The sequence below is a fragment of the Bubalus bubalis genome, chromosome 22, assembly GCF_019923935.1.
Source record: "Bubalus bubalis isolate 160015118507 breed Murrah chromosome 22, NDDB_SH_1, whole genome shotgun sequence".
Lineage (NCBI taxonomy): Eukaryota > Metazoa > Chordata > Mammalia > Artiodactyla > Bovidae > Bubalus > Bubalus bubalis.
In genome coordinates, this window is record NC_059178.1 from 2,623,795 (window position 1) to 2,767,973 (window position 144,179).

Here is a 144,179-nt window from a genome sequence, read left to right on the forward strand (position 1 = left end):
TAAACGCCAAGAGTTGGTGACGGACAGAGTTGGATACGACTGAGCGACTGAACTGAACTGAACTGAATGCAGGAGATGCAGGCAACTTGGGTTTGATCCCTGGGTTGGGAAGATTCCCTGGTGGAGGAAATGACAACCCACTCCAGTGTTCTTGCCAGGAAGATCCCATGGACAGAGGAGCCTGCAAGCTACAGCCTGTGGGGTCACAAAGAGTTGGACACAACTGAGCTACTGAGCACGGACACGCTCCCTGTTGTCACAATGGATAATTCTACACAGGTCACTTTTACAGTCTGTGCTAATCTGAAGAAGTATAGTGGCTGCTACTCAAAAATGTTCTGTGGGCCCCATACTCAGGTTAGTCCTAGCGTGTCATACAAGTACTGTTCTCATTGCTAGAAAGCAAGAAGACAGGAGTGTCAATGAAATCAGCTACTTAGAGCATAAAGAAACCAATCAAGCATTGGTTTTCTCCATCCTGCTAGTGGTTACCATCACAGGATAGCATGGGAGCTGATGGAATAATATCCAAAGAATAAGACCTAAACATACATCCTTTACTTAAACATTCCTTAGTTCTAAGAACCAGGGTCACTGTCTTTATAATCAAACCCATTCTTATTAGTGCAAGAGCAGGATGCAGGTGCTGCCTCAAAATTTAAAACAGAAAATACCAAGTTAATGTGTGTGGGGCATGTTCTGTGTGTTAAGCATTTAATACCAGCCTTAGGAACTACCTCAATACTATTTCTTCAATGTCAAACAGTGATAAATGTCTAAGCATGGATTAAATTTCTTGTATCTCTTACTCTAAGTTTGTGTTTCAAATTTCCTCCATTACAGCATGTCTTTAGGCAGTTTGATATTCTTCCTTTGAAAGTTAATTGTTTACATAGTGTTGAAGGCGAATACCTGATCTATGATCTGCTTCTTGATCTTGCTTTTCCGTGAATTTTATTTTGCTAGCATACCCAGAATTAATTGGACCCAGGGAAAGGCATAGGGCAACTAAACTCACAAAAGATTTGCATGGAAATAGTGTCAACTTATTGATTTGTAATGATTAAAATAAGTGCAAAGAGTATAAGAAACTTGTGCCAATTGATCAATTCAGTTTTACCTCTGTAGGAAACTCTATACGGAAGCCGAAATATAACAAGTCACTTAGAACTAATTCAGTCAGAGAAAAGGAACGTAATCCGCTAGTTTCAAATGCTTTGATGTCTGATGCATGCATTTCTTCTATAGGAGCTCTCTGATGACTAAGAACACAGGTCCGGAGAGGCTCTGTCTCTTCAGCTTGACTGTGGATACCTACGCTCTTCTTTTTTTTAAATGCATTTGTTTTTAGCTAAAGGATAATTGCTCTACAGTATTGTGTTGGTTTCTGCCATACATCAACGTGAATCAGCCGTAGGCTTACACATGTCCCCTCCCTCTTTCCTGACGATACTCTAGTTATTATCTCAAGATGTGCAGCAATCCTGCTTAACCACGCTTCCTTTACATATACAGGAATTAGTCACTATGACTTAGAGCAGGGATTTCAACCCTCTTTAGCCTCTAGCCAGAGATATACTGTGCAAGACAGTGTAAGACAAGTATTCCTGCTCCTCTTCCATTGCACTGTCAAACCCAGTGCAAGCCTGAACTGGCTCTCACCTGTTGCCTTTCTGCAGCCTAAAATTTCATTCAATTTGAATGGATTCCTCTGGCTTTATTCTTTTCACTTCTTTCTACTGTCTTTAACGCTCATCTCTGTCTTTTCTCATGTAAAATTGTGTTAACAGGTCAGCAGTGGTAAGCTTGCTTTAGGGAACTTAAAAAGGCTCACCCTTCTGCCCTCCGGTTACATTGCCCCCATCCATCACTTTGCATTACGGGCACGGCCTCCTCCACAGCCTGACCTCTGCATGTCAGGCAGCAGAGCTTGCATTGGTCTCCCATGTTCTTGGTTCCCTCCCACCACCAGGCTCTTGCCAACCGTCCACCGTATACAATATCGCAGCTCCAAGCTGTTCACAGAAAATACACTCGAAATAGCTGAGGAGCAGCTGCTTCTGTGATATTTTCAAAAGGAAGAAATTTGTATTTTTTCCTGCAGGCTAAGGGTCTGTTGGTTTTGCATTGAAAGAGGCAAATGAAGTCCTTCACACCCGCTGAAATCCTCTGCCCCTCTCTTTAACTCCAAGGTTTTTGTATGGATAGTGGGCAGGGAAATGGAAGATGGTTCTGGAAAAAGCATGCATCATTTACTTGAAGATTGTTCATTTGCTTCTCATAGTTTTGCAATGGATACTTACAAGTAGATGAAGAACAGCAGATTTCTGGGTACAAATTAAAAAAAAAAAAAAGGCCAGTTGAATCCAATTAGCATTTTCTAGCATTTTTGGACTCATTTGTCAGTCACCTAACATAACACTGGTGGGAGCACTTTAATAACGTGGAGGAAACGTATCATTAAAGTGTGGCATGCTTCTGCTACTCTTGAAATTTAAGGGCTTTGAGAAATTTTGGGAGTGGGGCTATGTATCCTTAAATTTTTTTAGTCTGCTATTATAAACCTCTTCTTTGCTTTTCCCCCTCACACCTCCCCAGGAAGCATCTGAAAGAACAGTGTGGCTGTCAGGGTTGGAACAGAACAATTAGATGTCAAGGATGCAATTAGTCTGAGATTAGAGCATTAGGACCTCAAAATCATGGCATCTGAGACCAGGCAGCTATGAACCAGTAATTAAGAAACTACTTCCCACTTATTATTTCCTGGAAAAAAATGTATTTATGTATTTCCTGTGAGATACTGGTTAGTCACTGTACAATTATGTTCCAGTTGAATGACTGATATCATATCTTGATTCGGCAGAAGGATACTCCCATACAGGGTATGCATTAGCAACACGTCCCATGGCCTCCAAAGTAAATTTTATGCTGCAGATCAAGCAGAGCTACAAATAATCACACTTCTTGTCACATGCTGTGGGATCACATCAAGCATTATAAATTATTAGAGAATTCACATGGACATCATGTAATACCACAGGAGTTCCATTTTGATTTACCGTTAATTAACATCCACTGACTATATTTCAAAGTGCTATTGCTCTGTCACACCACAGGCTGTTATACAAACCGTAAATGCTATCAATATTCCTGCATTTATCTAAGCTCCAACTGATTAAAATGTGATTTGTCCCATAATACCTTCTTAGTTTGATATGTGACTTTGTTTGCTGACCTAACATCACTTCTATCTCAGGTTGTCACGCAGTCAATTATCCTGAATAACTACAGGGCTTAAGAGTGCAGAGGAGAACCAGCATTGGGAGGAAAATGTTACTCCCACAATTTAAAGAGAGAAAAAAAAGCTAGAATGAAGGTTGGGGGCTTTTCTGTACCAATGAAAATGAACTGTAAAGGCTGTTAGTTTCCAGAGACAGATGATAATTTAGTCTGCCCCTTACAGTTTGGGTGAATAGGAGATGCTCTCAATTTTGAACAGAAAAGCAGCTTATTTGTTTACTTTTTTCCATTCTTCTCTCTTTTCCTTTACTCATTCCTTCCCTTTATTCATGCGTATTTATTGAATGCATATTACTTATTATGTTTCCTTAGTGGGACATGGAGAAGTCAAATTCTTTAGGTATAAAGGCATAGAATAAGCTCTCACTCTATTCATACTACATTAAACAGTAGTGGGGGAAAGTTAACATCACTTAACCATATTGAAAAGCAGAGACATTACTTTGCCAACAAATGTCCGTTTAGTCAAGGCTATGGTTTTCCAGTGGTCATGTATGGATGCAAGAGTTGGACTGTGAAGAAAGCTGAGCACCGAAGAATTGATGCTTTTGAACTGTGGGGTTGGAGACTCTTGAGAGTCCTTTGGACTGCAAGGAGATACAACCAGTCCATTCTAAAGGGGATCAGCCCTGGGTGTTCTTTGGAAGGAATGATGCTAAAGCTGAAACTCCAATACTTTGGCCACCTCCTGCGAAAAGTTGACTCATTGGAAAAGACTCTGATGCTGGGAGGGATTGGGGGCAGGAGGAGAAGGGGACAACAGAGGATGAGATGGCTGGATGGCATCACTGACTCGATGGACGTGAGTCTGGGTGAACTCCGGGAGTTGGTGATGTACAGGGAGGCCTGGCGTGCTGCGATTCATAGGGTCACAGAGTTGGACACGACTGAGCGACTGAACTGAACTGAACTGAACCAGAGTTTGCTTTCATAATAAAAGCATATATGCCAAATAGTAGAGTATCATAGGATATTCTCATTGAGAATCTCCATAGAGATAACCTAATCTAACACTTCATTGGAAAACGAGGCCAAGGTTATCAAATAAATGGTCAAATGCTAAATGTGTGGGCACATGGAATCACAACTAGAAACCCCGTCTCTTAGAACTCAGCCAGCAAATGCTCTTCCCTCTTGAGTTTGTTCATAAACTTCGCTGGCCTGGAAGGCAATTTTGAAACAGGTTCATTTTGTGCTAGGCAGCTTAAGCACTTAATTTTTTTTTCAAGAAAAAATTAAATAACTATGGAGAGGTTAAACTTGTGTCATAGAAAAGACACAGAATTAGAATCATAGGAAATCAGACTTAGTTTGCTGCATGATTTGGGATAGAACACTTCGATTTGAGCTGCAAGGCAAATACATGAGTGTCATTAAACTTCAAGTACGTTCTGTTACGAACGTTTGTTCTTTGGGTATGAGCTCTTTTGCTTGTCTATCAGAGGAAGGCCTCCCCCATAGTGAGAAACTATTGTGTAAAATTACATTTAGTGTTTAAAAAGTTAAATGTTAAAAATGTAGGATGTTCTAATGTCTAAAAGTTCTAGAGCAAAAGGCAACGGTGCTTTGACATTTCCTGAATGGTGAATAACCATGTTATCATGCTGATCAGGCAGGCAGGAGAGGTTAATAAAGAGGAGAGCTTAATAATTAATTTGGAATGAGAGGAATGCTGACTCTGCCCAGTCTATGAAGCCCTACCGAAGAGTAAGCCCCGGAAAAGGGGGTTTTTGCTGGGTGACACTTAATGAAGAGAGGAAAGTTGATTCTCGAGGTGTCAAGGTGACTCCTCAGCCCAGGGACTAATTGGAGCCCTGCAGCAGATAAAGCCTGCAGTATAATGAGCTGAGCTGCCAAGCCAGAGCCTCGCTGGGGTTTGGTTGAATGAAGAGAATCCTGGATTTATAGAAATTTGGAGGAAGCTGAACAGATAAACCTCTACACACATCACATACCCCGGGAGCAATCCTGAAAATAGAGCCAGGAACCAACAGGGCTAGATGGAAAGAACTTAGACAGGAGGAAGGAAGGGGCTCCTGGTAGCCCCTTGCAGTCTTGGTTTACAACAAGCCCTAGGCAGCTCTAACACAAATTTAACATGGCAGCTCTTTCAACTTTGATGTTAGTTTTTCTTATCATTTTGCTTCAAATGGTATTTTCTTAATGTAAGATGTAAACGTAGATATTGAAGTTTGGGATAAATTTATTCTGACATCTTGGTCACCAGAGACATTTATTTTCTAGGGAAAAGCCTTACAAACGAATAGTAAATTTTCGTGTCTCTCTCCATTAAACATGTATGGAGAAAGGTTTGAAAAGTCAGGTTTTTATGCTGCCCTGAATGGTGCCCCCTGGTGGCTGCCACCTTGGGGTTAATTTTCAAAATGAAATAAAGCGGTCTCTGGGCACATGGCTGCAAATCTAGCTTATTTGGAGATAACAAATGTCTTCATTATCTTCCCTTTTGCCATGTAAACAAATTGAGAAAGCCTTTAAATACCAGGCAAGTTTAGAGAAATTTATTTTTGTTTACTTTTCAAAGGCTGTATGAAAGGCTCAGCTGATTTCCCAACAAATTAATGTTCATTCATTCAATAAACATTTAGTGAGATCTTTTTTCATGCCAGAACTGTGACTGTTTCAGATATAATGTATTTATATATTTGCATTATTTTTGACTTCTCGTAAAAACTAATTTCACATCTCAGGCACTATTTTGGGGTGAGTTGAATAAAATAATAAAAGTGCTATATATACATATTTTTTTGCATGAGGGACTTTCTGATAAACTCAAGGATGGCAGGAATCGAAGAATAAAAGGAAGATGAAAGGAACAGTAATGGGAGCCTTGACTGGATCTTAGTGAAAATGCCATTGTGTTCCAAAGTAGGCATCAGCCTCCTGGGTCGTTCAAATAGCTCTGCAGTCTAAAGATTGATGGCTCCCTGTGCTCCCTTCACTTCGAATAATAGTGAGTCACTGGGCACAGCTCCACTTAAAGTGAAACTTTGGAAAAAACATTCTTTTGTAGCTTTTTGTCTTTTCCTAATGAATCACACACCTCTCTTACTTTCAGAGGGTCCTCAACTAAGAAGAACATTGGACCAGCTTGATGCATCTGATGTTCTTCATAATCTAGGCTGCAGACTTGGAGAAGCTTTGTTCAATCTGTGCACAATCTAGGTAATACATCTCCTTGAATGGTTCTCAATCTTTGTGCTATAGAACATGATATCTAAAGGATTGAGAGAATTATATTGCCAGTTGCAACTGGCCACTCCCTTCGTGACTCTTCTCCTGAGAAAGCCAGGTAGGCTGTCAGTGACATCCCTCATCCAAATGGACTGAGTGAGCCATATTGGTAAGGGAGTATTTTTTTAATTTATTTTTAATTGGAGCATAATCGCTTTACAATGTTGTGTGAGTTTCTGCCATACAACTCAAATGCATGCTTATGGGACTTATGTTTAAAGAGATTCGAGTTATTATGCTAAAACAGAAACGTTATGCTAACATTTCCAATCTTGAGGAGATTGCTTCTGAAGCCATCCTATAACCTCCAGACGTATTGGCCATTTCTTGGAGGAGATTTTGTCCATGGTCTAAAACTGGCTCCTCTGCCTAGTCTACTGTTCAACTCAGTCACTAACCCCTTTCTTTAACAAGACCAACACTTCACTCTATCTGTGATATTCTCCTAATTTCTTGGAATTCTGATGGACATCCTTCCAGATGGCTCTGAGCTCTCCTCGCTTTGGCACAGGAAGAACTGCAACAGAGAACTGGCTGATCACAGGCTTTGGATGCTGCACAATTCAGTTCAGTTGCTCAGTCGTGTCTGACTCTTTGAGACCCCATGGACTGCAACACTCCAGGCTTCCTTGTCCATCACCAACTCCTGGAGTTTACTCAAACTCATGTCCATTAAGTCAGTGATGCCATCCAACCATCTCATCCTCTGTTGTCCCCTTCTCCTCCTGCCTTCAATCTTTCCCAGCAATGGGGTCTTTTCAAATGAGTCAGCTCTTCGGATCAGGTGGCCAAAGTATTGGAGTTTCAGCTTTAGCATCAGTCATTCCAAAGAGCACCCAGGACTGATCTTTAGGATGGACTGGTTGTATCTCCTTGCAGTCCAAGGGACTCTCAAGAGTCTTCTCCAACACCACAGTTCAAAAGCATCAATTCTTCGGCGCTCAGCTTTCTTCACAGTCCAACTCTCACATCCATACATGACTACGGGAAAAACCATAACTTTGACTAGATGGAACTTTTCATCAAAGTAATGTCTCTGCTTTTTAATATGCTGTATAGGTTGGTCATAGCTATGCTTCCAAGGAGAAATCATCTTTTAATTTCATGGCCATGGTCACCATCTGCAGTGATTTTGGAGCCCAAGAAAATAAAGCTGTGTGGATGCTACACAGATGTACAGAAATGTGTGGCTTGAGGACTGCAGTAACCAAGGTTAAAACTCAAAATGTTTTTGTTGAATGAATGAATGAATTGAACCCTTAGAATGAGCCAAACTTTGTGACAGGCCACTAGAAAACAGAATAAAATATGACAGTCACTGACTTCCAGGGACAGTGACTAAGACACAGTCAGACCCGGGAGATACTGCAGGTCTGGTTCCAGACCACCACAATGAAGTCACATGAAGTTTTTGGTTTCCCACTGCATGTGAAAGTTACATTTACACTATTCTGTAGTCTATTAAGTGTGCAATAGCGTTATGTCTAAAAATGAGCACATCTTAAGTTTAACATGCTTTATTGCTAAGAAGTGCTAGCCTTCATCTGCGCTTTCAACAAGTTCTGATCTTTTTGCTGGTGGAGGGTCTTGCCTCAATGTTGATGGCTGCAGCCTGATCAGGGTTATTTATTGAAGGTTGGGTGCCTCTGGCCATTTCTTAAAATAAGTGTTGAAGTTGTGTTTATCAGATCGACTCTTCTTTTCATGAATGATTTCTCTGTAGCAGGAAATGCTACTTGAGAGCATTTTACCCACAGTAGTTCTTTCAAAATTGGAGTCAAAACTCATAAACCCCTACTGCTACATCAACTAAGTTGATGTAATATTCTAAGTCCTTTGTTGTCATTTCAGCAGTCTTCACAGCATCTTCACCAGTAGTAGATTTCATCTCAAGGAACCACTTTGCTCATCCATCGAAGCAGCTCCTCGTCCATTACGTCTTCACCACGAGGTTGCACGGCTGCAGGCATGTCTCCAGCCTCCACGTCTAGTCCTCTTGTTTTTCCACTACATCTGCAGTTGCTGCCACAACTGAAGGCTTGAGCCCCTCAAAGTTATCCATGAGGGTTTTGGAATCAACTTTCTCCAAACTCTTGATGTTTTGACCGCCTCCCATGAATCGCGAATGCTCTGAAAGTGGCACCTAGGATGGTAGACTCTTTCTGAAAAGTTTTCAATTTTCTCTACTCAGATTCATTAGATGAATCACTACTTATGGCAGCTTTAGCCTTATACAATGTATTTCTAAAATAATAAGACTTGAACATTGAAATGATCCTTAATCCATGGGCTGCAAAATGGTTGTTGTGTTAGCAGGCATAAAAACAACATGAATCTCATTGTACATATTCTGAGTAATATTTGTTTGATATTATTGATCAGTTATTTCTACTTACATTTTTATTGCTTCATTTCTGCCACTTTCTTTTGTTTTGTTTTGCCTATTCTTTTTCTAACTTTCTTGTGTGGAATGTGTAATTTCTTTTTTCATTTTAAATTAACATATTTTTACTTAGTTTCCTTAGTTTGAGACTCTGGATTTTCTTGTGTGCACAATTTTAGCCATTTCATATATGATGTAATTTTTAATTTTCGTTTCTTTTTTGATTCAAGTTTTAAAAAGAATTTTTTTTTCCACAAAATTTCAGGTTGAAGAGTTTTCCTTTTAAAATTTTTGTCAGAAATTTATGGTCTTGTTTCATGTTAAGCATAAATTTGGGGCTGTTCTACTTCCCTTTATGGGATTTATTGAAAGCTTTCCTTATGGAATGATATATTTTCATATTTAGAAACTATTTAAATGGTTAAATTAACTATTAAATTCACATTCATACAAGGCAAATATCTTCTTTATTAAATATACTATTTTTATACATTATTTATTATTATAAATACAGCCACCGCATTTTGTCAGAATTTTCAAACGCTTCTATTCTGCCCATGGCATATTTTTATCACATTGTATGTGAAAATTTTTTGAAAAAATCCAAAGACTACCTGGTCCAGGATTACCAAAAAACATTATCCAGTGCCCTGCAAGTTTTATACAGAAAAATAAAAGGTTTAATATTCACATAATTGATGGTAATAAAAATTTAAGGTTACCTTATTCTGGGTTTCTCAAGACCTTTAATATGTTAAATATAAATCAAATATCTCTAACAGGAAGCTTGGTTTTATGGGTTTCCTAAAGTTATTTTGTCATGGAAAGTTATTTTATAGTGCATTGTGAGTAAAGTAAGATGATTTCATTTCACTGGAATATTCTGACAAAGAAACAGATACTCGAGGAAGTACAGATTTATTTCAAAAGACAGTACTTTTTGTTGCCAGAATCAGATCTGGAGCTAATGTTCTGACAGTATACCCATTACTATATCACGTATACCAATAGATAGCTAAACTATCCATCAAATTAAATGGAAAGTGAATGACATAAGCTAGCTAGCAATCTGAACTGTGTTCAGCCTAGCAATCTGTTAAATTCCAGTCTGTATTATAATGACTCAATTTTCAATGTTTCAATGCTCTGGTCTGCCTGTGGCATATCATATGTAAATCAATATTACTTCTACACATAACTGAAACTTATTTACATAATAAATAATAGTAATTGGCCACCACTTATGTGCTAAGCCTGTTGTTCAGTGTTAAACAGGACATTAATAAGCTTTCTTCTTGAAGCTGCTGTTTTCAGTGAAACAGATAATAAAGAAGAAAATATTCGATAGTAAACAAAGTAATGAATAAAGTCAAACAAATTATGTGACAGAATTCCTGATAGAAAGAGTAACAGAAAGGCTGAGTGGGTAGGATTCCATAAGCCTCAGTAAGAATGGAGGGATCCAGTGATGGAGGGAGCCCTCTGACCCTACCTATCATTCACTCTTGAAAGGTGAATAAAATGTGGATTCACCCCAACATAGTGGGCATGAATTCTCCTTGGGGCCCCTGAAACATCATCTAAATGCTGCTATAATTTTCTTTCAAGTTTTAAGCTGGAGCATGAGTAAAACACTAGACCTAGAATTTGGGAGGAGCTGGAGGAAGCACAGGCTGGAATCAAGATTGCAGGGAGAAATATCAATAACCTCAGATATGCAGATGACACCACCCTTATGGCAGAAAGCGAAGAAAAACTAAAGAGCTTCTCGATGAAAGTGAAAGAGGAGAATGAAAAAGCTGGCTTAAACCTCAACATTCAGAAAACTAAGATCATGGCACCTGGTCCCATCACTTCATGGCAAATACATGGGGAAACAGTGGAAACAGTGAAAGACTTTATATTTTGGGCTCCAGAATCACTGCAGATGGTGACTGTGGCCATGAAATTAAAAGACGCTTGCTCCTTGGAAGAAAAGTTATGACCAACCTAGACAGCATATTAAAAAGCAGAGACATTACTTTGCCCACAAAGGTCCATCTAGTCAAGGCTATGGTTTTTCTAGTGGTCATGTATGGATGTGAGAGTTGGACTATAAAGAGGCTGACTGCCGAAGAATTGATACTTTTGAACTGTGGTGTTGGAGAAGACTCTTGAGAGTCCTGTGGACAACAAGGAGATCCCACCAATCCATCCTAAAGGAGATCAGTCCTGAATGTTCATTGGAAGGACTGATGCTGAAGTTGAAACTCCACTATTTTGGCCACCTGATGTGAAAAGCTGACTCATTTGAAAAGACCCTGATGCTGGGAAAGATTGAAGGCGGGAGGAGAAGGGGATGACAGAGGATGAGATGGCTGGATGGCATCACTGACTTGATGGACATGAGTTTGAGTAAACTCCAGGAGTCGGTGATGGACAGGGAGGCCTGGCGTGCTGCAGTCCATGGGGTCGCAAAGAGTCGGACACGACTGAGTGACTGAACTGACTGACTAGGGTCATCCCAAGTGGGGAAATTCAATTGTGCATGGTTATTTCTTTACTGTTTTTGTGAAGGCTGTATGCAAGGGTCAAGTCCCGTTTGGGTCTAGCCTGAAATTGTTTAAAGGTGAGTCTCCCCGGTCTTGCCTTGCATGTTAGGAGATGGCTCTGTCACATGAGGGAGAACCTGTCACAGGCAGCGTTTTTGTTCCCAAGATTGCTGTGGTTACTGACTGATGTTGCGACAAAATAGTTTCCTATCCCGCCCCTACTTTCTTCACTTCAGCACCTGGTCGTTCAATTAAGCTTTATGTTTAAATCCTCCTTTCTAATTTCCAATGTCAGTGCACTTCTTTCAAAGGAAGAAGAGCTAAACATGGCCTTTTGCTATTTTCTCTGAATATAGAAGACCTTTTAAAGCTCATGTAGTATTTATTCTTAAATTTTATGTTTTGTGGCTGGTTCCTTCCAAAGTTTCTACCACTAACTAAAGTTCAGTTCAGTTCAGTCATTCAGTCATGTCCGACTCTTTGCAACTCCATGAACCGCAGCACGCCAGGCCTCCCTGTCCATCACCAACTCCTGGAGTTTACCCAAACCTGTGTCCATCGAGTTGGTGATGCCATCCAGCCATCTCATCCTCTGTCATCCCCTTCTCCTCCTGCCCCCAATCCCTCCCAGCATCAGAATCTTTTCCCATGAGTCAACTCTTCCCATGAGGTGGCCAAAGTACTGGAGTTTCAGCTTTAGCATCAGTCCTTCTAATGAAGACCCAGGACTGATCTCCTTTAGGATGGACTGGTTGGATCTCCTTGCAGTCCAAGGGACTCTCAGGAGTCTTCTCTAACACCACAGTTCAAAAGCATCAATTCTTCAGCACTCAGCTTTCTTCACAGTCCAACTCTCACATCCATACATGACCACTGGAAAAACCATAGCCTTGACTAGATGGAACTTTGTTGGCAAAGTAATCTCTCTGATTTTTAATATGCTGTCTAGGTTGGTCCTAACTTTCCTTCCTCCTTTAAAAAAAAATAGTGTGGGCATTTAAATTAAGTTCTATTGTGTGATTATATATGACTAGGGGAAGGGAGATATTTGGAGGCAGACAATACAAGGATACTTATACAAGTATAGGCATTTTCTATTGCTGAACAATAAATTAGCACAATCTTAGTGACTTAAAATGGCACACATTAATTATTTCACAGTTTCCCTGAGTCAGGAGCCTGGGCACAGCTTAACCACGTCTTCTAATGATTTATTATCTTGAAAAGCAACACTCAGTCTGCTGACTGGGCTGCATTCTCATCTAGTGGCTTGACTGGGAAAGAATCCACTTCCAAGGTCACTCAAGTTGTTGGCAGAAATTGTTTCCTGGTGATGGTATGAGGGTGCCAGCATTCTCACTGGCTGTTGCCTGCATGGAGGCTGCCTGTAGTTCCTTGGAAGTTGCCCTTTCTAGTGCAGCTCCTTGCTTGACTGAGGCTGCAAGACGAGTCTCTCATCTCAAAGAGAACTAATCCTCTTTTAAGGATCCTCACCTGATTAAGTCAGGCTTTCCCAGGAAAATATTCCTTTTGATTAATTCAAAATCAATTGATTTGGGAACATTATTCATCTTCAAAATCCCTGAATCTTTGTCAATTTCTATTGGCCAGAAGGAATTCACAGGCCTCAGACACACTCAAGGGAAAGGGATCATTCAAGACGTAAATACCCAAGGCAGGAATTACAGGGAACCTATCTCAGAATACTTCCTACCATACTGAATCACCGTTTTCCCCAGATATATGTCTTATTCTATGTATTTTATTTCATATGTCTAAAACTAAAATTTTAATTTAATCTTAAATTGTTGAATTTCTTTTAGGGGAATAGATAAGATTTCTGTTGTTGCTTAGTTCCTAACTCATGTCCAACTCTCTTGTGACCCCATGGACTGTAACCTAGCAGGCTCCTTTGTTCACGGGATTTCCCAGGCAAGAAAATACATGGGATTTCCCAGGCCATTTCCTTCTCCAGGGGATCTTCCTGACCCAGGGATTGAACCCATGTCTCCTGCATCCCTACATTGGCAGGTGGATGCTTCACCACTGAGCCATCTGGAAAACCACCAGAGATAAGATTATTTGGTGGGTGGTGGAATTTCTACTATGTAATTTTCAAGATTTTATTCAACTTTCTAAAATAACACTAGCTATTAAAAAGAACTCCATCAAACTTCATGAAATATTTATGAACTGAATATTAGCTTTATTCTTTAATACTCTGACAGCTTCATCATACTACTTATTTTTCAGCCTAAATTTTAAGTGTCTTGATTATACTCTGCAGAAAACACACATTGCTTCCAGGTCATAAAAACCAAACACTCAGAGAATGATTCATCTCTAATATGCATTAATGTTGCAAAAGCAGTCCCTCTGGTGGGTTTTGTTTATTTTCCACTAGTGATGTCATCAGGTCAGTAACTTCATTCTTTCAGGTATTTATTTGAGATTTTTAAGAAAAATGGAAGATTCGAATAAGATAATAAAATCAGTAAAACTTATTTCTATGAATTTGGCCACCCAAAGGAAGATGATAAATACCTTTTAAGTTAGTTCATCTTCCCTTTTCAGAGTATACCTCAAGAAATTCAACATTACAAGCTGAAAACAGCTGTGGGCATTTTTGCACACAAGGCCACTACTTCTCAAGACACCTAATAACTATATTTTGAACTGTGGTGTTGGAGAAGATTCTTGAGAGTCCCTTGGACTGCAAGGAGATCCAACCAGTCCATCCTAAAGGAGACCAGTTCTGGGTGTTCATTGGGAAGACTGATGCTGAGACTGAAATTCCAATACTTTGTCCACTTCATGCGAAGAGCTGACTCTTTGGAAAAGATCCTGATGCTGGGAGGGATTGGGGGCAGGAGGAGAAGGGGACAATAGAAGATGAGATGGCTGGATGGCATCACTGACTCAATGGACGTGAGTCTGGGTGAACTCCGTGAGTTGGTGATGGACAGGGAGGCCTGGCGTGCTGTGATTCATGGGGTCGCAAAGAGTCGGACACGACTGAGTGACTGAACTGAACTGAACTGAATAACTATATTGGACTTCGTTGGTGGCACAAACGGTAAAGAATCTGCCCACAATGCAGGAGACCCAGGTTCAATCCCTGGGTCAAGAAGATCCCCTGGAGCAGGGAATGGCAACCCACTCCACTATTCTTGTCTGGATAATTCCATGGACAAAGGAGCCTGATGAACTACAGTCCATAGGGTCTGAAAGAGTCAGACACGACTAAGCGACTAACACACACAATAACAATATGAAGAAAAATGTTATAATGATCCCTATTTTATTTCACAAAATAGAAGCAATAGACAAGGGCGGAATGGATGTCTTCTATTTCCTGAATTTCTTACTAATCTGTATTACTATGGAATCTATGAATTATCAATAAACTATTTATTTAAAAACAGTTTCCACATGATCCATGTGGATCACTAGATGACTGTCTTTGTGAAAGTGGTAGAAATTACCTCTGGCTGCAAGTCAGCTGGTAGTAGTAAGAATTTTAGGCAAACTATTCAGGCAGACATCTCTGCTCTTCCCAGTGCAGATTTGCCAGTAGGAAGGGTGTAGGAAGGTACAGTGTTCATTAAGAAAAGAGCCTTTCAAACATCCCTGGACTCTAGCCCCAATTGAGCTGACTGCAAATCTGCCTGCTTTAACGTTGCAAAAGAACAAATTTTGCAAGAAAAAGCAAACAATTTAAACAGCAGGTGGCTGAAGCACAGTCTTCAGAAAGCTGTTAAGAACCATTTTTGTCTGTGAAATAAAACATGGTTGCGAGCAATGTTATTTGCACTTATTGATTCAGTGAAAGTAGTCACCTTATGTTTAATTCAAACTGCCATCCTGACACGGACAGGCTTAAAACAATCATGTTTCACAAATCCATTTGTTTAAATGATTCTCTTGCTGGCTGTTCACACCGTGCCCTGGGTTGTTACAGGATTACTCACTGCAAGTGCTATTTGAGGAAGTGAGGAACCAGCCACACACATTGACTGGTTGGCTTAGTTAAAAAAGACTGTTAATTTCTAGAAGCAGTTTTGTCATTTCTTCAGCCTTCTTCAATGGTTAGGTTTCCTTTCTGTTCCCACTGCTGAGATCAGGGCTCCTGTGTTCATAATGTTGATAGCCAGGTCCTTCTTTTCCCTTTTGGAATTCAGATGCACCACAAAATGGCCCAAAATCTTTTATCTAAGTGTTCTGTCGATGTTGGAGATCACAATGCTTTTCAAAAACTCTGTTTCCACACTTTAGAAGTTAAGGTCCTATCCTAAATGTGGCAGAAATGCTTGTCAAAAGTTGCCAAGAAGTTTCAGACTGTAATATTCTGCCTTTCTGTAACCCAATTATGCCTACCATGTAAATTAGAAAATATCCTTGAAATTGCAAAGAAATTGCAGCAAATTAAGTTTTTGCCCATTTTGGAGAAGTAATTCTGGTCTTGGTTGCCTCCGTGGAAGCTTCCTCGATGGCATTTGTGAAGTGCTACAAGAGAAAGCAGAGAAAAAGGTTAAATAAGCTCCCTCAGATTTTAAAAATTAGTAAGCAAAAAAGTGAACCTTGCTCTGAAGGGGTTTAAAACTCTAGTTGGAGTAAATGGCTGACACATGTGCATGGAATTCGAAACCCCAGACACAGGACAGCCATTAGGAGTCTTGGGAGTCTCATGTGAAGCCCCAGGGGTGGTTGCCCAGGGCCGTACGTTAAGGAAGAGACTGCGCTGTGCACATAAACTGAGTGGCTGCTGGGTACAGAACTCAGATTGAAGAGCAATCCACAGCTACCCAGTACAGGGCTTACTTGTTTGATTTTCCTTTTTTTTTTTTAATTGTTTGTTTGTTTGTTTTTGTTTTGTTTTGTTTTGTTTAATTTTATTTTATTTTTAAACTTTACAAAATTGTATTAGTTTTGCCAAATATCAAAATGAATCTGCCACAGGTATACATGTGTTCCCCATCCTGAACCCTCCTCTCTCCTCCCTCCCCATACCATCCCTCTGGGTGATTTTCCTCCTTTTTTTTCTTTTATTTTCCCTCTTCATAGGAAAAAGACATCACTCCCCTGCAGACCATTCTGCCCCAGACAAGTCACACGCATACAGCTTTTCATAGAACAGAAAAGTGGCTTTAGTGTTGCACAAGTCCAAGTTTATATCCCAAATCTTCCGCTTCTTTAACTGCATACCCTTGGGCAGTGGGCAAGCTATAGGAATCTCAGATTCTTAATCCATGCAACCTGAGATAACACCTTCCTTACAGATTTGCTGGGTGGAAATAAATGAAATTACCCAGTCACCCAGCAGAATGCCTCCTTCATTGGGTTTATTTTTTTATTCCTGAACATATAAAGCTGAAGACCCCAAGATCATGGGGATTACCCCCTCATAAGACCCTAGAGCCCGAGCTCCCACTACACGCTCCATAGCATGCATCTCCATTGCTTACAAATCATTCTTTTGTCTATATTTGTAAGCGCTAGCAGCGTCCTTCAAAAAATAGATGGTCCTTCATACAGTGACATTGGCAACTTGACCAAATAAGACGTCCCTCACTCACACCCTCAACAGCAATTTGGCAGCTCTCCATGGACAAAAGTGACTTTCTGGGATTCAGCAGTACACACCAAGGGACTCGGAGGAGGCTTGTCCACCCATGTGTTGGGTAATGGGCATGCAGACCTTGGGCACAGCAGTGGGCCCTGGTAGCTTCAAACCAGCTCCAGCCCTTCTTGGCTGTGTCTGGGTGCCCCTGGAGAACACAGCCCTGGGAAGTCACTGGTGGATGAGAGAGCCTTTGTAGAAATCCAGATATCTAGCTGAGAAGTTTTAGCACACCACTGGAGCAAAAAAAAAAAAAAAGAAGAAGAAAAAAAAATTGTGTTTGGACAATGGAGAGGGCAGTGGAACAGACTTATTTACCCGCGCACCCCTCCCTCAAGACAGCACAGCTCAGCTCCAAGGACCGTCTGGACCTGCGGTTTTTCTTGCGGGGAAAGTGAGAGCAGGGCGGTGAGCCCAGCCCAGCTGCACGGGAAGCTGCCACAGAGGCCGCCTCGCTCTCCCTCACCGCAGCCTGATGCTGAGTCATGAGCTGCATGACTGGGGGTCAAGAGGAGGCTGGAGAACTGTAGACAGGACTCTCAGGAGGCATTTAAAGGGAGGCAGATCCTAACAACTGCATCGAGGATTCCATCGAGATGCCCACTTATGAGCCCTGGGGATGTCTCCCCTGTGGAGCCTCCCAAATGGCACAAAAACACTGCCAGGGCTCTGCACATCCCACCTGGACCCACACTGCCCCATGCCCTGGCTAGCTCCCTGTTGACACCCCTGAGGGCAAGAGAGCACTCTTTGGAGAGGACGAGCTGTTGCTTGGTCACTCAGGTGCGTCCTACTCTGTGTGACCCCATGGACTGCAGCACATCAGGCCCTCCTTTCCTTCACCATCTCCCGGAGCTTGTTCAGACTCATGTCCATTGAGTCGGTGATGCCATCCAACCATCTCATCCTCGGTCACCTCCTCTTCTCCCCCTGCCCTCAATCCTTCCCAACATCATGCTCTTTTCCGATGAGTTGACTCTTTGCATCAGGTGGGCAAAGTATTGGAGCTTCAGCATCAGTCCTTCCAATGAATATTCAGGACTGATCTCCTTTAGGATTGACTGGTTTGATCTCCTTGCAGTCCAAGGGATTCTCAAGAGTCTTCCCCCAGCACCACAGTTCAAAAACATCAATTATTCTCCTCTCAGACTTCTTTATAGTCTGATTGTCACATTCGTATATGCATACTGGAAAAACCATAGTTGCGACTGTGTGGACTCTCTCCACTCCCGCTCTCCTCAGGGGCCTCCCTGCCGGCCCTCCCCTTCTCTTTCAGCTCCTTCCACTCACTGTCTCCCAGGGCACTGAGCCCCCCAGAACCCACACAGGCAGCAGACTTTAGAAAATGCTGTAGGCCTTGGCAGACGGAGATTGGAGCTTTGTAAAGAATCGATGTTAGTCAAGATGGTGGAGCAGAAGGACGTGTTTTCATCTTCTCCTGCGAGAACACCAAAATTGCAACTAGCTGCTGAACAGCCATCCATGGGAGGATATTGGAACCCACCAAAAAAAAGATACCCCATATCCAAGGACAAACGAGAAGCCACAAGATGGTAAGAGTTAAAATCAAACCCCATACCCACCAGAGGACTAGTAAACGTGCTCAAAAAGCTGGCTGAATCTGTGGGCCAGAGACAGCCCACAAACTTCAGCTTTGGCTCTGGCCTTGGGAAAGCAAATGGGAGACTGTGGGCACATGGCTGGGGTGTTGCAGGATAGAGAGAAGGCACCCGTCCCACTGCAGAAGGAGTGAGAAGCGATCAACAGGCTTACTCCAAGAAGGTCTGAGAAAGCCTCAGAATCCCTAGCAGAGCTGCAGGAAGGGATTTCTCTCCAGAAATTGTCAGTAACAATTGGAGGAGGTGACCTATCATTTGAAGATAGCTACACAGACTTCAAAGAAAAAGATTCTACTCAGCAAGAGAAACAGTCAACAAAATGAAAAATGGGAGAAAATATTTGTGAATCATGTGTCTGATAAGGGATTAATATTCAATATATGTATAAATAACCCATAAAACTAAATAACTAAATAACCCAAAACCACACAATCAGATTAAAAATGAGGAGAAGAACTGAACTGATATATTTCCAAAGAAGACATACAGATGGTCAACAGATACACGAAAATATGCTCAACATTGCTAATCAGGAAAATGCAAGTTAAAACCACAATAGCTCACATCTCTTAGAAAGGCTATTATTGTAAAAGCAAGAGATCATAAATGCTGGTGTGGATGCAGAGAAAAGGGAACCCCTGTGCACAGTTGGTGGGAATGTAGATTATATAGCAACTATGGAAAGCAATATTGAGGTTCTTTGAAAAACTAAAATAGAGTCACTATGTGATCCCAGAATATCAGAGTATATATCCTGGGTGTATATCCAAAGGAAATGAAATCAGGGTCTGCGTTCTAGGTTCATCAGAGCATTTTTCAAAATAGACAAGATATAGAAATAACCCAAGTGCCTTTCTGTAAATGAATGAAGATGTGGTTTATATATGTAGAGACGGGATCTATGAGAAAGAAGTAATCCCTGTGACTTGCGTCATTATGGGCTTCAAGAGCACTATGATAAGTGAAACAAGGGGGAAAAACTACTGAATGGTATCACCTGTATGTGGCGTCTGGAACAACCGAGGTCATAGAGTCAGAGCAGAACGGTAGTTTCCAAGAGCTAGGAGGCGGTGGGAGTTGGAATATGTTGGTCAAAGGGCACAGACTTGTAGTTACAAAATGAGTAATTCTGGGGCTCTATTGTACAGTGTGGTGGCCACAGTTAATAAGACTCTATTATTTACCTGAAAGTGACTAAGAGAGTAGATGGTAAATGATATCATCACCAAAAACAAATGGTAATTGTGTCAGGGGAGTCAGATGTTAACCAACAGTATTGTGATGATCATTTCACAATATATGTGTCTCAAACATCATGTTTTTTGACTTAAACTTACAATATTATACAGGTGTTCCCCTGTATCCAAAAGTAGAGCATTCCTGTGAAATTTTTCAATAGCCAAAACTGCATAAAGCAAAGAAGCAATCAGTTACCTTAGGACACATTTTGCTAACGGATGCACAGAATCTATCAAGATAAAACACAGATGCTCACAGACAGTTCAAAGCTATGGAGGCTTGATGTTAAGATGTTGAGATGTCAAGTGTGGTTCCGGGGGAGGGAGCTTGGTGATGCTGCTCTTAAGGCTCATGGTGCATGCTGCCTCTATAACGGCTTCTTGCAAAACAAATACTATTTTTTCATAAAAGTGAAAATGTTCTTTGAATTTCTTTCAGTTAGTGAAAACAGGTAGGTCTTTTATAAAAGCAAAGTGGCAGAAAGCAGACTTTCACAAAGCAAAGGAAGCCTGTATGTCAATTGTATCTCAATATAACTGGAAAAAGATAAATGCACTGCTACACATAAATGCAAAAAGGAAGTGTTTGAGGCAAAATGATTTTGCCTCAATAGTTGTTAAGTCAACTTCTAAGATCAGAAAATAAATTTTAGAGAATAGAGCCAATGTGGACACTGGGCTTGCTTCTCTGTGACTCAGTTGAAAAACTGCAATGCTTACTAAAACCTAGCATCTCCCCCAAGAGATTTCTACCATCTATTTTTGTAACATTTACAGCATTCCATTATATGACAGTGAAAGTCGTTCAGTTGTACTTGCTCCGTGGAAGAAAAGCAATGACAAACCTAGACAGTATATTAAAAAGCAGAGACATTACTTTGCCTATAAAGGTCTGTGTAGTCAAAGCTATGGTTTTTCCAGTAGTCACGTATGGATGCGAGAGCTGGACAATAAAAAAGGCTGAGCACCGAATAATGTGGGTGACTTTGAACTGTGGGTGCTGAAGAAGACTCTTGAGAGTCCCCTGGACTGCAAGGAGATCCAACCAGTCCATCCTAAAGGAAATCACCCCTGAATATTCATTGGAAGGACTGATGCTGAAGCTGAAACTCCAATACTTTGGCTACCCGATGCAAAGAGCCAACTCACTGGAAAAAACCCTAAGGATAGGAAAGATTAAAGGTGGGACGAGAAGTCGATGACAGAGGAAGAGATGGTTGGACGGCATCACCACCTCAATGAACATGAGTTTGAGCAATCTCCGAGAGATGAAGGACAGTGAAGCCTGGCGAGTCCATGGGGTCAGAAAGAGTCAGATGTGACTGAGCAACTGAACAACAAATTTCCATGGTAATAATTTCCTGTTAATTGAATGAAAAATTATGATTTTGTGAAAATATGAGGAAATAGATGAATTGCCTTTAGGAAAAAAAATTTACTTCTTGATTCACATGAAACAATCTGTAAAATTCACCCCCATGTTCAACCAGACTTATGTATTGTTCGCCATGTTTGTCATATTAAAAAATCATTCTCACAAGACTTTTCTTAACTTTCCTGGCATAAAATTATTATTATTTTTAATTTATTTATTTGTGTTTTTGGCTCACTGTGTGGCTCATAGGATCTTAATTCCCTGACCAGGAATCAGACCCACACCATCCGCAACGAAAGCATGGAATCCTAACCGCTGGACCACCAGGGAAGTCCCATGAAATTTTAAAGACTCATCAGCCCAATACTCCGGTTTTTCTTCAGATCAGATAAAAAACTCATCAGCCTTAAATAAAACGAGTAGACTTTGGATTAAAAAAAAATAAAAACAAAAGAAAGCCCAAACTATTATCCATTTTGAGTAATACTACATGATGCATAATGGCATGAAAATACCAAACTAAAGAGTAACTAAAAATATCAAAGGAAGTCTCCAGTCATCCGGGTATCATAATCTTGCATCCATCTCATCAGTAGACACATTGTCAATAAATTTTCATTTGAGCATAATTATTTTTTCTAAGTTTGCCATAATGTGTGCTTTGATCAATTGTTTATTAAAAACAATTGCATTGTAAATTCAAGCTTAAAAATATTCCACATTTAGAGCCTGATGTTAGGGAAATGTTATAAATTAAAATTTTAATTTATATACTTAAAAATGATCTTTGAAGAATTAAGTAGTAGCAGTAATAAATATTATATCACTAACAACACATTTAACCTGAATTCAGCTAGTTTCTGTTTTTCATTCTTCAATCGAGTAAATCGTGTTTTATCTCCAATGCACATTGGGATAATTGTTTTAGGAACTACAAAAACTACCTTCTGCTTGCAGGCTAATAAATGAACTAACTAAACATATTTATTTATTAATAGATAAATATTAATGATATGAGAATGTTAAGAGCCATAACAGAAGTAGTGATGTATTCTATTAACTAGACAAAACAATATCGATATACCATGATCTCTAGGTAATTAAAATTCTGAACACTGAACTCATATTGAAGAACTGTGAAATCGTATCATCAAGAGAGCACAGTGGTGTTAGGCCAGTTGTTTCCATGCCTTACCAGGTCTCTAAGCAGCAGGGCACTGAGTTTCTTGTTTGAACTCTCAGCACTTGGTCTCCATATGTATCTTGTGCATGACATAAATCCAAAATATGAGTGATGGAAAGATGGGCATAGAGGGAAGAACATTCATAGTATAACCTCTGTTGATCCAATGAGAAGAGATTTCCCGTGTTTTTACCCTCATTAAAATTTACTAAATCATATCTTGCCCTTGGACTATAGGAGATTAAATCCTGGTCTTGATTTTTCCAGGCTGCTGAGTCAAAAGAGACCGCATTCTCACAGTAGAAAAAACAATTCATTTGACCTTCAGGAACTTGTCTAAGTATGAATAAGTATGTCTAGCCTCCATTATAGTGAAATTACATTTAGAAAATTTTCTTCAAACTGCCTTATAACTTATAAAAATCATGTTTGATAGCCAATGTTAATGCCTTAACTCTGATAGTACACATTTTCAAATTGCAGAACCTAATCTTTTTAAAGTGACCCACAAGTTTAAGCCTGTGGTTGCAATCCTGAAGATAAATTTAGTTGTGATTGGGATTCATTGTCATTCAGCCAGAAGGTTGTCATTAAAACAAATTGACGGTGGGAACCTTGGCTGGGCTCTCAGATGCTTTCTTCATGTCTGGAGAACCTCTCTGTGACCCGTCAGCATCTATCTTGATGGACTCTAGAAGGAGAGTGAGAAAGATCTTGGTTCATGTAAAGAAAGGTGCCCCTTTGAAGTCAATTTATAAAGTAACCTCAATAAGACTAATAAATCAGGCCCAACTCTGGTTCCTCAAACTTCACACCTAGATGCAACAAGCCATTGCATGATACAATATACAACTCTTACCAAGTTTCACTGATATTTCATAAGAGAAAGCTAAATACTCAGGTTTTTAGAAGGGTATGTGCATAAGATTAAATGAACACATACATATAAACCATTTAGAACATTTAGAGCAGTGCTTGCCCATGCAAGTACTCAGTAAACGTGACTGTTATCAGTAGCTGAGTACACTTAAGAAAGGTCATTTAGCGAAATGAATGCTTTTTATTTTGGTTCTCATATTTGGTTAGTTCATATTTAGTCTCAAATTTCAGTGAAAATGTATAATTATCATAAATTGAAAACAATTATGTAATTATAATAATTGTATAATAATTCCTTATTTTATATACCTTGTATTTTAATATTCCTTACATTTATTTCACACCTATAATAACTTTGTTAGGTGGCCAAGGAAAGTCCTATTAAAACCTCTTATTACAGAACAAGAACTAATGTCTTAGAGAAGTTAAGTTTCCAAGCATACACAGATATTTCACTCGTATGGGAACCGGCTAAGAAAAGAATATATTTTTGCCAATGCCAAGCCTAGTGATCTCACCACCACCTACGTGACCTTGTAGTGCTCAGCAAAACTGGGATTCTGTTTGTTTTGTTATTTTGTTTATAAGTGAAAAAACAAAATGGCATACTGAAAAAAGCTTTCAAGGTAAAAAAAATCTGGGATTGAATATTCTCTCTGCTGCTCTGATAAGAACTACTATCATTTACTAAGGACCTCTCATATACCAAGCAATTCAGGGGAATTTTAGCTAATTTTCAGAACAATTCTACAAAGCTGGTGCTGCTGCTCTCATTTTATAGATGGGGGTATAGAACTGAAGCTCAAAAAAAAAAAAAAAAAGGCCCTTAAAAAGTCAAGCAGCCTGTGTGGTCTGGATCACAGGCCGGACCTCTGCATTTCATTGTTCTGATTCCTATCAAATTGTGTGCTGATGCTCAGACAATGCACTTTGTCTCATTGAACCTTAGTTTATTCACTTGTAAAATAGCGATGATACTGCTTTGCATGATTTTTGTGAAGTCTGAATAGACATACAGCTGAGTCTGTTAATAAGAGGAATTTTTAAAAACGGGTTGCTCTTATTTTAGCCAGCTCTATCCCTGCTTTTTTGTGCAGTGTCTTATTATTTAAATAAACGACCATTTTGTGCCTTAAAGAAGCTTCACATTTGACTAAATCTTACAGCAATGACCAATCAGATATTCATTTTATATTGGAGTGATAGAAGATGGGAACTATTTTGATGCTATTCTATGTTTAATACCAGCTGTGAGCAAAACTGATGTGGAATACAAGTTTTTAATTATCTATTTCCCTTAAGAAAGTCTCCTTAGGTGTAATCTTACCTATATAAGAAGCACATATTTTCAGAAAATGTTCTGAAAATAAACAATTTCCTCACTAAATTCTATCACTTATATATTACTTTACTTGGCAGACTGCCATTAAGCTTGAGGCTCTCATAATTTGTAGAATTTTGTGCAGTCAGAGCTCAGTTTCTAAGTCAACACACATTTATCTGATAAATTATAAGCATGAAAGAAAAGCCCATGGAGTTTTACATATCTGTAGAAATCTGAGAATCATCGTCTTGGATTTTAGGAAACTGAATAAAATGTTCAATTTCAAATAAGAAAAAAAATTGAAAGTGACTAGGCATTTGCTTGCTTCTTAATTTTATATCAGTTAATTTTAAGGAGGCCACATTTCCATGTTCTCTGTCTTAAAAAACCCACTGACTTCTTTAAATCTTTCAAAATTTGTTATTTATATATTTTTCTATGTTTGTAATTGCAAATGTGACCTGTTTTTTAATTAATATTGACAGTCCAAATAAAATATTCATTGCAGACTACTAGAAAATATGTTGAATGTACTCAAGGCAACATTTAGTATTCAACCCCAGTTTCTATAACAGGCTTATGAAGACATGCCCTGGACTTCTCTCCCCAGATGACTACATTTGTATTTACATGTAAGCTTGCTCCATCTTCCCTTAAAGAAATCATATGCTGTGATGCATATTTAGCTTAAAACTACACATTGCATCTTCTCTTCTGACACTCAATGGAAAATTAGAACTGAGAAGGGCTTCTCAGATCAGCAATACTTTCATTTTGCAGGTGAAATATCTGAGAAAGAAAAGGGCTAAGTTAGAGTCAAACAGATAATTAAGCTGTAAGCAATGACCAGAACCCAGGGTTTGGGGTTTTTCTGTCACTTCCACAATTAGGCTGACTCATTTTTGGTAGCAGAATAGCTCATTACCTTCTTATTCCAATGTTCTATTTGAATAATTTGGCAACCATTTCTATAATAATGCAGACACACAATAAATGTTTTAATATAGACGTACATGTAATTGGAGACCATTGTGGTCATTGTGTTATTAAAATCTGGTTATACTAAAAAAAAACTATCATTGTAGAGTTGCAGAAATGTTTCCATGAAAATATTGCATTCAGAATGATGCTTCTGGAATGCTGGTGAAAAAAGTAGAGTAGGTAATTTCAAGGGCTCACTCTTCTACAGAAACACCTAAAACTGGGCAGAAACTGTTATAATCAACTTAGAAGGCTGGCAAATAGTTAACAGTTAACAGCAATCAAATAAATGCTAAATCAAGAAACACAGCAAGAAAGCTTTGCAGCATTTTTACTTGCCATGCCCCACCCTCTCCCCATCTTAGAGCTGGTCTTGGGACTTGGACGACCTATTTTCCAAGTGTGGACTATGATTCCTGGCTCAGGGGGATCAACAGAATTATGAAGAATTATGTGTGCCTGTTTTGACTTGCTTGGGGGCTGTCTAAAGGACTGAGACAGGCACTTGCTTTGTTTTATTTAACTAGGAACCCTCTCAGAGCAGAAAAGCTGTTATGCAGAGGATATTCTTTGTAACATTGTAAGGCAAATGAATAACCGGCTACTGCCTGAGAAAATAGATCACAGTTGTAGCAAAGAACAGAGATGAAAAAGGGTGGAAGAAAAAGCTGGGGAGAGAGTTTCTATGGGAAATTAGGGCACTGAAATGCACTTTTATATTCCAGACATTTAGAAAACCATGTATAAGTCCAGGGCAGGAAGAGTGAGAAGGCCCTAAGCCCTCCCCGAGTTCTAGGCTTAGCACAAGCCGAAAGTGAAGGTTAAGGCAGAATCATAAAAGCCCTGGCTAAGCTTTGAAAGCATCACTGACTCCATGGACATGAGTCTGAGCAAGCTCCAGGAGATGGTGAAGGACAGGGAAGCCTGGCGTGCTGCAGTCCATGGGGTCACAAAGAGTCAGACATGATGGAGTAACTGAACCACACACAAAGCTTTGCATGTCCCCAACACAGAGCCAATCTGCAGAGAGTGGCGCAAATCTTTCTCTTCCTCCCTCCTTCCTTCCCTGCCTCTCCTCCCCCTCTCTTCCTTCCTTACTAGGTGTAATAGATTCAACAGTTCACTTACCTTTCATATGATAGTGCTGACTCTCCTCCACACGGCTATTCTGTAATGCCTTTTTGTCACTGGTAGAGAGTGGTAGATGAAACAGTGTGAAAATAGCCATGTGGGAGACTTTTGGGGGAAAGACTTTGAAGCAGTACTTATTCTCACATTTCATTGGCTGGAACTAATAATTAATAACACTTGAAGACATCTGGGGTATGGAGTCTCTTGGTACTCAAGAAAAAGTGGAAATAATTTTGATGAGTATGTAATTGTCTTTCTATATTGACAATTTGGTTATTTTAATTAATATTTTAGTCCATTTATATTTAATATGGTTATTGATGTATTTGGCTTCATTTCTCTTGTCACCCCCTGGAGAAGGGAATGGCTGCCCACTCCAGTATTCTTGCCTGGAGAATTCCATGGACAGAGATGGTGGGCTACAGTCCATTGTGCTGCAGAGTCAGACACGACTGAGCAACCAACACTTAACTCTTAAATCATAATCTTTTGTATATCTAATGATATTAAATATTATCCTTTCTGTTTTCAAACAATATTGTGACTATAGAATGCTTTAAATCTGGTTACTCCCTTCTCATATATAATCTCTGTCCAGAATCTTTATCTTTTATCTTCACTATCTGTGCTTAGTTACTCAGTCGTGTCTGTCTCTTTATGACCCCATGGACTGTAACCCACAAGGCTCTTCCATCCCTGGGGATTCTCTGGGCAAGAATATTAGAGTGGGTTGCCATGCCCTCCTCCAGAAGGTCTTCCCAACCCAAGGTACCTGCATTGCAGGCAGATTCTTCACCTTCTGAGCCACCAGGGAAGACTTTTCAAGATAATTTTCTTAATTTTTCAGGTAAACATTTTTTAAACATTGATGCACAATTTTAACAATTTCTTTGCACATCATTTCCCCCTTCAGACTTTCCTATTAGGAACTATCTTTTTCACCTTTCTAGAATTTGCATTTTAAAATTTCCTTCAGTGGGTCAGACTCCACCGTGAACAATATTCTCTACTTACATTATGCTGATTTTCCACTCACCAACCACTGTCCATTCCTTTATACGTTAGTATATGCTGTTTTATTTCTTAAGAATATTCTTCTTTCTTTCCTCTGATTATCCAAATCTTGAATTATGCAAACTTCAACTCAGGTTCAGGTCAAATATGAGGGAGTGATGAGCATGAATACAGGAGGGACTCAAGACTATTTGCCAGGAAAGTGTTTCCAATGACAGACATGTTCTTGTTGCTCTTTAGTTGCTAAGTCATGTCCAACTGTTTGTGACCCCATGGTCAATAGACTGCCAGGCTCCTCTCTCCATGGAATTTGCCAGTCAAGGATATTAGAGTGGGTTGTCAGTTCTTTCTCCAGGGGATCTTCCCAACCCAGGGATATACATGTGCTAACATAGCAAATATCATCTCTACAATCATTTTCAGCAAAAAGAAGGAAATATTTGTTCAGTTCAGTTGCTCAGTCATGTCCGACTCTTTGCGATCCCATGGACTGAAGCATGAAAGGCTTCCCTTTCCATTACCAACTCCCAGAGCTTGCTCAAACTCCTGTACATCAAGTTGGTGATGCCATCCAACCATCTCATCCTCTGTCATCCCCTTCTCCTCCTGCCTTCAATCTTTCCCAGCATCAGGGTTTTTCCCAGTGAGTCAGTTCTTCACATCAGGTGGCCAAAGTATTGGAGCTTCAAGTTCAGCGTTAGTCCTTCCAGCAAATTTTCAGGACTCATTTCCTCTAGGATGGACTGGTTGGATCCCCTTGTAGTCCAAGGGACTCTCAAGAGTCTTCTCCAACACCATAGGTCAAAAGCATCAATTCTTCAGTGCTCAGCTTTCTTTATGGTCCAATTCTCACACTCATACATGACTACTGGAAACACCATAGCTTTGACTAGACAGACCTTTGTTGGCAAAGTAATGTCTCTGCTTTTTAATATGCTGTCTGGGTTGGATGTAGCTTTTCTTCCAAGGAGCAAGCATCTTTTGATTTCAAGGCTGCAGTTACCATCTGCAGTGATTTTGGAGCCCAAGAAAATAAAGTCTGTCACTGTTTCCATTGTTTCTCCATCTATTTGCCATGCAGTGATAGGACTGGATGCCATGATCTTAGTTTTTTGAATGTTAAGTTTTAAGCCAGCTTTTTTACTCTCCTTTTTCACTTTCATCAAGGGGCTCTTTAGTTCCTCTTCACTTTCTGTCATAAAATATTTACTAGGTTAATATATTTAGAACACAGAACATTGCAGTAGCTAATAGGAAAAAAGAGGCCTTTCTTCCAGAGTATTTTAATACACATGGAGAGACAGAAGATCAGGTGTATTGTTATGGGTTTTCTTTGTGCTGAAGACCTGTAACAGATGGTAAGTGGTTTAGAAGCTGAAAATAAGGAATCACAGTGGGGTTTGAGAGAGTTCATTATAGAAGGTTGCAGGAGTTTGGGGCCCTATGAAAACTATGGAAAAATAATTTAAGACATGGCAATCACACAGTTGAGCTTGTTTCTGTATGGCATGTCCAGGAAATAATTAATCAACTAAAAAATACTGTGTAAGGAAGTAGTGAGAGACAAAGTTGGAAAGAAAAATAGGAAATGTGTTTTTCGGAGACTTTTAGGCAAAGTAATTAGAGTAAGCTTTATTATCTAGGAAGTGGAGAAATATTAATGACTTTGGATTAAAGAGACTAAGGTGAACAATATATTTTGCAGCAAGAGATATGCAGGATTAATATGTAGGATGGGTTGGAGTGGGTAAAGCTGAGGTATAAAGGAAAAATGGTAATGAATGTAGAAGAGATGTTGAAAGTCTATAAAAAGACTGTGGCATTGGAGATGGTTGGGGGAACTTTAACCTAAAAAAATATCAATAAAGCAAGTAATTAATGCATGGGAGGAATAAAATGAAAAAATCAAACATGACTTCCAGCTATTACTGAGAGAATGGAAGCATAATAGTAAAACAGACTAATATTGCATCTTTTGGGGGAAATGCTAATATTACACAATGTAATGATATAGTCTTAAGATATGTTGAATTTAAGGTAACATAGGTAATCCAAGATACCCTGTTGTTGTTGTTCATATGCTAAGTCATGTCTGACTCTTTGCCACCCCATGGACTGCAGCACGCCAGGCTTCCCTGTCCTTCACCATCTCCTAGAACTTGCTCAAACTCATGTCCATTGAGTCAGTGATGTCATCCAACCATCTCCTCCTCTGTCATTCCCTTCTTGTTCTTGCTCTCAATATTTCCCAGCATCAGGGTCTTTTCTAATGAGTTAGCTCTTCGCATAAGGTGTCCAAAGTATTGAAGCTGCAGTTTCAGCATCTGTCCTTCCAATGAATATTCAGGACTGATTTCCTTTAGGATGGACTGGTTGAATCTCCTTGCAGTCCAAGGGACTCTCAAGAGTCTTCTCCAACACCACAGTTCAAAAGCATCAATTCTTTGACACTCAGTCTTCTTAATGGTTCAACTCTCACATCCATAAATGACTATTGAAAGGAAACATAGCTTTGACTAGATGGACCTTTGTCAACAAAGTAATGTCTCTGCTTTTTAATATGCTGTCTTTGTTTATCATAGCTTTTCTTCCAAGGAGCAAGAGTTTTTAAATTTATGGCTGCAGTCACCATATGCAGTCATTTTGGAGCCCAAGAAAATGAAATCTGTCACTGTTCCCACTTTTTTCCCATTTATTGGCCATGAAGTGATGAGGCTGGATGCCATGATCTTAGTTCTCTGAATGTTGAATTTTAAGCCAGTCTTTTCACTCTCCTCTTTCACCCTCATCAAGAGGTTCTTTAGTGCCTCTTCATTTTCTTTCATTAGAGTAGTATCACCTGAATATCTGAGGTTGCTGATATTTCTCCTGGCAGACTTGATTCCAGCTTGTAGTTCATCCAGCCTGGCATTTTGCATGATGTACTCAGCATAGAAATTAAATAATCAGGCCTTGAGCTAGTCCTTTCCCAATTTTGAAGATACTGTGAACAGCAGATAATCAAAGACATGAGACTAATAATAATGGAGAAGTTAGAGCTGGAGGGCTCCCCTAGTGGCTCAGCTGGTTTGATCCCTGGGTTGGGAAGATCCCCTGGAAAAGGGAACGGCTACTCACTCCTGTATTCTGGTCTGGATAATTCCATGGACTGTATAGTCCATGGGGTCACAAAGAGTCGGACACAACTGAGTGACTTTCACTTTCATTAGAGCTGGAGTTATATGGATAATTCATGAAGATGTTAGAGCCAATTTTTTCTTAATTTATTTTTAACTAGAGGATAATTGCTTTACAATGTTGTGTTGGTTTCCGCCATACGACAACGTGAATCAACCCTAAGTATACATACCCACCTCCCTCTGGAAGCTCCCTCCCACCCTCGGGTGCCACCCTCTAGGTTGTCCCTGTGTTAAACAGTAACTTTCCATTAACTATCTATGTTAGACATGGTAATATGTCTATTTCAGTGTTATTCTCCCGATTCATGCCACCCTCTCCTTCCCCTGCTGTGTTCACAAGTCCTCTACATCTGTGTCTCTATTCCTGCCCTGCAAATAGGTTCATTAGTACCATTTTTCTAGATTCCCTACATATATGCGTTAATATACAATATCTGTTTTTCTCCTTCTGACATACTTCCCTCTTTATAGCTGGCTCTGTGTTCATCTGCCTCACTGGAACTGACTCAAACTTGATCCTTTTTATGAGAGCTGAAGTTTTGAAGTGCATAAAAACACCAAAAGTCTGGTGGGTGCGTAGGAAGAACAAAAATATTAAAAGCCCAGGTACTTAATCTTTAGGAAATAAGTCAGTAAAAGAAAAGGGAAAATCTTTCACTTACAAATAATTAATGCTGCTGGGAAAAATATATGACTTTTAAAAGAACCTAGTTTGTGTACTGGGAAAATATGACTTATAATGTCTTCCCCTAAACTTTCATCCCATTTCTAAAAGGAAGGCTTTTCTCATGATTTTAACAGAGCAGAACTTATGACACAAGGAAATTTCTAAAATGTTAGATCTTAAAACAAGGTCCTCAGTTCTTCAATACCTTTTTTTTTTTTTTTTTTTTTTTCTAGCCTTGTTTCATAACCACGTTGCATTCAATTTCCCTATTTTTCATGGAAAGGAGAAACATGAGCTGGAGCTGAAAAATGCATTTTACATAATCCAATTGATTTTAAACTCTGCCATTTGATAGGTAGTGAGAATTCCCTAACAGCACTGCTATGGAGTTCTCTAATTTGTTTTTTGTGGCTTCATGCTGCAAGCAATTTGTCACCTAAAATTCTAATAGAACTTTCACATATTGAAATGAGAGATGGAGGCAGCCTTGTAGATCATCATGGTTATGGTAAGACAGAGTTGTAGACAGGGATTTATAAAATTTTAAATTGCTCCTACATTTGACCCTAGACAAAAAGTCAAAAATGAACAACTAGGTACTACACTCACATAAAAGGAAACATCTCATCAGCAAACAATAAATCTGCTCTTTAAACGCCACTTTTAACAGACCCATGTAATACTTGAGGCCAGATATCAGTCAGATATAAGGTCATTGTCAGACAGTAAAAAAAAATCTCAATATTCAGATATCCTAAAATACATTGTCATAAAATATGAAATTCGTTGATTTTTTAGCAATTAAATAATTACATATCCATCTCATACGAAGAGTTGACTCATTGGAAAAGACTCTGATGCTGGGAGGGATTGGGGGCAGGAGAAGGGGACGACAGAGGATGAGATGGCTGGATGGCATCACTGACTTGATGGACGTGAGTTGAGTGAACTCTGGGAGTTGGTGATGGACAAGGAGGCCTGGTGTGCTGCAATTCATGGGGTCGCGAAGAGTTGGACATGACTGAGCGGCTGAACTGAACTGATATTAGTATAGCTATAGGAAAATTGGGAATTTATACAAATACAAACATTCCACTGTTTTGCTGGCCAGTCAACACGTCATCAGTCATAACTTCCATCATCCCCAAATGAAGAAGCACATGTGTTTGCACAGCCCCGTGCTCGAAGATGGGCACTGGGGGCCTATAACCATTACCCTTAACTTTGGAAGACTGAGTAACCTAGTGGATTAAAAAAGACCCTGAAAGTCTAGATTCTGATCCTGGCTCCTGGAGGAATTACTACCTGGGGAAGGTATGATTCTTAGTTTTCAAGGCTATAACATAAGATAACCTGCCCGCAAGCTGGTCATGAAAATAAAAAGAGATAAGCAAACAAGTTGTCTTGGATCAAGTAGGAGCAATAGAGTTCCTTTTACTCTTAAGCTTTACGAGTTAATCAACTCTAGACAGCAGTGGGCTCATGCGAACATATAGAATCACACACTGAGGCAATGCGGTTATCATTCTCACACATGTGTTTAAATGGTAGGCATATAAACATCTTATACGGACTTCCAGGTGGCACTAGCAGTAAAGAGCTCACCTGCCAACGCAGGAGACGCAAGAGATACAGGTTTGATCCCTGGGTTGGGAAGACCCTGGAGTAAGACATGGCAACCCAGTCCAGTATTCCTGCCTGGAAAATTCCATGGACAGAAAGAAGAGCCTGGTGGGCTACAGTCCAAGGGGTTGCAAAGAGTCTGACATGATTGAGCACCCAGCAAAGACATCTTATATACATGAAAAATATGGTCTTTTCTAGAAGTGCTGAGAAAAGTTTATCAATGACACTAAAATTTTAGGTAGATTTGGGTTATGCAACAAGTCCATGTGGTCATTCTGAGGAAGCTTGCAAAGGACCCAATGAGAAACATGAAAATCAAATCTTGCACTAGTCCCCTTGGGCAGCCACACAAAATACCACACATTGGGTGGTATAAACAAACAAACAAAAATTATTTTCTCACAGTTCTGGAGGATTGAAAGTTCAAATCAAGGAGTTGATTTATTTGATTTCTGGTGAGAACTCTCTTCCTGGCTTGCAGGCAGCTGTCTGCAAAAATAGATTGTCAGTTATTTCCAACTCTCACTCCTCTGCCATCAGGTGCCGGCCCGCAGAGTGCGCTGGGCAGCCTGTCTCACTCCACTGGTTCGGTGCTTAACTGTGTGATCTCTTTCCCAACGGAGTGAGAGAGGGCACGACACAGAGCCCTTTCGTGTGCTTCGGTGTCTTGCTTGGGCCTCCTGTACTGCTCCTCTGCCAGGAGAAAAGCATGCTCCAAGAAGCCATTGGTCAGAGAATGAGATACGAGAGCACATTTGAACCACAGCATAGCCCAGAGGAGAGCTCTTCTAGCTCCACAGCAGAACCATGAGAAAGAAGAGAAAAGATTCCTTTCTGGGAATTTTGCTTCCCCAGCTCTATTGCAGAAATGGCAGACTAACGCATCGTGCTGCTGCTGCTAAGTCGCTTCAGTCATGTCCGACTCTGTGCGACCCCATGGACTGCAGCCTACCAGGCTCCCCCATCCCTGGGATTCTCCAGGCAAGAACACTGGAGTGGGTTGCCATTTCCTTCTCCAATGCATGAAAGTGGAAAGTCAAAGTGAAGTCGCTCGGTCGTGTCTGACTCTTAGCGACCCCATGGACTGCAGCCTACCAGGCTCCTCCATCCATGGGGTTTTCTGGGCAACAGTACTGGAGTGGGGTGCCATTGCCTTCTCCCAATGCATTATGGGTGTAGGTATATATGAAAATGTATACCTAAATAAATAACTGTATCTAGCTCTCCAATTACATTATGGTGGCAATGAAAACAAGAGGTAGATAGTGGACCCTGAAAAAAATTTGCCAAATCAGTGAATAAGTAATGAAATTGTCAAACTTAGAATCTAACAAAATATACCAGGTATCCTGAATATGAGGAAACTCCAACTACTCTTGGTTTCTTGATTGTGCAAATATTCAATAAACATTTGTTAAACAGAAAAGAATGTGGCAAATAAACTCAAGAAACTGCTAGGCTTCCCACGTGGCGCTAGTGGTAAAGAACCCTCCTGCCAATGCAGGAGACTTATAAGACACACAGGTTCGATCCCTGGGTCGAGAAGATCCCCTGGAGGAAGGCATGGCAACCCACTCCAGTATTCTTACCTGGGGAATCCCATGGACAGAGGAGCCTGGCAGGCTATAGTCCATAGGGTTGCAAAGAGTTGGACACGACTGAAGCAACTTAGCATGCACGCATACACCCATACAGTGAAGTTAATAGTCTCTCTGAATTCCTACTTCATTTTAACTTGTACCACATAAGACAAGTTAGAGTTAGACACATTAAAAGTTTAAAAAAAGGAAAAAAAAAACAACTTCCCATAGCAAAACCACAAACTACTGTAGAGTTGGGTAATTTTTCACTTCTTTTGTAGCCCTTTCTTTGACTAAAGCTGTATGGTATATACATATTTAAGACACTGATTAGTGAAATGATAGGTTGCTGCTGATTGGATAAATGCTTGAAACACATCTGGGCTCATAAATCTGTACCTGTTAACAATTTATTTTCTAATTCTACAAGTAGGATAAGTTCTTCTCCTCTTGTGCTTACACATGACAACTAATTTTTAAACCATCTTGTTAAATGTTTAGCATGTTGACAGATCTAATTGACACTAAAGAAGGAGAAAGATTTGGGTATCAGCATAGAAGCTCGCCATGGGCACACACAGCACAATGAGGGGCAGCTCTACTCCTGAATGGTTTGCATGAGACAAAACATGCCTGTTTCATGACATCAAGAAGAAGAAGCTGTTGAGTCCTGCCCTAAGGTCACAGGTGCAAAGTCTTGCTGCAAGGCCACAGAAGTGGAGCCCAGAAACAAGGTCATCTCCGGAACTGACTGACTGCCCTGGTTCAGTTCAGTTGGGTTCAGTCACTCAGTTGTGTCCAGCTCTTTACAGCCCCATGGACTGCAGCACGCCAGGCCTCCCTGTCCATCACCAACTCCCAGAGTTTACTCAAACTCATGTCCATAGAGTCAGTGATCCCATCCAACCATCTCATCCTCTGTCGTCCCCTTCTCCTCCCACCCTCAATCTTTCCCAGCATCAGGGTCTTTTCCATTGAGTCAGCTCTTCGCATCAGGTGGCCAAAGTATTGGAGTTTCAGATTCTGCATCAGTCCTTCCAATGAATATTCAGGACTGATTTCCTTTAGGATGGACTGGTTGGATCTCCTTTGACTCCCTTGGTAACCATTGCCGAGCCCCCCTGATCATCATCAGCAGGCTTCCTGACTCAAATTAGGCAAAATGCCTTTCCTGGTAGTTATGCTATAGCCCCCCAGCCAGTCAGCTAATGCCACCCTCCCAGCGGGAATTTTCTTTGTCTTGAGGCTATAAAAATTGGCTATTAAGCCATGACAATTGTCAACTCTTCCTGGTCTGTCAGGAGGTCAACATGCTGCCAACATTATCTCTGTTCTTTGTTCTTAAACTCACTCCCTTCTGAAATTCTCTGTGTCTGGAAATTCTTTTCCAACCTGTGCTTGGACTGCCTCAACAGAAGTGTCTTAATATAAAGAGTATAAGATAAAAGCTTGGTGGAACTGAATGATACAGCTGAATTGATACCAACTGAATTTCTGGTAATGAATGACATTACTCAGTGTCCTCATGTTTAGTAAAAAGAAAAATCCCAGAAGTTGGAAAATGAGAGAGCCATGGTCTAATACGGGAAGGATGTGGGCTGATTCTCCGAGTACAGCTAGGAACTGTAAGCATTTTGATTATAAGGCCATTTCATGATTGCCACCCTAGAATTAAAAATTTACAATATCTGGAGATGGGACAAAAATTTTCATTTTAACAAATTTTCCAGATGACTTTATGCACTTCATAGTTTGAGGAAAAAGAACACTGAATTAGTTTTTTTTTTAACCTGTTTTTCCTGCTGCTTTTTTAAAAGTAGGTTGTTCGATCCCCATCACCTCCTTGGGGCTTATGGGTAACAGGTAAGGACTTCTGCCGTGTCAGTTCAGCTAGCTGCACTCTGCTCTCTCTCTCCAACCCTACTTAGAACATGGCCTTTCTAATTTGCAAAAAGAAGCAGTGTTTCTGGTAGCTATCCTTAGCATTCCAGGAAGTGTAAGCGCTGATGAACTAAAACACTTGCTTCTGTGACTTGCTATGCCTTGCTTTGCTTTCAGTTGCTTTATTGAAATGAGCTATGTGACATCACCCTGAGTCACTGTGCATTCAAAATTAGCTTAGTTTTAAAGTTATTAAATGTGGTAATTTTGGTATTTGATTTGGGGCCAAAAAAATTATTTTAGTACAGTACAGAATGAATCTCTTAAAAAACATCATTGGTAAAAAAGAAGTTTTTTAAAAAGTAACCTGATCTTGAGTTTTTTTAAATTTCTTATAAGGTTTTAGATAAATAGATAAATATAGCTGCCGATGCTGCTGCTAAGTCGCTCCAGTCATGTCCGACTCTGTGAGACCCCATGGACTGCAGTCCACCAGGCTCCTCTGTCCACGGGACTCTCCAGGCAAGAGTACTGGAGTGGGTTGCCAATGCTTTCTCCAAGATAAATATAGAGATGATAGCTAATACATACATTGTTGTTGTTCAGTCACTAAGTTGTGTCCAGCTTTTTGGCAACACCATGCAAGCTTCTGTATCCTCCACTATTTCTCAGAGTTTGCTTGAATTCACGTCCATTGAGATGCTATCCAAGCATCTCATCCTCTACTGTCCCCTTCTCCTTTGGCCTTCAATCTTTCCCAGCATCGGGGTCCTTTCCAATGAGTCAGTTTTCTCACATCAGATGGCCAGAGTATTGGAGGTTCAGCTTTAGCATCAATCTTTCCAATGAACATTCAGGGTTGATTTCCTTTAAGAGTGACTGGTTTGATCTCTTTGCTGTCCAAGGGACTCTCAAGAGTCTGCTCCAGCACCATAATTCGAAAGCATCAATTCTTCAGCACTTAGCCTTCTTTATGGTCCAACTCTCACATCTGTACATATATGTTGGGGGCCAGCGTGAGGCACTCTGCCCATGGCAAAGGTCATGAGGAAGGAGGCTTGACATACGCAAAGGTGGGATCAAGCCTCAGGAGTCTCCCTGGAAATCCTCGAGCATCTACCCCCATAACCAGAGCCTGCCTACTTTACTACTTTGTGCTCTCACCTACACCTCTGACTTTACGGGGGGCTGTCCCCCACCACCTCTTTCAGAGAAGGAGTTAACTTAGAGCTCCAGTTAATAAAAACTCCTGGGCGTGACAAGAGTGTTTCAACCTACAAACTCCTCTGAAGGTTCTCTAGACTGCCTGACAGGCTTGTCCGGCCACATGTGATTGCTCACAGCCTCCCAACCGTGAGAGGCACGAGATGCTTTAAACCTTCTAAAATCAGGTTCCTTAGAAAAGTTAGAAAACCATTAGTATAAGTATAGTGGGCTGATTAGAAACTGTATTGGTGAAGGGTTTTTCATTTGAGCCAATGTTTGTTGCTAAGTCTCCACATCCCCTGCCCTTATACACATTAATGAATATATAGAAGAAATAAGTATTAACCTTTGATATTAATCACATTAGACCGTAGGCTAAGTAAATTCTATCCTTAATTAAAACCCACTACACCCTCACCCTATAGGAATGTAACTTTATCTGGTACCTTCGGAAGGTGGAGTCTGTTTTAAGAATAATCACCCCTGGAGAAATAAGTGTCCTGGTTGACTGACCGCTGTCACAAGGAGAGGGTCATAAATTGTCAGCAGGCCCCCTGGCCAGAAGATGATGTAACACCCCTAAGACCTCTGTATACATTTGTATGAAGCACCTGACTTTGATAAAAGTCAGGACTGCTGACCCCGCGTGACTTTTGCATAACATCTCAGTGTATAAAAGTAGACCATGGAAAATAAAGAATTGGGATCAGTTCCTCGAAAGACTGGTTTCCACATGTCTCTCTCTCTCTCTCAAATTCTGGCTGAGTCTCCATCTGGAGCACGGAACCCGCCATGCTTACTAATTATGCCTGGGCTTCTAAGATCCGACTGGGGAGGCCTCAGTGTCTCCTCTCCTTCAGGAGAACGGAAGGACGCCGGCGGCCTATTTAAGTGGTGCAAGCTTCTTGTCTCGAAGTTTTATTGGTCTCCCGCATAAACCAAGCTACTCAGCCTCTTTTCTCCACTGAATTTTCCTACTGAGCTATCCTCATTCTATTACTCTTTATATCTCTAATTAATATCTAATTGAAGCTATTGTATCTTGATCCTCGCCGACGCCATCCCCGCTTCGAACTCCCTGGATCAGCAGGGGCTGAACCCTGGCATGTATATATATGTAATTCCTTTTGCAAATACTGAATTAATGTTGTGAATAAGACAGAAGGGCTGAGATTCCAATTCAAGTAACACATCCTTTGTTAACTTCCCCATCTCTTAAGTTTCCTTTCGTTGCTGGTTCTCCTGAAGTGGCTCTTGGAGAGAGCAAAAAAGCTTATGCTCTGAGAAAGCACTGGTGAAAAGATAGACCACTGCCTAACAGAGGGATAAGTGTGCTCTAGAATGAGTCTCAGCCTGATTCAGAGCCATCAGGACACCCGTCCGGGGCTCCTCCCCGGCGGCTCCCGCAGGCCACACCTGTAGGCTGCCAGCCCAGCTCTCTCCCGCCCCCTGAGAGGCGCCCTTGCCGCGGGCTCACCTTTTCTGTCTGTACAGGGCTTCGCTCTGTGTGCATCTTGACTGGTTCCCGCCCCCTCCCTTCGAGCTCGGCGGCGCTCGTTGTTATCACTGTTTCACGAGTGAGTGTACAAACAGCCCGCTGCCTCTGCCCAGTTTCCTAGATATCCTGGGCACTCCAGCTTCGGCAGGAGACCATTTCAGCCACCTGGCGCTGTCAAACTGTAAGTGACAACTTGCAGACTGCCAGGCCTGGGTTGGTGATGGGCTTTTTCCTGCTTGCCTGCTCTTCTAGAATGATAGGATGTTGTAATAGAAGCAAATTCCGAATCATATTCAACTTTGGTAGCTTACTGATGTGGAAGCTGAAGTTTGGAAAAGGTAAGCGATCTCTTCAAGTTCACAGGGTTTTTTTTCCCCCACACCACATGGCATGTGGGATGTTAGTTCCCTGGCCAGGGATGGAGCTCATGTCCTCTGCAGCGGAAGCGGAGTCTTAACCACTGGACCGCCAGGGAAGTCCCTCAGAGGGTTAGGTGTATCCTGTGGTCAGTCACCTCTTTGAAAGAGTATGTGCCCCTTAAACAGAGTTGAGTCATCTCAAGGAAGGCTTCTCTACCACCTCCTCTTACTTCTTAATGCTTTACCCCAAAGCTGGCTTGATTTCCTTATTGGGTTTGCAGTATCACTACTTTTGCATTTGCATGTTTCAGCATAGTTGCATGTTTATAAATATATTTCTCCTAACTATAAGCTCCTTGAGGGCAAAGATTCTGATTCACTTTTGAATGTTTGGTGCCTGTGATAGTAGGTGCCCAGTATTTGTTAAATAAATTATTAAACGTCTAATGTCTAGACAATGAAGGAACGAGTGAATCAATGAATGAATGAGAAAAGAGCAGTAGCCTGCCACACTGTGCCCACGTACTGAGGACTGGCATCATGGGAATTAATCTCAAGCTCTTTTCCAACCCTCTCTGTAGCTGAAGGATATCCACAAACTTGTTTTTTTTTTTTTTTTTTAAATATCTGGTAAAAAAACCCTTTATATCAGGATATACATGAAGAGGAATTTACTTCTATTTCTAGATCACTGATTCTATCACATTTTCACCCATCCATGAATAAGGATGAAATAATATGGTACTTACCTAAAGATGACTTCAAAGTAGAATTAAGTACATGATCGTGGACTGTTTTTAGTAACTTCATCAAGGTGCTTTTTGATACTGTGATTTAGAGAATACATTTTGTTAGCATTAAAATAACAAAATTCATGTCTTCAAATGTTTAAGCCAATGGTAAAACATATTTTACATTTTTATCAATATTGAATAGGTATATATACTTGTGTTTATTCATTATTATTTACATAAGTATTTATTGGGAGTCTGCTTTTGTGCTGGAACTGTACTAGGGCTTAGAAAGTAAAAAAATAATTAAAAAACCCAAATCTAACCTTATTCTCAAAGTGCATACAATTTATTATTTTTGTATTTGGTCAAGGTGGAAAAGCCCTAATTCCTGTATCTACCAAGTATATATTATCTAATCAATTATGTATATATTGGTGGTGGTGGTGGTGGTTTAGTCGCTAAGTCATGTCCGACTCTTGCGACCCCAGGGTCTGTAGCCTGCCAGGCTCCTCTGTCCATGGGATTCTCCAGGCAAGAATACTGGAGTGGGTTGCCATTTCCTTCTCCAATGTATATATTATATTATATTAAAATCATACATATAAACACACACGTGTAAATAAACATACCCAAGTAATTTTGATGTCATTCTGATAAATTATGAAATTTTCATTGATAGATTTTTTAATTTAATATTTCTAGTGCAAATGAGAGATACCACTCATGCTAAAAATTATATTTACCAGCTAAAAGATTAGGTGCAAAGACCTATCAGACCAGATAATTTCAATATTTAAGAAAATTTTATGTCAACTCTCCTATAACTTAAACAATCTGAAAACTGATGGAAAATTCAAACTCATAATATTAATAACTGCCACAGAAGTTAATAAAGGGACATTGGTTTCTTTACTCTGGACTCCATGTGAGGCAACACACAGCATTGGCCTGCATAGATTGTTAGACATCAAAGATGTGGAGCAGGCAGAGCAGAATAATACTTTTTTAAAAAAAAGTACAGGATTTACTGTGAGCAGTACTTGAAGAAAATATAAAGCCTAAAGACGGTTTATTGGTGGTAAGACAAGCAACGGACATCTATGTGGTGCCGTGTGTGTTATCAATGGTGAGCCATGGACTATGTTCTGTATCAGCACAGGATGTCATAAGGGATTCACATGCTTTAAAAGCACCCAGGATTTCATCGTGTGCAATTTGGTCACAATTTACAACAATAGCAACTGAAAATACCTCTGGCTTCCTAATATCTGATAAAAACAACACTTTTATTTTATTTTATTTTTTTTTAAACTTTACATAGCATACCAAGCAATGCCTCAGCCCACCACTAGGCTGACATCAGAACTGACCCTGCAGCTTGCGTAGCTGATGCCAAGTTAGACAGAAGATGTCTGGAAAGCTAAAACCTACTTCTGATCATCAGGAGCAGATGTTCAAAGTCAACGTGAATCCGTGTGGTGCTGGATGTGTGGAAGCGAGATGTCAGGGGGTGGGCTGCTCTGTGGCGCTTCAAACCCAAGGATGAGCTCAGGGGCTGGACTGTGGCCAAGTCTTCCCTTTCCTCTCTCTTAATCTATAAGTCTGCCTGACACCCTTGTTGCTGATGCTTTTCACCCAGCACACCACGGTGACTGACGCATTCCCTGCGCAACATTACTGGCGCTTCAAACCCAAGGCTGAGCTCAGGGGCTGGGCTGTGGCCAAGTCCTCCCTTTCCTCTCTCTTAATCTATAAGTCTGCCTGATGCCCGTGTCGCTGGCGCTTTTCATCCTGAGCACCACGGTGACTGACGCATTCCCTGTGCAACATTACCGGCACGTCCAAAGGCAGGCGCGTGCGTGCCTGCCAGGTCACTTCCATCGTGTCCGACTCTGTGACCCCATGGACTGTAGCCCATGGGGCTTCTCTGTCCACAGGATTCTCCAGGTAAGAACACGGGCGTGGATTTCCATGCCCTCCTCCAGGGGATCTTCCTGAGGCCAGGGAAGGAACCCATGTCTCCTGCGGCTCCTGCAGTGCAGGTGAATTCTTTACCACTGAGCCACCAGGGAAGCTGTTTAAAGGCACATTACTTCCCAGTTTCTTAGTTGTTATGGCAAAAGGGACTTGAGAAAAAAATCCGAGAGTGACAACTCACTATAACAAGGGAGTGCTTTGTACAGAGTGCAAAAATAAATATAAATATTTAGTTCAGCATTTATTGACTATATTCATACCCTGAATTAAGATGTCATATTTATATAAATTTTCCATCTCTCCTTCCTGTTGAATGAATATATATTCAAGAAACATAATTGTGCCTATGTCATATATAGTATTGAGAGTATAAGATTATGTCATTGATATTCATATGTCTTATAACCTTAGGATATCAAGATCTTTTATTAAATAAAAATAAGGACACAGAACATCAAGGCTAAATTCTGTGGTCTCTGATTTTTCAGTCCTTTGTCTCTCTAAAAATGAAGATGGCTAAAAGATCAGCTAACAGGCTATATTTACAATACTAAACAATGTTAGATAATGAAGGAAAATTGACAAGTCAACTGTACCATATTGTCCAATACATCCAGGAGATAAATTCCATCAAAGCAGAGATTTGGTTTTACTCTCAGAAATTCTGATCATATATACGCCAGTGGCTGATCCATAGTATGGCTCATTCTGTCTGCCTATCTATCTATTCATCCATCTAGCCATCCTTCCATTCATCCACATGTCTAAAACTTTTGTTGAACTCTGGAATCTATTGGCAAGTTAGCACTCATGCTAGTAATTACCAGTAAAGCCACTGATGCAGGCTAAACAGTGATACAAAGCCACATAAGTAGATCTATCTATCTCTAACACATGATCTATCTAGCTATAACATATATAGATATACCATACATCTATGTGGCTTCCCCGGTGGCTCAGATGGTAAAGAATCTGCCTGCAATGTGGGAGACCTTGGTTGGAGCCCTGAGTTGAGAAGATACCCTGGAAGAGGGCATGGAAATCCATTCCAGTATTCTTCCTTGGAGAATCCCCATGGACAGAGGAGCCTGGTGAGTCACAGTCCATGGGGATGCCAAGAGTCAGATATGACAGAGCAAATAAGCACAGCACAGCACATACGTCTGTATCTATCTCTCGCTGTATCTGTCTAAATGCTAATTTGTAGGCTTGAGCACCGGAAGTAATTGGACGTTACACAGCTGACTGTGATTACCAGACATGCTACGTGGGGAGTCAGGGCAGCGGGGCTTCCCTAAGGATAAATAGAAAATTGGTACCGTTGTTAAAAACAACCATTTCAGGGCTCTGGAGATTGACAAAAAGTGGACAACAAAATTAAATGTTTCTATTTTAAAAATTTTAGATCTTTGAGTAAGAATACTGGGAGCGTATGGATTTCTCTGTACAAGAAATCCATACACTCTATCCTTCCTCCAACTCATAGCTCAGTTGGTGAGAACAATGATTTTACCAACCTGATTCTGGATCTAAAACCCAGCAGCATCGCTTCCAAAGAGGGTGGATTTAATTTGGGATGGAAGAGAAAAACTGGTATCATTGTCAGCTAAATGTGACAACCAAGAAACGATGGGGGGAACCTGCTGATTGGTTAGTCTGAGGTTGCGGTCTCATTTAGGGTGAAAAGCAAAACCACCAGGAATTTAACAGAGATGCAGGAGAAGAGAGAGTTGATGAGCTGAATGAACTTTCCACATATCCCTGCCTGTCCATGAAACATGAGCAAAGAGACCAAAGAGAACCCGGCAGGAAATAAAAGCCAAAGGAGACTTGAAAAATAGCTCAATTTGGAACACTCCCCACCCCTGACTCAAGACAGAGTAGCAGTAGGAAACCTTACTGACTCAAGATGTTTAAGTACAACTTTTGCCCAATTCACTGGTTGATCACTAAGTTATGCAGACATGGGGAAAGCCACTAAGAAGCCAACCTAAAATTAAAAACAAGAAGCAACTGAGTAGAAATACCAGGAGAAAAACCCTACAAGGGAGGCAGGTTCCAAAGTTTACAAAACCAAGCATGACCTCTAAAAAATATGTTGGAATTCAGAGACCTGTGGAAAATGCCAAGAGTATTAACTGATGTACAAATGATAGTCTCAAAAGGGGAGGGAGGAGAAAAATAGAGGGAAAATTGAAGAAATAATGGCCCAAAATTGATGAAAAACATTAATCAGTAGATCTAGGGAGCTCAACACACTTTTAATATGATAAACGCAAAAGATCCACACCTAGATACATCTAATTAAACCCCTGAAAGGCAAAGACAAATAGCCTGAAAGCAAGAAAGAAATCTGACTAATCACATGCAAGGAACAAAAATAAGAAGTTTCACTGACTTTTGTTCTGAAAAACTGGATAACAGAAAGCAGTGGGATGACATGTTTTAAATACTGAAAGCAAAACGAGTTGACCCCAAATTTTAAATCCAGCAAAATCATCCTTTGAAACTAAAGGCATTCCCAGACAAAAACTGAGTGAATTTATATTCACTGTTAGTGGATCTGTTCCATAAGAACCACTAAAGAAAGTCCTTCCAGAAGACAGGAAATGACACCTGACTGTAAAGCGAATCTACAGAGAGAAACGACGGGCATCAGAAACAGTCACGGAAAACGCGTGGGCAAGTACAGAACATGCGTGTGCATCTGCATCCTCCTTTCTTCCCGTCTTTAAAAACCACGAGGTTGTTGAAGACAATAGTTGCAACCCTGTAATGTTGAACTTAGACCTTATATACGAGAAATATGACAATATCAGACAAAGGATGGGGGGAAGAAACCACGTTGGAGAAAATTTGCTCTCTTAAGTCAAAATTAAGTCAGTATTAACCTAAAGTAGATTGTGATAAGTCTCAGTTTCCTCATCTGTAAAATATGTATCATAACTGTACCTCAGATTATTGTGAGGCCTAAATGAGTTTATCTATATAATAGATATATTAGATACCTGCTACTGCTAAGTTGCTTCAGTCATGTCTGACTCTGTGTGACCCCATAGACGGCAGCCCACCAGGCTCCCCCGTCCCTGGGATTCTCCAGGCAAGAACACTGGAGTGGGTTGCCATTTCCTTCTCCAATGCAGGAAAGTGAAAATCGAAAGTGAAGTTGCTCAGTCATGTCCAATTCCTAGCGACCCCAGGGGCTGCAGCCCACCAGGCTCCTCCGTCCATGGGATTTTCCAGGCAAGAGTACTGGAGGGGGGTGCCACTGCCTTCTCCATTAGATACCTACATACATATATATGAGTATACATGTGTATTTAGAACTTATGTACTTAGAACAATGTCGGCACATAATAAATACTATGTGTTAATTTTTACTATTGACTTGAGAATTACATCCAGGAAAATGCCGAGGAGAGTCACTATTACTATTTCTATTCAATACCACATTAGAGGTCTTATTTAGTGCAATAAGTATAATTAAATAGTATAAACATAGAAAATAAGAACATACTTTATTTACTTGATATGAGTCACTACAAAATCATTTGAGAAAGGCTCATATTTAGGACTACCATGAAAGTTTAGCAAATTGCTGGATAAATAACTGATACCATTCCTCTATACCAGCAGTCACCAGTTAGGAAAAGAATATAATGTGACGAGGAATAAAATCTAACAAAAATGCGCAAGGTCTCTGTAACAGACTCCAAAAAGTCCGCCTTACTTCCCGCCTCACCTGCCCCCAGCCTCCGCGCCTGAAGACATTCGCGTCTAATACCTACAACACACGAATGCTGCCTTATTTTGATAAAGGGGCTTTGAGATATAATTGTTAGGGATGGTAAGATGAGGATATGATCCTGAGTTAACCAGTGGACCCTAAATCCAGCGACAATGTCCTTGTAAGAGACACCCAGAGAACAGGCATACAGAGGAGGAGCCTTGTGACCGCGGAGGCACGGATCGGCTGACGCGGCCACCAGGCACAGATCAAGAGGTTCCTGCATCTTCCTGGAGTGAGAACAGTAGAAGACCTCAAAAGACTCTCCTCCAGCGCCTCCAAAACACAGCCCTGCAGACATTTTAGTTCTGGACCCCGCAGACCTGAAAAAACATTTCTGTTCTGTGAAGCAAAGGTGTTTGTGGTCACTTTTTTTTTTCTTCTTTTTTTATGGAAGCCCTAGGAAAGTAAAACAGTCTATATAAAAAACATTTAAAAATTCTAAAAGAACATAAATGACCTAAATGGATACAGAGATGTATCTACTTATTAATGCATCTGCTCAATATCTTTCTTACGTCAGTTCTCCCAAAATGATTCCATCAATGTAATACAACTGCAATAAAAATTCTAAGTAGGGAAATAAAAATACCAAAGATAATTCACAAAAAGAATTAGGGCTGTGCAGGCAATGGCACCCCACTCCAGCACTCTTGCCTGGAAAATCCCATGGACGGAGGAGCCTGGTGGGCTGCAGTCCATGGGATCGCTAAGACTCAGACACAACTGAGCAACTTCACTTTCACGCATTGGAAGAGGCAATGGCAACCCACTCCAGTGTTCTTGCCTGGAGAATCCCAGGGACGGCAGAGCCTGGTGGGCTGCCGTCTATGGGGTCGCACAGAGACACTACTGAAGCGACTTAGCAGCAGCAGCAGCAAGCAGGGGGCACTTTCGGCTCCAAATAAGAGGGCTTACTATTACCATTTTTCATTGCTCAGAAATGGTTCAATATTTGCATTTCCAAGCTGGCTGACTTAGGAGAACTATTACTGTTGTTGAGCATTTCCTCTTCCCTAAGTGTTGATTTTCTCTTTGAAGGCACATTGTTTTTTATCAAACAGATATGAGGAGGAATCCTATTACTCTCTCAAAAGTGAGTCTAACAAGCTGAAATTGACATTACAGACCACGTGAAACGCTGGTCTTATTCCAGCATCATCACCCCTCTTCTGGAGATGAACTGCATTATATTTTAATACTCTATTAAAAGTATTTTTATTTTAATAAATGAATCAAATAATGGCATAATGTAAAATTGCATTTTATTTCCCCAATAGTCCCTAAATCCTGATCAAACTCCTTATCCCAATAGTCTATGTCATATTTATTCACATGAAGAGAAAGATCAAAGTTTCAGATGCTTTGAGGCACAAAGGAGATAAAAAATCAGTTAAAGGTCACTGGAGGCCAGGAAGAAAGAGACTAAAGACAGTTTGCTAAAAAAGAAGTTCATTTAAACACAGCAATTTGAAAACAGACACAACAGGAGACGAACTATATTATCTCTTATTTGCTCAATCTTTTTGGTTTTACTACTGCCAGTTCCACCCCTGCAGTTCGGACCTGGCAGCAAAATCCCTGCTTCTTTCCAGCAGCTTTTCGCAAGCTGATAAGGAACTAAACTTGGAGGGAGAAAAAAAAAAGAAATTGACTAAAAACTGTGCATCTCCCTTTTCTCTCAATGTGTATATTATTTCTTACAGCTTCATCTAGAACATGGTAAGATGACAATGGAAATGTGGGCCTGACCTAGAAATGTCTCCCACTATGATTAACATAAACCTTCGTCTTAATGGTTTTATGCATCATATAAACTCTTCAGCAGTGTTGTGTATATCTTGGAAACATAATGACTCTTAGTCAATTCATCCTCATGTCCTCCGAAGGTGAAAGCCTTTGATATGTGGTGTTGTGCTGGGTGAAATCGCATTCCAACGGTTATCTCACCTGGTGCAATTATTTGAGGAAAGCCATCTGTCATATTTTGGGTGGAAAATTACATACTCAAGATGGATTTTTAAAACACATACTGTTGCTATGCTTTAGCTGACAAGGGTTTATTTTTCAGATCGAAACAGTAAGTCTTACTCATCTTCAATGCTATTTTTATAAAACATATCCCAATGAATTGCTTCATTTTAAGATCTCATTGTGATTCACACCCACTGACATTCAGGGCACCTTCCTGAAACGTCAGTTCTGCAATAGATTGATCAATACGTCTATTTGGATCGAGTTCTTTATTGCAGTTGTTTCAGAATTAAAGAACTGCACTTCCCAGCGTTCTTTAGTTTGCCAAGTGAGTTCAAGTAATGACTCTCCGCTCTCCGTTTTAAACCTTTCGTTTGTTGAAAATGTTTTCTAATAAGACTCACCGAACATTTCAAAAATAAGCTGTCCAAGGTTTCTTTATATCCCTAATATATTTCTTTTTACTAGATTTGGAATGCTTCCAGAGGGTTTTTACTTACATTATGATATTTCCCTGTTCAGTTCTGCACTTCAATTTGTCCTTAAGCTAATAACTTATCTTCTGATTAGCACGTTGCTTCTTTAACTGTATCCAGCTTTGTGGGTACTAAACCCTAGAAGGAAACATTAGACTTCAAAAGGAACTTATTTCGCCTACAGGTTTTTTCCTGAGCATAAAGAGGGAATTTGGAACATTGATTAACTTTGACCAGCATCAGACATTTCCTTCTAAACACCTTGAAAAGGGGGGGGCTTCCTTGGTGGCTCAGATGTAAAGAATCTGCCCGCAATGCAGGAGACCCAGGTTTGATCCCTGGGTCAGGAAGACCCCCTGGAGAAGGGAATGGCTACCCACTCCAGTATTCTTGCCTGGAGAATCCCATGGACAGAGGAGCCTGGTGGGCTACAATCCATGGGGTCACAAGGAGTCAGACATGACTGAGCGACTAACACTTTCACTTTTTTCACTAAAGAGGAGACTTGGAAGATTGATTAACTTTGACCAGCATCAAATATTTCCTTCTAAACACCCTGAGTGGCATGGAAATTTTCAAATACTCCAAAGCCAGTCATGGTCTCTCGCTGGCCTGCTAGTACCATGAATGGGAGAGACTGCAACTAGCTTAACTAGTCTCGGGCTACTAAAGCTCAGGTTTCATCAGAGGATCTCCAGGGTTTTTTTTTTTTTTTTTCCTGTAGCTATAAGGAGAGAGAAGGAGGGAGGGAGGAAGAGAGCGAGAACTCACTAGAGAATTAGGTTTTCTGCATATTCTTAACTTTTCTCCCAGCAACCAGGATTCAATGCCTTCTGCAACTGTGCAGTAAGTTTTAGGGTATGAGCTCTGAGAAAGCTGATAGAACCCCAACCATCTGGCCTCAGGTGATGATGCAAGCAGCCTAGAGCTAACCAGGAGGACCGTTGTGTGATAAAGCTTATGTTTTCTGAAGAGCTTTTTCACTTTGTCAAAACTTATCTCCCCTGTTTAAAATCAGATAGAAATATTGATGTAATTTAAAATGACGTTTCATGAGAAGTCATCTCAGTGAGAATCTGTTCTCAGGATTCAATAGCCTGAATACCAAGAGCAACTATGATCCTGAATCCTGCACTGTCCCTGGCCATGGCTGCTCGCCCTTCTCCCTAAGAGCCAGGTGCCTACCCGTGGCTCAGTTTCATTGTTTTCCCATAATTATATTATTTATATATAAGGCACAAATTGCCCATCCTCTGCTATTCTAGAAAAGTTTTCCCCCTGATGTGAAAGTTAATTTAATATCACAGCCAGTCTGTCTGTATGGGATGGTTTGCTTCAGGAAGCTTGGCAAATATCCATTAGAGAGTTTGTCTTCTTGGTTTCTGGTGCTGGCTAGTAACCATTCTGGTTCTTGACAAATCTTGCTTTCATGGATCCTATAATTCAATAATTCCAGTGCTTCTTCTCAGATTTAGAGGAACTTCTCAAAATTTCTTATACCTCTGATAGAATAATTTCCCATGGAAATTTTTTTTTTGGTTGTTATACTCTAGAAGAAATCGAAACAGCCTGTTTAGCCTGATGATCTGCTAAAATATTTCTATTTATTTAAAAATTACTTTCATAGTATCTGTAGTGAGCTTTTACTTAATGGCAGTAATTATTTTAGGTATTGTCAGCATATCACATACTTCCCATTTGTTGTTCATTTTTTATAGCGTACCTCGGGAGAGTAAGAGACTGGTTTCTCTAACATCTCAAAGAAGTGTGTTATTCTAAAAACATACCAGTACATATATTCACTCTTTTATTTTAGTAATTTGACATGCAGTAAAAAGAACCGTGGGCTTCCCTGGTGACTTATTGGTAAAGAATCTGCCTGCCAATGCAGAACAGATGCAGGTTCGATCCCTGGGTCGGGAAGATCTCCTGCAGAAGGAAATAGCAACCCACTCCAGTATGCTCACCTGGGAAATCCCATGGACAGAGGAGCCAGGCAGGCTACCGTCCATGGGGTCACAAAGAGTTGGACACGACTAAGCAACTAAACGACAACCAAAAAGGACCACAGGCTTTCCATTTGAATTTACTTGACTTCCAGTAGGAAGAAAAAGGAATCTACCAGAGACTCCAGGGACTAGGCTCGATAGTCCTTACCAGTCTGGTGTCCTTTTTATTTTTAAGATAAGACCCACAAAAAAATTAAATAAGGATTGGCCATGAGTTTCCAAAATAACTGTTCATGAGCACACCCAGAACAGGCTAGAAGTAAAAAACACACAACTTTGCTATCTCGTGTGTTACAGAGTTGCTGCTTTAAGAGCGCTATGTAAGCGGGTAGTGTTATAAGAAGGATAATATAGCAATAACTCATAGTAAGTAATCAGCTAATAGAAAAATGTTGGAGTTTTTTAGCAATAGGTATTCACTATATGTAATAACATTAGATTTAATGATCCTTGTACAAGATCTGAAGATGTTTTGACTAATTTATTTGAAGCCTATAATTGCTCTGAGCCAAGAAGTCTCAGCCTTGGCCTGTTATGGAGCAAAGTCTTAAGTTTTTATACGACCCACACAAAAGGCAAGATTTATAATTGTACTAGTTTCTTCAGACTTTTGTAACAGATTACCACCAGAGTCATGACTTATAACAGATTCATTCTGTCACGTTTCTGGAGGCTGGAAGTCCAAAATCAAAGGGTCGTCAGGGTTGATTACTTCCATCGGTGCTGAGGGAGAGCCGCGGTGCCTCTCAGCTGGCTGGTGGTGGTGGCCGGCAGACCCTGGCATTCTTTGCTTTGCAGATACATCATCCTGTTTCCTCCTCTATTTCACATGGCACCACCCTCTCGTCTGCCCCTTCTTCCCCCTTCTTATAAGGAGTCCATCATTGGATTTAGGATTCACCCTAATCCGTTATGACCTCATCTTTAAAAAAATAATTACGTCTGCAATGACCGTGTTTCCAAATAAGGTCACATCCTGAAGTTTCAGACACACGTGAGCTGGAGAGGAGGAAGGCAGTGTCCAACCCACTGGAGCCATAATGTCAGAATCATCACTAGCTGCCACAGTTACAGAGATGCTTCTGCTCGTAGAGACACTGTGACCACAGTTAAATCTTTGGAAAGTTCTCGATTTATAAATAGTACAGGCATTCAGAATCCTAGATGTTATTCTGTAAATATGTTTGTGCGTGTGTGTTAGTCGCTCAGTCACGTCCGATTCTTTGTGAGTCCATGGACTCTAGACCACCAGGCTCCTCTGTCCATGGAATCCTCCAGGCAAGAAAACTGGAGTGGGTGGCCACGCCCTTCTGCAGGGGATCTTCCTAACCTGGGGATCGAACTTGGGTCTCCTGCTTTGAAGGCAGATTCTTTACTGTTTGAACTACCCAGGAAGCCTATAAATATATATAGGCAAACTTACAAAAATTTCTAAAATAATCTGTCTGAAATATGTTTTATCTGGAAATTCCATTTGTAAAGTAGTCCCTATCTAGTAAATCTGTAGGAATTATGTCACGGTGGGGAAAGAAATGTTCTTCTAATAAGGATCCTAAAATAAGCCTTACAGATTGGATTTGGGAAAGCATTTGGGGACTGTTAGATATTTCTGTTCCTTGAGTGACTCTAGTAAACAAAGCAAATAAAATCCACTTGCTTCTAATCTCTTTAGAAGAGATCGCATATCCTCAAGCTCATCTTTTTCAGTCTTTTTCACAATCTGGCAGAGTAAGTCACTTGTACTTTAAGCTACAATTTCTCCTGCTCATCCTTATTCTCGCTCTTTGTCTCTCTTCATGCTCTCATGACAAGTCAGTTTGCCTTTTTAGAGTATCTTCAGAATTTTTCTCTGATGGATCTGATATTCTGTGGTAATAGTGGGCTTAATGGTGGATGCTGTTACAATCAAAGAATGAACAAAGCCGTAGTGTTATTTACCATTGTTTTAAATAATCACGAGCAAAGAAAGCACAGGATGTTGAGCACTCACACTGCCTGTTATTGGAGTCACTGTGGGTTCGGGGGAGTTGCTCTCATGTTTCTCACCCGCACGGGACTTTGGTTCTTGCGGTGGCTCTTCTGTTCGCAGGATCTACAGGTACACTTACAGATAGAATCTCTGGTTATTTTCTCTAAAGAGCCTTAATTTTATTGATTTATATTTTTAAACTTTTTAACACTCTTCGGGAACATCCACCCACAAGCTGGATATTCTCTAATTGGTAATTGTGTTCTCAGTTTGTGAACTTATTTTCTGATTCAGTTTTGAGTGTATTTATAACAAGAGTGGATAGGTCTCCCTTTGCTTTAGTTCTTAAGTCTATTCCAGAATACAATTTGAGTTTCCTAAACCCGTTTTTAAATCTTTATTTGGTTTATAATTTTGAGTCTTTGTCCAATGTCCTTTAAGGAGGAGGCTTCTGAAAGATTTTTATATGGTAAGTTTATTTATTTTGCTCTCTCAAGGCACTTGTTTTTATACACGTGGGTCACTTAAATCTCTTTCTTACCTTGTTGCTGGTGCTGTTGCTGCTAAGTCTCTTCAGTCATGTCCAACTCTGTGTGACCCCATAGATGGCAGCCCACCAGGTTCCCCCGTCCCTGGGATTCTTCAGCCAAGAATACTGGAGAGGGTTGCCATTTCCTTCTCCAGGGGATCTTCCCAACCAAGGGATCGAACCTGTGTCTCTTTCATCTTCTGCGCTGACAGGCAGATTCTTTGCCACCCTGCCACCTGAAAGGCCCATGAACTACTTTACTAAACTTGAAAAGTATCTTTAAAATAGAAATGTATCCCTTTAAATTATTCATTGCATTAAAAATAGTAAATGAATAAAAAAATTAACATGATTTTCAATTATTTCTTGATGACTATTAAAAATAATTTTGTCATATAGAACAGAAAGGTGTTTACAAATTGATTTCTTTCAAATAACCTAGATACTGCTTCTCGGCCTTTTAGCTAAAATCAAGTGTAGTATCAAATACCCTAGATATACCACTAGCTATTGATATTATTGAGCATTGGCTACCTCGAAGAATCTGGCACACATCACCTGGAGATGCCAGACTGTCGAGCTTGATGCCTGGTTGGATGGAACTTTTAGGTCGTCTCAGAGAAGGTACTGAAGAGAGACTGATAGAAATATTTGTTTACAAGATATTCTATTAACCATATATCCTCAGCTTTCTGCCCTCTAAGAACAAAATAAGAATGCACTCTCCCACCTCTTTTGAAGTTTAGACAAGGTTGTGTGATTTGCTTTGCCCAGAGAAGTGTGAGCAGAAGCCATGCACATCACTTTTAGGTGAAAGCTTCCTTGCATGGAGCTGCTCACCATGTCGCCTGCCACCATCTGCAATGAATGTTGACAGAGATAACTGAGGTGAAGCAGCTGTTAGCCTGAGCCACTGAGCTCAGTGCAGGTAGAACACCCTTTCCACGGCACCAACCTGCTTGGGACACGCCCTGTAAGCAAAAATTAAACTGCTATGTCACTAACTTTTTGTCATAGTTAATGTCAAAGTGATCTACTTTTTCTGATATGTCTGCTGACGTTTAGCTTTCACATTAGCGAAGTTCCAGGCCAATTTGATTCCTACTGATTTATAAGTCATCTTTTCTTCTCACCATCTTGGTTTTAAAGATTTTTCTTTTCTAGTTCAGAAATTTCATGTGTGTGTGCATGTATTGGAGAGAGTATGCTTGGGTCTAGGTCTGGCTAGGTCTGAATCTTATTTTATTTTTTTTTAATTTATCTTGTTTGATGAGTCGGTTCTGCATGTCTGAAGACATGCTTTTTTTCAGTCCAGGAATATATTATTTCTTTGAATGTGCTGTTCCTCACTATTCTTTCCTTCTGAAAGCCTTACATGGTATTTCTCTATCTACATTTTGAGTGATATGTTTTAGAAAAATACCTTGGCAGAATCTTTTGTGTCATCAAACTTTGATATTTTGGTTTTTCTCACTAGGAATTGAGATTTTTCAAATTATTTCATTAAATATTTTTAATTTTCCCAAATGCTGAGTTTAATTTTATAAATATATGGGTGTGTTTTATATATATATGTGTGTGTGTGTGTGTGTGTGTGTGTATGTGTGTGGTTATGTACAAAACATACATGAGTGTGTTTGGTTTCTTGACTCTCACTGAAGTTACTAAAGTATTTTCATCTATTTAGTATCTTATTTCTATTTCCTTAGCTTTTTTCTCTTTCCTAGTTTCATTCTTTCCTCATTATTTACATTATTTCTTTAATGCGTATAAGTAAATACAGCATATTTCTCTCTTCTTGGAATTATTCCCGAGTCTTTACTTTCAGACTCAATTGAATATCAGTTTGAGATTTCCTCAATTGTCAGCACTTCATCTGCTCCCATTAGCTACATATTTCCCATAAATTTCTCACTATCTTATCAACCTCTAACACTTGCCTGTTTGTTTAGAGTTCTTTTCAGCATTTATTTTCTAATTTCAATGAAATTTCAGGGGAGGACATAAAAAGACTGTATATGCAACCAGTAGACTGAATTAGATGTATATTCCCTTTTTAACTTAAAAAATAAAATAATAAAACAAGTCCTAGTCCACCTGGAGAAAGAATTTATTCATATAAATTTATTCCCCTCATCTCGGACTTTAATTATCTGATATATTTCAGGAAACAATGTCATAACTAGGCTCCCTCTACTCTCCAGTAGCCCTGTAATTGTCTGTTACACATTAGTTTGTGATGTTTTATCAGGAGATTGAATGCTGATGCAAAGCAGGGTCTTTTATGTGGTCAGTAATCCACTAATTGACTAAATATAATTGAGAACCTGCTATGTGTCAGACACTGTACTACCATCTCATATCTGTTCTTACCTTGGGATCATGCTTCTTTATTTCCATTTTATCATCATAAGGTCCTTTTATTATTGTTTTAAACAGCAACATGACTACCTACCTTTCTTAAAATTCAAATAACATGTGACTCTTTCTTTAAGATATCATTGCTTAAATTCTTATATATTACCTGGATCTAAGTGACATATTTGAAGCTTTCTGCATCATAGCTAAGATTTATTCTTTAAAGCTTCCGAGTTCTAACTTGCAGAATTTTGACTTCAGCTACAGATGTGGGAAAATATATGATTGGGATTACTTTTTCTTGCTTGTTTTTTTTTTTCTTTTTCTTCATTTTTTTTTTTTTTTTTTTTGGTGTTAGGGTTTGATATAACTTCATTGATTTTAATTATGTATGTTATTTTCTCCCTACTCCATCTGGCAGAACTGAACTGTAAAATTGAAACCAGAAGGTTGTAAATCTCAGTTAGTTCATGAAACTTAATTGTCAGTGTTAGCTTTGTGACCAACCATCATTATATGTGTTTTGTTATGGAGCCTCAAGAAGGCTTCAAAAACTTTGGCACGGCCCTTAGTCACAGTCAATCAATCCTTCCACTTTGCAGGTGCTTGATTTTCCGGCAGACATCACTGGCACACCAGGTTTGAAAGGTGGGAAACATGTTCGTGAATATTTGGAAGTTTATTTTTCTTTACTGTCGCAGACACATCTGTTAGACGGGAGTTTTGTAATATGTCTCTCAAAGATTGCTAAGATTCATTTTTAACTGTGTCTTTTAAAAATATTTTGTCACATGTGGCTTATGGAGAAATCATTAGCGAGCATAAAACACCCCTTTTGTTTTACACAGTGGACATATTATAACAATATTCTATCAAGTTAATTACCTGAGACACTAAGAATTGTATTTTAAATGTATAATAAAATTGATTTGATGTTTTGCTATATCCTGGAGAGATTTTCTTGCTTAAAAGTACTATCTTATGTAGCATTCTTGATGAATTTTGAAAGAAAGGAGGTAATTAAACTGTATGCTTCACATGAAGATGCTGAGTTCCATCACTGTGTGAGAATTGGCTGAACAAATGATGTTGGTCTGCATGATACCCCTGCAAACATTCTTACGCTAATTTCAGGTAATTGACTCATGATTTTGATAAAACTGAAAGGTAATACTCCTTTTTACCTTCTCATCTTAATAGAGTAGAAATTGGAAGGTTCTGGTGGCTCAGCACCAAAGAATCCACCTGCCAATGCAGGAGATGCAGGAAACACGGGTTCAACCCCTGGGTTGGGACGACCTCCTGGAGAAGGAAGTGGCAACCCACTCCAGTATCCTTGCCTGGGAAATTCCATGGACAGAGGAGCCTGGTGGACTACAGGCCATGGGTTTGCAGAGAGTTTGACACAACTGAGTGACTAAACAACAAACAGCAATGTAGCTTTGCAAGGAAAACTGTCTTGCCTAATGGACGATTCACAGAGAAAATGGCTTTCTATGAGATATTTTTGTTGATGAATGGGTGACAAAAAGAGTTTCCTTCGACATTTTGGTGTCTAACTGATGGTCATACTCAAGCTGTAACTCCCTCTCATGGAGAACACGCGAAATGGGTGCTGTCTTAATTCCGACGAGTTGCTTTGGCTTGGTGGTGGTTACACAGGGGGACTGGATTCAGGAAAACTTCATTCTGTCCTTGGAGTTCTGAGCCAGGAGATCCTAGAGGTGTTGCTAAATATTACAGTGCCCAGGGCTCTGAAATAAAGCTTGTTTACAGGTAAACATAATTTCATGGAAAGGCTGACTAGCGTTGCTGCTCAGAGCACAGACTATGCAACTAAAGTGTGGGTGCAGAGGCCCAGCTCTGCCACTTCCCAGCTTTGGGTCTTGGGAACATAGCTTAATATACCAACGCTTTACTTCGTCATCCCACAATGATACCAACAAAGGTTCCCCCACAATATTGCTGAGAATGTTAAATGATCAGTATTTCCAAAGCTCTAGAACAGTGTATAGAATAAAGACTGTGTGGTTTTGACATATTACGCTTTTTAGACTGATTCAGGATATTAATTTTAAATTTGCCTGTCATATTAAAACTTTGCTCCTTGGCTTTTACATGGAAAGGCATTTTATTTTAAATATAGCAGTGTGTACATGTCAATCCTAAACTCCCAACCTATCCCTTTCCCCACCCTGAATCCACCCCTGGTAACCATAAGTTTGTTCTCTAACTCTGTGAGTCTGTTTCTATCCTGAAAATAAGTTCATTGTCATCATTTTTGTCTTTATCTGATTTACTTCAGTTCAGTTCAGTTCAGTCGCTCAGTCGTGTCCAACTCTTTGCGACCCCATGGACTGAAGCACATAAGACTTCCCTGTCCATCACCAACTTTCGGAGCTTACTCAAACTCATATCCATTGAGTCAGTGATGCCATCCAACCATCTCATTCTCTGTCGTCCCCTTCTCTCACCTTCAATCTTTCCCAGCATCAGGGTCTTTTCAAATGAGTCAGTTATTCACCAGGTGGCGAAAATACGGGAGTTTCAGCTTCAACATCAGTCCTTTCAATGAACACTCAAGACTGATTTCCTTTAGGATGGACTGGTTGGATCTCCTTGCAGTCCAAGGGACTTTCAAGAGAATTCTCCAACACCACAGTTCAAAAGCATCAATTCTTCGGTGCTCAGATTTCTTTATAGTCCAACTTTCACATCCATACATGACTACTGGAAAGACGATAGCCTTAGCTAGACAGACCTTTGTTGGTAAAGTAGTCTCTGCTTTTCAATATGCTGTCTAGGTTGGTCATAGCTTTTCTTCCAAGGAGTAAGTATCTTTTAATTTCATGGCTGTAGTCACTATCTGGAGTGATTTTGGAGCCCCCAAAAATAAAGTCAGCCACTGTTTCTACTGTTTCCCCACCTATTTCCCATGAAGTGATAGGACCAGATGCCATGATCTTCGTTTTCTGAATGTTGAGTTTTAAGCCAACTTTTTCACCCTCCTCTTTCACTTTCATCAATAGGCTCTTTAGTTCTTCTTCACTTTCTGCCATAAGGGTGGTGTCATCTGAATATCTGAGATTATTAATATTTCCCCTGGCAATCTTGATTCCAGCTTGTGCTTCATCGAGCCCAGCATTTCCCATGATGTACTCTGCATATAAGTTAAATAAGCAGGGTGACAATATACAACCTTGATATACTCCTTTCCCGATTTGGAACCAGTCTGTTGTTCCATGTCCAGTTCTAACTGTTGCTTCCTGACCTGCATACAGATTTCTCAAGAGGCAGGTCAGGTGGTCTGGTATTCCCTTCTCTTTCAGAATTTTCCACAGTTTGTTGTGATCCACACAGTCATAGGCTTTGGCATAGTCAATAAAGCAGAAGGATATGTTTCTCTGAAACTCTTTTGCTTTTTTGATGATCTAACGGATGTTGGCAGTGTGATCTCTGTTTCCTATGCCTTCTCTAAATCCAGCTTGAAGATATGGAGGTTGATGGTTCACATATTGTTGAAGCCTGGCTTGGAGAATTTTGAGCACTACTTTACTAGCATGTGAGATGAGTGCAATTATGTGGTAGTTTGAGCATTCTTTGGTATTGCCTTTCTTTGGGACTGGAATGAAAACTGACATTTTCCAGTCTTGCAGCCACTACTGAGTTTTACAATTTTGCTGGCATATTGAGTGCAGCACTTTCACAGCATCATCTTTTAGGATGTGAAATAGCTCAAATGGAATTCCATCACCTCCACTAGCTTTGTTTGTAGTGATGGTTTCTAAGGCCCACTTGACTTCACATTCCAGGATGTCTGGTTCTAGGTGAGTGATCACACCATCGTGGTTATCTGGATCATGAAGATCTTGCTTGTATAATTCTTCTATGTATTCTTGCCACCTCGTCTAACATCTTCTGCTTCTGTTAGGTCCATACCATTTCTGTCCTTCATTGAGCCCATCTTTGAATGAAATGTTCCCTTGGTATCTCTAATTTTCTTGAAAAGATCTCCAGTCTTTCCCATTCTATTATTTTTGTCTATTTCTTTGCACTGATCCCTGTGGAAGGCTTTCTTATCCCTCCTTGCTATTCTTTGGAACTCTGCATTCAAATGGATACATCTTTCCTTTTCTCCTTTGCCTTTCATGTCTCTTCTTTTCTCAGCTATTTGTAAGGGCTCCTCAGACAGCCATTTTGCCTTTTTGCATTTCTTTCTCTTGGGGGTGGTCTTGATCCCTGCCCCCTGTACCATGTCGTGAACCTCCATCCGTAGTTCTTCAGGCACGTTGCGATCAGATCTAACCCTTGAATCTGTTTGTCACTTCCACCGTATAATCGTAGGGTTTTGATTTAGGTCTTGCCTGAATGGTCTAGTATTTTTCCCTACCTTCTTCAATTTAAGTCTGAATTTGGCAATAAGGAGGTCAGTCTTCATAGAGCCATTTAACTTCAGCTTCTTCAGCATTACTGGTTGGGGCATAGACTTGGATTACCATGATATTGAATGGTTTGCCTTGGAAACAAATAGAGATTATTCTGTCATTTTTGAGATTGCATCAAAGTACTGCATTTCAGACTCTTTTGTTGACTATGAGGGCTACTCCATTTCTTCTAAGGGATTCTTGGCCACAGTAGTAAATATAATGGTCATCTGAGTTAAATCCACCCATTCCAGTCCATTTTAGTTCACTGATTCCTAAAATGTCAATGTTCATTCTTGCCATCTCCTGTTTGACCACTTCCAATTTACCTTGATTCATGACTTCCTTCCCTTGGTATGATTAGCCACCTAAATATCCATCAAAAGATGGATGGATAAAGAAGCTTGGTACTTATATACGGTGGGATGTTACTCAGCCATTAAAAGATAAACTGATGCCATTTGCAGCCATGTAGATGGCCCTGGAGATGATCATACCAACTGAAGTCAGTTTTATCAGCTTCTGAGAGCCACTCTTGTGTGGTCCTAGATGATGAGATGGTCAGAGAGAGCCCGTCAGAGGTTCTGCTGAGTCCGTCAAAGTGTTTCCCCTCAGGTCTGAAATGGATCCCCAGCACTTCTGTCAGTCACTGCTGGGTGCTCGAGGAAAGGAAGCCCTGGAAAGTCAGCACTGGAGCAGCCGTGTCTGAGGACTGAGTAAGTCAGGGGAGGAAACGATGGGCTGCGAGGTGTGAGCTGACAGCAGACTGAGAGGAGGCCGGGAGGCGGAGGATCTCAGTGGCCCGTTTCGTAACAGTCAGGCCTCTGATGAGTCCCCTGAGTTTCTGCCCGTGTTCCCTGAGATGATGCCGCCATCTTATAATCATCCCTCGCTTCAGCCAGCTGGAATCAGTTCTGTTCCTTTTGACCAGTTGCTCCCTGTGACCCCAGGTGGGACAAATGTTTATCCCCAAATGAAAAACAGCTTGAGTTTAGACACTCCTCATTTCTCACGTCACTTCAATTTTGGGTCAAGCAAGTTCCTATGAGTGATAGTTCAATGAATTTTCTTCATACACACCAGATACCGTTCTTATTGTAATGTTACAAATGGTTATTTTTATAACATGCATATTTGCCTTTAAATTTAAAAATTAGATTAAATCATCCCAGAAATATCATACTGGTTGGGATGTAGCAGCTCACTTACGAATATGGGCAGCACTGAAAAGACATCTGATGAAAGAAATCAACATTTATTGAACCCTTACTATGTTGGGGGTAATATCCTATGTGTTTTATTTATGTGGTCTTATTTCATTTTCACGGCTGTCCTGTCAGGTAGGTATTATTAATAGAGGATGAATTTCAAGCTCAGAGAGGTTAAATAACTTGCCTAAAGTCGTAGAGCTAAAATATGAGGCCAGTTCTGCTTGACACTATGCTCTTTTCAATATATCTTGCAGTTAATCAATCATTCAACAATATTTGCTGAATGTTTACCATGTGCCAAGAAGGGGTTGCTATGTAGGACTGGATGTGGAGGATGCAGTAAATTGTACGTCACACTAAGAATTTTGTTGAAATGTCAATCTCTCATATATGGGAGAGAGAATATAATTTTGGAGTCTTTCTCTTATCTTTTCAAAATTATTAAGATCTAAATAACATGGAAATGTCTAATGGTAATTCAAATATAAGATATCGCAGATTCAAAAGAGTAATACTCAGATATTATTTTTAAGATCATGAAACAGTCTTAAAAATTGCAGCTTAGTACATTCAGTTCAGCACTCAAATTTTGTGGCATTTCTGGCATCCCTGTGATTAGGCATCAAAGACTAGACTGCATGGCAAACTGAATTAATTAATAATTGCAAAGGATTCTGGAGGTTTATAGTTTAATCAATAACAAGTTGACTTATTTGTTTACCTAATAAATACAAATAAGGGGAACATGAAACAGCTCACATGGTTTTAAAAGTATGGAGGAGTATTATATGAGGAGTATATAATTACTACTTTCTTCTTAAAAGGTGTCTTTCTGAATTAACTCTGTTTCTTTAGATGGTCACTACTTTCTCCGACAGACAGTTCCTTGGTTAGATATATTCATTGATTAGAAGTGTGTGTCTGTTCCTGTAAGGCCGCTTAATTGACCTAATTTTAACCATAATTGTACCTAATTGATGTGGTCCCACATTGCCTTGGAGTTTTATTTCCAAAATAAACAGCGTATTTGCATCCAAAGACACACATGCGTGTGCACAAATATTCCAGCCTTGACCTCTGCCTGCGACTCTTGTCGGTCATGTTACTCTCTCCGCATTCCTGAGAACTTTCTCACAGAGTCACCTAGTTTTTATGTAATTCTCCTATATAGAACTCACTCTCATTCAAAACACTAATTTTACACAACAGATTACATTTCTTAAGTTTGTGATATTGTGACAAAAGCGTTGCTTTTACCCATATCAGAAAAACCAAAACGTTACAACACGTGATTCAATATGAAAATTAACATTGAGTAGACCAAAAAGGCAACCGAGCAGGAAGTACTGTGTTCTGTGTTCAAAGAGGCACAGTTATAGGTTTTAAATTCACCCTAAGGGTCAAATAGACCCTCAGTGATTAAAATAAAGACTCAATAGTGGTCCCTTGTACCCATGTAATATACAAGTAACTAACGCTACACTTCAGTTTAATACTAATGCCTGAAATTCAGGTCTTGGAAACAGCACTAAATGCTAATGGATCAAAGTTTGATTTTAAGTTTAATTACATTTGAGTCCAAGCATTGGCAACTGATATGAAAGCCAAGTTCATCACAAAGGCAGCAACCAGAGAACTCTTAAAGTATACAGTCTTGGCTTTATTTAGAATGCAATTTCTGTCATTACATTAGAGAGATGAAAGAACTCCATTTCCTTTGCTAGCTCTGTGCATTGCCCAGGCCAACTCTGTACATTCAGCAAGTTCGTTTGGTTCTCTTGGGGCCACCCTTGTGCTCAGCAGGTCACAGAACTCATTACACATGCCAGCAGAGGAGCTGTTACCATATCCTCCACTTCTTGAGACTTCTGTGTTGCTTGTCCTTTTGGCTGCTGGACCAGGGAGGAGGTCCATCTTGCCTTCTTCTTTAGCCTCATCGACTCCATTACTTCTTCTGAAAATAGGCTTGACCACATTAAACACTGTTATCAGGTGATAGGACTGTAAGACGACCATATGTATTTCATTGAATGCTATCTATTATGCAAATGTATACTTAATATTACTAATAGTGGGTAGCCGTTCCCTCCTCCAGGGGATCTTCCCAACCCAGGGATGGAACCTAGGTCTCCTGCACTGCAGGCAGATTCTTTACCAGCTGAGCCACAAGGGAAGTCCAATATATTTCATAGTCATCAAAAACTAAGAATGTGACTCATGTAAATAGTCATTTTCTCCTCTAGTGATCAAAATGATTTCACATATGCTGCTGCACTTATATTTTGTTGTTTTTCTTGTTGTTCTGTCTCTAAGTTGCATCCAACTCTTTGCAATCCCATGAACTGCAGCTTGCCAGGCTTCTCTGTCCTTCACCATCTCCCAGAGTTTACTCAAACTTGTGTCCATCAAGTCGATGATGTCGTAAAATCATCTCATCCTCTGTCGTCCCCTTCTCCTGCCTTCAATCTTTCCCAGCATCAGGGGCTTTTCCAAAGAGTCAACTCTGCATCAGCTGGCCAAAATATTAGAGCTTCAGCTTCATCATCAGTCCTTCCAGTACATATTCAGGATTCATTTCCTTTAGGATTGACTGGTTTGATCTCCTTGCTGTCCAAGGGGCTCTCAAGAGTCTTTTCCAACATCACAGTTTGAAAGTATCAATTCTTCAGTGCTAAGCATTCTTTATGGTCCACCTCTCACATCTTATATTTTTCAAAGCCTTATGAACAAGTAATGGGTTTACATTCCAGCACCATCCACTAATTTACAATTTGAGGCTCTTTTCTGTAACACTTATTCCTATGTTACAGTCCATCAGTTAAATGCAATTTCTTATTGTTTTCATCTGTCATGAAAATGACTATTCTATGTAGAATAATTAGAGGAATCAAACTTGGAAGATAAATAACTGCCTTTGAAATTCTGTAATTTTATTGCATATTCATGGAGAAAGAAATGGCAACCCACTCCAGTATTCTTGCCTGGAGAATCCCAGGGATGGAGGATACTGGTGGGCTGCCATCTATGGGGTCGCATAGAGTCTGACACGACTGAAGTGACTTAGCAGCAGCAGCAGCATTGCATATTCAGGAACTGAAAGGGAAACAGAGAGCACATTGTTGACTAGAATTTGAGGAGCTGTTATTTTTTAAAAAGTAGATGAGAAAATGTGCATTGATCAGCTTTGTATAGTGACATACAAAAAGGCAAGGAATTAAGACAACAGTAATGGTCTCCTATTGAACCATTGCACATTTCCATGTGTTACAAATTTAAGTAAATCAACATGTTTTTGCTGCTGTGTGACAGCCGTGTATCTTGAATAATCATCCTGTGAATGGAACAGTGCATTAGCTCTGTAACTTCAATTAGCTACACTACCATCAGACTCTGAGAAATCTACTGTAACACAGTTTAAACCATTAGATTAAAAATGGCCATAAATACTAAGTGTTGTAAATAAAGCCAACTTTAGGATATTGCATTTGAACTTCAAAACTTCACTAAAATTTAAATATTTAATATTAAGTATTTAATATTAAAAAGGCCAGGAAAATACCAGGACTACCATATCCAACATTTATTCCCTTATGCGTGTCTGCATGTTTTGTACTAACATAAGAACAGAAAAAGACCATTTGTTCCAGAATGTAGAGAACTGGGCAATATGTCAGAATAGACAACCGGACATTTCTTTTGAAAAAAATAAAGACTTAAAATTCTGGATAAGATATCACAATCTTCCTTCTAAATACATTGCTGAATTTAAAACAATGTAAGGCCAATACCTGAGACTCAAAAACATAAAGCATATCTGAAACTCAGGGTTATAAGATTGACTTACCATGGTGGCCTCAGAGAGCAGATAGGTATTGCCATTCTAGAAAACTGCAGAGGGTGGGCTTAATGCCCAAAGAGAAAAATTAGGTTTCTGTTCCATGCGAGGTGGTACATTGTGCTTGAAAGAATTCTCAAACATGAAGTCAGGGTGGGTCAGTGAAAATGTGCCTACCCAAGGGAGAGATGACTGTTTGAGGATGTTATCTTTCATATCAGGTGACTTAAGCAAGAGTGTTAAAATACTGAACGAATGAATCACCCTTAGAATAACAAGGGCAGATGTTACTGTAAAACTCGAGGAGAATAAGGAGGGAAGTTAACTTAAGAAGGAAGGATATTTGCTTATTTGTGATTTAAGGGCAAAGGAATCTTAAAAATCCATAAACATAGCCACCACTGGGAGAGAGAGATAAGAGAGAGAAAGGAGGAGAAAGAGACAAAGAACTCAATGATCAACTCAAATCCTTTAGACCAGAGCAACCGCCAAGCCTACCTACCGCCCCGTGGGAAAATGAGTCTCGCTGTGTGTGTGCTCAGTTGCCTCAGTCGTGTCCAACTCAGCGACCCTGTGGACTGTGGCCCGCCAGGCTGCTCTGTCCATGGGGTTCTCCAGGCAAGAACACTGCAGTGGGTTGCCATGCCCTCCTCCAGGGGATCTTCCTGACCCTGGGATGGAACTCGCGTTTCCTGCATCTCCTGCATTGCAGGCGGATGCTTTACTGCTGAGCCACCTGGGAAGCCAGAGTTTCTCTAGAGCAGGCCACTACTGAAATACAGTTGGTGCCTGAAGTTTCATGTATACAAAGTCTGGCATGTGATCAGATGTAAGATTTAATTTAGAAATATTAAGAAATGAAAAACTGAAATGATGAGAAAGGTGAGAGTATGCTTTAGGCTCCAAATGCAAGGGAAATGCAAGGAATTCAGATATGAGGCGAGGGGGTAAACTTAGATAATCTTTATTTCATTTCATTATGATGGCTATATAAATGCATGCAAATATTTTTTTAAATTATTATGCCTTTCTTACTCATGAGGCATCATATGTTCTTCCTTCTGATGATAGAAGATTAATGTTAAATAACAAGCATAGTAAGGACATATACACATTCACTAAAGTTTAACAATAAAGAAATAAGAAACTACAAATGCTTTAGTAATTGGGCTTAAATTTAAGAATCAATCTAATAAGCTCAAAGATTCATAATAGCAGTTCCAATAGAGTTGATGGGTTACAAAGACTGGCTCTATAAAAAGATTCAGTGAGGCAGCTGATCAAAATGCTTTTAATCCATCTTCACTGAGCCCATTTAAGAGACTTAAAAAAATAAATATTTTAATTGTATTATTCCTGCAAAATTTAGATGCATTTAACTTTTTTTAGATGCATTTACTTTTACAGCATTTTCATTTTATAAACAAAACAAAACATAAAACCCTTGAGGGCATTTGATAAATTCTAGCATTTCCCTATTTATTCCTACCCAAATTTGTCAAAAAAAATTTTTAAGTTATGTCTGTATTTTAATATTTATCATTTAGTTTCTTCAAAGAGAAATCCCTTTTTGTAATGTTAATTATTTTTTAACATAATATAATGTGAATTATTAAATTTATAATCACCGAGGTTTTAAAATAATAGAGCTAAATAAGTTAACCCAGGAGATACAGGAGATGTGGATTCAATTCATGGGTTGGGAAGATCCTCTGGAGGAGGAAACGGCAACCCACTCCAGTCTTCCTGCCTGGGAAAGCCCATGAACAGAGGAGCAAGGCGGGCTACAACCCACGAGGTCGCAAAGCGGTGGACACACTAAGCCAGCGTGCACGCCACCACCACCAGCGTTCACGGTAGTTCGAGTGCTCATTTTCCATTGAACTCATGAAAATTATTGTTTTAACTTAAGATGACAGGGCTATGTTTTAATTGGCAATAAAATAATCATAAATAAGAATTGATTATGTAAGCAATTAAAAAAATAGTTATGAACTTTCTCAAAAGCTAAGCTGACAAGTGAATTCGACTCATTAAAAACTCATGGGCTGACAAATCAGGTGGTAAATTATTGACTTTCACTATTACCAAAAATTTGCCCAAAGCTTAGTTTTATTCATATGTGCATTCACTTAATCGTGTATTAACCCAGGATTTGAACAGGTTCCATGTAAAAACACTCTGCTGGCTGTTGTGGAAACTGCTCATATTGCCTTCAGCATGCTAGGTTTTTTTTCATAGCTACGTGCATCTGCGGCTAATACTTTTCTTTCTGAAATGACTTTCCCTTTTTTACTGAGGAGTGAGTTCCTGCCCCATTTAAGGTACCCTCTGGAAGCTGTCTCTGCTTCTCCCCACCCCCTAACAGGCAGATGCACTCGATTTCTTCTTTATGTCTCTGCAGAAACATGACATATGCCTCCGAGGTGGTTCTTCTTACACGGCACAAAAACGGGGTGATGGTTGCTTCTGCCGTTGTTCTTGTATTTCTATGACTTGATTCCTAACTAGACTTTGAATGTTTTATATCATCAGACATCCATCTAATTAATCTTCAGCTTCCCAGAAGTCACTTAGTCAGTGGTGATTTTTGAGTTTTGGTGAATCCATCAATAAATAAGTAGTTATAAGACCTTGTTTTGAAATTTCTGTATATATCTGTCACCTTTCAGTGAATTTTGTTACTTATTTTGGGGCGAAAGTTCCCAGTCTCGTTGGATTGCTACTTCCTGATGTATCCTTTTATTCATTGAAGTTTCAAAGTCCTAAGTAGAAGCTTCCAATTGGCAGAATTTGGGTCTCATGCCTGGTCGAGGTGCCAAAGTGCAAAGAGGAAGTTTCTGGTGATTTTTGACTTTAAGGAGACAGATTCAGCGAAGATTCACAGCATAGGGGATTCCTTGCACAGAGAAAAGTGGTTTGCCAGTCAGCTCTGTGTTTCTATAGCATATTACTGTTGTTCTCTTAATCAAGTTTCCTCAGAAACTGCTCAAGAACCAGAGTTTTTTATATACACATGATTTGCTTTTTGCCAAGATCAGGCTTTTGGTTCACATGAACACCACCACCTAGGTGGTGCTAGCGGTAAAGAACCCGCCTGCCAATCCAGGAGACATACGAGATGCAGGTTCAATCCCAGGGTCGGGAAGATCCCCTGGAGGAGGGCATGGCAATCCACTCCAGTATTCCTGCCTGGAGAATCCCATGGACAGAGGACCCTGTTGGGCTACAGTCCACAGGGTCACAAAGAGTTGGACATGACTGAAGTTACTTAGCATGCTTGAGCACATGTGAAGATGATAATAATAATATAATAATAATAAATGGAAAGATTTATCAAGCACTTTAAATGTTAGTGCTTACTAACATTTTAGCACATGTTAGCACTAAGTATTAACATGTTAGCACACTTATACTGGATTGCATTCTAAGAACACTTTATCTGCTAGTAAATTTAATTCCCACCACACAGCCATACTGTAAGTGTGATTATTATTCCTATTGACCCCCTTAAGCAATTATTCCTTGAAGCAAAACCTCAAAAAGGTATTTTTTATTTTTAATCTTATTTTTATATTATTTCAGACATTTTAAAAACTATAAAGTATAATTTGAAAAACATTTATGTGCCCAACCACCCAACTGTAACAGTATTACCAATTGAGTCACAGCTCCCTAGGAACCCCGCTCTAGCTCCATCCATTTCCTTTCACGTCTGATATCCACCAACCCGGGCTTGATGTTTATGAAGCCTATACATCTCTTTACTCGAACCCACGTTGTATCATGTCTTCTGCGCTGGCAGGTGGATTATTTACCACTAGTGCCTCCTGGGAAGCCCCTTAAGATCCCTACACATATTTATATATCCTTAAGAATATATGTTGCTGATATTCACAACTTAATATTCATGGACATACATACTTTGTGCTATTGCACTTAACATTTTTCCTCAACGTCACATATGTGATATTTATATTTATCACATATGCGTGATATTTATGGATTTGATACTCATACCTATCATTTATTTTTAGCAGTTGTATAGTATTTTATTGGGTGTATAAACCACAATCATTGAGTAGTGTTCCATAGTTTGACAACATTAGTTTGCTTGTCCATTCACTTGTTGAAGGATATTTTGGTTGTTTCCAGTTTTTGGTGAATTAAGTAAAGCCAGTGCAAAAAACCATATTTTTTTGTGTGAACATGTATTTTCATTTCTATTGAGACTAGGAATAGAATAAACTGGGTCATATGGTAAGTATATGCTTCTCTCTGTAAGAGACTGCCAAAATGTTTTCTAAAGTAGCTGTGCCATTTTTCATTGCCATATTAACATATACATTTTTGAAATTTGAAATTAATTTATCCAGACTATGGATGAGGTATGAATCTAACTTTACTTTGTTTTCCAGATGGTTATCCAGTTGTCCCATCACTATCGATATACATCTGTTCGCTACCAATCTGAAATGCTGTCTTTATCATATTCTAAAGCTTTCTATCTATTTGCAGCTATTCTGTGACTTCTTATTCTCCTCCACTAATAGCTCAATATAATGGATGGAAAATGACTCGTGTTCCAGTAGCACACTTCTCAAGTTATCGAGACTTCATATTTTAAATCCCAGAAGGGCTAGTACTCCAGCACGGAGATTTCTTTTCATTTGTTGCTTGTTTACTTTTCCGTATCAGTTTATCAAGTCACGCATTTTCTTTGTTTCTTGAGGGAAGTTTCCATCTGTGTGGTTTTTATTCTCTCTATGAATATATTGGGCTTCCCAGGTAGGGCAGTGGCAGAGAATCCACTTGCCAATGCAGGAGACTCAAGAGATGCAGGTTCTATCCCTGGGTTGGGAAGATCCCCTGGAGAAGGGAATGGTTACCCACTCCAGTATTCTTGCCTGGAAAATTCATAAACAGAGGAGCCTGGCAGGAGACAGTCTGTGGGGTTGCAAAGAGTTGGACATGACTGAGCAACTAACACTTTATCTCATCTCTAGTAACTCACTTCCAAATTGTTCTGTTTTAATTTCTGTATGACAGTTATCACTATTGGAATCATGGTTGTTCACTTTTCTTACCTCTTTAATTTCTAATTGCTCCGATGGGTTTAAGCCAGTCTGAAGGTAGGGGTGTGGTCTTCTGATTTTCCACAGGGTCACGGGCGTGGAACACAAGGCCTGGCACCAGGCGTGTGTGCCGCATGCATTCGAGGATCGAATGGATGGCCTTTTTCAGCTCCAGCAACTGTCTTCACGCTCTTGCTACTGCTCCTTATACAAACCAGTTGGGGGGATTGTCTACTTGAAATTACTTGACTGCCTGAGAACATCAGTGAAATAACAACTTGTGACTTTTGCAGCTGAGGACCGGAATCAGGGGTCAGTAGAGTGAGAGCCCCTGCACTGCTCAGCTGCCTCTCTCCTCTCTCTCCATCTCATCTGTGTGCTGATGTGACTGACAAGACCACCATCTGAGAGTCCTTGGGGCAACAAAGTGAAAAGATCGAAGCAGAATATACACTCAGAAACAGCCGAACAAAAGGTACAGTTTGCTCTCTGTAATCCAGCTCTTTATAGTCAGAACTAATTCTGATCTCCAAATCCTCTGGAACAGTGCTTTCCATCCTGCCTGATGATAATGAGTCACCCACCACGTTTTTACAAATAGAGCCATTTGAACCTCACTCCCCTGCTACCGACTGTGAACCTCCGAAACTCATTAAAACAAGCAAACATCACCCATCCCCATAACTCTTGAGGGAATCTTGTCCTCTTCCCTGTAGGAGAACCACTGCTCAGCTGGAACCGGCAATTGACCACAGAAGCCTTGTGTGATCAGTGGGAACTGATGCGGTAACCATGGATAATGTCTGGTGTGTTCTAAACTTTTGTGGAGTTGTTAAACTGATGGTGAAACAATAAGCTAAAGATCTAACTTTAATATTCTGCATTGCTGAAAAAGGCCTCTGGAGTCTGTACAATACCCACAGTCAAGAATAAGCCTGTATTCTACAATATCATCAAGCGGATTCTACCATTTACCTGGCCTGCCTACTCTGGGACCAGAATAGGTGAGTGTTTAATTGAAGATCTAAAACTGTGTTGTTAGTTAGAAATGCAGATTTCCGAGCTTCATTGTAAAGATGTTGAGTCAGAATCTCAAACTAGGGCCCCAAGAACCGGACTTGTTATCATATTCTATTTATTTATTTCTTGTTGGCTGTGCTGGGTCTTCGCTGTTGCAGGGGGCTCTCCCTAGCAAGCAGGGACTGCTCTCTAGTTGCCCTGCGTGAGCTTCTCGCTGAGGAAGGGTCTCTTCCTGTGGGCCGCAGGCCCTAGGCGCACAGGCTCGGCGCCTGTGGCGTGTGGGCTCAGTGGCTGTGACCCCCAGGCTCTCGGGTGCAGGCTGAGTAGTTGTGGTCGGGCACAGCTGCTCCGCAGCATGTGGGAGCTTCCGGGATGAGGAATTTAACCCGTGTCTCCTGCGTTGGCACATAGATTGAGTTGTGGTCGGGCACAGTTGCTCCGCAGCATGTGGGAGCTTCCGGGATGAGGAATTTAACCCGTGTCTCCTGCATTAGACCATAGATTCTTTACCACTGAGCCACCAGGGAAGCCCTGTAATATTCATTTGATGACCTCTTTTGCACAATAATATTTGAGAACCAGGCAAGCATAGTTTGGGAGTTCTTATGAAATTAAACGAATTGGGTTCCAGTAAGTCTAGCAATGTGATTTGAGGCAAGTTTCCTGTTTTCAACCTCCATTTCCTCTTCTACAAAATGGAAGACCAACAACATCTACCTTAAAGAATTGTTAGAGAGATTAAATGAGGTCATCAATATGAAGTATTTGGCAGAGTGTCTGAAAAGAAAAATTGGTCAGTAAATATTAAATCTTATCTTTATTAACCACGTGGTTTACTGGCTTATCCCTACTTGAAAAATGGCAATTTATCCTTTAGCAATATCCCAAGCACTGGTTCCCAAAACGTGGCCCCTGGGCCACCTTCATCAATATCACCTGGAAACTTGCTGTAAGTGTAAAATTTGAATATCACCCAGACATCCTAGACTAGAAACTCTAGGGGTAAAACCTAGAAATTCATGCTTAACAAGCCCACCAATGACTCAGATAAATGCTAACATGTGGGAATCACCCACCAAGGGGGATGATTCAAAAAAGGATTAATTGAAAGTGGCTGAAATAAAACTATGAAATAAACAAAATGCAGTTTACTAAGGGGTTAACTTTTTACAATGCACGATCTTTCTCATGGACACATATACATCACTCTCCTTACCACACACACACTCAGTCCAAACTGTGAATAATGCAGGGTTTGTTTCTCTAGTATTTGACTCCTCTCAGACCCATGTTCGCTCTGGTTTCCTTAGGCTTTTCTTTTATCAGTACCCTGGTTCTGTATTATCTGCTGTTGCTCGTCTGTATTCCATACTCTTCTCTTTCTGACAGTAATGTCCCCTGGAGTAATTACCTCTCTGTAGCGGATTGCAGTGCAGAATGAGGCCGGGGTAAACACTGAGGATAGATGGGCACAATATGTTGATGTTGGGCAAATTACTTAAAACCCTCAGAATTCGAGGTTCTCCATCAGTTAAAAAGGGACAATAACACCCAGCTTGAAACTTTTTTGTAAAGAATAAATAGAATGTGTATAAATTATCTAAGGAGGCTTCCCAGGTGGCACAGTGGTTAAGAATCTGCCTGCCAATACAGGAGACCAGAGATGTGGGTTCGATCCCTGGGTCAGGAAGATCCCCTGGAGAAGGGAATGGCTACCCACTCTAGTATTCTTGCCTGGAGAATCCCATGGACAGAGGAATCTTGTGGGCTACAGTCCATAGAGTGACAAAGAATCAGGCACGACTGCAGTGACTTTGCACACACACACACACACACACACACAGGCTATTTTGAAGTCATTACACCCTAATCATGTTGTCAAATATAAATTGCAAGCCACTCTCAGTGGATTTGTGATGCTGAATTTGCCCAATCTGACACCGTTCTACCCCTAGTTAGAATAGAAAATGACACTCTTTATAGAGGTTTTTCTTTATTTCTACAGCAAAATCTCCATAGTAGCTGCTTCTTGCCTAGGCAGCCAGAAGATCAGTTGCAAAGCATTTATTAGAATATCCGTCGCTGTTTAGTCCCTAAGCCATGTCTAACTCTTTGCAACCCAATGGTCTGTGGCTCGCCAGCCCCCTGTCCATGGGATTTCCCAGGTGAGACTACTAGAGTGAGTTGCCATTTCCTCCTCCAGGGGATTTTCCCAACCCAGGGATCAAGCCCACGTTTCCTGTTCAGCAGATGGGATTCTTTACCACCTAGAAGCCCAGAGTATGCTGTAGGTCTTGATCATTTACGTTGAGGCAACGGCAGCACCGAGGACTGGAACCCAGGTGTGTGTTCTGATGAACGCTCTGTCACGTCATAGTCTCGATCCCGTTGTTTCATTTGTGTTGCTCCCAGTGGCAGTTCAACTTCCTCATTTGTAAAATGACCAGATAGTCGGTTTCATGAAGTATTTAATGAGTACTTGAAAATCATGTAGTCTCCACCATGCTTCACATATGTCAGAATTGACATTTGGATTGTATGTATAGTTGTTCAGATTCTCTGTAGTCTAACATATTTTTTTTTTTTGGTCTGCTTATTTTGTCCGCTATAAAAAGAGATTGTTAAAATATCTCTTCCCATAAGTTGACACTACCTTGTGGATTGTACACAAATTTAGAATTTTTTTATCTTCTTAGTGAATTGACATATCATTAAGAAGTGTCTGTCTTTGTATCTAGTAATGCTTTATGCCTTGATGTCTATCTTGCATCATATCAGTATAGTTACATAAGCTTTCTTTTGATGAGAATTGGCCCGCATTGCCTTTTTTAATCCATCTAGAATCATATTTTCTTTGTCCTCTGATTAAAGGTGTATGTCTTGTAAACAGCATATGGTTGGATTTTGTTTTCAGAATTTTTTCTGTGTGGTGCCGAGGGATGGTTTCCATTGTATTAACCCTGCTTGGGGATTTGTATAGCCGCATTATTGTTAGTAACTTTGTTCATGTACATTTTAAAACTACAGTTTGAAGAGTAAAATACATAAGATAAAAATGCACAGATTGTCAATGTGCAGCACAGTGAATTTTCACAAACTGAATACTCTTTGTACCTGGGTCAAGTACCCTGATGAAGAAAAAGACTATTGTCCGAACTACTGGGCTCCCTCGTGTTCCTCTCCAGGTAAAGAAGTCATCATCTTTATTTCTGAGAGAATGTAGTGTTCCTGGTTTTTATGTGATTGCAGATATAGAGCTTCTTAATCTGTGACGTCTTACTTTTACTGGTGGCAGAAATTTCCCAATAATGATCTCTTCTAAAATGGCCTCTGTTCCATTCTCTTTCCTTCTTTCTCCCTGACTCTGATTACAACACCTTTTTTATTTTTATTTTTTTACCTTTCTACTGTGTATTTTATATCCCATCAGTTTTTTTCTCTGTGTTTTTCATTCCACCTTCTATTGAGTTATCTTTCAGTTCACTGTTCCTCTCTTCTGGTTTATCTAATCTGCTGTCAAACCCGTCTATTTCTTCTTCCTTTAGGTTATTACAGTGGTTAGTTGTAGAATTTCATTTGATTCTTTTTGATTGTTTCCAGTTCTCTGATAAAGTTTTTTATCATATTATCTAAACAGTAGTCCCCCCTTATCCACAGGGGGATACATTCCAAGACCCCTACTGGACACCTGAAACCTTGGATGGTGCAGAATCCTATATATACTGTTTTTTCCTGTACGTATATGCCTATGATAAAGTTAAATTTATAAATTAGGCACAGTAGGAGATTAACAACAATAATAACAGCATGAAACAATTGTAACAATATACTGCAGTAAAAGTTACGCAAATGCAATCTCTTTCTCTCTTTCACAGAATATCTTATTGTATGAATTCATCGCCTTTTCCATCTTAGCTAAGCAGTTGTCGCACACTGTGGCCATAGCTTTTGCAACCTGAGGTGCCAGAGCAAACTACCACCCATTAATTTTTCCTTCTTCACAATTTCATGGAGAAAAAAATTTTTCTTACCATTGATCTTAGCAACCTCAACATATGATTATTTTTTTCTCTTTCCTTATTAAGTCAAGAACTCTCAACGTTTCACCCAAAGGAAGCACTTTACAGCTTGTCTTTGGCATATCTAAATAGCATCACTACTCTGGAACTTTGGGGCCATTATTAAGCAAAATAAAGTTTAGTTGAACAGTACTGCAGTACTGAGACTATCTGATAACTGGAATGACTACTAAATGACTAATGGCTGACTGGACAAAGCAATGACTCAAGTCCCGGGCAGGACAGAGCTGGATGTCTTCAGATTTGATCATGCTACTCAAAACGACTTGAAATTTAAAACTTATAAATTGTTTATTTCTGTAATTTTTCATTTCATATTTTCAGACCATGGTTGAACATAGGTAACTGAAACTGTAGAAATCAAAACCATGGAGAAAGGGGGACTATTGTATTTTAGCATATTAATGATAGTTACTTAAAATTTTACTTTGGATACCTTGACTATATTTTGTGTCTGTTTCTGCTATTCAGTTTTTTTTCCTTTTCTTTTTGGGCTCATTCTGTTATTTTGTCTCATGGAATGCAATGGAAATTTTTACTGGGTGTTCCCTGGTGGCTCAGACAGTAAAGCGTCTGCCTACAATGCAGGAGACCTGGGTTTGATCCCTGGGTCGGGAAGCTCCTCTGGAGAAGGAAATGGCAACCCACTCCAGTACCCTTGCCTGGAGAATTCCGTGGACAGAGGAGCCTTGTAGGCTACAGTCTGTGGGGTCACAAAGAGTCGGACAAGACTGAGCAACTTCACTTCCTTCCACTTCCTTCCTTCCATATAAATTATGCAAATATTTAGAGATAATAATGTATTTGTCTACAGGGCACTTAGTTTTGCTTTTGGTAAGCATTTGAGCTAAGGAATATGCCCTTAATCCAGTCAAGAATTTATCTGAGTTCAAGGTGGATTTCAGTCTCTTGAAAGCCAATTTATTTGGTAGTGCAGTGGTAAAGAATCCACCTGCTAATGCAGGAGATGCCAGAGACATGGGGAAGCTCCCCTGGAGGAGGAGACGACAACCCACTCCAGTTTTCTTGCCTGGGAAATCCCATGGACAGAGGAGCCTGGTGGGCTACAGTCCGTGGGTTTGCAAAGAGGCGGACACGACTGAGTGTGCACTTCCTGTTAAGATACAGTCCCCCATCAGTGACTCCTGAGAGTCCAGAGTGTTTATAAGAGCCCCTTCTTCCTGATGGGCCATGTATTCAAACTCTGCTTGCTCCCAGTTGCATAGTGCCGTGTAAGGTCTGCTCAGCTTTCAACTCCCACCAGCTCTCGAGAACCAACAAGTTCCTCAGAGAAAAGTGCTGCTGAACGCTGGGCTCGCTTCTGTACTTTCATCCCTTCTGGAACTGTGATCCCCTAAGCCCCTTTTTACCTCGCTGATGCTTTCAGGCAAATTAAAACAAAAAATCCAGCCTTTCTGGTTGTTCTCAGAAGGAGATTCAGTCAGAAAAGAAAGCCATTCTGCAACTAAAGGAAGCAGAAATTCCAAGGACCCATTTTGAGAATTTGTTTTATAAACCCATGGTTTTCTTTACGTAGACTTTAACACAATCTATACAATTAAACCCTTTGAAATTAGACATTTTCCTGCCAGTAGAAGCCCCATTATGTATTTTTGATGTCTACATGAATCATCTATCAAAAAATAAGAATAATTCCCTTAATATCCAAAACATCTTTAATAGCAACGCAGAACAAAACAACCTGTCTATAGGACTGAGTGTCAAACGGCAGAACATTTAGAGTCAAGTCCCACCACGGCCACTATCTGTCTGCTGATTTAACTCAGTGACCCATAAAATAAGAATAAAAGCTTTTAATTACATGAAATAAAGATATGGCAGTAAATTGGGTATTTTGCCTTTAAAATCCATGTCAAAATTGTATTCTATAAAAGGAATTGCTTCCATTTAATACCCAAAATGGAGATTCATACTTTAGGAGATAGAAATTGCTTACCCTTTTTTCTTCTATCATTAAAAAGTAGTGAGCCTTATGCCTGTCTTACAAGATGAGTCTTATAAAAACCCAAGAAAATACTTTCATGATGTTTTCAAATCATTTTCTTTAGGGCTTTCAGAGACTGACAGCCTGGGAAGAGGAAAAAATGTAGTATTCTTTATTTGAAATTAAATAGAACACCTTAGAATCTCTGAAATTGTCAGGAGACTCTGTGAAAAGACATTCTTATGCAGGCAACTGCAAGTCCATCTGTTGTTTTAATTTGTCTTTCTAATAATTCCCAGGAGTTCTACTTGGTTTGAATATTGGAATAAACAGAAATGAATCGGGTTGTTTTCTTTTAATATTAATCCAAAAATTCAATGTGGTATATTAACCATCACCTACATTCTTTAAAGGTTGTTTGATTTCATTAACCTTCACAATATTCCAATTAAATACAAGTATATTCATTTTATCATTTGGAGTTGATTTCTTTAGATAATCAAACTCTGCAATTTTCAGTGATTTTAGATGTGAATGTCATTGCAATTTGTAGGATGTTTTTTCTTTTAAAACAATGTCACATATTTAAATAATACAGCAGGGCAAATATCTGTCCCTTGTTATGGGAATGGAACCATCTATTTTTCCTTATATGCTTTTTAATTTGATAGAAAATTTTCAATATATCTTAACAGTTTGAAAAGGCCCCTTTGCTGGGTTTCATCAGTAAATCTTGTGATTTGCAAAATTCTGTGTATCTATTGAATCCCAGGGATGGGGGAGCCTGGTGGGCTGCCGTCTATGGGGTCGCACAGAGTCGGACACAACTGAAGCTACTTAGCAGCAGCAGCAGCATGTAAATATCCAAAGTCCCTTATACAGAGATAACACAATACTGTTTTTAGGTGATGGATGCTATTATTAAGTTACATATATTATTTTTCTATATACGTACTTTATAGAAATTCCTGCAGCACTTCAGCAGTGCTTACGAATTTAGCACTCTAAATGGCTTTTCTTACCTGAAGTATGATCAGGCACCTGTAATCAAGCTCTTCGGGGGCACAAGTCAGCCCCTGGTCTGCCAGTATAATTTTAGGAACACTAACAGTAAGCCACAATAGATCTGCCTTTGATTAGATCTTCGCACCACCTTTCAACAAGAATAATCATTTTCCTGTTACTCCTGGTGTGAAGATCTAATCCAAATGCCAGATGATGAGAGGCAAACCTCTCATCAAGTGAAAACGAAGCAGAGTAGAAGGTCCTCATTGACTCTAGGACTTCCTTCTCCTTTGCTTATTCCCCCCACCCCTCCCTCACCCATGTTGTCTCTGGAAGAAAATATACAAGCAAGAGCAGCTGATCAGATTGTATAGTCAAGGAAAAGAAAGTGAAAAACCACAAGGGTGATGTTTCAAGTCTGGGTGATTAGAAAAGAGAACCCGACTTTTGAGCTTGTTAGCATTTTTCATTGAATTCCCACTATTCACTCACTGAAACTTCACATGTTACTGGGGAGAGAAATTAAATTAAGGAAGAGATAAATTTTTAAAATTGTAAGCACCAAAGGGTAAAAAGAGGTTGAGACCAGGAAAACTACTGGACTAGAAGAGTTGGGTTCTAATTTTGCAGGGTGTTGATGAAAACTGACTGTGTGCTGGCTGATTTATTTTATCCAGTTACATGAAAAGGTGTATTTTCAGTAAATTACCATATTGACCATATAGAGATGTAATGTGAAATCTTAGAATAAATACACTGATATGGTATAAGCTGCAGGAGACGCTATGAGTGACACTACACTTTGGGAGTAGGAAGGATGGGAGGGTTCTGAACAGCCTTGTACCAGAAGCATTCTGCAGAAGCAGAGTGATAATAACTCCTAACGTGTCGATTTTGGAAAAGAGGAAGTTCAATTAGAAAGGAATTACAATAACGATGTATTGACTGAGGCAAATATTCAGCGTTAATTGGGTGGCATTCTGAATGAACTGACTCTGTAATACAGCTGTTTGTCAGAGGAGGACTTCAGTTTAGATTTGTCTCTGCTCTGTCTGAAATTGCTGTGATCCCTTCACAGCAGATTTAAATGAAAATCAAGTAAAGCAAATCAAACCTTAGTGTTAAACTGTGTGCATGTGTAAATGTGTGTGTGTAAACATATAAATGAGTTTGGTCCAATTTTCCTCGCAGTTCCTTTCAATATGGCCATGGCAGAAAATAAGTGTATATTTGAGGAGTCTACATAAATTTTACACATATTTTTAAAAGCCTGATCAAGTGTGAAGGAAAAGAAAATAATGCCAACATGTACAATATTCACTCTGTAATTCAAAGGGCCTTCCTTGGTGGCTCAGCAGAAAAAGAATCTGCCTCCCAAAGCAGGAGATGGGGGTTCAATCCCTGGGTTAGGAAGATCAGAAAGAAATGGCAACCCACTCCAGTATTCTTGCCTGGGAAATCCCATGGACAGAGGGGCCTGGTGGGCTATAGCCCATGGGGTAGCAAATTGTTGGACATGACTTAATGACTAAACAACAAAATTCAGACAAACATTCCTAGAGGGTAGGGTAATATGCTGAAAGTCAGATGAATGATCAATGTTGGCTAGTGATATTTTATATTTTAAGCATATATATTTGAGAAACTATTGTAGTTAGGCGTGATAATACAATTTCAACAGTTTTATTGATATATATTTTAGATATTATAAAATTCACCTGTGTTTAATGCATATTTTCACTAAATTTAGAGTTGTGCAATCAGCACAATAAATGTGACATTTCCATCATCCAAAATCAGATAATAGGTTTACTTATTATGGTAAAGACTGTTTGACTTTTTATTTTATACATATTTACTTGGAAAGTAGAATATATTAATCTACAAGTATATATAAGTCAATTTACAAAATATTCCACTTTAAATTTCTGATAAATATATGTATCTTATTAACATAGATCTCTGAGGTGACCAGTTTGTTAGGAACTTATTGGAAGAATAGTGAGTTGTTATGAGTTGAGCATTTAGAGGCTGAGAAGAGCTACACAAATTAAGTACAGAGACTAGAAAAGCATTATAAGCAGAATTAAATAATATAAGTCCAACCAGAACAATGGGAAGCTCAATATTCCTAGAAGAAAGACTAACTTAACTAACTTGGCTGGGAGGTAGAGGTGAGACATAAAGCTAGAAAGGTAGTTTATTTCTGGGCAATAATTGACACTAAGTCTCAGGCAGCAAGTTTGGACCTGAGCCTGTTGGTGATAGGAAGCATGGCTCTGAGCAGAAACCTATGGGTTAAGGGGCTTCCCGGGTGGCTCAGTGGGTATGGATCAGCCTGCAATGCAGGAGGTGCAGGAGAAAAGGGTTCAATCCCTGGCTCTGAAGATCCCTTGGAGAAGGGAATGGCTACCCACTCCAGTATCCTTGCCTGGAGGAGGCTGGTGGGCTACAGTCCATAGGCTTGCAGAGTCAGACATGACTAAAGCGACTGAGCATGCATGTTGGCATGCATTATGAGTTAAGAGTGATTTAAATATTAATTTGATGAATTAATATTAAATATTAATTTGATGACATATTGTTGGATTTATCAAAAAAAATTGTAAAGGCAAAATTCCAATTGCAAGAATGTTGTGGAAGTTTGAGTGATACCAGAGGAAACGGCACCTTACTCCAGTACTCTTCCTGGAAAACCCCATGGACGGAGAAGCCTGGTGGGCTACAGGCCATGGGGTCGTGAAGTCACGACTGAGTGACTTCACTTTCTTTTTCACTTTTCACTATAAAATAGAAAGAAATTATTCAAGAGAGAAACATAGGAAATGAGAAGCAACACGCTTTGGTGACTGAATAGATTTGATGGAAAGGCTGGGGGGGAAAAAAGTGGATCGTGCTAAAGCAGAGGACAGAAAGCACCAGGTGTGGCAAGAAACGTGCCGGGCTTGTTGTTGTTTTTCTGGGGGAGGGTGTGCATACTCTCCGTTTCATGAGATGCTCCCTTCTTCCTTTTGTCTTGTGTGTTTGCCTTCCCTGAAGGCCCTGGAGATGGCTTAGGAAACTCTGAGGTTTCAAGTTTGGGTGTTAGAAAAAGCACCTGATAATTTTGTACCAGCTGATGAGAGGGCATAAGAAAGCCCTGTGTTGTGTTTTCCAGTGCTGAAGAAAAATCTTTAAAAACCCATTTACTTCCCATCATACATGCTCTTGGGTCAATCTCATTCTTTAATTATCTAGGCCAACAGAAATAGATGAGTCTGTTTCGTTTTGATTTCAAGTCAGTTCCATTTTTTGCATTTCCATGTACAAGCCCAAAAAGGAGCAGCTTATTGATTTGGAGTCCAATAATCCATTCAACACATCATATTTTGTACCACTGCATATGGCACCTTTCATCCTCAGCTTTCATGGCTCTTTGTGAGTGACTTCTGCTGCTCAAGCACATGACTCAGGCTAGACCCCTGAATTGCACTACCAGACTGTTAAAAATCACCATTTCAAAGGATACATGTCATAATTTAGAATATTTTGCTTATGTCAAATCTCATGCTCTTCCTGGTTGTGTGAGTTCTTTAAAGACCAAACTTTAAATTTGCAAGTTAGCACCTCAGTTTTTTCACAGTTGTCTCACACTCCAGCTCCGGGCCGGCTTTTTCTTCTTGCAGATGAATGTATCATGAAGATTCATACATTGACTTAAAAAGCATCAAAAGCTTTTAGACCCTGATGCTGGGAAAGATCGAAGGCAAAAGAAGAGGGCAGCAGAGGATGAGATGGTTGGATGGCATCACTGACTCAATGAATGTGAACTTGAGCAAACTCTGGGAGATAGTGAAGGACAGGGAAGCCTGGCTTGCTGCAGTCCATGGGGTTGCAAAGAGTCAGACATGACTGAGCAACTGAGCACAGGCATCTGGGGTTTTGAGAATATTTTGAGACAACCTATATGTACCCATTGATGTTCACATGAGTAATCTGATATGAAACGCAGAGGAAGTTCAATGACTTATTCAAGGTACGCACAGTTAGTAACAGGATCCAGGGCTCTGGACTCCTAGCTCTGTGTTCTTTGTACAATGCCAATTGAGTGCATAATTGTTTTGGATAATCTAAATGTATTTTTTTGTAATTTTCTGATGCTGCTCTCAGAACCCCCCTGTCCAACCACATTGCATTTCTGACTCCAGAAAAAGGTAAATAACTGGAGTCAGTGAAGAAGGAACCTGAGAAGCTTATGAGCTGGAGCCAGTTCATGGGTCGTGGAGAGTCTCAGCGCAGGCCACTGCAGCACATCTGCCAGAAAGGCACGGAGCCCTTCGATGAATCTCTGCCCCTCGGCTTGTCTGCATGTGCTCTTCTCCCAGCTTCAGTGGTAAATCCATAAGGGCTATTATGAAGATATGAGCAGGGGGAAGAGGAACTGAGAAAGCTGTGGATTTAAAATTTAGGCTGGAAGAACAGAAAGAACACAAGTTAGTTCAGTAGGGTTGAGAATCAATTTCATCATAATAGTCAACATTTATTGAGCGGCTCTCATGAAGCATCAGGTAATGCAGATACTTTTCATCTAGAACCCTCAGTTAATCACAGAAAACCCTATGAGGCTCTCTTGGTTTGGGTTTCCCTGAAAGATGACGTCAAGACAAGTGTTCAGCACAAACGGTTTACTTGGGAGGTAGTTCCAGGGAACACCAGCACAGAAGTAGGGAGGTGAGGAAGAAGAGGAAGAAGCCAACGAAAGGTACCTGACAGTTCATCATGACCACGGACGCTAGAGCTGAATCTCTGACACTTCTGACCTGCTGCACGCATGACCAGGGTGGCTTCGATCACCAGAGGAAACCCTTGTATTTTCTCATAGTTCTGGAAACTGGAAGTTCAAGATCAAGGTGTCAGTATGGTTAACTTCTTCTGAGGTGTCTCTCGTTGGCTTGTTGGATGCCACCTTCTTCCTGGGTCCCCATCTGGTCTTTTCTCTATCTGCATACATCCCTGACATCTCTTCCTCTTTTTACAAAGATCTTGTTCAGATTGGATTAGGGTCCAGCTATATGAAAGCATTTGCAGAGGGCATGGCAAGCCACTCCAGTATTCTTGCCTGGCGGGCTCCTCTGTCCACAGGATTGCAAAGAGTCAGACACAATTGAAGCAACTTAGCCTGCATGCATGCAAATGAAAGCATTTAATCTTTATTGTTGTTTAGTAGCTAAATTGTGTCCAACTCTTTGGCGACCCCATGAACTGTAGCCCACCAGGCTCCCCTGTCCATGGGGTTTTCTAGGCAAGAAAACCGGAGCAGGTTGCCATCTGCCTCCAGGGGATCTTCCCCACCCACAGATCAGACTCCTGTCTCGGGCATTGAAGCAGACTCTAACACTGAGCCACTGCCTCTTTCAAGGCCCTGTCTCCAAATATAGTCACACTGGGGATTAAGGCTTTAATCTATGGATTTGGGGAGAATGGCAGTTCATTCTACAACTGCACTGAATCCTTTTTTATTCAAATGAATTTATGTAAAAATATGAATTATCATTAATGATACTATTCACTCAAATAAGTTTTAGCTTCCCTTCTGAGTTTGTTACATCCAGTTATAATGTGCATATACTATTTCTATTCATGGTTACCCTGTTGTGGTGGCATAGTTGATGTCAGCACTTTTTAAGAATTTGAGCCTATAGGAAAAAATAAGATTGAGTGAAATGCTGAAGTATGTCAGGAGGGCAAATGCTATTAAACATTCTTAGACACACATGACTATTTACCAATAGAGACCAATTTCAAATATGAAAATTAGTTAAGTTCTTGCAGACGAGAGACGAACAGAAGGAAATCTGGGAGACATTCTAAACTCTATAATCCATTCTTGCTGATCATTTAAAATCCCATTGGCTTCATGGAAAATTACAGAGCTAAGCAATTACATGAAACTGTAAGCAATATTCCTTGTGATAATAATGAGTATGATTATTCAGGTAACTACTGTCACGTTTTAGAACTGTGGAGAGTAACAAGGAACAACGGGCACAAAATAAGAGTTATGAAAATATGTCCAAACTGACAAGAGCTGGCTTCAGTTCACTTCACAGGCTGCCTGACCATGAAAGATGCATTACAGCAGGCTGAAATTTGTTAATAACTTTTTCTTGTGCAAGCCTGTTGAAGTATCTCAAGGCTTTTTATTATTATTATATCAAATAAAAAAGCACTGGCATCTAAAATATTGAGGACCTGAGTCACAATGATCTGGTGTTTTTGTTTCTAAGACATAGTTTTACTCCACTGCTAAGAAAATTATCTTAGAAAGGCGCTTTCTTGTAAAAGAAGATTGAGCCTATTATTGAATTATGCTTGTGAATATTTACCAATTACAACAAGTCTAATTTGTAGCTTATGTAAACTGGATACAGGGCTTTCCTGGTGATTCAGTAGTAAAGAATCCTGTTGCCAATGCAGGAGACATGGGTTCGATGCCTGGGTAGGGAAGATCCCTGAGAAAGAAAGGGCAACCCACTACAGTATTCTTGCCTGGAGAATTTCATGGACAGAAGAGCCAAATGGGCTATAGTCCATCGGGTAGCAAAAGAGATGGACAAGACTTAGCTACTAAAAGCAACAATAAATTGGATATGTGAATGAATTTTTCATGCCTAACAGAATTAGTAAGATTCTCTCCTGCCATTATCGTATCACAACAGGCTATGTGAACCTAAATTTGCCTCAGCCTACATTTGAAGAATGTAAAGCTTAGAATAAAATATAACATTTTGCAGTTAAAAATAACTTTGAGGCTATGTTGTCTATCCTCCTTGTATGAGGTCTTCTGCAGTTGACCTCCATTTCCTGATTACGGGGCATCATGAATGTGGTATGAAGACAGAGGCAGAAATTAGAGTGATGCTGCTCCAAGCCAAGGAACTCCTGGAGCCACCAGAGGCTGGAAGAGACAAGGGAGAATTCTTCTCTAGAGCCTTCAGAGGACGCCTGCCCAGATGACACGTTGATGTCAGACTTGTAGCCTTGTTACAGCGGTCATAAGGAAGTAACGGGTCACATGATGCTTGCCCTAGTTCTCTTTGAAAGCATCGTGCAAACTGTATTATTTTCCTACAGTTGCTGTAACAATTTACCAGAAACCACGTGGCTTAAAACAACATAAATTTGTTCTCTCACAGTTCTGGAGGCTACAAGATTTCTTGCCTACAAAAGGCATAATAATTATCAGCTAAAGACTATATACAAAGACTATGGACAGCTTCTGAGTTGAGGGGCTTGTGTTTCCATGTTTCTGCCTTTTCATACTATCCATTGGGTTCTCCAGGCAAGAATACTGGAGTGGGCTGCCATTCCTTCCTGCAGGGGACCACACTTGGTCAGAATTCTTCACTGTGACCCATTCATCTTGGGCATCCCTACATGGCCTGGCTCACACTGTCACTGAATTACACAAGCCTCTTTGCCACGACACGGCTGTAGAGGGGAAAAGACTGCATATAAAGACTATATACACTTAACACATTCCTGGTATATAATAGCTAACATTTATTGAAATTCTTTGTATCAGTACAAAAAAGTTTCCCAAACATACGACAAGGGAACCCTGTCTTAAAGTACTTGGAGATTCAGTGCAGGATCAAATAAAAAAGATTGAAAACATCTAGAAGACTTGAGGATGACCACTGCTTCCATTGCTATTCTTAATTCTTTAAAGTGTCAGTTAGGTAACTGTTCTCACGACCTTCAGTTGTAAAATGGGGCCTCGGAAGACCTAATTCCTAGAGTACATTTAAATTTTTGTATTCCATACTTGAGAATTCAAAGCTCCTTTAAATCCTGGGCTGATCTCTAGTAGTTACCTGGAAAACCTCTTAATGAAAGTGAAAGAGGAGAGTGAAAAAGTTGGCTTAAAGCTCAACATTCAGAAAATGAAGATCATGGCATCTGGTCCCATCACTACATGGGAAATAGATGGGGAAACAGTGGAAACAGTGTCAGACTTTATTTTTCTGGGCTCCAAAATCACTGCAGATAGTGACTGCAGCCATTAAATTAAAAGACGCTTACTCCTTGGAAGGAAAGTTATGACCAACCTAGATAGCATATTCAAAAGCAGAGACATTACTTTGCCAACAAAGGTCCATCTAGTCAAGGCTATGGTTTTTCCAGTGGTCATGTATGGATGTGAGAGTTGGACTGTGAAGAAAGCTGAGCACCGAAGAATTGATGCCTTTGAACTGTGGTGTTGGAGAAGACCCTTGGACTGTAAGGAGATCCAACCAGTCCATTCTGAAGGAGATCAGTCCTGGGTGTTCTTTGGAAGGACTGATGCTAAAGCTGAAACTCCAGTACTTTGGCCACCTCAGGTGAAGAGTTGACTCATTGGAAAAGACTCTTTTTTTTTTTTTTGCTCTTTTTAATCAAACATTTTTATTCATTTATTCAAATCATGTATATGTCTTGCAAATTAATATATTTCAGTCTCCATTCATATCTGCTCTATTTTGTGTGATAACATATAACATGAAATATACCTCCCTAACAAATTAAGTGTACAATACAGTGGTGTCAACTATATGCACATTTTGTATAGCAAATCTCTAGAACTTTTTTTTAAGCTTGTGACTGAAACTTCAATAGTACTTCCATATTTCTCCCTCCCCCCAGTCCCTGACAACCATCATTCTACTTTCCCCTTCTAAGAGTTTGACAACTTTTGATACATCATATAAGTGGAATCATGCAGTACTTGTCCTTCTGTGATTGCCTTATTTCACTTAGCATTATGTCCTTAAGATTCATCCATGTTGTAGCACATGATGGGATTCCTTCCTTTTTAAAGCTGAGTAATACTCCATTTTTGTATATAGCACATTTTGGGTTTTTTGTTTTTGCTCTATGGTTTTTACTCTTAATTTTTATTGAAGTATAGTTGATTTACAGTGTTGTGTTTCTGTTGTACAACAAAGTGAATTAGTTATACATATATCCACTCTTGTTTTAGATTCTGTTCCCATTATAGGCCATTACTGAGTGCTGAGTCGAGTTCCCTGTACTGTAGAATAGGTCCCTTTTTAGTTACCTATTTTATAGATAGTAGTAGTATAGGAGATTCTCAATCCCAATCTCCCAATTTTTCCCCCACCCATTACCCCCCTGGTAACCATAAGTTTGTTTTCTACGTAAGTTCATTTGTACTATTTTTTTAGATTCCGCATAAAAGCTATATCATATGATATTTGTCTTTCTTTGGCTTACTTTCACTCGGTATGACAATCTCTGGGTCCCATCCATGTTGCTGCAGATGGCATTATTTCTTCTTTTATTTCATTCTTTTTTGTGTGTGTGTGTGTTTAACTTTTTTTTTTTAATTTACATAATTGTATTAGTTTTGCCAAATATCAAAATGAATCCGCCACAGGTATACATGTGTTCCCCACCCTGAACGCTCCTCCCTCCTCCCTCCCCATACCATCCCTCTGGGTCGTCCCAGTGCACTAGCCCCAAGCATCCAGTATCATGCATCGAACCTGGACTGGCAACTCATTTCATACATGATATTTTACATGTTTCAATGCCATTCTCCCAAATCTTCCCACCCTCTCCCTCTCCCACAGAGTCCATAAGACTGTTCTATACATCAGTGTCTCTTTTGCTGTCTCGTACACAGGGTTATTGTTACCATCTTTCTAAATTCCATATATATGCGTTAGTATACTGTATTGGTGTTTTTCTTTCTGGCTTACTTCACTCTGTATAATAGGCTCCAGTTTCATCCACCTCATTAGAACTGATTCAAATGTATTCTTTTTAATGGCTGAGTAATACTCCATTGTGTCTATGTACCACAGCTTTCTTATCCATTCATCTGCTGATGGACATCTAGGTGGCTTCCATGTCCTGGCTATTATAAACAGTGCTGCGATGAACATTGGGGTACACGTGTCTCTTTCCCTTCTGGTTTCCTCAGTGTGTATGCCCAGCAGTGGGATTGCTGGATCATAAGGCAATTCTATTTCCAGTTTTTTAAGGAATCTCCACACTGTTCTCCATAGTGGCTGTACTAGTTTGCATTCCCACCAACAGTGGAAGAGGGTTCCCTTTTCTCCACACCCTCTCCAGTATTTATTGCTTGTAGACTTTTGGATCGCAGCCATTCTGACTGGTGTGAAATGGTACCTCATAGTGGTTTTGATTTGCATTTCTCTGATCATGAGTGATGTTGAACATCTTTTCATGTGTTTGTTAGCCATCTGTATGTCTTCTTTGGAGAAATGTCTATTTAGTTCTTTGGCCCATTTTTTGATTGGGTCATTTATTTTTCTGGAGTTGAGCTGTAGGAGTTGCTTGTATATTCTCGAGATTAGTTGTTTGTCCGTTGCTTCATTTGCTATTATCTTCTCCCATTCTGAAGACTGTCTTTTCACCTTGCTAATAGTTTCCTTTGATGTGCAGAAGCTTTTAAGGTTAATTAGGTCCCATTTGTTTATTTTTGCTTTTATTTCCAATATTCTGGGAGGTGGGTCATAGAGGATCCTGCTGTGATGTATGTCAGAGAGTGTTTTGCCTATGTTCTCCTCTAGGAGTTTTATAGTTTCTGGTCTTATGTTGAGATCTTTAATCCATTTTGAGTTTATTTTTGTGTATGGTGTTAGAAAGTGTTCTAGTTTCATTCTTTTACAAGTGGTTGACCAGATTTCCCAGCACCACTTGTTAAAGAGATTGTCTTTAATCCATTGTATATTCTTGCCTCCTTTGTCAAAGATAAGGTGTCCATAGGTGCGTGGATTTATCTCTGGGCTTTCTATTTTGTTCCATTGATCTATATTTCTGTCTTTGTGCCAGTACCATACTGTCTTGATAACTGTGGCTTTGTAGTAGAGCCTGAAGTCAGGTAGGTTGATTCCTCCAGTTCCATTCTTCTTTCTCAAGATCGCTTTGGCTATTCGAGGTTTTTTGTATTTCCATACAAATTGTGAAATAATTTGTTCTAGCTCTGTGAAGAATACTGTTGGTAGCTTGATGGGGATTGTATTGAATCTATAAATTGCTTTGGGTAGTATACTCATTTTCACTATATTGATTCTTCCAATCCATGAACATGGTATATTTCTCCATCTATTAGTGTCCTCTTTGATTTCTTTCACCAGTGTTTTATTTTTATTTTTTTTTAATCATTTTATTTATTTATTTTTGGCTGTGCTGGGTCTTTGTTGCTGCACACAGGCTTTCTCTGATTGGGCAAGCAAGGGTTAGCCTTTGTTGCGGTGTGAAGGCTTCCCGTTGTTGTGGCTTCTCTCGATGCAGAGCACAGGCTCTAGGGCCCTTGGGCTTCAGCAGTTGCGGCTCCTGGGCTCTAGAGCACAGACTCAATAGTTGTGGTGCACAGGCATAGTTGCTCCATGGCATAAAGAATCTTCCCAGATCAGGGATCGAACCCGTGTCCCTTGAGTTGGCAGGTGGATTCTTATCCACTGCACCACCAGGGAAGTCCTCACCAGTGTTTTATAGTTTTCTATATATAGGTCTTTAGTTTCTTTAGGTAGATATATTCCTAAGTATTTTATTCTTTCCGTTGCAATGGTGATAGGAATTGTTTCCTTAATTTCTCTTTCTGTTTTCTCATTATTAGTGTATAGGAATGCAAGGGATTTCTGGGTGTTGATTTTATATCCTGCAAATTTACTATAGTCATTGATTAGTTCTAGTAATTTTCTGGTGGAGTCTTTAGGGTTTTCTATGTAGAGGATCATGTCATCTGCAAACAATGAGAGTTTTACTTCTTCTTTTCCAATTTGGATTCCTTTTATTTCTTTTTCTGCTCTGATTGCTGTGGCCAAAACTTCCAAAACTATGTTGAATAGTAGTGGTGAAAGTGGGCACCCTTGTCTTATTCCTGACTTTAGAGGAAATGCTTTCAATTTTTCACCATTGAGGATAATGTTTGCTGTGGGTTTGTCATATATAGCTTTGATTATGTTGAGGTATGTTCCTTCTATTCCTGCTTTCTGGAGAGTTTTGATCATAAATGGATGTTGAATTTTGTCAAAGGCTTTCTCTGCATCTATTGAGATAATCATATGGTTTTTATTTTTCAACTTGTTAATGTGGTGTATTACATTGATTTGCGGATATTGAAGAATCCTTGCATCCCTGGGATAAAGCCCACTTGGTCATGGTGTATGATCTTTTTAATGTGTTGTTGGATTCTGATTGCTAGAATTTTGTTAAGGATTTTTGCATCTATGTTCATCAGTGATATTGGCCTGTAGTTTTCTTTTTTTGTGGGATCTTTGTCAGGTTTTGGTATGAGGGTGATGGTGGCCTCATAGAATGAGTTTGGAAGTTTACCATCCTCTGCAATTTTCTGGAAGAGTTTGAGCAGGATAGGTGTTAGCTCTTCTCTAAATTTTTGGTAGAATTCAGCTGTGAAGCCGTCTGGACCTGGGCTTTTGTTTGCTGGAAGATTTTTGATTACAGTTTCAATTTCCGTGCTTGTGATGGGTCTGTTAAGATTTTCTATTTCTTCCTGGTCGAGTTTTGGCAAGTTGTACTTTTCTAAGAATTTGTCCATTTCTTCCACGTTGTCCATTTTATTGGCATATAATTGTTGATAGTAGTCTCTTATGATCCTTTGTATTTCTGTGTTGTCTGTTGTGATCTCTCCATTTTCATTTCTAATTTTATTGATTTGATTTTTCTCCCTTTGTTTCTTGATGAGTCTGGCTAATGGTTTGTCAATTTTATTTATCCTTTCAAAGAACCAGCTTTTGGTTTTGTTGATTTTTGCTATGGTCTCTTTTGTTTCTTTTGCATTTATTTCTGCTCTAAGTTTTAAGATTTCTTTCCTTCTACTAACCCTGGGGTTCTTCATTTCTTCCTTTTCTAGTTGCTTTAGGTGTAGAGTTAGATTATTTATTTGACTTTTTTCTTGTTTCTTGAGGTGTGCCTGTATTGCTATGAACTTTCCCCTTAGGACTGCTTTTACAGTGTCCCACAGGTTTTGGATTGTTGTGTTTTCATTTTCATTCATTTCTATGCAAATTTTGATTTCTTTTTTGATTTCTTCTGTGATTTGTTGGTTATTCAGCAGCGTGTTGTTCAGCCTCCATATGGAAAAGACTCTGATGCTGGGAGGGATTGGGGGCAGGAGGAGAAGGGGATGACAGAGGATGAGATGGCTGGATGGCATCACCGACTCGATGGACATGAGTTTGAGTGAGCTCAGGGAGTTGGTGATGGACAAGGAGGCCTGGCATGCTGCAATTCATGGGGTCGCAAAGAGTTGGACATGACTGAGCGACTGAACTGAACTGGAAGGGAATGCCAAGTTGGACAAAGGAACATAAAATTTAGTGCAGTAAGAGAAACTTCTAGCTTTATAGGTTAAGAACAGTCAATTTGCTTAATTTTTCACTTGTTCCTACAATTTAGTAGTAGATTACCTTTGGCAAGTTATTTAACCTGTCTCCACCTCAGTTTCCTCATACGTAAAATGGGGATAATATTAGCACTGACCTCATAGGACTGAAATAAGGTGTAAATGCATTAATATATGTGCAACATTTGGAACAGTACCTGGCACATTGTAGACACTACACAACGTTAGACATTATCATTGCTGTCTAATTTTTGTTGTTATTTTGTTTTAGTCACTAAGTCATGTCTGACTCTTTGCAACCCCCTGGACTGTAGCCTGCAAGACTCCTATGTCCATGGGCTTTCCCAGGTGAGAATACTGGAGTGGTTGCCATTTCCTTCTCTAGAGAAGCTTCCCAACCCAGGACTCAAACCCGAGTCTCCTGTGTCTCATGCAGTTAGGTTCTTGACCACTAGAGCCACCAGGGAAGCCCCTCATTTTTGTTAGGAAAAGGTAATCTCAAAAACTTCACACCACTTATTCAGAACATCCTGGAGAGTGAAAGGGAACAGTTTAATTGTCTCTTCATGAATATTTGACAATAAAGGAATTCATAAAACTGGCATTTGTTAATAACCCTTTTCTCAGACCATCCTCCCCTTGGGACTCTAAATTAGAAAGGAAAAGAACAAGGTCATCTTAAAGCAGGAAGAAAAAAAAAAATTACAAGAAATCACTTGCAGTTGCTAAGGAGCAAGAGACCAAAACCTTTTTAGCTATTAATGCAAATTCCCCACACAATGGATGTTCACTATAATGGCCTTCTTCCATCTCAATGTGATATTCATTAAAATGTTTTAATATAGGTTATGGAAAATCTTGAAGAAGGCTTTATATAGAAAGTCAAATTTGGAGTGGACTTTTGGACGGTCCCATTTAAGCCATTGCTGGTGTTCACCGTTCTTTCCATTAGCAGCGTCCTTTACCTGACAAGGGCTCCTGCCCTGTAATGGCTTGTTTGTCCCTGTTGCTTGTCTCTTCTAAACCTCCTTCTGTGTTCAATTTCATAATGCATCTTAGAAAGGCTGTACTCTCCTGAAGAAGGAAGGCACAAATAAGCACGTGCAATGAGGAACAAAAGAAGGAAGTGTGGCCTTTATCCTTTTTATTGTTTCAAGAAAATTTGGATATTCCATTCTTTTTATCATCTACACAGTTTAAAATTCTAAAAGCAGAACAGGACTATAAATCTCAGAGAACTGAATATTCCTTCGATGACTCTGTTACTTGCTTAGGAATGAAATTCAGTTGAAACAGTAGTGACCTTAAAATCAAGACAAGGGTGCCCACTCTCACCACTACCATTCAACATAGTTTTGGAAGTTTTGGCCACAGCAATCAGAGCAGAAAAAGAAATATAAGGAATCCAAATTGGAAAACAAGAAGTAAAACTCTCACTGTTTGCAGATGATGTGATCCTCTACATCAGATCAGTTGCTCAGTCGTGTCCGACTCTTTGCAACCCCATGAATCGCAGCACGCCAGGCCTCCCTGTCCATCGCCAACTCCCAGAGTTCACTCAGACTCATGTCCATTGAGTCAGTCATGCCATCCAGCCATCTCATCCTCTGTCGTCCCCTTCTCCTCTTGCCCCCAATCCCTCCCAGCATCAGAGTCTTTTCCAATGAGTCAACTCTTCACATGAGGTGGCCAAAGTACTGGAGTTTCAGCTTTAGCATCATTCCTTCCAAAGAAATCCCAGAGCTGTTCAGAATTGTCTGGTTGGATCTCCTTGCAGTCCAAGGGACTCTCAAGAGTCTTCTCCAAAACCACAGTTCAAAAGCATCAATTCTTTGGCGCTCAGCCTTCTTCACAGTCCAACTCTCACATCCATACATGACCACAGGAAAAACCATAGCCTTGACTAGACGAACCTTTGTTGGCAAAGTAATGTCTCTGCTTTTGAATATGCTATCTAGGTTGGTCATAATGCTCCTTCCAAGGAGTAAGTGTCTTTTAATTTCATGGCTGCAGTCACCATCTGCAGTGATTTTGGAGCCCAGAAAAATAAAGTCTGACACTGTTTCCACTGTTTCCCCATCTATTTCCCATGAAGTAATGGGACCGGATGCCATGATCTTCATTTTCTGAATGTCGAGCTTTAAGCCAAATTTTTCACTCTCCACTTTCACTTTTATCAAGAGGCTTTTTAGCTCCTCTTCACTTTCTGCCATAAGGGTGGTGTCATCTGCATATCTGAGGTTACCGATATTTCTCCCGGCAATCTTGATTCCAGCTTGTGTTTCTTCAAATCAAGAAAACCCTAAAGACTCCACCAGAAAATTATTAGAGCTAATCAATGAATATAGTAAAGTTGCAGGATATAATATTAACACACAGAAATCCCTTGCATTCCTATACACTAACAATGAGAAAACAGAAAGAGAAATTAAGAAAACAATTCCATTCACCATTCCAACGAAAAGGATAAAGTACTTAGGAATATATCTACCTAAAGAAACAAAAGACCTATATATAGAAAACTATAAAATACTGGTGAAAGAAATCAAAGAGGGCACTAATAGATGGAAAAATATACCATGTTCATGGATCGGAAGAATCAATATAGTGAAAATGAATATACTACCCAAAGCAATCTGTAGATTCAATGCAATCCCTATCAAGCTACCAACGGTATTTTTCACAGAGCTAGAACAAATAATTCCACAATTTGTATGGAAATACAAAAAACCTCAAATAGCAAAAGCAATCTTGAGAAAGAAGAATGGAGCTGGAGGAATCAACCTGCCTGACTTCAGGCTCTACTACAAAGCCACAGTCATCAAGACAGTATGGTACTGGCACAAAGACAGAAATATAGATCAATGGAATAAAATAGAAAGCCCAGAGATAAATCCACGCACCTATGGACACCTTATCTTTGACAAAGGAGGCGACACTATACAATGGAGAAAAGACAATCTCTTTAACAAGTGGTGCTCGGAAAACTGGTCAACCACTTGTAAAAGAATGAAACTAGAACACTTTCTAACACCATACACAAAAATAAACTCAATATGGATTAAAGATCTAAACCTAAGACCAGAAACTATAAAACTCCTAGAGGAAAACATAGGCAAAATATTTTCTGACATAAATCACAGCAGGATCCTTTATGACCCACCTCCCAGAGTAATGGAAATAAAAGCAAAAATAAACAAATGGGACGTAATTAAACTTAAAAGCTTTTGCACAACAAAGGAAACTATAAGCAAGGTGAAAAGACAGCCTTCAGAATGGGAGAAAATAATAGCAAATGAAGCAACTGACAAAGAATTAATCTCAAAAATATACAAGCAACTCCTGCAGCTCAAATCCAGAAAAATAAACGACCTAATAAAAAAGTGAGCCAAAGAACTAAACAGATATTTCTCCAAAGAAGACATACAGAGGGCTAACAAACACACGAAAAGATGCTCAACATAACTCATTATCAGAGAAATGCAAATCAAAACCGCAATGAGGTACCATTTCACGGCAGTCAGAATGGCTGTGATCCAAAAGTCTACAAGCATTAAATGCTGGAGAGGGTGTGGAGAAAAGGGAACCCTCTTCCACTGTTGGTGGGAATGCAAACTAGTACAGCCACTATGGAGAACAGTGTGGAGATTCCTTAAAAAACTGGAAATAGAACTGCCATACGACCCAGCAATCCCACTGCTGGGCATACACACCAAGGAAACCAAAAGTGTTTCCCAGTGTTCATCGCAGCACTGTTTACAATAGCCAGGGCATGGAAGCAACCTAGATGTCCATCAGCAGATGACTGGATAGGGAAGCTGTGGTACATATACACAATGGAGTATTACTCAGTCATTAAAGGGAATACATTTGAATCAGTTCTAATGAGGTGGATGAAACTGGAGCCTATTATACAGAGTGAAGTAAGCCAGAAAGAAAAATACCAATGCAGTATAGTAATGCATATATATGGAATTTAGAAAGATGGTAGCAATAACCCTGTAAGCAAGACAGCAAAAAGAGACAGATGTATAGAACAGTCTTTTGGACTCTGGACGAGGGTGGGATGATTTGGGAGAATGGCATTGAAACATGTATAATATGTGAAACAGATCACTAGTCCAGGTTCGATGCATGATACAGGATGCTCGGGGCTGGTGCAGCTAGGATGACTCAGAGGGATGGGATGGGGAGGGAGGTGGGAGGGGGGTTCAGGAGGGGGAACACGCATATACCCATGGTGGATTCATGTTGATGTATGGCAAAACCAATACAATATTGTAAAGTAATTAGCCTCCAATTAAGATAAATAAATTTATATTAAAAAAAATAAAATCAAAAGACTTGAAGCAATGAGAGAATTGAATGTTTGGATTTTTTTAATTTGAAAGTTTTGTTGCTTAACTTATAGCTGCTCCATTCCTCCAGCCTCTCCTTTACGTATTTACCAACCTGAAAATACCACCTCCCCGGCATTCAGGGTTCACACACACACATGCAAACAGGGAAACATGTCAAGCCACTTTTGCCACGAGCTAGATTGGTGATTTTAACAAATCCTTTTCCTTTTCTCATACTTCAACTACAAAAATATGTTGGTAGAGCTGGAAAGGAAAGTGTTCTTTAACAATCTTTCAAATTGTTTCCTTTAATGTTCTAAGATTTTTATTTAACTTTGCTTGGGCAAAGAATGAGATATATCTTACCCATCACTACTCCTTTTAAAAATTTTATTTTGCATACATTACGCATGTCTCTGGACTAGGCACTCTATAGACATTTGAATCAATTCTGTTTATAATAAATAAATAAACATTTTATACAGAAGCATACAAGGTAGAATAACAGTAGTAACCAAGTAGAGTTCAGAATTACAGGGAGATTTGATCAGATGAGATAGCCAGAGTTCAAGCTGTGTTTAAAATCAGAGTCCTGTTACTATTCTGTACCTTGTCAGTAGGGCTTCCCAAGTAGGGCAGTGCTAAAGAATCTGACTGCCAATGCAGGAGACACAAGAGACTCAGGTTCGAAAGCTGGGTCAGGAAGACCCTCTGGAGTAAGAAATGGCAACTGACGCCAGTATTCTCGCCTGGAGAATCCCATGGACAGATAAGCCTCTCAGGCTACAGTCCATGGGGTCACAAAGAGTTGGACACGACTGAAGAAGCAATATGTGAACCATAAACTTCCAGATGTTCAAGCTGGTTTTAGAAAAGGCAGAGGAACCAGAGATCAAATTGCCAACATCCACTGGATCATGGAAAAAGCAAGAGAGTTCCAGAAAAACATCTGCTTCTGCTTTATTGACTATGCCAAAGCCTTTGACTGTGTGGATCACAATAAACTGTGGAAAATTCTGAAAGAGATGGGAATACCAGACCACCTGACCTGCCTGTTGAGAAACCTATATGCAGGTCAGGAAGCAACAGTCAGAACTGGACATGGAACAACAGACTGGTTCCAAATAGGAAAAGGAGTACATCAAGGCTGTATATTGTCACCCTGCTTATTTAACATATATGCAGAGTACATCATGAGAAACGCTGGGCTGGAAGAAGCATAAGCTGGAATCAACATTGCCGGGAGAAATATCAATAACCTCAGATATGCAGATGACACCACCCTTATGGCAGAAAGTGAAGAGGAACTAAAAAGCCTGTTGATAAAAGTGAAATAGGAGAGTGAAAAAGTTGGCTTAAAGCTCAACATTCAGAAAATGAAGATCATGGCACCTGGTTCCATCACTTCATGGGAAATAGATGGGGAAACAGTGGAAACAGTGGCTGACTTTATTTTTAGGGGCTCCAAAATCACTGCAGATGGTGATTGCAGCCATGAAATTAAAAGATGCTTGCTCCTTGGAAGGAACATTATGACCAACCTAGATAGCATGTTGAAAAGTAGAGACATTACTTTGCCAACAAAGTTTCATCTAGTCAAGGCTATGGTTTTTCCAGTGGTCATGTATGGATGTGAGAGTTGGACTGTGAGGAGAGCTGAGTGCCGAAGAATTGATGCTTTTGAACTGTGGTGTTGGAGAAGGCTCTTGAGAGTCCCTTGGACTGCAAGGAGATCCAACCAGTCCATCCTAAAGGAGACCAGTCCTGGGTGTTCATTGGAAGGACTGATGCTGAAGCTGAAACTTCAATACTTGGGCCACCTCATGTGAAGAGCTGACTCATTGGAAAAGACTGATGCTGGGAGGGATTGAGGGCTGGAAGAGAAGGGGACGACAGAGGATGAGATGGCTGGATGGCATCACCGACTCGATGGACATGAGTTTGAGTGAGCTCAGGGAGTTGGTGATGGACAGGGAGGCCTGGCGTGCTGCAATTCATGGGGTTGCAGAGTTGGACACGACTGAGTGACTGAACTGAACTGAACGGACTTAGCACACAAGCATACCAATACAGTTCAATGACAAAAAGGGCATTTTTTTGGTAAATGTTACAATAAGGAAATCATTCTGTGCTACAATTGGGATTTCATTAATGTTTTCTTTCATATTTGCCTTTAAAATGCAGTCGTCTTCTGATTAATTCAAATTATTTCTCTTGTATTTATTCCAAAGAGGAAGGCAAGTAATAGCAGTGCGGTAGTTTCAGATTAGCGGCACTCTCGGGATGCAGGTGACAGGAGAGGAGGCCCTTTTCTGACAATGCCTGCGTCACTGCCACCGTGGTCACGTGACCTCATCCACTGCGGACACTGCTCTTCAAGCTTTGCCCCTCCCTCCTCTTCCTTCCTCTCTTCTTTCCTCTCTTCCTTTCAACCCCTGCATCCCCTCTTCTGTCTGCACCTTTCCCAGAAAACCTCACGACTGAGTCTATATGTTGCCAGCTTTTACTGTGTACATCCTCAGGCATCCCATCTACACGGTGTGCTCTTCTGTAGTGTTGTCCTGCGCTCCCAGAATTGCCTATCTCACCCTGGATGAACACCAGTTGTAAAACCGATGAGAACAGGTCTCAATAATTAATGTGCCAATCCTGACCTAAGATCACCCTAATGCCAACAGCCACTAAGGTGTCAAGCTTAATCATTGCTGCATTGCTGCCCACCCCCCAAATCCTATAAATTTTAACTCATTCATTCATATATGAAAGAATTTTCCTTCATGGGTGTGTATTCATTTATTCAACCAGTCTATATTAATAAGACTTCAATATATAGGACACAGCTTTCCTTAGTGCTTTAGAAAGTGAGAGTATAAATGAAGCATGGTTCTGTTGATTTTCTCTCCGTAATATGTATTATATTTGCTCCTATCTTATCAAATTTATCATCACTTACTTGATGCACGATACTGGATGCTTGGGGCTAGTGCACTGGGATGACCCAGAGGGATGGTATGGGGAGGGAGGAGGATTTGGGGAACACATGCATACCTATGGCGGATTCATTTTGATATTTGGCAAAACTAATACAATTATGTAAAGTTTAAAAATAAAATAAAACTAAAAAAAAAGTTATTCGGCATATTTGAATAGAAAAAAAACAAAAAACCTAGCTACCTCATTACCTGAGTTCTACTGCCTTCAGTTTCTCCACATCAACATAGTAGTCTTCCCAAAGAATTCCCCAGAATTTGTCCCTCCTTTGATAAAAGCAAACAACAGTAAAAACAAGTGCAATGAAAATCTCTTCAGTTCAGTCGCTCAGTTGTGTCCGACTCACTGTGACTCCATGGACTGCAGCATGCCAGGCTTCCCTGTCCATCACCAACTCCCGGAGTTTGCTCAAACTCATGTCCATTGAGTTGGTGATGCCACCCAACCACCTCATCGTCTGTCATCCCCTGCTCCTCCTGCCTTCAATCTTCTCCAGTATCAGGATCTTTTCCAATGAGTCAGTTCTCTTCACATCAGGTTGCCAAAGTAAAAATCTCTTGCTGCTGCTAAGTCACTTCAGTCATGTGCGACTCTGTGCAACCCCATCGACGGCAGCCCACCAGCCTCCCACGCCCCTGGGATTCTCCAGGCAAGAACACTGGAGTGGGTTGCCATTTCCTTCTCCAAAGCATGAAAGTGAAAAGTTAAAGTGAAGCCTTTGCCTAAATTGGTAAGAAAGGTTTTCCAGTAGTGTTAGTAGCTCCAGACCAAAGGAATTAGTGTATAAACTACCTTTACCATGAGGCTTCCCAGGTGGCTCAGTCGTAAAGAATCCACCTACAAAGCAGGAGACATGGGTTCGATCCCTGGTGGGGAAGATCCCCTGAAGAAGGAAATGGCAATCCACTACACTATTCTTGCTTGGAAAATCCCATGGACAGAGGAGCCTGGGAAGTTACAGTCCGTGGGGCTGCAGAGAGTCAGACACGACTCAGCAACTAAACCACCACCACCTCACCTTTCCTGTGAGATACTTGGAGTAATCAAACTCCATAAAAATTGAGATTTTTAAGAATCATTTTAGCTTTCCTTTTTTATTTTCTCCAAATTAATGAGGTTCATCTACATTTTTGAATGTTGAAAGGTATCTCCCTGTATTATTACATATTTAGTAAACTATGTTGGTTTACCGTCTTGCTAAGAATGAGGGAAATGAAGAAAGCTAATTAATATTATACAAAACGTCATTGCTATGGCAAAGGCCAGTGCGGCTGCATCCTGGGAAACAAGACGAGTGCGTTCTGCACTGTAGAGAGGAGACACTCTGCTTTCTGTCTTCCTCTTTTCAGGGTGCAATAGCAAAACTGCTCCTAGGTGTAACCAAACAAAACAAAATTTGCAATACATATGTCCATCAAATAGTGTCTTTGAGCTCTATTTTTTTTTTCTCTTTTGAATGATTCCTAATGATGGCTCCTTTTGCCTGAAGAGTCCTTTCACTTTGAGGGCTTCCATTTCTAATGGCCACCTCACTCCCACTGACTTTTCCCCTTTGATCTGTACCATCCACTATGGTAACTAACATTCAGTAGACATTAAAAAAAATTTTTAATGTATTTATTTTTAATTAGATGATAATTACTTTACAGTATCTGTTCACTTCTGCCAAGCATCAACATGAATCAGCCATAGGTATACCTGTGTCCGCTCCCTCTTATATTCAGTAGACATTTAATGACTGTTTCACAAAAATACAATTTCTACCTTCAATAAAAAAGTAAACTTTAACATTTAAAAGACTGATCAGATATAAACTAATCCAAGACATAGTCCTTCCTCTCCTGAAAGGCTGTTGGCTGGTGACATTATGCAAAAGAATACTCTACAGAGAGCCTGCTGCAGAGCGCTGGAGATTGCCTCTTGTTGTTCAGCATGTCTCCTCGCCTTCTTCTTTGGGTTTTATAGCTGGAGGCAGGTGGCTCATTATAGCTTGAAAAAACTTGCCCCAAATTCAATTCCTGGGTTCTCTGCAGGAGGAGGCTTGTGTTGAGCCTGGATGCATTTGTTTGCTTTTTTTGTTTTTCTCTATAGTCAATATGGAATTCACTTAAATTGATTAGCATTTAGAGTTAGAGCCATTGCAAATTGTTCTGAAAACACACTTCCACATCCAGAATCAGGCTGCTGTTTAATTGCTGCTAGTGGGTTTTCACTTCTTATTCACAACTCAGATGATGGAAAGTTTGCTGTGTAGAGTCAGAAGTTAGATGAGTTTTTGTGATCTTTAGAAGTCATTTGAAGGAGAATTTATTACAGTTTGGCAATAACATTTTATTATATCTGACAATAAAATAAACGTATCTACATGTATATACACAAAAGTATACATATATAGTATATTATACACGTTTAATATATGTCATACATATATACACACAACTGAATAAGAGAAAAAAATGTTGAGGAAAAACATTATAAATCAAAGGAAATAGGAGCATTTTTCTCATTTTACAGACAATAAAGAACGTGAGATAGAAAGGTTAAGTGTCTTGTTGAAAACCATCAAACAAGTGAGTGATGTATCTGAGAAAAAAATCTAGGATACTCTCAGCCTCATTCTCTATCCCCTAATCCTGAAACTACAGCTCCAATTTTACACCCCCTCTCACAGTGTCTTTCTACTAGGCACTACCTTTGCCAGTGAAAAAAGGCAGCTCTATTCTCTAGTCCTATGAAGTCCCATTTTTTGCAATCAATTGTGAACTACCTGCATAAGGACTTAATACAAGTTTTATCAGACAAAGTCATTGTATTTGATTTTCCAGGACTATTCTTGTTTAATTACAATTGCCAATTGATTTAATAATTACCAGAAACTTAACCCTTTAGTTTAATATTCTAATTAAAAAATTTTAAACATGCATATATACAATGTTAAAAGGGAGTTAATTCAACAGGACTACTAATGAAAACAGTTGATCCCTGCTCCTGCCTCAAAACTCAGAGAAAACTACTTTAGCAGTTTCCGGATGTAGCTCTTCTTTTGGTTACCATTACATTTTTGAGTAAGGTGCTTATGTTATCATTTCTCCATCTATCTTCTTTTACAGATACCTTATAACAGGTTAATAGTTTCAGATTTATCATCACTTCATGCACACCCATAAAATGTCTGTATTTCTGGTTCTTCTCTTTGATAACTTTAGATGACAGGTTTAAGGCAGTGAGTGTATCTGGTATTTTCACATTATTTTGGCTTGAATTATGTCCCCCATGCTCCAGTGCATATGCTGAAGTCCTCATCTCAAAATACAATCTTATTTGGAGAACAGGTTGTTTATAGAAGTGATCCAATTAAAGTGAGGTCTTTAGAGTGATCCCTAATGCCACATGGCTGGTGTCCCTTTAAAAGGGGGAGATCTGGACACAGAGACAGGCACAGAGGGAAGACAGTGTGAAGGGACACAGAAAGAAGATGGCCATAGGGCAAGGAGCGACGCCGGAAACAGACCCCTGCCTCACGGCCTTCAGAAGGAACCCACCACGCCAGCACCGCGACCTCAGACGGCCGGCCTTCCGAACTGGGAAGCGACGCATTCGCGCTGTTGTCGTCCATTCAGGGCGTGGCCGTTTGCTAAGGCGGCACCAGGAAATCAGCACACAGAGGCGCGCAACCCAGGGTCTCTTGACCACACACCGCGCTGCACAGCGCTGCTGCTGCTGTTTAGTTGCTGAATTGTGTCTGGCCCTTTTTGACCCCACTGACTGCAGCACACCAGGCTCCCCTGCCCACGGGATTTCCCAAGCAAGAAAACTGGACTGGGTTACTATTTCCTTCTCCAGGGATCTTCACGACCTAGGGATCAAGCCCACATCTCCTGCGCCGACAGGCACATTCTTTGCCCCCGAGACACAGGTGAAGCCTGAGCACACGCCTCTCAGCTACACGCTGGTTTTCCCAGTAGGGGACTGAAGGGAGTGTAGTTTCCACAGCCTTGGTCAGAGGGCTCCAAGTCTCTGAATGCAACTGGGGCTGCTTCTCTCAGGTGAAAAACTGCTTTTATTTTATTGCTTTTTTTTTTTTTTTTTTTTTTTTTTTGAGTCTATGAAAACGCTTTTTCAAAGCAGCAAATTTTACTTAAAAGTCTTTTAAAAGTTCAACACAAAACTGAGACTGAAAAAGAAATAGATGCTCATTAATTTCGGGAGCATATGCTGTCATGATATTCCAACTTCTTTTTTTTCCCTACACCTAGCCTCTTCTTCCGGCCGAGTCATAGTTGTAGAATAACACCACATATGGGAGATGATCTATTTCAGTTAGCCAATGAGCCAGCGGAGTGTATAACATCATTACCAAATCCTCCAAGAAACATTTCTTTGAGAGAGAGAGATATGCTTAGGATTCAGAGTAATTATGGGAGCGAGAAGTACAAAATGGGTGGATGGATAAGGGATTAAATGAAGAGTTACTGAAGGTCGCAGAGCTTTGTCTGTTCTTAAATAATTATGTGACCTTGAGAGAACTATTTAGCTTGTATAAGAATATCTTTGGTTAAATAGTACGGAAGGATAACAGAATGTTCTTTCTCAAAAATTTCTAAGAATATTTGAATTGCTTAAATCGACTATAAATTGTTTAAAGCCACTTCAGAAATGTTTACTATATTGAACCATTAGAATTTTTACTTGCTCATGAAAGTTTTGGAAGAAATGTCATTAGTTGAAATTAGTTTAAGCAGAAGTATAATTTCACCGGAAACATAAAAAATAAGGTTATTCTGTCAAACTGCCACTTGAATGTGGACTATAGGACTTTGAGAACTATTACTTGGCAAGTTCAACTTGCTGACAGGCAAGCATCTATAAAAGCACAATGCTTCCATTTGACTTTGAATGTTATGCTCTTTACTGAAAGATCCTATTCTTAAAAAAATAACGTGTTCTCCAACAGGAAAGTAATATGTTTCTCATTGTATTTTGTCATTTTGAATTAGACCAGAGTCTCAACTCTTCTTCTGAAATTAGACAATAGACGTTCGTTTCTTCCCTTTAATCTCACACCTTGAATGTCCTTTTAATTGAATATTAATGCAAATATGTTTTTTGCACTAAAAGACCTGACTCAACTCTCTGAAAAAAAAAAAAAATACTGGGACCATGAAAGGTTAAAGGAGACTTTAAGACCTAATGTAGTTTATAAAATGTGCCAAAGAAGAAAGCAGTGTTATAAGCAATGATGAAAACCACCTCGTGTTAACCTAGCTGGCTTCCCTTTCCAAAGCCTCCCAGACTGCCACTGGATTAGTTAGACCAGAATCGATCCTTTAGTCCAGAATTAAAAATTCAGTTTCATCATCCCTGCACTATTCTGCATTTACTTTTTGATCTAAAGAGATCCGAATGCTCCCTGTTTCTCTCTTGAATGCATTACCTTCTTTGCCACCGTCCACTAAATTGCTGGCTCCAGATACAGAGCTTCATACTAAGCTTGAAAGTGAATATAGGTCAGGAACACAGCAGGGCCATGCACCGTAATTTGTGCAGCAGCCTGACTCATTTTGTGTTCCAATCTCCGTAGGAGCGCTGACTCTTCCCCGAGTGGTAAGCGCGCCTGCAGCACTGAGCCCCTCTACACGCCTGGGGAGCGCGCGCACCGTCAACCTGCGATCACTTCCTGCCTTGCAGCACAGTAGCGCCTGTGAACCTGCTGGCCTCGACCTTCAGAACGAACCCCTGGCTCTCTCTATCAGGCGTAGTTCTGCGCCTCCCACAAGGCACGCTGTTAATGTCAGCAGGACGCCAGGCATACGATGTACCAGGACTTTAGATCAGTGTCCTGCGTCGCACTCCAAGCCTCCAGGGAGAGCTTTCCCTTGCTGCCTTGAACCTTAGGAATTCTTTTTCATCCAGGATTCAGTCTGAGGCATAAAAATATCAGTGGTAGAGATTTTTGCTTGAAATTCTAAACTTAAATCCATTCATCTAACTGTAAATACTATACAGTGAAAAAATACTAGGTCTTTGCTTTATGAGACAGAGAATTCAGAGTGGCTGCCTTTTCTTCCTCCTCTGCATATATTTGTTAGTTCATGCTCAGTTGTCTCCGACTTTTTTCAACCCCATGGATTATAGTCTGCCAGGCTCCTCTGTCCCTGGAATGTCCCAGGCAAGAATATTGGAGCGTTGCCATTTCCTACTCCAAAGGATCTACCCAATCCAGGGATCGAACCCATGTCTCTTGCATCTCCTGCATTGGCAGGTGGTAGTTCTGAGAAAAAACAAAATATACAAAATAAACCTGCTTCTGTTTGTAATACAAACAGAATCAGGCAGCAGTTCATCATTGTGACTCACCTCGACATTGCAAATGCTCCAATATCTGTGATGATTCTTTTAAGTTTTAATACATATTCTGATTCAGTGGTTGGATTTAAACAAATCGAACATGAGGTCAATGTCTGCTTTCTCTCCTTTACTTCTTAGACTATTTGATTCCTTAGTACTCCTTTACTTACAAGAGTGAGGGTGAGGATTTTGGCATCGCTGGGACTAACTAGTTTCTGGTACACTGATATATCTAATATATAATAAATATTTGTTGAATAAATGGGTGAATGAATGGGGATTTTTACCCCCTTAACTAAGTTCAAACTGGAAAGTCTAGATGGTGTCAGCAATTGAGTAATAGATTTGATAAAGTTCATTAAAAGTGAATGGAAATGAAGATGGAGACGAGCAATGAACAGACTAAAATAAGAAAATAATTATTAGATGAAAAATTAATTCAAATTACAGTTTTCTAATCTACAGTTTTTTGGGAAAAATGTTACATTGCTACTGTGTGGCACAGGAAACAAATGGGGGAAAGAAACTGCAGTTGTTAGGAGTAAATAAAACTAAGGAATAGATGAGTAAAAGGAAGACTTGTCATTAAGAATCTTTTCTTCTCGCTTAGGATAAAGGCTCTTAGCAGACAGTGCTGCTGGACTGTTTTCTCACCCGTTGTGACTTAACAGAATGGAGAATCCTAAGATAAAAGATGCTGGATAAAAGACGGAGGGTGTTCTTTAGGATATGCAAAGTACAATAATCAGGATTTTAATAAACAGCAGTATCAGGACCCTGGAAACCTGAGTGAGGCAATGGGTAGAGGAAAATTACAAAAGGAGACATGGAGAAGGAGGTACATAAAAAGGCAATCTTCTAAGTCAGAACTGAAAAAACAAATACATTATTGCGTATATAAGGAATCTAGAAAAATGATACTGATGAACTTATTTTAAGGGCAGTAATAGAGATGCAGACATAGAGGATGGACTTGTAGACATGGGAGGAAGGACAGGGTGGGATAAATTGAGAGTAATATTGACATATACACACTACTATTTGTAAATTTGGCTCCCGTGGCGACTCAGTAAAGAATCCTCCTGCAATGCAGCAGACCTGGGTTTGATCCCTGGGTTGGGAAGATCCGCTGTGGAGGGCATGGCAACCACTCCAGTATTCTTGCCTGGAGAATCCCCATGGACAGAGGAGCCTGGTCTATAGTCTATGGGGTCACAAAGAGTCAGACACGACGGAGCGACTAAGCACAGCACAGCACATGTGTAAATTAGATAGCTAATGGGAAGTGAACCAAGGGTTCTGTTGGTTTTTACACAGTTGAAATTTTATCCTTCACTTCAAGAAACTTGTCTTATAAAAGTGAGACTCTTCAACATACAACTCCCATTTTACTCTTGAAGATGGATGCATACATACCCTTTGGGAGAGAATTTCCTAGCACTGTTTTAATTAAGGTAATAATGCTACTACTTAATTTTTTCATTGTATCTGCCAGAAACATTCTAGACTTTCTCTTTCTTAGTGTCATAGACTCAGAAATTCACAAAGGAAGTCTGGAGGCATCTGTATCTTACAAAACGCCGACAAAGAGAACAAGGCTCTTGTGTCGTACAGAGGGACATTTCTTTTTTTTTTTTTTTTTGTTCTTTAGGTTGCCTTTATTTTTTTTTTAATTTTATTTTATTTTTAAACTTTACATAATTGTATTAGTTTTGCCAAATATCAAAATGAATCCGCCACAGGTATACATGTGTTCCCCATCCTGAACCCTCCTCCCTCCTCCCTCGCCATTCCCTCCCTCTGGGTCGTCCCAGTGCACCAGCCCCAAGCATCCAGTATCGTGCATCGAACCTGGCCTGGCAACTCGTTTCATACATGATATTTTACATGTTTCAATACCATTCTCCCAAATCTTCCCACCCTCTCCCTCTCCCACAGAGTCCATAAGACTGTTCTATACATCAGTGTCTCTTTTGTTGTCTCGTACACAGGGTTATTGTTACCATCTTTCTAAATTCCATATATATGCGTTAGTATACTGTATTGGTGTTTTTCTTTCTGGCTTACTTCACTCTGTATAATAGGCTCCAGTTTCATCCACCTCATTAGAACTGATTCAAATGTATTCTTTTTAATGGCTGAGTAATACTCCATTGTGTATATGTACCACTGCTTTCTTATCCATTCATCTGCTGATGGACATCTAGGTTGCTTCCATGTCCTGGCTATTATAAACAGTGCTGCGATGAACATTGGGGTACACGTGTCTCTTTCCCTTCTGGTTTCCTCAGTGTGTATGCCCAGCAGTGGGATTGCTGGATCATAAGGCAATTCTATTTCCAGTTTTTTAAGAAATCTCCACACTGTTCTCCATAGTGGCTGTACTAGTTTGCATTCCCACCAACAGTGTAAGAGGGTTCCCTTTTCTCCACACCCTCTCCAGCATTTATTGCTTGTAGACTTTTGGATCGCAGCCATTCTGACTGGCGTGAAATGGTACCTCATAGTGGTTTTGATTTGCATTTCTCTGATCATGAGTGATGTTGAGCATCTTTTCATGTGTTTGTTAGCCATCTGTATGTCTTTGGAGAAATGTCTATTTAGTTCTTTGGCCCATTTTTTGATTGGGTCATTTATTTTTCTGGAGTTGAGCTGTAGGAGTTGCTTGTATATTCTCGAGATTAGTTGTTTGTCAGTTGCTTCATTTGCTATTATCTTCTCCCATTCTGAAGGCTGTCTTTTCACCTTGCTAATAGTTTCCTTTGATGTGCAGAAGCTTTTAAGGTTAATTAGGTCCCATTTGTTTATTTTTGCTTTTATTTCCAATATTCTGGGAGGTGGGTCATAGAGGATCCTGCTGTGATGTATGTCAGAGAGTGTTTTGCCTATGTTCTCCTCTAGGAGTTTTATAGTTTCTGGTCTTACATTGAGATCTTTAATTCATTTTGAGTTTATTTTTGTGTATGGTGTTAGAAAGTGTTCTAGTTTCATTCTTTTACAAGTGGTTGACCAGATTTCCCAGCACCACTTGTTAAAGAGATTGTCTTTAATCCATTGTATATTCTTGCCTCCTTTGTCAAAGATAAGGTGTCCATATGTGCGTGGATTTATCTCTGGGCTTTCTATTTTGTTCCATTGATCAATATTTCTGTCTTTGTGCCAGTACCATACTGTCTTGATAACTGTGGCTTTGTATTAGAGCCTGAGGTCAGGTAGGTTGATTCCTCCAGTTCCATTCTTCTTTCTCAAGATCGCTTTGGCTATTTGAGGTTTTTTGTATTTCCATACAAATTGTGGAATTATTTGTTCTAGCTCTGTGAAGAATACTGTTGGTAGCTTGATAGGGATTGCATTGAATCTATAAATTGCTTTGGGTAGTATACTCATTTTCACTATATTGATTGTTCCAATCCATGAACATGGTATATTTCTCCATCTATTAGTGTCCTCTTTGATTTCTTTCACCAGTGTTTTATAGTTTTCTATATATAGGTCTTTAGTTTCTTTAGGTAGATATATTCCTAAGTATTTTATTCTTTCCGTTGCAATGGTGAATGGAATTGTTTCCTTAATTTCTCTTTCTGTTTTCTCATTATTAGTGTATAAGAATGCAAGGGATTTCTGGGTGTTGATTTTATATCCTGCAACTTTACTATAGTCATTGATTAGTTCTAGTAATTTTCTGGTGGAGTCTTTAGGGTTTTCAATGTAGAGGATCATGTCATCTGCAAATAGTGAGAGCTTTACTTCTTCTTTTCCAATTTGGATTCCTTTTATTTCTTTTTCTGCTCTGATTGCTGTGGCCAAAACTTCCAAAACTATGTTGAATAGTAATGGTGAAAGTGGGCACCCTTGACTTGTTCCTGACTTTAGAGGAAATGCTTTCAATTTTTCACCTTTGAGGATAATGTTTGCTGTGGGTTTGTCATATATAGCTTTGATTATGTTGAGGTATGTTCCTTCTCTTCCTGCTTTCTGGAGAGTTTTGATCATAAATGGATGTTGAATTTTGTCAAAGGCTTTCTCTGCATCTATTGAGATAATCATATGGTTTTTATTTTTCAATTTGTTAATGTGGTGTATTACATTGATTGATTTGCGGATATTGAAGAATCCTTGCATCCCTGGGATAAAGCCCACTTGGTCATGGTGTATGATCTTTTTAATGTGTTGTTGGATTCTGATTGCTAGAATTTTGTTAAGGATTTTTGCATCTATGTTCATCAGTGATATTGGCCTGTAGTTTTCTTTTTTTGTGGGATCTTTGTCAGGTTTTGGTATTAGGGTGATGGTGGCCTCATAGAATGAGTTTGGAAGTTTACCATCCTCTGCAATTTTCTGGAAGAGTTTGAGCAGGATAGGTGTTAGCTCTTCTCTAAATTTTTGGTAGAATTCAGCTGTGAAGCCGTCTGGACCTGGGCTTTTGTTTGCTGGAAGATTGTTGATTACAGTTTCAATTTCCGTGCTTGTGATGGGTCTGTTAAGATTTTCTATTTCTTCCTGGTCGAGTTTTGGCAAGTTGTACTTTTCTAAGAATTTGTCCATTTCTTCCACGTTGTCCATTTTATTGGCATATAATTGTTGATAGTAGTCTCTTATGATCCTCTGTATTTCTGTGTTGTCTGTTGTGATCTCTCCATTTTCATTTCTAATTTTATTGATTTGATTTTTCTCCCTTTGTTTCTTGATGAGTCTGGCTAATGGTTTGTCCATTTTATTTATCCTTTCAAAAAACCAGCTTTTGGTTTTGTTGATTTTTGCTATAACACCTCAAGAAACAAGAAAAAAGTCAAATAAATAACCTAACTCTACACCTAAAGCAACTAGAAAAGGAAGAAATGAAGAACCCCAGGGTTAGTAGAAGGAAAGAAATCTTAAAACTTAGAGCAGAAATAAATGCAAAAGAAACAACAGAGGCACATTTCTTGTCCCTCTCTCACCATGACCCCACTAAAGTCACCTCTAAAAGTAATGTCTGGTATATATAATAATATGCTCAGTAAAAAAAAAAAAAGTTGAAATGAAAGTAGGAGTGAGTATATAATTTATGCTTGAAAATTCTCTGCCATACCCTTGGAATGAGAAAATTGTACTCAAGACACTGACAGCAAGGCTGCATATGTATTAAGGGTGATACTTTTAGCCTCTGCGAACCACAGTTGAACACTAAATCACTGAAGGTGAAAAGAAAACTATAAATATTTTGGGGAAAAGCCAAAAATATTAAAATAAGCTGAGCTTAGCCAGAGCTTGCAGCCAATTTCACTTGGCAGGATTGCTTTCATCAAAATATGGAATTCGATGTAAATCATTTAGAATTGAATAGGCAATTTCAGCTGCACAACCACTTCAAGAGAACCATTAACAAATTTATTAATTAATCCATATTTATCAAGCATCTACTTTACTCAATACTTTGCCTTAGGCACCATTTAAGATTTGCTTCCATGAGCTTATCACTTGAAATATAAAGCATTTCTAGATCTAACAAAGATGCATTTAATCTTACACACATGCACTTCATCCTACATAAAAATGCAGCAAGCATTATCTGAACATGAATGATTTCTTGATTACTACAAAAATAATCATATCTATGTGAACTGAAAAAACACATGCAATCTAAAAATTATGTTTTATTTAAGGGACATTTTTAGAACTTAAGTCTAGCCTAGGAGGCAGCATCTCAAGTAACCCTCAGAGAACTATTCTGAGGAGGCATGAGGAGGAGCCAGATTATATAAAAGTTTTGCAACAAAGGGCAGGTAGTCTGAACATTAAATTTTTTTGTAAATTAAAGAAAACTGGATATCTCAAGTTAAGGAATTTAGCACTTTTCTACGCATGCGAAGATGTAAGAGTCTGGGCTCCCTGAAATCATTACTTTGAATCGCCCCTCCCCCATCTGGGGCTAAGTTCCTGGTTTTCCACATCCTGAGCTTTCTCAGGGCTCACCCTGGGGAGTGGCTGCAGTTTGACGGCTGCTAGGTGGTGGGTGTTCTTCCTTCCCTGAGTTCCCTCAAGGCTCACCAGCTCACCGTCTGCAGTGGCTATGACATCCTTCGTTCACGGATATGGCGAGAAATACTTCATTTCTCATCCACATGAAACATCATGTGGGATGTTTCCCATTTTGTAATGCTTTTGCAGGAAGCACTGTCCTGTCCGTCTCTTCTGCCTACAACACTTTCCACCTGGTTCTCCTCAACTCCTTTTAGGTAGGCCTTCTCCCTACTGGAAAAGTTGGAACCCAGCATAAAAAGCACTTACATTTATTAATTTCTCTGTCACTCAGTACATGTTTATTGACAACCAAATATGTACCAGGACATTACCAGGTGAACAAAGTTGCACAGTAATGTCTATATAATTGGGTAAGACAGAAAAAGTACTAAACGTGTGGGTATGAGTACGTGTTTCAAAATAATTCCAAATTGTTGTGTGTGCCATGAAGGAAAAGAATGGTGCATCACTAAAAGTTAAAAATGAAAGGATATTTTAGATAAGATAGTAAAATAAAAAAGCCACTCCAAGGGGAAGAATGCAAAGAAACCAGTCAGGGAGATTGGTGGGATAAATATTCCAGGTGGGAGGAAACATATGGAAAATATCAAAGTGGGGGGAGCAGAAACAGATGCAGCTGGACTCAAGGAAAGAGAGAAATCCAGTGTGGCAGGAAGATATTTTAAAAGTGTGAAAGCATGAAAAGTACTACAATAATAATAATAGAGGTTTTAATGAGAGTCAGGGGTGGCTCTGATCTCTTCTTAGGCATTATCTTATTTGGTCTATACAACAAATCGATAATGTGGGTATTATGATGCTCTCTATTTTACAAATGAAGGAAACTGAGGCAGGCAGAAAGTAGCTTGCAGAGATTGAAAGTAAGATTTCAAATAGGATTTGGATGTAAGAGTTCCCATACATTAAACCATTACATTAGACTGTTTAGGTATTATATCAGACAGACCATGGCCAGCTCACCCAGAGATGATGAGGCCATGCTAAAATTCTTAAAGTGTGATTCGAGCTCAATGAAAAGCAATGGATAGCTTCAAGCAGAGAGGAAGCCACCAATTCTATGGGAAGCTGATGGAAGTTTTAGGTTGATGAGCACTGAAAAGTTTCCATTAGCTTTGTCCTGATGAAAGCCACTGGTCCTGTGGGCAGGAATGGTTGGATTGGAATGGTGGAAGCAGATACCACAGTAGAACGGATACCATGTTAGGAGTGGACTCCTGAAGCATGATGGGAGACAGCATAAGTAGACAGCTTTCTCTTTGCTGAGGTTTGTCTTAGAGAAGAGCAGAGAAATTGAGTGGCAGCTACTGGGAAGATATGGCACCAAGGGACGTGTTTTGTATTCAAATGATAGAGGCCATAGAGTGTGTTTGTATGCTAATAGGCATTAGCTATTACTTAACACTCCCTTTGATTTCCAGTTAAGGTTGATTCTGTCCTGACTGCTAATGTTGTGTGAGATTAAGGTCAATACCAGGAACTAAAATCAACAAATCTTTGTTCCATGTCTGCTATGCATTACACACTGCTGCTATGATTCAAAATCTAAAGGTTTTTGTGAGCCTTCCCATTATTTCGACCTCCTCCCTTCTTCTCTTGAATAGAGAGCCTTGATGTTTGTATCTTCAACTTGCTGCTTCCTAAGATGAGAAAACCTCTGTCATTTAGGACAGTGTTCAGTCGCTTCAGTTGTAACCAACATTGCAGTCCCGTGGCCTGTAGCCTGCCAGGCTCCTCTGTCCATGGGATTCTCCAGGCAAGAACACTGCACTGGGTTGCCGTGCCCTCCAGGGGATCTTGCTGACCCAGGGATCAGAGCCAATTCTCCTGTGTCTCCTGCATTGCAGTCAAATTCTTTACCACTGAGCTACCAAGGAAGCCCTGGTAAGAACAGTGCTAATCATTGTAACATAGAAACTAAAAAATTCAGTGGGTAGACACACTACAAGTTTATTTTGTTTTCATGAGAAACTCGACTTGAGGGGCAATCTCTTGTCCCTACAATGATCCGAACCCAGGCTAATCATCACGGAAGCCTGTACACAAGCCAGTGAAAGATGAGGAGAGGAAGGATCACTTGTGGGCGGCGGCCACATGCCAGTCCATCACTCTGAAGTGCAGATCACATCTCTTATATGTCACAGGCTAGAGTTCAGTCCCAAGTGCAAGACTAGCTGCATGGAAACCCGGTAAACATGTTTTGGCTGTGCACTGAGGAAGAAGAGGAGCAGGGTCGGGGGACAGACAGACTGGCACTTGTCACAGCTCTGGATCTGACCACTGGCTCCTTGGATGAGTTAGAGCACGCTGTCACCCACTCCCTGCTTTTAATTTTTCTGTACTTAATTCCTGTACTAATGACTGACTGAACAGATCGAAAACTCCTCCTCTAAGGCAAAATTTCTGCCTCCGTTGTTCCTTTTTGGAGAAGGCAATGGCACCCCACTCCAGTACTCTTGCCTGGAAAATCCCATGGATGGAGGAGCCTGGAAGGCTGCAGTCCATGGGGTCGCTGAGGGTCGGACACGACTGAGCGACTTCACTTTGTTCCCTTTAATGTTGCCAAAATCACAGACTGACACTTGTTTTACTCTGACCGCCAAGGGAAATAGTCAACACTTCCTATAAAGGTGAGCCTCATTAACAGTTTAACTCCAATCACAGCCACAAGAACACTTGCTGAGCCACATTCACAAACCAAACCAACCCAACCCAGCAAAAGTCAGCTCCCTCCACCGAAAGATGCTCATTAAAAAAAAATCTTTCTTATAGACATGTATTGCTTCAGAGGATTTTATTAAGTCATACGCATAAGAATTCTAGGAAGAAGAAATGCTAACCTTTTTATATTTTATGGATGAGGAAATAGATAGAGAGGTTAAGTTTCACTTAACTCATACAGGGTTGGTGCTAGAATGTTCAAAAAACTCTTATTTCTGAAGCCTGGTAGATGATCTTCTTTCATTTGGGACAGTGTTCTTTTTTCTGTAGGAAATGTGGAAAAACTTACAGAAAATTCAAAATCAGTTCAATTCAGTCACTCAGTCTTGTCCAGCTCTTTGCGACCCCATGAATAGCAGCACACCAGGCCTCCCTGTCCATCACCAACTCCCGGAGTTCACTCAAACTCATGTCCATCAAGTCAGTGATGCCATCCAGCCATCTCATCCTCTGTTGTCCCCTTCTCCTCCTGCCCCCAATCCCTCCCAGCATCAGAGTCTTTTCAAATGAGGCAGTTCTTTGCATCAGGTGGCCAAAGTATTGGAGTTTCAGCTTCAGCATCAGTCTTTCCAATGAACACTCAGGACTGATCTCCTTTAGAATGGACTGGTTAGATCTCCTTGCAGTCCAAGGGACTCTCAAGAGTCTTCTCCAACACCACAGTTCAAAAGCATCAATTCTTCAGTGCTCAGCTTTCTTTATAGTCCAACTCTCATATCCACACATGACTACTGGAAAAACCATAGCTTTGACTAGATGGACCTTTGTTGGCAAAGTAATGTCTCTGCTTTTTAATATGCTGTCTAGGTTGGTCATAGCTTTTCTTCCAAGGAGCAAGCGTCTTTTAATTTCATGGCTGCAGTCACCATCTACAGTGATTTTGGAGCCCAAGAAAATAAAGTCAGCCACTGTTTCCACTGTTTCCCCATTTATTTGCCATGAAGTGATGGGACCGGATGCCATGATCTTAGTTTTCTGAATGTTGAGCTTTAAGCCAACTTTTTCACTCTCCACTTTCACTTTCATCAAGAGGCTCTTTGGTTCTTCTTCACTTTCTGCCACAAGGGTGGTGTCATCTGCATATCTGAGATTATTGATATTTCTCCCAGCAATCTTGATTCCAGCTTGTGCTTCATCCACTCCAGCATTTCACATGATGTATTCTGCGTATAAGTTAAATAAGCAGGGTGACAATATACAGCCTTGACATATTCCTTTCCCGATTTGGAAATAGCAGGGGAAAAAGGGACCATGTACTCTGTACTGAAAAGTGATAGACGTGGTGAAGCTTTCTTACAGTCTATTCCCTATGACCATTTTTTTTTTAAGTTAGTTCTGAAAAAATACATAAAATGAAGTAAAAGAAAAACAGAAACATTTTTCTAACACTACTTAATAGTTCTAAAAAGTTAAAATTAATATTTCCTTCAGATCTCATTTTTAAAGATGCAAAAATCTTACAGATAAAAGTTCCATGTGCATTTTTATTTACATTGTTAAATCATGGATTTATTATTTTACACTCTACTCTTTACTAAAAATTTCATCATAAAATTAACCTGTATCATTAAGATTCATCCCAAGCTTAACTTCTTGCATGGCATTCTATTGTTGAATATTTAGGAATTTTTTACAGTTATGCTATAATTGTACTGTAATGTGTTTCTTTATGCCTAAATCTTTTATATATTTCAGATAAGTTCTTCTTGGTATCTTTTCTAGAAGGGGAAAATAAATGCAAATTTGCCTCTACCGTATCTATCACTACTTCTACTTTTTCAATTCTAATTTTTCTGTCATCTGAAATATAGCCTTATGTTCCCAAGATAGGTAAGTGATTAGTATACTTTGAAAATTTTGTTTATAAGGTAATATCTTTTTGTTGGCCTCACAAATGAAAAACAATTTCTTCAAAATTCTTTAGTTATAACTTTTCACTTTAAAAACATTATAGATGTTATATCAAAATTTTCTGGTGCTTAGTAAATGCAGAGGAAAAATATAAAGGCAAGCTAGTTTTTCCCTGTGTTCTCTCAGTACTGTCTTTATCCATTTAAATCAAAATTTCTGCCAACGGTGTCTTGGGCTAGGACTCTTCAATTATCCTATGGATAGAATGGGATGATTCTTTGGTTGACTTACTCAGATTCTTGTTTGCTTGTTTGTTTAAGATTTTACTGATGTTCAGATTGCTTATATTTTTCACGTATCAAAAATTACTGTTCTTCCATAATGTGTTCTTGACAAATTTGTCTGTCACCTTCTTTTCTCCTTCTGTCCCCTTCTTTTTAATCTCTTGGTCATTTTCTTTTTTTTTTGCATTCTGAAAAAATATGAGATTTTGACTTTATTACTGATTTTATTTTTCAATGAATTGTAATGTCTAATGTGATTTTAATTCTTTCATTGCATTTGAATTTTTCCACCATGCTTCCTTTACTTAATCACCTCTCATTTCATTTTATCCTGTTTTATATACATATTTTTATGTATGCCTTTTAAAGCTACATCATAGACTTTGTATATTGTTTTGCATCTTATAATGAGTCCAAAATGTCATTGCAATTTCCTTTTATTATTATTTCTGGTTCTTAGTGTCATTTTCTCAGCTTTTAGGATGATGATTTCTGTTCCTCCCTGAACCTGCTATGTCTTTCATAGGTCTCTTTCTTGTTATTTTGTTATTGTTACTGTTTTGCTTTCTCATCGTCAGACGGATGCCTTTTGTCAAGGTTCACAATTTGTCAAAGGACAAAGGATGTGTTTGCCTTTGGTCCCAGCCTCTAGGCTTTTTCGTGTTGGATGAAAATCCCCTTGCAGAGATTTGGCCAGACATCCAGTTAATGGGCATAGCTCCTAGACCAAGTTTTAATGTCTGTTATTAGGATTTTATCAAGTGTAACTCTACTAGACTATGATAAGGTTTTCAGTTCTCACTTCCTAAACCTCTTTCACTCTGAACAGGAGAAGAGAATGTAATTAAATACCAGGAGACACTCAGATTTTCCAATTCCCGTCACCACCAAATTCTTGGGATGCAATATCCCAGTGCTAGTTCCTCTGCCTGCTTCATAAAAATTTATTCTCTGGAAGTTTTACTCTTCAACTGAGAGTGGAAAGAAAAAATTGCTGAAGTGTGGGGAGCAATAACTGTACCCATCTAGAATAAAGACAAATTTCTGATTTCTGCTCACCAGAGAAAGTATGTTTCTGAAGGGAAATACGTCTGGTGATGATGATGCCACCAGCGACCATGGGTGTTCCTTCGGTTGGGTTAAACTGAAGGCCAGCCACCAGGAGAAGATGGAACGAAGCTCCAAGGCCCTGATAACAGTGGAAATGTGAGTAATGGCTTCCCTTGCTTTGCCAGTTCTCTTAGCAGTCAATCGCAAAAAGCTGAGTTGGGAAAATTAAACACCATTTTAACTTGGAGTTCTACTAGATGATTATCAAATAATATGTTTTGAAGTTGATATTTCTATTTAATATGAAAGAAACATTACCCCATGGTGCTCCAGATTAAAGTCTTTCCGTGATATACCCAACTCTTTCTTTTCTACTATCGGCAAATGGTGTCTTTAAGAACAAAACTAGAATAGAAAAAAGTCATAGGGAAAACGCAGTTTCTCTGAGAGTTCTTTGGATATTTTCATTAATCTTTTAATGTAAAAAAATTTGCCACATTAAATTGGTTTATTTCTCCCAGTACTTGAAGACTTTCCTCTCTAAAATCCTAAGAAAAAAACTCAAAGCATAACTAGGCATCCTCTCAATGATTTTTCTCACATGACAAACTGATCTGTCAGAGAGTCAGTCAACATTTTTGTTCACAAGCTGGATTATTTTTATGAATCAACTGACATCTTAGAAATATGGTTGAAGAAGTTGCATTTGCTTATGTGCTACAGCTTGCAAGATCATATGTTAGTCCTTTCTTCCTTGGCCTTGAAATACATAGGAGCAAATGCCTACAATTTTTCTTAGAATAATAGACTGTCTCTTTCCAGTGAAAATGAGATGGATATAAATTTGGAGAAAATGTTATATTTTAAATATGTTTTGAATTACCCTTGGAATAATTAGAAATGTTAGAATTTCACATCAGAATAAGAAAATACAAAAATATTTATGGGAAATATTACTGTCAAATTCTCCACAGTTACACTAAAAAAAGGAAAAAAAGAAATAAATAATTTTAACTTGGGATGGAATGCACCCCTGATTGTGCCAAAATGATTCAGAATTAAAGTCTGACAACAGAACCCAACTTTTAATGTGTGTTAAAAACATAATTGTTTAAACATCTTTATTAATTAAATGCATTATCTCTAACTGGGCATGGCTAGGATATATCCTTTTACTTTCCTGAAATGATAATTACATTAACTGGATGATCATTATTAATTTCAAAACTAAGATTAATATTTGCTTTTGCTTAACGGAAAGGATTATAATTACAGGTTGCAATTACTGAGTGACGTGACTAAACAAATTCTAACAGTAAAGTTAGTTCTATACAGACATTTATTTCAGTTCCATGTGGGCTGGTGAAATAAAACAGCATGTACTATATACTGGGCCATCTAGCTCGCTTAAAGTGTGACTAAAGACAGTGGAAGAATTATGGAAGCCTCTTTGTTCTGTCTTCTGATATCTTGCGTCTTCATTTTCAGAACAATAAGAGGTATGTGGTCTTTTAGCTCTCTGGAGAAAGGGAACATATGTTCAGAAGACCTAAGGTTCACCAGCTGTGTCCACTCCAAGGACAGCCAGCCCAGCCAGGTACAAATGTTCTATTAACAAACTGAGCCCTAATCTCCTGCCAGAAATCTACATATCCTCCTTTGTCCTCTTGGCTTTTGACAGGTCTTTTGTAAGAGCCAAAGTACCTTTCTGGAACCAGCAAAATGCAACATAAACAGAAAGGCATAAAAGTGAATTTGTGCTGCTGATAAAGAGCCATTAACACTAATTACATCCCTAATGTTCTATTGAAAGAGAACAAGGAAAAGGCTCTGATAAGGATACAAGAAAAAATATTGAAAATGAACATTTGCATTGTTGTCTACTCATTTGATGTGCTTGCATATATACAGCTCAATATTTTATCTATCTACTTTACTCTAAATAAACAAAAATAAATTCAGAGTTTTCAAAAATGTGTAAATTCAGAATTGCACATACGATTTGTTTAACCTATTTGCTCCTTTTTCTCCCTCTGTCTTAAACAATTATTTTCTTGAATCTTTAGTGTTTAAATTTCTCAAAGTGAAAGTCACTTAGTAGTGTCTGACTCTTTGCAATCCCATGGACTATACAGTCCATGGAATTCTCCAGGCCAGAATACCAGAGTGGGTAGCAATTCCCTTCTCCAGGGGAATCTTCCCAACCCAGGTCTTCCCCATTGCAGGCAGATTCTTTACCAGCTGAGCCACAAGGGAAGCCCTTAAAGTTCTCAAAGTTTTATATAATATGAAAAAATAGTACATTAAAATAGATTTATTGCCAAGATCATTATCCTACTCCTGATTTTGATAAGGTATTTGCAGGGTATACAGATAAATAATAAATATCTTCAAGAGCAACTAGATTTATCATGGAGGATGCATTTACATTGTGATAGTAAAAGTCAAACTTCTAAATGAGAAAACATCTCTACATAAAATTGTTAGAACTTATTATACTTTTATAGCTTTGGAACTCATTAGTAGCCATTGCAGAATGATGTAACACTGAGAATTTCTTATTCTGAAGCCACTAGCAAAGTGAAGTATTCCCAATATACCCTCATAGATTTCATACACATCCTTGCTTTAGTAGATCTTAAACACTGTCTCTGAGCTGCGGTTTATAATGATGGTTTAAAACAATAGAAGCTACTTTATTTATGAAGAGATGAACATAGTAAAGCTAGTATCTAAAAATATATTGAGATACAAGAGTCTAAGTCAGGAATGATGAGAATGCTGATGAAAATTTAAATATGTGAATGTTTGAGCAAGGCTGGTTTATGACTTCAGCAAATTGAAAAGTTGATCTGGAGGCTGATTTCACATAAAGGTACCAGTATCATCCTTTTGAGTACCTGAATTGATAAAAACTAATCCACACAATTATTTTCGTTTTTAAATACAACCATAGAACCACTAAGCATGTAATTAGTTAACATTCTTGGAAGTTAGTACGTATCGGAGCAGCATATTCATGACCATTGGTTTAACCTTTACTGGAATACTGATAGCTAATATAGTAGTCATGATGGTTTTAAATCTCACATTTTTATTATTTGATACATAGTTTTATGCATACAACCCAATTTTTAAAAACAAAAAAAATCAAAGGAATCCTTACATTGAAATATCAATTAAAGTGCTGAAATAAGGTCTTCAAACTTTCCTTAAGATATGGTCATCAACAGATCAGTAAGTAATGTTCATTGTATAAAAATTACTCTATATCACCTTAGGAAAACTTATACAACAAAAACTAGTGACATAAAACATGGTAAAATGTTTACTGAATTAAATTTTTCATAAATTGGAATTTAAAAAATGGCAGTCAGAAACTTTTTGTCACATATTGTCATTTAGAAAAATAATACAATAATCATTTTTTTAAATCTATGGAAAAAAATAGCCTATGAAGTTTTACAAAAAGTCCAAACATGAAATTAAAACATATTTCTCTCATAAGTATTAAAATTTCTGTTTTAATAATATGGAGTTCCAAAATTCAAATTAAAAAAACCAACAGTTAGTTGTGGGACATCTTTGTGGAATACAGAAAAGTATGCCCATTTGAGATGCAGTTTCCTGGGAAACAAATCTACCTATGTCATCAGCTGCTTACAGAAAATGTCTTCCGTCTCTACCTTGATTGAAATCTTACTCTTCCTTTGAAATGCAGTTCTTGCTGAGGCCTCTCAGATAGAGGCAGCTCATTTTCCCTTACCCCATGTCTTAGTCAGCTCAGGCTTCCATAAAAAAATACCATAGGCTAAGTAACTTAACAACAGAAATTTATTTTTTTACCCACAGGTATGGATAGTAAAGTCCAAGATCAAGGTCCCAGCAAGATGTGTCTGGAGAGCACTCTTTCTTTGTATTGCAAATGGTCACCTTCTCACTTTGTCCTCATACAGTGGAGAGAGAGCTCTTTAGTGTCTCTTCTGATAAGGGCACTAATCCTAGCAAATTAAAGAGCAGAGACATTAATTTGCTGACAGAGATCCTAACAGTTAAAGTTATAGTTTTCCCAGTAGTCATGGATGGCTGTGACAGCTGGACCATACAGATGGCTGAGTGTCAAAGCATTGGCGTCTTTGAACTGTGGTGTGGAGAAGACTCTTGAGAGTCCCTTGGACTGCAAGGAGATCAAACCAGTCCATATTAAAGGAAATCGACCCTGAATTTTCATTGAAAGGACTGATGCTGAAGCTGCAACTCCAATACTTTGGCCACCTGATGAGAAGAAATGGTTCATCAGAAAAGACCCTGATTCTGGGAAAGATTGAAGGCAGGAGGAGAAGGGGATGACAGGAAGGACATGAGTTTGAGAAAGCTCTGGGAAATGGTGAAAGACAAGAAAGCCTAGTGTGCTGCAGTCCATGGGGTAGCAAAGAATCAGACATGACTGAGTGACTGAATAAATTCTTTGGAAGGACTGATGTGGAAGCTGAAGCTCCAATAATTTGGCCACCGGATGTGAAGAGCTGACTTATTGGAAAAGTCCCCGATACTGGGAAGGAATGAGGGCAGGAGGAGAAAGGGACAACAGAAGATGAGATAGTTGGATGGCATCATTGACTCAATGGACATGAGTTTGAGCAAGCTCTTGGGGAGATGGTAAAGACAAGGAAGTCTGATGTGTTGCAGTCCATGGGGTTGCAAAGAGTGGACATGACTTAGGGACTAAACAACAACAACAGGGGACTTAAACAACACACACGTATTTTCTCGCAGTTCTGGAGGCTGAAGTTTCGGATTGAGATGTCACTAGATGTCAGTGGGTTTTGCCAGTAGATTTGGGATCTGGTGTGCACTGTCTTCATGGCTTGTAGACAGTGCCTATTCATGTGTATTCCCGGAGCCTTTCATCTGTGCAGGCACTAAGAGAAAAATCAATTTCAGGTGTCTCTTTCTCTTACAAGAACACTAGTTCTGGGACTTCCCTGGCCATCCAGTGGCTAAAACTCAACACTGCCAGTACGGAAACCATGAGTTCGAACCCCAGTCAGGGAACCGGATCCTGCATGCCACAACTAGGAGTTCTCATGCCACAAATAAAGATCCCGCACACCACAAAGAGACCAGCAAAGTCGGATAAACGATTCAATTAACTTTTAAAAAGACCAATTAGAAAAATCTCCAAAAAAAAAAGAATACCAGTCCAATCAGGTTAAAGACCCTTCCTGTATGTCTGCTGTTAACATTTATTTCCTCTCTCTATAGGCCCTGTCTCCAAATTGAGCCACATTGTAGGTTTGGGCTTCAACGTATGATTTTTTTGGGGGTGTGTAGGGGGTGTGGGGAGATACAATTCAGTCCAAAACAGCAGCCTACATAGAGTATTTCATACTTTGTTGTTTATTGTCTGTTCACCCTACTATGATAAAATCTTCATAAGGTCATGGATTTTAGGGGGAGGGAGGTTATTCACTCCTTTATTCTAATACTTAGAACAATGCCTGAGACATAGTATGTATTTAGTAAATATCAAGTGGATTATCTCAAAAACCTGATATGAAGTCTAAAAAGCATGTTGTCATTCTACACTAAAAACATCATTTCAAAATTTCCAAAATGCCAAATTAGACTACACAGTTTTAATGAACAGGTGTATGTGGTGTGGAAAGAGGAGCCTAGTGGGCCACAGTCCATAGGGTTGCAAAGAGTCAGACACAACTGAAGTGACTTAGCACGCACACATGTGTGTGGTGATATATTTTTTAAAAAGAATCTGAAGAATGCCAACTTTAAGACAATTAATTACTTCCCTGAAGAGAAAAAGGGAAATTAAATTAGAGAGAGGCCAAAGCAACTCTCACTGTAGCTATATGATTTTATTTCTTTAAATAAAAGTTTCAAAACAAATATGCAAAATGTTAAGAGTGTTAAATCTTGAGGATACAAAAATGTGTTTTATATTATTCTGTTTTTTCCATTTTAAATATTTCAAGAGAACATAATAATAAGAGTTTCTATGAGGGCAGGGACCATATATGCATTGTTCATGCAGGTATTTCAAACCGTAGAATGGATGACGGCTTATGGTCAGACCTCAATGAATACTTGGTAGAGGGATGTAAGTTTCAGACCATTTGACTTACTTGTCTTTGATTCTGACCATAACACTTAGTACTTTGGCCTGACAACAAGCACACAAACAAGTAAGCAAAGAAACAAACAAAAACATTTTTTTGAAAGCTAGACTGTGCTCCCTAACCATACAATCTTGTCCCTTTCTCCTTCTGCTCCCTCCAGTCGGTGACTTGGGAAGGGTCGCTCTGCTGTGACCACACAGCTTTGCCGGGTCTTTGTCTGCTCTCACCTCTGATTTTGTTTTCTACCTAAAGATAGAAGTAAGAGTAACTACGGACTTCCCTGGCAGTCCAGACGTGAAGACTCCATGCTTCCACGGCAGGGGGCGTGCGACTGACCCTTGGTTGGGGAACTAGGATCTTGTACGCCATGTGGTGCATCCAAAAGAGAGAAAAAAGAGCAACCAGAGAAAGATCTTGGGGACTAACAGGGTTTGCTGTTAGGGTGCTGCTCTTCTGCAGGTTCTCCATCGACTCTGCAGCACCTGGGACTCCTCTTTTATATGGTCTCCCTCAGCGGTTCTGACGGATGATTCTGCCTAAAGCAACCAAAATGACTCTCCAGAAAGTAGCAACAGAAGTGTTTTCTTAGCTCTGCTCAACTCACATTGATATCCTTTGCTAACATCACTTCGTGCCCCACCTCACAGTTCTCTCTTGATATTCCATAACTTGCCTAAAAAACATTTTTGCTCTCAGTTTGTCAAATAATCTAGAAGCTGTAAATTCATATTTACCTTTCATAGGTGAAAGACTGTGGTAAAAGTTGAACGTTTCCATGTTCCTTTTTTTCTATTTCTCCTAATTATGAGCATTTTATGTATGTTTTAGTCAATCTATCTAATTTTTTTCTACAAACAAGCAAAAGTCAATTTATTAACTAGAAGATATTCAGAAAAGCCATTCCTGACATAGATACTCATTCCATGTTAATTAGGGAAACAACAATACCGTATTTCATGCTTCCTTTGCTATCTTTTATCTCTCTTCTTGGCCATGGGGAAAGTGAAGATTCTAAGGATGAAAAGAAAATGATTTCGAATTGTAAATTAAGATCCTTTATCTGATAAATACCAAGCCAGAAATTAGAAACCTCACCTCACATCACACTAAGAAGTAGGTTTCTGATGCATTTGGGTTGAAAAATATCAAACCATAGAAAAATTAAATAATGTATCATTAACTATTTGTCAAATCACTGGATGGACGGCTTCCTTAGTTTAAAAGAAACCACAGGTATACAAAAAAAAAGTGGACCATTGACCAGAGAAATTTAAATATTAAGTATGATTTTTGCTTCAGAAGGTAATATGAGTCAAAAACCTGGCAGGTAGCTGGCACTCATTGAACACCGAATAATTTTACTGTTTCTCCTCCTTTCTTCCTCTTCTTCTTTAAAAGTACTTTTATTGATTTAGGCCGTGCGGGGTCTTTCTTGCAGTGCAGGCTTTGGTCTCGTTTTGGTGAGCAGGGGCTCCTCCTCGATTGTGGCACATGGGCTTCTCATTGCTGGGGCTTCTCTTGTTGGGAAGCGCGGGTTCCAGGGCGCATGGGCTCCGGTAGCCGCAGCTTGTGGGCTCAGTAGTTGAGGTTCCCAGGCTTTAGAGAAGCAGCTCAGTAGTTGCGGCACATGGGCTTAGCTGCTCTGCAGCATGTGGGATCTTGCTGGACCAGGGATCAAACCCGTGATTCCTGTATTGGCAAGCAGATTTTTTACCACTGAGCCACCTGAGAAACCCTCCTCTCCCTTTTTTCTATTTCCCCAGTCTCTTCCCTTTCTAACCACCTTGTGAGAACTTCCCTGGTAGCTCAGATGGTAAAGAATCTGCCTGCAATGCAGGAGACCTGGGTTAATCCTTGGATAAAGAAGATCCCTTGGAGAAGGGAATGGCTACCCACTCTGCTATTCTTGCCTGGAGAATTCCATGAACAGAGGAGCCTGGCGGGCTATAGCCTGTGGGGTCACAAAGAGTCAAACACAACTGTGTGACTAACACTTTCACTTAGGAGAACTTCAGAATATAACTAAGGTGAATTGAATCGTTCTTCTGAGTGCTTCGGTGCCAAACCACAAATTGACCATGTAATAATGAGAATTTTGCATTTATTGAGTGTCTGTGTGATGATATAGAATGATTCTTTTAATTGTTAGAATAATGTGGCAAAGTTAATTATTATATATCCAAATCAACAGGTTTATAGATGAGAACCCTGAGAATGAAAGACATATTTTATGGCCCATTATAAGTTTAGTAAGTGTTGAAAATAAAATTCTAATTCAATTGCTTCAGATATCCAAAACTGTCCCCCCAGAAGCAGCCTAAAACTGCAGTTATTCTAGTTTTATTTTTCCAAAATGGAATTTTGGACTATGATTTTGAGTTTAAAATCCTAGTTTAAGCGTCTAAACTCTTGTACCTAATAAGGCCAGGACGAAAATACAAATGAGAGGAAAGACTGGATTGTATTCAAATGACATAGACTGTTTTCCATATTTTTCTATGATTTTTCTTGAAACACATAACCCTCTCAACCTAGATTTTCTTTCCCAACTTTTGACGGAATCACCGTTATGGAGAAAAACCAATATCAGAAGCATGATGAGAAATGGAAGCTGAACTTTGGCTTCAGCTCTGGGACAAAAGAAGAAATTGTCAAGAGATTAGCAGATTGGATGCAAAACCTCACAGCTCATCTGCAGGGGCAGCTGCCACCAGCTACAGTGATGTCTGCTGAGCTGGAATTCAGGTCCCAAGGCTCCACACCTTCTGGTTTCCAATGAAAAGTCTAATGAAAGAAATCTAGATCTTAATTCGAAATCTCCCAACTTCTAACTGTTGGCTTAAAATAATGGAACAGACAAAACAGCTTCCAGACCCTGCGTTGGTGCTAACCCCGTGGCCATCTCTTCTCTTGGAACCTCTGCTCTTGATGAACAATAAGAAACACCTGAGATTTCAAGAATCCATATTTATGGCAAATAGTAATATTAAAAATGGTCTGGGAGCATGGGACTTCTGCACCAGCAACTTTGGCTTAAAAAATCCTTTCTGTCAATTTCTGCTTGGCTAACTCTTCTGACTGCCCAGTTTTCAGCTCCCAAGTGAAGTGGTCTTCCTTGATCCTTCTATCAAACGTTGCCCACACTTGTCTTTCTATCGGGCTCGCTTTCTTCGGGAAATTATTGCCATCTGAAAGGATCCTGTTTGTTTCTTTTTTATGGTCTCCATGATGCTTCCCATGAGAGTAGGAACCGTGCCCATTTTACTCACCATTGTATTCTCAAGACCTGCATCAATATCTTATACCCGATACATGTTCCATAACATTTCATCAGGGAAAGTAGCCGTTATTTATTGCATAGCTCCTCTATGTCTGTGTGCTCAATCTCTGTGGATAAAACGCTCTATGGCTGCAAAGACCAGAATGAGTAAGAGAGGTGATTGTATCCTTTTGGGTGCTAGGCACTTAGGAGATCATCAGTAAACATTTGTGAAGTAAGCGAACACTGAATAAATCACAAATAGCTCAGATTTGCTTAACTTATGCTTAGTCTCTGAAAATAAGGCTTTGTTAGGTTTAATATTCATAGGCTTGGAATGTAATAGTACATTATGCTGCATTATTCCAGAAATCACATATTTGAAATGACCACTGTTCCAAAAAAAAAAAATTGACCTTTTCCAAAATGATTTGCATAGCATGCTCATGGGGACTCACTCACTTTGTTAGGCAATTAATCCAGCATACTACTCAAAATTATACATTTTATATACTTTACTAAAAGTAATTTAGATGTTTTAGATATACTGTGAAGTTTTTTTAGGTTGAACAAAATATGGCTTTTCATCTATACACAGTCAAATGGTTTCTTAATAACACAATTATCTATGGCTGATTGATTCTGAGAATTTTGCTAGTTTTTTTTCTCAGCAGTACTGTGATATTTTATATCTCACACTACTTTAATTTTTAAGGCACAAAGTTGCTTCTAGATTTTCTCTAGGTGACCTTTTGTGCTTTGCCAGTGCCAGCTATGAACTGCACATGGCTAATCTCGATTTCTAGAACTGACAGAAAATTAGCTAAGCCTAATAAACTCCATGCATGGTCTCCCATTGCCTGTGCACTTTTTAAGAAAAACAAATATAATGATCATGTTTCCAAAAAGAAGCGTCTATAAAGTACTTCTATGTGAAACCAGGAGCACACTCTAATGAAACTGTAGATAATATCAGCTACCATTTGGCATAAATTCCAATTTTTAAGAGTCACTCTTATAATTTTGGGAAGGGAAAGAGCTTCTGTTTGTTATACAAGACATTACATCTAGATTGACGATTTTAAGAAGATAGGTTTTTGGGTCTTTTTTCTGGAAGTGGCTTCTGAAAGCTTCGGAGTAATTCCATACCCCTATGTACAACAACTCCATGTACTACTATGAATCATTGATTTAGACAAATATGTCTGATAATGTCAGAAGGGTCTCAGATAAAAATTTTCTATCAACTGTAACAGAATTTCTGTAGGAATGCAGAAGGAACTCACCATCATTTGATAAGTGAAGTTCAAAAAATAACACAATCATGCAAAATTCATGGACAGAATGTTGTGAAATTGTATTTCTCAGTGACCTTGTACTATAACAAAAGCACATAAATAAAGATAGTGAAAACTGTTGCTACTGACCATACACGAAATTAAAATCCTGTATGGGCACAGTACAGTCTTTCTCTAACCCTCCTTCTCAGCTCAAATGTAGAATCTTGAGCACTCTCCTGTTTGAAGAGGCAATGGGGCAGAAGAGCTCACACTTTGTAGTCATAGAGGATTTATTCTTAACATTAACTATGATTAAAAAGCAAACTCAAGTCACCACAATAAGCCTGCTGTCAAAATCCCAACAGGACCAGATCTTAGCACTGAGGGCTTCCTTTTCAGGGCGCCTGTGTGCCTTTGAGCATCCCCTGATGATTTCCACACTTTGGTTATCATGACATGAAAAGATACTTGCCAGATCATATCTCAGAGGCCCATATAGACAGGAGGCAGCTGGACTGGCTAGCTCCGGAGGTGATAGAAATTCTCTTATAAGCTCTGAAGGATGCCTAAGATTCTGGTGATTGCAAAACTCCAGCAAGCCATGATTTTTTATCACCATCTTAATTGCTTAAAACTGAGGTCCTGCCTTACAAGACTTTACTTAGAAGGCTTTCTCATCTGTGTATATATAATTTTGTTAGCATACTTACACAAGCATATGTATAATTATAACATAAATAATCTCCAATCATGGGTTTCTTTTAACTTTTTATTTCGTGCTCCTGAGAGCTAAGGAAAACTGAATCAGACTATGGAAGTGTCTATGAACAACTCTATTAACTATGGCTTTTATAGCCATTTTTAAGAGGGCAAGATAACATCACAGGTTTAAATTCAAGGTCTCTAATGTGTCTGAAAGATTTATCATATTGGAGAAAAATTCTGCTTGTTGCTGCATTTTAATAAAATTAATCTCTATAATTTGTATTTGGGCTCATATATATGATCTCATATTTTGGATGCTGACAGAAGATGAAAATTTTAGTGGACAATAAATTACCTTTACTTTGACTTTATCCCCTTATATAAGATGGCCATTACCTGGGAGAAATGCAATAATGGAAAATTTGCTCTGCTAAAGAAGTTTTAAAGCCCAAATAATTAGAGGTAACGAGTTTATCTATACTGAAAAAAAGATATTTAACTGTTTTCCCTTTAGAAATACCTTTCTTTTCAAAGAATCAAAAAGGTTTGGGTGGTTCTTCCTAAACTGAAATTTTCTTGTCCTTAATATACTCAGCACTGCCAGAAGGCACTCTAACATGAGTCTCTCATCCAGAAGAATTTGAGAAATGTCATTTTCAGCTACAGTTTGTGTCTTCTTGTGTAACAAATAAAACTCAATTATATATTAAGGTATGAATATGTTATGCAGTGCCAGGAATAGGCATTCCCTTTTATCCAAACTAAACAAGTCATATAGTACTTTTACTTCATTCAACACAGACATTCTGACCCATTTATTTTATTCTTTTAATGGCTTTTAATGCAGTCTTAAGAATGATAACTGAAATTGACATTGGGACTGATAATCACTTTAACTTTTATATTTGTCAAGTGTTCCTACACACGTTTCACTCTTAGTTTGTTTTTTGGTCCTGGAGTGCTACATATAAATTTAGTTTATAGGTATTTCTACTGGTCAGCCTCTGCTCTCGCATGTTCTTTATTTTTAACACATTTTTTATCGAAGTATAGTTGATTTACAATGTTATCTTAATTTCTGCTGTACAGGGAAATTACTCAGTTATACATATCAGTTTAGTTCAGTTCAGTTGCTCAGTCGTGTCCGACTCTTTGCGACCCCATGAATCACAGCACGCCAGGCCTCCCTGTCCATCACCAACTCCTGGAGTTCACTCAGACTCAAGTCCATCGAGTCGGTGATGCCATCCAGCCATCTCATCCTCTGTTGTCCCCTTCTCCTCCTGCCCCCAACCCCTCCCAGCATCAGAATCTTTTCCAATGAGTCAACTCCGCATGAGGTGGCCAAAGTACTGGAGTTTCAGCTTTAGCATCATTCCTTCCAAAGAAATCCCAGGGCTGATCTCCTTCAGAATGGACTGGTTGGATCTCCTTGCAGTCCAAGGGACTCTCAAGAGCCTTCTCCAGGACCACAGTTCAAAAGCATCAAATCTTCGGCACTCAGCTTTCTTCACAGTCCAGTTCTCACATCCATACATGACCACTGGAAAAACCATAGCCTTGACTAAATGGACCTTTGTTGGCAAAGTAATTTTCAATATGCTATCTAGGTTGGTCATAACTTTCCTTCCAAGGAGTAAGCGTCTTTTAATTTCATGACTGCAGTCACCATCTGCAGTGATTTTGGAGCCCAGAAAAATAAAGTCTGACACTGTTTCCACTGTTTCCCCATCTATTTCCCATGAAGTGATGGGACCAGATGCCATGATCTTCGTTTTCTGAATGTTGAGCTTTAAGCCAACTTTTTCACTCTCCTCTTTCACTTTCATCAAGAGGCTTTTTAGCTCCTCTTCACTTTCTGCCATAAGGGTGGTGTCATCTGCATATCTGAGGTTATTGAGATTTCTCCCGGCAACCTTGATTCCAGCTTGTGTTTCTTCAGTCCAGCGTTTCTCATGATGTACCCTGCATATAAGTTAAATAAGCAGGGTGACAATATACAGCCTTGATGTACTCTTTTTCCTATTTGGAACCAGTCTGTTGTTCCATGTCCAGTTCTAACTTACTTCCTGACCTGCATACAAATTTCTCAAGAGGCAGGTCAGGTGGTCTGGTATTCCCATCTCTTTCAGAATTTTCCACAGTTTATTGTGATCCACACAGTCAAAGGCTTTGGCATAGTCAATAAAGCAGAAATAGATGTTTTTCTGGAACTCTCTTGCTTTTCCCATGATCCAGCGGATGTTGGCAATTTGATCTCTGGTTCCTCTGCCTTTTCTAAAACCAGCTTGAACATCAGGAAGTTCACGGTTCACATATTGCTGAAGCCTGGCTTGGAGAATTTTGAGTATTACTTTACCAGCGTGTGAGATGAGTGCAATTGTGCGGTAGTTTGAACATTCTTTGGCATTACCTTTATTTGGGATTGGAATGAAAACTGACCTTTTCCAGTCCTGTGGCCATTGCTGAGTTTTCCAAATTTGCTGGCATATTGAGTGCAGCACTTTCACAGCATCATCTTTCAGGATTTGAAATAGCTCCACTGGAATTCCATCACCTCCACTATATATGTTCTTTGTTAAATTTTCTTCTCTGTTATGGTTTATCCCAGGGTATTGAATATAGGTCCCTCTGCCATACAGTAGGACCTTGTGTTCACCCATTCTACACATAACAGCGTGCATATGTTAACTCCGAAGGCCCGGTCCGTCTCGTCGCTACATCCCTTCCCCTGGAGGAACCACAAGTGTCTCTTCCGTGTCTGTGAGTCTGCTTCTGTTTCATGGATGAATTCATTTGTATCATATTTTAGATGCCACATGCAAGTGGTATCATTTGCTGTTTGTCTTTCTCTTTCTGACTTGCTTCAGATAGTATGGCAATCTCTAGCTGTATCCACATCGCTGCAAATGGCATTATTTCATTCTTTCTAGTGCTGAGTAGTAGTCTGTTGTACATAGGTACCACATTTCCTTTATCCATTCATCTCTCGATGGATATTTCAGTTGTTCCCATGTCTTGGCTATTGTAAATAGAGATGCTATGAACATAGGGGTGCGTGTATCTTTTTGAATTAGAGTTTTGTCCAGATGTGTGCCCAGGAGTGGGATGGCTGGATCTTTGTTAATTCTATTTTTAGTTCTGAGAAACCTCCATATTGTTTTCTGGGGCGGCTGCACCAATTTATTTTTCCACCAACCGAGTAGGAGGGTTCCCTTTTCTCCACAGCTGCCCAGCATTTGTTATTTGTAGACATTTTTTTTAATTGTAGGATAATTGTTTTATCATGGTCTGTTGGTTTCTGCTGTACAATGACCTGAATCAGCTATAAGTGTCCATATACCCCCTCTCTCTGTGTGGACTTACTGATGGCCTTTCAGACCAGTGTGAGGAGGCACCTCATTGTAGCTTTGGTTTGCATTGTTCTAATAATTAGCAGTGCTGAGTATCTTTTCATGTGCTTTCTGTCCATCTGTATATCTTCTTTGGAGAAATGTCTATTTAGGTTTTGGGCCTATTTTTTGATTGGGTTTTTTTTGTTTTGTGTTGTTGTTGAATTATGAGCTCTTTGCATCTTTTGGAAATTAAGCCCTTGTTGATCGCACTGTCTGCAAACACTTTCTCCCACTCCATAGACTGACTTTTCATTTCCTTTTATGGTTTCCTTTGTCGTGCAAGCTTGTAAGTTTGATTAGGTCCCATTTGTTTATTTTTGTTTTTATTTCTATTGCCTTGCTGGCCCATTTACTTTTTAAAAAAATATATAGTATATAGGGAATCTGACTATTCTTTAACAGTAGTATCTTCCCATTATGGACTGGATTTTCCTACCAAAAACCCCTACAGCACTCTGGTATTTCTATTCTGTAAAATAATTTTTCTTCCCAAATCTCTATGCTTCAGTGACTGTCTGGTTTGTAAATAATGTCATAGAAATTCCAGGGGCTTTAGTCTTTCTTAAATCTTTCTTAAATCTGTGTGAGTCTCAAGCACATGAAAGTTATATTGCAAGGGAAGGACCAACACTGCTCATTCCTAGACTGTTTTTCTTGAATGTCTGTCTTATACAAAATGCTAGTTTTCTGTGTTAGAACTACAGGGAATCTTGGACACACAGATTCCCAAGTCTATAGTTGCTGGAAATCACTAATTCCTTATTTATACCCGCTGATTACATCCCTGCTTCTCTTTTTCTTTAAAAGCAATGACCAAGGATGGCTACATAAACACCCTAAGCAGGGCTTCCCTGGTGACCCCCCATGGTTAAGATTCCATGCTTCCACTGCAGAGGAAGTGCAGTCCACTGCAGACACCTGGTCAGGGAACTAAGATCCTACATGCCATGCAGCATGGCCAAAAAAATAAAAAGTAAACACTAAAGGAATGCAAAAGATTCTTCCGACTCAGTGTTGTCCTCTCCCTGGCCAACAGGGGGCTGCCAATCAATGCGCAATCAACACCCCTCATATTTCAACCTCTTCCTTCTCTCTTCAGAGAATCCCTCAGTCACATCTCCCCCTAAAGCAGACGAGCAGAAATATAGTAAGGATAAAGGTGCAGGTTTGTTTCCCATCCTTCTCCTACCCTGCAGCCCTGGTACTAGTTTGCTACAGCTGCTATGACAAAATGCCAGAGACTGAGTGTCTTGAACAACAGGAAGGCATGTTCTCACTGTTCTGGAGGTTTATGGTTCAAGATCAAGGTGTCTGCAGGTTTGGCTTCTCCTCAGACCTCGCTTCGTGGCTGGCAGAAGGCTGCCTTCTCTCTGCGTCCGCGTGGTTGTCCCTCCGTTTTCGTGGTGCCTGTATCCACACTTCTTCCTGTGACACCAGTCAGATTGGATGAGGGCCCATCATTTGGCTTGGATTTACCTTAATCACCTCTTTAAGGGCCCTGTCTCTAAATATAGTCACAGTGTGAGGTACTGAAGTTTGGAACTGTAACATATGAACTCTGAGGGAGCATAACTAATCCTGTAACTTCCTTGCATTGGCTTCCCAGGGCTGCTGTTATGAATTACCACAAGCTGGGTGACTTACAGGGGCTCCCCAGTGGCTCAGCACTAAAGAACCCACCGGCCAATACAGGAGATGTGAGAGACTCGGGTTAGACCCCTGGGTTGGGAAGATCCCCTGAAGGAGGGCATGGCGACCTACTCCAGTGTTCTTGCCTGGAGAATTCCATGCACAGAGGAGGATGGTGGGCTAGAGTCCATCGGGTCACAAGGAGTCAGACACAACTGAAGTCACTGAGCGTGCATGCAGGTGACTTACGACAGCAGAAATTTGTTCTCTTCCAGAAGATTCTGGAGGCTGCAGCCTGAAGCTCTGAAAGCTCCTGTGGAGAATCTTTCTGGGCTTCTCTCTGGCTTCTGGTGGTTCCTGGAAATATGCGGTGCCCTTGGTTTGTAGCTGCATCACTTCCCTCCCTGATCCAAGCCCACCCAGTCTTCTCCCTGGTGTGTCTCCACAAGGACTTCATACAAGGATACAAGTCTTTTGATTTAGGTGCGTCCGTGCCCAAGTCACTTTGATTCAGCATGACCTCATCCTAACTAATTACATCTGCAAAAATCCTGATGTCAAATAAGATCAAATTTTGAGGTTCTGAGTAAACTGGCATTCTGGAGGGATGCTCTTCAACCCAGTGAACCTCCTAATATAAGTTCAACGTTTCATCTTTATCTTAGTTGTCATCTCTCACAACTAAGCTTTGTATTTTTATTTCCTCATTCTGGAAACAGAAACAGCGCATGTGAAGAGAAGCCTGCTTGCTAAGGCTGCTCCTGTTTCCTTGCCACATGAGAGCTTCCCCTTATGAGTCCCATGTGGTAAGGAAACGGGAGCAGCCTTAGCAAGCAGGCTTGAGGAACAGAGGTCCATAGCCCGACAGCCCAGGAAGAGCCAAATCCTGCCAGCAACTGTGTGAGGCGCTTAGAGAAAGAACCGCCCTGCTCGAGCTTTCAGATGGCTGTGGTCCCACCAGTGTCCCGACTGCAGCCTTGAAGGAGGTTCTACAGCAGAAGGCTCCGCTGCACCCACGAAAACTCAGATAGCTTATGCTTGAAGCCACTAAATGATGGTAAAATCTGTGATGCAGCAATAAATAACTAAGATATCACCCAGAGTTATTTATATTGTCAGCTGCAGGCTCGAAGTCTGGTAAGGACGCATCCAGCTGGTTGGAGCAACACATTCGCTTGTATCCCAGCTGCACGGAGCCATGGAGGGCAAGCCACCAGCACGTGCATCTCTTACAGTTGGAGGTGGTTTCTTCCTCACAAGACACATAGAGGGGTTTCCCAAATGTAGAAAAGACTGTCCTGTACTCAGTTAAAAAGAAGTGCCATCCAGCACTGTGGCTGCAGAGCCAGAAAACCTGTCCAATCACAGTCCAATAAGGAGCCACTGTCTCGTTTCTGCTTGCACACATCAGGCAGCACTTTTCCTGTGTGCCTACGCTTGCCTAGGCACTCTCATCATGTTTAAAACACTCTGAACTCCTGAAATAGGTGGGACCTGGGGTGAGCTGGAGAAGTATTTCTTTTGGGCAGCTTACGAATTTTTAGGGTATGATTTTACATCAAACCGTGTGAATTGTTGGAGAGAATTTAACTTTGATTGTAATTTCATGTAGCCCCCCAGTTTTGAGCTAGTTGAGGAAAAACAGGAAAGTTCTGAAATATCAATGTGATTTTCTTTTTCCCATGGAACACTTTGCAATAGAAACCTTCTCAAATAGGTGTCTTCAATAGCAGTCAAAGATGTTACAGATCAAATGGAAAGCCCAAAGCCACAGCACATGTGTGCTCAGTCGCTCAGTCGAGTCTGACTCTTTGTGACCCCATGGACTGAAGCCCACCAGGCTCCTCTGTCCATGGGATTTTCCAAGTGAGAATACTGGAGTGGGTCACCATTTCCTCCTCCAGGGGATCTTCCTAACCCAGGGATTAAACCCATGTCTCTTGAATCTCTTGCATTGGCAAGTGGATTCTTTACCACTAAGCCACGTGGGAAGCCACAATAATCCTACCTAATAGCAAAGTCACAGGCCTCAGAGCAGAGGAGAAACAAGCAAAGACACCCTGCAGAGGACTCTTTGTGGGAGACAACTCCAAGTTCATGACCACCATGGAAACTAGAGATTACTCCATGGTAAAGAAATGTAAAGAATCTGCCTGCAATGCAGGAGGCCCAGCTTTGATCCCTGGGTTGGGATGATCTCCAGGAGAAGGGAATGACTACCCACTCCAGTATTCTTGCCTGGAGAGTTCCATGGACAGAGGAGCCTGATGGGCTACAGTCCATGGGGTCACTAGAGTCAGACACAGCTGAGTGACTAACACTTTCACTTTCACGTGTGAGATACTTGAAGAACAAAAGTGATATAGCAGTGTAGAGGTAGGTTCATTGTAAAACCCACAGGCTACAGGGAGAAAACCATAGCCACAGAGAATACAGGAATCCCTACAAGGAGGGTAACCAGTGTTTCATCAAAATCTACTCTCATGGCATTAGAGCCATGACAAGAAGAATAAAGCACCTTTTGTAAAAGATGGCAGAACGTGGAAAGGCTAAGACTGTGATTACATAGAGTGGGGACGTGGTGCTGAGCCCCCTATTGTTTTGTGACGTGTCATGGAATGTTGGAAGCCAATTATTTTTCCCCTTTCTTTACAAATCTCTTACTAATTCAAAGTGGTCAGAGGATTTGCAACCAATGACAGCTGTATTGTCCAAAAGGACGAATCCTCTGATTTTATTTTGAGGGAAGTGTGATGTGTGAGACAGACAAACTGTGGCAGTCCTCCAGAAGATAACCCAGAAGATGACTTCCCACTTGAGTGCATGGGCAACAGGGGTTACATAAAGTGTCCACACAATAGGAATTACTCGTTACATTTTATTCTTGTTCAATGATTATTAGCCCTGTGTTGCTTCTCTCTGCCCTTGAGTAACCTCAGTGAGTTAATTAATAATGACTTTTTCAATGCATTTTCATTAGTACACATCATTATGTGAAACACCGTCCTTTCTCCCTAACCAGTCTTTACAATTCTTCCTGCAAATTTGAATATACCAGTGATAGCAAAACAATTCAGAGGAATGAATGGATCCACAAATTGCATAGTTCATTGGGGAAAAATCATGATTGATAGAAAGAAAATTTATTGCTCACCAATATGTAATTTAAGAGTGATTCATGTACAATTTCTTTCATTATGTTGGCAGGCAAGATTGTAATAAGTCTGTAATTAGTGATATTAGTCGGATACATTTTTTCAAAATGATAGGCATGTTATATTTGTGCAAAAATAAAAGTTAGGTAATTTTAGTGAGGAAGTTGAACAGTTATAGAATCTAGTATGTTAAGATTTCATGCAAATAAGCAATCATTAAGAGAAATGTTTTCTAAATGGTAGGCTGTCATCTTTCTCTTAAGGACTATAATAACAGTAAAGAAAAAATTAGGTTGAGGACAGGTCTCTTTCACGTTCTATCATGCCCTGCTTCCAAGGGGATGGATCGCTAATCGGCTATGAGTTCTCCATGGCACCAACTTTACCCAGCGTCACTGCTTGTGATTCCTCAGACCGGAGACAAGCCTGTTAGGACTTAATTTCTGTAGATCAAATGTATATCCCTAAAACCTGTAGTTATATGTGCAGCTGTTTATGTATATCTACTCTTCAAAATGGAACTTTTCTTATGTACCAAATTGGCCACCTCAAGTAATACCTGAACTTACTTCCTTTAAAGAACCTGCCTGCCAATGCAGGAGACATAAGAGGTGTGGGTTCAAACCCTGAGTTGGGAAGATCCCCTGGAGAAGGAAATGGCAGCCCACTCCAGTATTCTTGCCTGGAGAATCCCACAGAAAGAGGAGCCTGGCAGACTACATTCTATAGGGTTACAAAGAGCCAAACACAACTAAAGCGACTTAGCACGTGGCTTCCTTTGGCCTGCACTAGCTCATGGGTTTAGTCAGTAAGTTCTGCCCAGCACATAACGGAGCACAGTTTACACTGCATTGCGAAAGCCTGTGGGTCCTGATTTAGTCACGACAGGTCAGCAGGGAGTAAGCTCACTGCAGGGAGGGACTCCGTCCTAATTAATATTACCCATAATTCAACCATCACTGCGTTAATTGTTTTGTTGCATGATTCTGGATTCATGAAGCATGTAGGATGAATATTATTATAAGACTGTACTTTCCTTCTAGTTATTATGATTGTGTAGTCAAGTCTAAAGGCTTCCCTGTTGTCTCAGACAGTAGAGAATCCACTTGCAATGCTGAAGACTGAGTGTTGATCCCTGGGTCGGGAAGATCCCCCGGAGAAGGGAATGGCTACCCACTCCAGTATTCTTGCCTGGAGAATCCCATGGACAGAGGAGCCTGGTGGCTACAGTCCATCGGGTCTAAAGGACTTTTGAAACAAAATCACAGCCGAAGTGACCCATGTGGCGATGTGGACTCTCTGCGGGCCTTTGAATCCTAGTGTCTATCACAACATCTAATGAATTTATACCACACACAAAATCTGAAAGCAAGACACTTGCCAAAAGTTATCCCATAAAATAGGAACTAAAACTGTAAGGCTCTATTAGTCCAAATTTTATTTGGTGCAGCAGGAAGCAACTATGGTGGAAGGTCCGATGAGGCAGTGTTCAACGAGGGGTAGAGGGAGAGGAGAAAGCTGCTGTGGGAAGTGGCATGTGATTCTGGGAACAGAAACTTCAGAGACGGAAATAAGGCTTAGACGGGTAGAAGGGACTTGGGAGAGAACTCCAGCTGGGGACACAGCTGTCGAATGACAGAGGCAGGGATTTAAATAAACACGAGGGGACAGTGAGAGGTTAGTGAAGAGGAATGCTTGGAAAATAAGGCTGAAAAAACACAGATGCGTATTTTAGGAATTTAAGTAACTTGGGACATTTGCACTCGAGTTTGCTGTTCTCACTGACTACCTGCTTCTCAAAGACACAGAGGAACAGAGCGATTTGGGAAATGGGCTTCTAGCTGATTCTAAAATCTATATCCAAATCTAAGGGAACTAGAATAGCCAAGGTAGTTGGAAGAAGAAAAACAAAATTGGAGGATGTACAACACTAAGTATCAAGACTTACTATTAAGATACAGATATGAAGGGTTGCATTGGCACAAGAATAGAAGAATAGTCAAATGGATCAGCACAAAGGCCCTGGGGACAGACCCACATACAGGACACACAGCAAGGGCCCCAGAACCAGTCACTAAACTGTGCGGTAGCAAAAGAGTCATTCGTTCAGTCACTCAGTCATGTCCGACTCTTTTGTGACCCCATGGACTGTAGCCCACCAGACTTCTTGGTCCATGGAACTTCCCAGGCAAGAATATTGGAATGGATTGCAGTTTCCGTCACCAAGGGCTCTTCCTGGATCAGGGATCGAGCCTGCGTCCCCTGCACTGGTAGGCAGATTCTTTACCATTGAGCCACCAGGGAAGCCCAGTCAAAGGATAGCTGTATAGAAATTTTTAAAAATATGAATCTTCATTCTGAATTTATATCACACACAGGATTTGAGATGAATAACAGATGGTTTAAGTGCAATGTAAGTTTTTAAGTAACTAAATAAGTGAGCAATGCAATTTCTATTAATAAAAAAATGGGCATAATGCTTCAACAGTCACCTCAGAAAGAATGTCCAAATGGCCGTGATGAATAGAAAACCATGCTCAATTTCATTAGCCATTATAGAAATGCAAATTAAAGTAATAACCACAGATCAGGTTAGTTAAAACTCAAACAATGGCCAGTATCAAATGTTGCCAAGGGTGTGGCATATTTGGGGCATTGATATTGCTAGGTAGGAGTGTAATTTGCTTCAACCACATATGAAATTATTTGGCAGTATCTCACAAAAGCTAAACACATTTACTCTTTAATTCAGTAATTTCAGTTCTGGTTATAAACCAAACAGTGAGTGTTTATTTCTATTAAAAGACATGTATACAAAAGTTTATAATGAATGATAGCTGCTTTAATGGGCTTTCCCTGGTGGCTCAGTGGTAAAGAACCCACCTACCAATGTAGGAGACGCAAGCTGGATTCCTGGGTTGGAAAGATTCACTGGAGGAGGAAATGGCAAAACACGCCAATATTCTTGCCTAGGAAATCCCATGGACAGAGGAGCCTGCTGGGCTACAGTCCATGAGGTCGCAAAGAGTCAGACACACCTTAGAGACTGCGCACACACACATAGCTGCTTTAATAGTCCTCAAATGGAAACTATCTCAAGTTCACCAGTAGAAGGATAAACACATTTGTGGGATATTCATCTACTAGAATAGTTAATAGCAGTAGGGAAATTCAACAACATGGATAATTCTCATAGATACTATGCTGACTGAAAGAAGTCAGACACAAAAGCATGAATGCAGTGTCATTCCATTTGTATCACATCCAAGATAGGGGTTAGAATAGCTATTATCTTTGGAAGGCGGTTGTTGATTTGTATTATGACAGAGCCTTCTGGGGGAACTATAAATTGTCTTTTATTTTTATTTGTTTGGTAGTTGTAAAGGCATTTATATAAATTCAATATTTAGGGTTTATATTTAGGAGCTCAATATTTAGGATTTATGCTCTTTATTATAAGCAAATTGGGCTTCCCTGATAGCTCAGTTGGTAAAGAATCCACCTGCAATGAAGGAGACTCTGGTTCAATTCCTGGGTCAGGAAGATCTGCTGGAGAAGGGATAGGCTACCCACTCCAGTATTCTTGGGCTTCCCTTGTGGCTCAGCTGGTAGAGAATCTGCCTGCTATGCTGGAGACCTGAGCTTGATCCCTGTATTGGGAAGATCCCCTGGAGAAGGGAAAAGCTACCCACTCCAGTATTCTGGCCTGGAGATTTCCATGGACTATATAGTCCATGTGGTCGCAAAGAGTTGGACACGACTGAGGACTGAGCAACTTTAACTTTCATAAGGATATTATTCTTCATTTAAAGTCAGAAGCCTAACTAGATTTTAGGAAGTCTCTTACTTTTTTAAATTACTTGTCTACATTTAAAAAAAATTATTTTTCCACTTTTCTTTGCATCTATTATCTCTTGCTGTCTTGACTGGTTTCCTCTTCTTATTCATCTCTTGATCTGTTGATCAAGTCTTCATGATCTTTCGCCTTGGTTCCCAAAGATAAACACACATTTACCATTAATGTCTGCCACTTGTTTCAACCCATAAGATAGCATCAGTTCAGTTCAGTTGCCCAGTCGTGTCCGACTCTTTGCAACCCCATGAATCGCAGCATGCCAGGCCTCCCTGTCCATCACCAACTCCCTGAGTTCACTCAGACTCACATCCATCGAGTCCGTGATGCCATCCAGCCATCTCATCCTCTGTTGTCCCCTTCTACTCCTGCCCCCAATCCCTCCCAGCATCAGAGTCTTTTCCAATGAGTCAACTCTTCACATGAGGTGGCCAAAGTACTGGAGTTTCAGCTTTAGCATCATTCCTTCCAAAGAAATCCCAGGGCTGATCTCCTTCAGAATGGACTGGTTGGATCTCCTTGCAGTCCAAGGGACTCTCAAGAGTTTTCTCCAACACCACAGTTCAAAAGTATCAATTCTTCGGCACTCAGCCTTCTTCACAGTCCAACTCTCACATCCATACATGACCACTGGAAAAACCATAGCCTTGACTAGACGGACCTTTGTTGGCAAAGTAATGTCTCTGATTTTGAATATGCTATCTAGGTTGGACATAACTTTCTTTCCAAGGAGTAAGCATCTTTTAATTTCATGGCTGCAGTCACCATCTTCAGTGATTTTGGAGCCCAAAAATATAAAGTCTGACACTGTTTCCACTGTTTCCCCATCTATTTCCCATGAAGTGATGGGACCAGATGCCATGATCTTTGTTTTCTGAATGTTGAACTTTAAGCCAACTTTTTCACTCTCCTCTTTCACTTTCATCAAGAGACTTTTTAGTTCCTCTCCACTTTCTGCCATAAGGGTGGTATCATCTGCATATCTGAGGTTATTGATATTTCTCCTGGCAATATTGATTCCAGCTTGTGTTTCTTCCAGTCCAGCTTTTCTCATGATGTACTCTGCATAGAAGTTAAATAAGCAGAGTGACAATATATAGCCTTGACGTACTCCTTTTCCTATTTGCAACCAGTCTGTTGTTCCATGTCCAGTTCTAACTGTTGCTTCCTGACCTGCATACAGATTTCTCAAGAGGCAGGTCAGGTAGTCTGGTATTCCCATCTCTTTCAGAAATTTCCACAGTTTATTGTGATCCACACAGTCAAAGGCTTTGGCATAGTCAATAAAGCAGAAATAGATGTTTTTCTGGAACTCTCTTGCTTTTTCCATGATCCAATGGATGTTGGCAATTTGATCTCTGGTTCCTCTGCCTTTTCTAAAACCAGCTTGAACATGAGGAAGTTCACGGTTCACATGTTACTGAAGCCTGGCTTGGAGAATTTTGAGCATTACTTTACTAGTGTGTGAGATGAGTGCAATTGTGCGGTAGTTTGAGCATTCTTTGGCATTGCCTTTCTTTGGGATTGGAATGAAAACTGACCTTTTCCAGTCCTGTGGCCACTGCTGAGTTTTCCAAATTTGCTGGCATATTGAGTGCAGCACTTTCACAGCATTTCACAGCATCATCTTTCAGGATTTGAAATAGCTCAACTGGAATTCCATCACCTCCACCAGCTTTGTTCATAGTGATGCTTTCTAAGGCCCACTTGACTTCACATTCCAGGATGTCTGGCTCTAGGTGAGTGATCACACCATCGTGATTATCTGGGTCATGAAGATCTTTCTTGTACAGTTCTTCTGTGTATTCCTGCCACCTCTTCTTAATATCTTCTGCTTCTGTTAGATCCATACCATTTCTGTCCTTTATCGAGCCCATCTTTGCATGAAATGTCCCCTTGGTATCTCTAATTTTCTTGAAGAGATCTCTAGTCTTTCCCTTTCTGTTGTTTTCCTCTATTTCTTTGCATTGATCGCTGAGGAAGGCTTTCTTATCTCTTCTTGCTATTCTTTGGAACTCTGCATTCAGATGCTTATATCTTTCCTTTTCTCCTTTGCTTTTCACTTCTCTTCCTTTCACAGCTATTTGTAAGGCCTCCCCAGACAGCCATTTTGCTTTTTTGCATTTCTTTTCCATGGGGATGGTCTTGACCCCTGTCTCCTGTACAATGTCATGAACCTCATTCCATAGTTCATCAGGCACTCTATCTATCAGATCTAGACCCTTAAATCTATTTCTCACTTCCACTGTATAATCATAAGGGATTTGATTTAGGTCATACCTGAATGGTCTAGTGATTTTCCCTACTTTCTTCGATTTAAGTCTGAATTTGGTAATAAGGAGTTCATGATCTGAGCCACAGTCAGCTCCCCATCTTGTTTTTGTTGACTGTATAGAGCTTCTTCATCTTTGGCTGCAAAGAACATAATCAATCTGATTTCGGTGTTGACCATCTGGTGATGTCCATGTGTAGAGTCTTTTCTTGTGTTGTTGAAAGAGGGTGTTTGCTATGACCAGTGCACTTTCTTGGCAAAACTCTATTAGTCTTTGCCCTGCTTCATTCCGTATTACAAGGCCAAATTTGCCTGTTACTCCAGGTGTTTCTTGACTTCCTACTTTTGCATTCCAGTCCCCTATAATGAAAAGGACATCTTTTTTGGGTGTTAGTTCTAAAAGGTCTTGTAGGTCTTCATAGAACCGTTCAACTTCAGCGTCTTCAGTGTTACTGGTTGGGGCATAGACTTGGATTACTGTGATATTGAATGGTTTGCCTTGAAAACGAACAGAGATCATTCTGTCTTTTTTGAGATTGCATCCAAGTACTGCATTTCGGACTCTTTTGTTGACCATGATGGCTACTCCATTTCTTATGAGGGATTCCTGCCCGTAGTAGTAGATATAATGGTCATCTGAGTTAAATTCACCCATTCCAGTCCATTTCAGTTTGCTGATTCCTAGAATGTCGACATTCACTCTTGCCATCTCCTGTTTGACCACTTCCAATTTGCCTTGATTCATAGACCTGACATTCCAGGTTCCTATGCAATATTGCTGTTTACAGCATCGGACCTTGCTTTTATCACCAGTCACCTCCACAGCTGGGTACTGTTTTTGCTTTGGCTCCATCCCTTCATTCTTTCTGGAGCTATTTCTCCACTGATCTCCTGTAGCATATTGGGCACCTACTGACCTGGGGAGTTCCTCTTTCAGTATCCTATCATTTTGCCTTTTCATACTGTTCATGGGGTTCTCAAGGCAAGAATACTGAAGTGGTTTGCCATTCCCTTCTCCAGTGGACCACATTCTGTCAGATATCTCCACCCGTCTCCCCAAGACCCACCCGTCTTGGAACAGCTTATATTAATGGTGAGGTACTGGGCTCTTTTACACACATTATCCCACTTAATTTGCACAAAAAGCTGATGAACTAGCTATTACTATCATTGCTTTACTGATGAAATTCTAAAAGATGAAGTAACTCAAATAACTGGCCTTTGAACCTAGATTTATAACATTCCAAAACTTGTGTTCTGAAACACAATGCTATCAG